General features: G+C 38.8%; 10 protein-coding genes and 3 long non-coding RNA genes across 20 annotated transcripts; 6 read left to right on the top strand and 7 right to left on the bottom strand.

The window, feature by feature from the left end:
* Window positions 1-1416: 1416 nt before the first annotated feature.
* Window positions 1417-9242, bottom strand: ralaa (RAS like proto-oncogene Aa). The gene is made up of 5 exons (XM_008396545.3): window positions 9026-9242; window positions 6393-6631; window positions 6094-6302; window positions 5585-5759; window positions 1417-5493 (listed from the first exon to the last, which is right to left on the bottom strand). The coding sequence occupies exons 2-5, from the start codon at window positions 6504-6506 to the stop codon at window positions 5371-5373; spliced, it is 621 nt and encodes a 206-aa protein (XP_008394767.1). The 5' UTR covers window positions 6507-6631; window positions 9026-9242; the 3' UTR covers window positions 1417-5370.
* On the top strand, window positions 8470-17372 carry med1l (mediator complex subunit 1-like). 2 transcript variants are annotated; one of them, XM_008396543.3, is made up of 17 exons: window positions 8470-8943; window positions 9556-9647; window positions 12834-12909; window positions 12995-13049; window positions 13213-13339; window positions 13424-13452; window positions 13603-13674; window positions 13757-13831; window positions 13972-14048; window positions 14134-14196; window positions 14273-14402; window positions 14492-14616; window positions 14695-14813; window positions 14913-15108; window positions 15233-15328; window positions 16060-16171; window positions 16258-17372. In XM_008396543.3, the coding sequence occupies exons 1-17, from the start codon at window positions 8907-8909 to the stop codon at window positions 16409-16411; spliced, it is 1635 nt and encodes a 544-aa protein (XP_008394765.2). In that variant the 5' UTR covers window positions 8470-8906; the 3' UTR covers window positions 16412-17372. The 2 variants fall into 2 exon arrangements, with proteins under 2 accessions (XP_008394765.2, XP_017157456.2); XM_017301967.2 differs by lacking the exons at window positions 8470-8943; window positions 9556-9647 and adding an exon at window positions 12296-12507.
* A 1208-nt stretch (window positions 17373-18580) lies between these two features.
* On the top strand, window positions 18581-45471 carry si:dkey-192l18.9 (F-box/LRR-repeat protein 7). The gene is made up of 4 exons (XM_008396546.3): window positions 18581-19010; window positions 24762-24851; window positions 41145-41762; window positions 44175-45471. Exons 1-4 carry the CDS (start codon window positions 18974-18976, stop codon window positions 44909-44911), a joined length of 1482 nt encoding a protein of 493 aa, XP_008394768.1. The 5' UTR covers window positions 18581-18973; the 3' UTR covers window positions 44912-45471.
* A 1155-nt stretch (window positions 45472-46626) lies between these two features.
* Window positions 46627-54686, bottom strand: LOC103456797 (TNFAIP3-interacting protein 3-like). Its single transcript, XM_081601986.1, has 10 exons — window positions 51196-54686; window positions 50414-50517; window positions 50231-50315; window positions 49989-50060; window positions 49845-49910; window positions 48397-48510; window positions 48190-48318; window positions 48021-48098; window positions 47357-47482; window positions 46627-47270 (listed from the first exon to the last, which is right to left on the bottom strand). Exons 1-10 carry the CDS (start codon window positions 51196-51198, stop codon window positions 47166-47168), a joined length of 882 nt encoding a protein of 293 aa, XP_081458112.1. The 5' UTR covers window positions 51199-54686; the 3' UTR covers window positions 46627-47165.
* Window positions 54687-57356: 2670 nt separating this feature from the next.
* Window positions 57357-59949, bottom strand: LOC103456798 (ADP-ribosyl cyclase/cyclic ADP-ribose hydrolase 1-like). The gene is made up of 8 exons (XM_008396549.3): window positions 59791-59949; window positions 59580-59700; window positions 59362-59497; window positions 59203-59276; window positions 58649-58722; window positions 58013-58096; window positions 57675-57758; window positions 57357-57577 (listed from the first exon to the last, which is right to left on the bottom strand). Exons 1-8 carry the CDS (start codon window positions 59943-59945, stop codon window positions 57520-57522), a joined length of 786 nt encoding a protein of 261 aa, XP_008394771.2. The 5' UTR covers window positions 59946-59949; the 3' UTR covers window positions 57357-57519.
* Window positions 59950-77925: 17976 nt separating this feature from the next.
* Window positions 77926-80042, bottom strand: LOC145549501 (uncharacterized). The gene is made up of 2 exons (XR_014085480.1): window positions 79206-80042; window positions 77926-78368 (listed from the first exon to the last, which is right to left on the bottom strand). It is a non-coding gene; the product is annotated as an uncharacterized LOC145549501 (long non-coding RNA).
* A 4177-nt stretch (window positions 80043-84219) lies between these two features.
* On the top strand, window positions 84220-84975 carry LOC145549372 (uncharacterized). The gene is made up of 2 exons (XR_014085321.1): window positions 84220-84334; window positions 84857-84975. It is a non-coding gene; the product is annotated as an uncharacterized LOC145549372 (long non-coding RNA).
* Window positions 84976-86417: 1442 nt separating this feature from the next.
* On the bottom strand, window positions 86418-97456 carry LOC103456800 (ADP-ribosyl cyclase/cyclic ADP-ribose hydrolase 1-like). The gene is made up of 8 exons (XM_081601575.1): window positions 97132-97456; window positions 95467-95593; window positions 95243-95378; window positions 89795-89877; window positions 88872-88945; window positions 87749-87835; window positions 87573-87656; window positions 86418-87501 (listed from the first exon to the last, which is right to left on the bottom strand). Exons 1-8 carry the CDS (start codon window positions 97314-97316, stop codon window positions 87444-87446), a joined length of 834 nt encoding a protein of 277 aa, XP_081457701.1. The 5' UTR covers window positions 97317-97456; the 3' UTR covers window positions 86418-87443.
* Window positions 97457-102283: 4827 nt separating this feature from the next.
* Window positions 102284-105347, top strand: LOC103482201 (uncharacterized). The gene is made up of 3 exons (XM_008438218.3): window positions 102284-103224; window positions 103534-103850; window positions 104221-105347. Exons 1-3 carry the CDS (start codon window positions 102419-102421, stop codon window positions 104574-104576), a joined length of 1479 nt encoding a protein of 492 aa, XP_008436440.3. The 5' UTR covers window positions 102284-102418; the 3' UTR covers window positions 104577-105347.
* Window positions 105348-105942: 595 nt separating this feature from the next.
* Window positions 105943-112460, bottom strand: LOC103456801 (ADP-ribosyl cyclase/cyclic ADP-ribose hydrolase 1). 3 transcript variants are annotated; one of them, XM_008396554.2, is made up of 10 exons: window positions 112280-112460; window positions 111804-111876; window positions 111565-111688; window positions 109991-110117; window positions 109777-109912; window positions 108946-109004; window positions 108780-108853; window positions 108614-108706; window positions 106801-106887; window positions 105943-106477 (listed from the first exon to the last, which is right to left on the bottom strand). In XM_008396554.2, the coding sequence occupies exons 2-10, from the start codon at window positions 111844-111846 to the stop codon at window positions 106378-106380; spliced, it is 843 nt and encodes a 280-aa protein (XP_008394776.1). In that variant the 5' UTR covers window positions 111847-111876; window positions 112280-112460; the 3' UTR covers window positions 105943-106377. The 3 variants fall into 3 exon arrangements, with proteins under 3 accessions (XP_008394776.1, XP_008394773.1, XP_008394774.1); XM_008396551.2 differs by having other exon boundaries at window positions 108946-109028; window positions 112280-112459; XM_008396552.2 differs by having other exon boundaries at window positions 108946-109028; window positions 112283-112459.
* Window positions 112461-113449: 989 nt separating this feature from the next.
* On the top strand, window positions 113450-124633 carry impa2 (inositol monophosphatase 2). 5 transcript variants are annotated; one of them, XR_014085330.1, is made up of 10 exons: window positions 113486-113595; window positions 113898-113995; window positions 115346-115479; window positions 117591-117695; window positions 117944-117989; window positions 118198-118306; window positions 118399-118543; window positions 119742-119893; window positions 120131-120208; window positions 122834-122961. XR_014085330.1 is itself a non-coding variant. In XM_081601615.1 (9 exons), exons 2-9 carry the CDS (start codon window positions 113933-113935, stop codon window positions 122953-122955), a joined length of 876 nt encoding a protein of 291 aa, XP_081457741.1. In that variant the 5' UTR covers window positions 113450-113553; window positions 113898-113932; the 3' UTR covers window positions 122956-124633. The 5 variants fall into 5 exon arrangements, 4 of the variants coding, with proteins under 4 accessions (XP_081457741.1, XP_081457740.1, XP_008394777.1 ...); XM_081601615.1 differs by lacking the exon at window positions 120131-120208 and having other exon boundaries at window positions 113450-113553; window positions 122834-124633; XM_081601614.1 differs by lacking the exon at window positions 120131-120208 and having other exon boundaries at window positions 122834-124633.
* Window positions 124634-132563: 7930 nt separating this feature from the next.
* On the top strand, window positions 132564-137006 carry LOC103456804 (inositol monophosphatase 1-like). Its single transcript, XM_008396560.2, has 9 exons — window positions 132564-132946; window positions 133806-133900; window positions 134017-134156; window positions 134251-134355; window positions 134751-134796; window positions 134874-134982; window positions 135078-135186; window positions 136342-136493; window positions 136605-137006. Exons 2-9 carry the CDS (start codon window positions 133838-133840, stop codon window positions 136730-136732), a joined length of 852 nt encoding a protein of 283 aa, XP_008394782.1. The 5' UTR covers window positions 132564-132946; window positions 133806-133837; the 3' UTR covers window positions 136733-137006.
* Window positions 134826-136375, bottom strand: LOC103456803 (uncharacterized). The gene is made up of 3 exons (XR_532324.3): window positions 136284-136375; window positions 135063-135205; window positions 134826-134970 (listed from the first exon to the last, which is right to left on the bottom strand). It is a non-coding gene; the product is annotated as an uncharacterized LOC103456803 (long non-coding RNA).
* Window positions 137007-141040: the final 4034 nt, after the last annotated feature.

Here is a 141040-nt window from a genome sequence, read left to right as displayed (position 1 = left end):
ATCAAACTTACCTTTTATAATTATGGACCAAAATGTAATGTTCAGTTCCATCAGATCATAATATAGAGCCAGGATCTTAGCAGATTTTAGCCATACCTACCACATAATTCAAATATATGGAAATATGTGACAATATATCATTAACATCGATATCGGATGATGATAGTCAATTTTTAACATATCGGTATTGTCTGGATAAGAAAAAACGATATTAATCACTGATACGCATTTGCCATCTTGTTGCTGTTTTTGTATTCGTTTCAAGGGGAAAAAACATTTGGTGCTTGTTGTGTCACATAACAGTGATAATGGTGCAAGACTGTCGGGTGTTTATCTGAGGCAGCAGAGCAATGTCAGCATTGTGGTCATTTTTTTCATTGTTGAAAGAGAAGTGAAATATATGTAATATATATATACTGCTCAAAAAAATAAAGGGAACACTTAAACAACACAATATAACGCCAAGTAAATCAAACTTCTGTGAAATCAAACTGTCCACTTAGGAAGCAACACTGATTGACCCGACGAGGGTCACCGTTGTCAATCAGTGTTGCTTCCTAAGTGGACAGTTTGATTTCACAGAAGTTTGATTTACTTGGAGTTATATTGTGTTGTTTAAGTGTTCCCTTTATTTTTTTGAGCAGTGTATATATATAAAACATGTGGATAATATGTGAATATCTATACTGCTTCATCTCCAATCCCATGCAAAGTTCAACCAGCATTTGTTGGAAATGTGGCCTCTTTGTAGCCTCTAAGACTAATTCCAGCCTTGTCTTATCTTTAATTTCTGAGATATTTCCAATGTTCTCCGTTTTAATGATCAAAATTAATTTGAAAGAGGAGTGTGACACTTTTTAGAGCCACTATAACTATTTTTCTCCCCCCCATGCTTGGTGCAGGTAGGTCACTGGATCAGAGAAACTTTGATCTAATATCATGGTTTCCTTAAATAAATATTTTACCTGCCAGCAGAAATTTCCCAGTAAACTGAACATGAAGATAATTAATAATGGTGACTAAAAAGAGTAAAAGCAGCTAGATGGGACTTTTTGTTGTGACTGAGAATGATTACAAATTATTAAACTAAAATCCGCCTTTCTGTAATAATCTACAGCCAAACATTTAGGATAGTGGAGCAGATGACATCCTGTGACGCATTCCCTAACGTCCATGACAAAAAAAAAAGAAATAATCTAGCATGTGATATAACTCTGTTTGAAATATCAAGGTCAGGAGGTTGCAGAGATTCAGCATATTCGCAACAAGAAACAAAAACAAACAGCTGAAAGGCGAAGTGTTCCTAATGGAAGCTCTTCGTTTTAAAGGTCAGTCTATCTTTTCAGAGTGAACGAAAACATGACCACAGTGAGGGAGACCAGCTGTTTGACAACATCTCACAAACACACCTCCAAATGTCATTAGTAATATCCACTTTATTTGCCATTTTCAAATTACTCACAAAAAAAAAAAAAAAAGAATTGAAATGTAAGCTTCACCTCTTGCATTCACAAACAGGCTACATTAGTGGTTATGCTCAAAATAAGTAAACATGAAGGAGACATTTAACCGATGGTATACAACAACCGTCCAGTCCAAGACGTAGATGGCTGTCATCATTCCAAGGGCATTAATAGAAAAAGGTAAAGCAAGTTAATTAAAAGCCCCATTAGGACATTCTGCTTGCAGCTTTTCACACATTATCTGCTTTAGAGTCCTGCAGAGGTGTTGGCCTGTGAAGTTTGTTGCATGAAAATGAAGCAAAGAAAAAAAAAAAAAAAAAAAAAAACAGGAACAGTGTAGTGGAAGGCCTGCTCACAACAAACTGGGGTCTTTCTTAGTTTCTTCCCAAGTCTCACTAACTTTTCAGGAATCTGTGTGATGCGCCGGAGGTTAGCCCTTAGAACATCTGTAACCGCTTTGTGTTCTGATGTAATGGCTTCCCAACAGTTTGGGTCTAGCCTCCTTCTCTCCAGAGTCCCAACTCTTTTCCTTCCTCTGTGTGCTTAATGCTCAACATGCGTCGCGTTTCTGTCAGGAAACACAACTGTGCATTTTTCTACGCATTAACTCGGGGAATCGATGAACTCGCACTGAGTCACTTTTAAATCTAATAAGATGCATAACTTTTGGATGATGTTGTGTTTTCCGAGCTGAAATCGGATCCCTACTGAGAGCTTTAGAGCTGAAGTGCTTCTTCTACTGAGCTTCGCCTTTTTGAAAGGTAGTTTAAAGACACAGAGACGGCATTTTGAAATGTTTTACATTCCCTCGTTCCAGCTCCAAAAAACCTTTTGCATAGACACCACGTACAGTTTTGGACAGAAGCTTAGATCAATTTTTCATGGGCATGAACGCGACACTACTAGTAGATCTTCATAACTCATCTGAAGTGGGTTTTCTTCTGTCACTTGGTTAATCAAGCACACTCCTGTAATGCATTTTAAAAACTACAATATAATGCACAAGCTTGAATTGATCAAATTAATCAAACTTATACATACAGAAATGAAAGAAATTCAAAACCCACAATAACCACTGACAGCTAAACATTTCCCTCAGAATGATGCTGCTTTCACCAAGCCTGACGAAAACGTTGGAAGTGCCAAACTGATAGTTCAATCGCTGCACCTCAATCCAATTTTTAAATTTACTTAAGTTAAATGTTTAATAATCATTCCACCCTGCAAAGATAAAGGATTAAATAAAGAATTTAAAGCCTTAAATGAGTATGACATCCATGCCCATGAGAAATGGACCAGAACTGTATTTACGCTCACATCAAATATTTAGAACATAATCAGACTGGATGTTTAGCAACAACCTTTTGTGTGGCTGTTAGAGGAAAAAAAAGTGTAAACATTTTAAATAAATGTCTTAAGAATTAAAAAATTAGAGCCTCGGTCTGAAGAATTAAGAACAGAAGGGTTTAGTTGGTGGTTTTCTTTCTTTCCTTGGTCAAATTTAGCTGTTGCTGAAGAGCAGCCAGTTCATTTCTGTGCTATTCAAACATCAACTTTCCTCTCAAACCATCCAGTTGCAAGAGCTAAAAAAAAAAAAGAAACGCATGAAGTTTTTAACATGTTACAGAGAAGCCTTGCCACAGGATGCAGCTGATGGAACAAAAAAAAAAAAAGTAGAACGTCGATGACTTCTATGCTCTGCAAAGCACTGGCAGTTTAGGATTACAGGATGAGTAAGAAGGGATTATTCACATTCACGACGGACAGAGAGGCAACCGTGACGCACTGCACAAGAATTACAAAAGCCCTCAGAACCCTCCATGTCTTACACCGATCAAACTGTTTCACTTCCCCCTTGTCGATCCTCTGCTAAGGTAGTTTTTACACAACGCTGTAGTGCTGATCGGTTTATGCTCACCATGGAAATTTCTCATTCACTGGAATTAACAACTGGGCACTTATTTCAGGGTTCCTACACATTTTTCATTTGAAAAATCCAGACGCAAATTTTGAAATTGCTCAATCATTTTTGGCATGTAGGTAGAAGCTAAGGAGTATTTAAAAAAAAACAAACAAAAAAGCATTTAGAATCAGTATTTTTCGTACACAAAACAAGACTGTGGGCGCGGTTCTGGGCTAGACAATGTTAAACTGCGTGGCTGATGTAGCGCTCCAACCAAAAGGGGCTTCGCTAACAAAGACTTGCATGGATTTCCAACCCAAACATACGCACAAACAAATCCAGATGAATAAAACTGCACATGCGAATGGATCCAAACATGTTTCTCCCTGTTCATTGGCTTATTGTTTTGCGAAAAACAAGATTGTTTCATTTAATTGTGCCGTTACAGAGACAACAAGAGCTTATGTTTGACTTTGTTGCGATAATTAGTGCTTTATCTCAAGAAAGAAACATCTGAACTTTTTACATGTTAATTAGTCATTTTATCAGGGTAAAAAAAAAAAAGTTATGTTTTTATAACAGTTTTATTATATTGTTTTCTGAGAAAATTTGGTTTTTGAGTGTGTTTTGTGTTAGCAGTTTAAAGACAACCTCATTTAAACAAATTGTTATTTGGAGAAAGGTCTGGAATGAAGATGTTGGAACAAAGGAAGAAATAAGAGTCTATGGAGACAAATGTTTTTCTAGACAAGCTGCTTTTATCAATACTGGTTCAGAATTTTTAAGACGGTGTAGGAACCCTGTTATTTGTATTACCTAGCAGTTTTCTTTGGTTGCTGACGGCAACGTTTTTGGAAAGAGGAAATCGTAATTCAATCTTTGCTTTTGTTTGTTTTCGTCCTCTAAGTCCTCCTTCTGTTAAGCTACTCCTAAATAAGAAATACATTTAAATGAAAACTAGTGTAATATAAAGTTGCTAATTAAAAGTCTGAGCCGAGAAGAAATTAAATTGTCTGGAAGCAATTTTTTTTTAGTATTGAGCTGCATGTAGTGTTATAGAATCACCTTTTTTTTTTTTTTTTTTATCAGAGCACCAGGGATTCCTCAATCACAAAAAAGGCAATGAAATTCCTTAGCCGAGCGAGGTAACACTTCTAAAACGTTAGGACTGAAAAATGTTCAAGTGTTGCAGAAATCCCTTTGAGGATTCAGGGTAGTGATCAATGTTGTTTGTGCATTTTTAGAAGACAAACTGACAGGAAGAAGTGAAGGAAATGGAAAAATTGTGTGCCTATTTTACAGTGCTTTATGTGGAGGAGAAAAGAAAAAAAACCCGGAGAAAATAGTGTTTAAAAGCACGTTATCGCACAAAAAACATGTAGGAATGGCAACAAATGTGGGCACCTGCTTAGAAAAGGGAGGCGTTATTTCAATAAAATCCTTTCCAGATTAACCAGTGGAAGTTATATTTACTTGGCGGCACTTGAACCTGGAGTTTGCGCTACAATGCTGAGTATTTCCAAGCAAAGGTGGTGGACCCTATACATGGTCTGGGGGTTTTCCTGACTACACCTTCCCCGTTTAAGCGTTGGCTCTGAAAACGTCTCAGTCCTTCTCTATTGAACATACACCTGTACAGCTGTCTGAAGATAATATGAATACACTTTACAATTAAAATGTTACGTTTTTTCTGGGGGGACATTTTAGGGCTTCTTGGCAAGCTCAGGCCTACAATTAAAACACCACTCATCTATTAAAACTCTGTCATGTGTAAGAGTAAGAAAAGGAGATTACTTAAATCATAAATTATTTGGAGTGTCAGCACATAAAAAGTTAAGAGCTAAAAATGGTGTATGAAGTGCCACCTCACTACTTCCTGACGCACGGTCAGAGGTCCTGCTTTAGCCAGGAACAGAAAGTCATGGTCAGGTCTGGGCACAAAAGAAATGCAAAAGTCTGAGAAATGTACATGTACACTAGCAGCTACCCTGCTCTCCTTCACCACTATAAAATGCAGCATCTCTCTCTAATCCTTTTAGCCAGGCTTTTACTTTTCTTCTTCCCGTTCTTCTCTTTGCTGTCCTCCATTTTTCTCGCTCGGATCTCTCGCATCAGGTCAAAAAACACCTGAAAACAAACAAACAAACAAAGAAAAAGTTGAAATTTTTGATTTCAATTTCAAACCGTGAGCTCGTTCAACCAGGAGGGAGCGACAAACCTTATCCACATTGGCACGGGTTTTGGCAGAAGTCTCCACGTAACACACGCCCCACTGCTCTGCACGCGCCTTCGCTTCGTCCGCGCTGACCTGCCGCCGGTCGTCCAAGTCCGATTTGTTGCCGACCAGGAGGAAGGGCACATTCTCGTCCTCCTTCACTCGCAGAATCTGCTCTCTGCAAAAACAGCCGTGGAGCACGTACAGGTACAATGGAACGTGCGTCTTAATTAAAAGTATCTTCTTGGAAACAACAACCTCTAAGCAGGTATTAAAGATATGTTTCCTTAAGTCCACATTTCCATTTTAAAACTGTCTTAGTTTTAAGGCGAATAACTCATGGTGTCACCCCCTAATCAGCTAATGAACTCCTGCAAAACGTTCCTGAGCCTCTAAACGTTCTCACCGTCTAGGTCAGTAGGCGACAGCTGACTTGAAAGGCACAAATACTCAGCAAAAAGTTAAGTGGAAGGAAAAAGTGTGGGTGTTCATTTAGGTACGCTCTCTCTCACCTGAAGTCTACTGTTGCTGCAAAAGACTCCAGCTCTGTGATGGAAAACACGCAGAGGAAGCCCTCGCCGCTGCGGAAGTAGTTGTCCCGGATGGCGGCGTAGTCCTCCTGGCCGGCCGTGTCCAGGATGTCTATCTGCACCTCCTCTCCGTCCAGCACTACTTTCTTCCTGTAGCTGTCTGCTTTAGTGGGCTCGTAGTCTTCAACAAACTGGGAGAGGATAAAACAGGTAGATTTGACCGGTTACAGGTGGAAGAAACGTGTCAGCTTCGCATGCCTGCTGAAATGCGAGACACCGACCTCATCGTACATGAACTGGAGGGTGAGGGCTGACTTCCCCACCCCTCCGCTGCCCACCATGATCACTTTGTGGAGGGCCAGAGAGTTCTGTCCTTTGGGCTTTGCAGCGGCCATGGCTCGGCGTAGATGTCAAGGGCGGGGTGGGGGGTGAAAGGTCAAGGCAGCGGGTGAATGGATGGGATTGCGAAAAGAAGATCGTAAAAGGATTCCAGGTGTAACAAAGTGCAGGGTGAAAATTCCTGTTAAAAGTACAGCGAGAAGGAGAAAATAATTAAAAAACAGTGCATCATAATTTCCACAGCCTCCTTGCTCCATGTCAGCAGGTTGATGGATTTGTCAGGGGAGACGGAGGTCACACTTAAACACGCTGCGGAGAGCAACCGTTTCAGATCGCACCAGATAAATTAAAATGTCTGCATTTTATTCCCTCTCTGCTAAAATGCTTTCTTCCTTGTTTTTCACTGAAATAATGTAATTATTTGTCTTAGTAATGCCAAAGAAGACGATAAGTATATTTGATTGCTGGTACAAATTACTCATTTAGCAGCATTTGTCATTTAATTAAGACAAAAAAAATTTTAAAGTAAGAAAATCACATCCTGACTGCTCTGTTTACTATTATTTCCTCTTTTTTTTGTACTTTACAGCCACAAATTTCTTTGTATTTCACCGGGATGTTATGTAATACACCAAAATAAAGTAATGCATGATTAAGTGGTGGGAAAACAAAACCCGTTTTATTTTTTTCTTTACAACTAAAAACATATCGTGCAATTAAATTTGGACGTTACTTTCTAGAGACGCAGAACCACCTTTTGCTGTAATACCAGTAGCGGGTTTTTTTAAGGGTATGTCTCCACTATCTTTGCACATCTACGGACTAAAAAGTTTCCCAACTTTTTTTTTTCTAAAATAACTCATGATCAGTCAGAACAGATGGAAAATGACTGAAGATTCATCTTCAAGTTTTGCCTCAGATTCTGCACTTTGACGCAACATACAGCCAAGTTTCAAACTGGTTTGGCTGTGTGTTTAATGTTGCCTAGCTGGAAGGTGAACCTCAGAAGGAAAGACCGCTGCAGAGCATGATGCTGCCACCACCATGTTTTACAGGGGCAACAGTTTCCACTGTGATGTTCGATCACCTTCTCCCACGTTTGCTGTTTCTTTACATGCTTTTCTTTCAACAACTTTCTTCTTGTTCCATAAACAACAGGTTCTATAGTGTCTGTGGTTAATAGTTGCCGTGCCGTTTCCTCTGACTTTTTGTGAAAGCAACGCATGCAGCAGTCAAAGTGTGCAGAAACAAGATTCACTGAATGCAAAAGAGTCTCTTTATGCAAAGAAGGACAAGAGTGAAAGGCAACTAAGATTCACAAGGTCCCCAGTGGAGATGTGTTAAAGGTATACTTACCAGTATGTGCAATTCTTATGGGAAATTAAATCATTTATGATGGATTGAGGTAAAACAATTCATGCTTTTCAGAATAAGAGACAAAACATCTCAACACTGCCTTAACACACACTGGAATTAAAACAATACTACAGTGCATCAACGGTTAATTTTTAACTGCACCTTTTCTTTTACATTAAAGGTAAAACAGTTTAGAAATCCCCAGAATGTAGGAGTTTCCTGTAGTTGATGAAGGATCGTTGATACACATTTGTATCATAAAACTTTTTTATTATGATTAATATTTCTAGGCAGCATCTGGTGATGTTTTTTTTCTTTCTTCCAAATCTGACATCTGCAAGAGCAATTTAGTGGTCAGAACTAATGCATGGAGACCGTAAGGGAATCATGATGCATAGAAATGAGGGGGTGAAGGCCCATTCCCAGCACAGGCCAAGGCAAACCTCTTGGAAGCAGGATTAAACATGGGAATTATGCCAATGCTTCATTAGACAAATTAACTAAAGCTAATTTGCAACGTCAGCTGTCAGTCAATATAACGATGTAGCATTTAATGTAATGCTCCCCTAATATTTACTTACTTTAAGTGCAAATAATAAAAAATAGTGAACTATAAACTATGAATGTAAGAGTCTCATTCTCTTGATAGCACGATTCAATTATGTTATTTTAACATAATAATATCTCAAGGACTACACGGGGGAAACTATTATAATTTTCCTAGAATAAACCAGCAAGAGGAAGAAATTAGCACTGAAATGACGACAATAACAAAACATGAGCAGTTTCTGATAACTGAGCAATCTATAATTGAGCAAACTAATACAAGAGGATATGGAAAACATGAATAACCCCGTTAACAGATTATTAAACTAGAAATTTACAGACTAAATGCTCTGAAAATCCACGCCTGGAGGCTATTAAAGTGGGCGATGTGGCTAAGCGAGCAGCTACCTAAACCGCACGGAGCAGGTAAACATGTCACCTGACGTTTAATTAGCAGCTGGGGAAGCTCAGGCTGATTGAAACGCCTCTAAAATCAAATCTTTATTATCCTGACACCCAGCAACAGATGCTTGCACCGTTGAACAGCTCTGTCGATGGCAGAAGGGAAAAAAGAGGAGCTAGCAGCAAGCGGTTGGTACCACAGCAGCTAATCACAACTAACACACAAAATAGGGCTGGAGCGGTAAAAAGGCGTTTTAATAGAACAACATACCTGCAAATTAACTGGTTTTCCCTTGGGGTAGAATGATAGACGAAAGGTGAGTGAGAGGAGGCAAAATAAAAACACTCTGCTTCCTGTGCTTGTTAGCTCATGGCTAGCTCGGTGGCTAACTCCAGGGACTCTGGTGGTAGCTGTTAGCAGCGGACTGACTGAACGTCCTGTGGGCTTGGCTGTGTCTGACAACGCCCGCCCGCCAGGGACACTCTCCCAGCTCTACGTTTTACTTTTGAATTTAAACTGATTCTTCTGTCTCTAAAAAAAAAAAAAATCACTTTATTTTGATGCTACTAACTTTAATAATTTTCTTGAAGCTTAGGACATAACATTGGCCAATTTGCATAAATGGGGAAACGGTGGAGAGGCACTAAGATGGCCAAATACTAGAGGTGTTGTTGAAAGGTGCAGAGAATTTAATTGCACTTTCCTGCTATAAAAGCCAACTCCAGCTGCTACAGTAATAATGTACTGAAAATTAATCTTATGTGCCACAGTTGACATTTTCTGCTTTGGTTTTCTTTCAGTAATGAAAGAAAATGCCACAATTTCTAACTTGCACCGCAAGTTTGCAGAGAGGAGTTGGAATGACACATTTCAGCTTGTTCGCAGATGCATGGTAAGGCAATCTTAAGGCAAACCTTTTGTCATTTTAATCTCATGTTCATTTAGAAGAATGAAAAACTGCCTTACAGTTTTGTTGAGTCAGTTTGGGATGGGCCCTTTAACAATATAACATGTGATGTGTGGCAATGCACTCCCATTAGATCATCCATAGAGGGATACTTGAGCCTTTGTTTGATCATCACTCTGGGCACTGATGTGCTTCTGATGTTTACTTGGTCTCACTTGCCATCTACATTAGAATGTAAAGTTATGTAAACGCCTTAAAATAAATTTGTTTTATTGTAGGATCTCTCATTCAAACTAAGTGCATTCAGTGACAAATGCAACCTCAGAGAGAAATATCTCTTATTTCTTCTAAATAAAGTTGCCAGTTCTGCACTTTTACTTCCATCACTAAGGATGTTTGCTAGTGTTTTATTGTTGGCAATAAACACAGACATAAAAATTAGCCAATTGCTAAGTGCAGTTGAGATTCTATGATGCTGTGGGACTGTTTCTTTTCGATTAAGCTCTGGGAATCTACTTGATGTTAGGAAGTCTTTGATCGAACCTAATAAAAATGTGAATACTGAAAACGAGTAATTATACAGGGTGATGATCCAAGCTATGGCCAATCGACAGAGAAATGTCTCTTTGTACTCAAATTTAACCTTGTTTTATGACCAGCCCAGTCCCCACATATTAAAATATTCACAAAAAAAATTTTTTAAATGTGTGTGCAATGCAGAATGGTGGAACAGGACTTGAGAGGTATAATGTGTTTGCCAACAATATGATATACAAGTTTAAGAACAAAGGATTGAATGTGCAAATGCTTATTTTGCAGTCCAAGCATGCTGTTTTTAAATGTACTGAAACTAGTCTGGCCATTGTCTTCCTGCACTATTCCGCTTGATTCAAATCTCTCTTACAGCTCAGTCTGGGTTTTCTCCTGTTTACTTGGATTCCCTCCGGTATAATTTCTAGCATGCTAATCAGCGAACAAAAGAAGTTGTGAATGATATCTGTCTTGCTTTAGATTTGTAGTCTGCCTGTACTTTTACTAATGGCAGCAGCGTAATTGAACAAAGCCGTTCGGTGTTGGCCACACTTCAAAACATTGAACAGCCATTTTGTTCGGATAGGTACTTCTCTCTTTGAAGTGGAGGATGGTTGGGGTTAGCTTGGTTTATAGCTAACGTGTTGAACCGTGCGCGCGCCAACTCCGCTCACACGCATTGGCGTCGCGCGCTATCTGGTCATGCACTTTTGAATTTGTGTAACTGAGCGCGGATCGCTCGCCCTCCATTCACAAAATAAATGGACTATTACGAAGGTGCTCCAGCAGAGCAGGTCCCTTTGGACTGTCATTTATATACACCCTCCTTTGAGGGCTCATTTTATGAGGATATGACTCCAACGTAAACGCGAACTTTCAGACTTTAACAATTTCCTTTAAGCTACAGGAAACTGGCGCATTATATACGTCACGGACAAACGTCAACGATTGGGTAAAATTTAAAACTTCCAACAGCGTCTACGCCTGTTGCAGGCGGTAATGCGCCAACTTTGTTGTTTGCCAAAAAAAAAAAAAAAACACAGAAGAAGAGTCCACGCCTCCGGGAACATAGACATAATATAAGAGAAGATGCCTCATGCACCGCTCTCGCCTATTGTCGCTGACGAGATTTAGGGCGGCCATATTGGAGCGGTACTCCACTCCAACTCGGCTAATGTGTTTAGCAGGCACAATGACATATCAGCGCATTTAATCGATCATAACACGCTTTTTTGTTACTGGAAACCATATTCAAACATCTATCAAAGCTACATTAATATATATATATCTATGTTTTCCAGCCGACGAGTTCTAGCTTCAGAGTGATTCCGCACCTGAGATTGAGTCCAAAATCCGAGATTCATCCGTGCTGCAGTGAATCCGTCTCTTTTTAAAGATATCTCCCACTTCTTCCTCATATCGTTTCTTTATAAAACCTTCAAAACCAAAACGGAAGATTTGGGATGTATCTTACTTTGGACAGAGTGAAAGAATTGCATATAAATAATAGTCTTTACCACCTGTGTAAACTTTGCTGGTGAATGTTATAACACGTAATATAAGTTTTATAATGTATGTTACATTGTTTCATTTCTAATGTAGGCTCTTGTGTCAGATAATCTGAGTCAATGTTGGAGAATAATAATTTTTTTTAGATTTACGGAATCTCAATTATCCTTTATAGCGGGGCTGAACCCGTATAAAGGGTTCAGCCCCGTATATACGGGTTGAACCCTTTATATATACGGGTTCATGTGTATATATAAAGGGTTAACCTGTACAGTGCTAATATGCACTGTACATATTAGCACTGTGCTAATATGTACAGTGCTACATATTAGCACTGTAGCTAATATTTCAGTAAAGTAATATTCCAGTCACAGAATATACACAATAATATGTCCATCTTACTTGTGAAATGTTGTCTGTGGAGCCCTCACATCAATAGTCCATCGATCCGAACAACAATATCCCTCAGTGCTGAGGCATCTTCTGCTGTTTTGATTGACAAAGTAGAAGGATATACCGCTCCAAGATGGCCGCCGTATTTCCTGCGCCGGAGCAGCCATTGCGGGGTCTACTCTTATATTATGTCTGTGTCCGGGAAACGATATAGACCCCAGACCCTCTGTACGGAGCAAAGTGTAGTGTAAGGGGTCCGCTTTTTACCTGCTTCGACGAAGCTAACCAGCGTGCAGAGACTCTGAAGAGGGTTTAGTTTTCTTTAGATTTTCATGGGTGGAGCCCCCAGAGAGGAGAATATTTGTGGATTTATTTAAAGTGGAGATTGGCAGGGGTCAGTCTCCAGAGTCTGGTAAGGCAATCTTGATTACTCGGTGGTCTAAAGTGATGTGTGGCCCAAAGGGATACAGCAGCTGGGGCTAGTTATACAATACTGACCAGCAAGGATTATGAAGAAATTAGATTCTCAAAGCAAAGGATGAGTTCACAGTATATTTGCCCTCTGTTTAAAACTGTATGTAAAGGATCCTCAGTGTCAATATTTCCCTTGCTGTGGTGTCACGCAGCTCGTGTTCGTTGAGGGGATCGGGCAGACGGCACTAGACTGTTGACACAAGCCTCGCACTGCTGCACAACACGTCCTTTGTCAGGTTTTCACTTCCCTTTGTCCCACAATAGGACAAACCCAGGGATGAATCCAAACCTTGTGAGCCGATTGCAAGAGCTTTGGACAGACTCCAGGAAGTGCTTCAGGGTAAACAAATATTCCAATGATTCATTTTTCTGCTTTCTAGTATATTGGTAACATTATTATTCTTTTTTTTTTATTTCATTTTCAGCACCAACTATGGACAACACAAAATCCAGACTGGAAATGATTGCCAAACGACAAGGGTAAATACATTTGTTTGTAACATGACAAAAAAATATAAAAAAAAACTTTGAGCTGGTGAACAAAAGTGTTCATATCTCAGATCTAGCTCTCTGGGAGTCGATGCATAATTTATTGTAGCGTCTAACCTTCGTTCATATACAATTTTGATTTTTTTTTTTTTAGGATGGATTTTTACTGTACTGACGCCACCTGCTACCTGACGGCTGACATTTTCTACCTGGAGGTGTTGCTGCTGCCATCTGGTGAGGTGAAGGAGGTAATGGTGGCTCTACATGGAGAACGCCCCACTGTAAGCGGACTCTGGCCTTCAGGCGATATGAAGCTATTCCTCTTTTTAAATTTTATTAACTAATTCTCTAAAATCGCTTTGCAGCCCAGCAGGTCCCTTTTGCATCTCCTTAGGTAAGCGATGACGGCGTGTTAAATTTACGTCAGATAAAACGGGCAATTTATCGCCAACTACTTTGGATGACGACAGTTTCAGCTGTTGGACGAGTAATTTACCTGAAAATGCTAATTCCCCTTTTTTTTTTTTTTCTGGATAATTTAAAGGTCCTATAACTTTTCAGAATTTTCCGTGAGGCTGAGGGAACTGTTTGCTCAATACAACATTCCTGGAGACAGGTAGGTTTTCCTGAGACGTTCACGATTCACTTTTAAAATCTGGAATGGTTACCATTTGGCCTCCCATCTGTTGCTTTCACAGAGAAACAAAATCCAAAATGTTGAAATCCCTAAAAAGCCTCTGGAAAGACCTTCAGCAAATATCAGATATGCCAAAGTAAGTAACAAAAAACACTAATATGGTGACTTTTTAGCAGTTGTTACTGTTACTACTAAAAATAGCAGTAACAGTTTGCACTGCTTTTGGACAACTTGAATTAAACTGTTTATTCATTCAGGATGTTTTCTTTCTTTTAGTGAACCAAAGCGCTTTGAAGCCCAAATGGACTTAATAAACAATGGCAGGGTTGGCTTTTTAATGACAGAAAAGCAAGGTATGAGTTGGAACGTTTACAGTAAATCATACACGTGGATTTTTTTTTTCTTTTTAAGATCTGATTTATTCATTTATTGTTCCAGATTATCCTCCTTCTCTTTACTTCTATATCTCACCAAATGATTGCCCGAAGAACTCAGAGATGTGTAAGATTCAGATTTTTCATCTCAACTTAATGTCTGATCATGCAGCGGATTCGAAGTTGCGTCTTTTATTTCATAGCACTAGAGGAATTGCTGGAGTTCAAGCCAGTTGTCCAGGTAAACCAGGCTACAATCGGAGTCGGCGACTTGACTCGCAGGCTTCAGATGACATCTCTAATCTCAGAGGCTCCTCATCTGGACACTCGTAGGTCTGTATTTTATTTATAGTCTCTCATTCAGTAGAATGATGGGAAGGTCCCAGCTGCGAGTTAACAATAAACCTGCGTCTTGGAGCCAGCTGTCCGGCGGGCGCTGCACTCGGTGAGGTTTCGAATGAGACGCTTCCCGCGTGTTTCCTGCTCAGACTGAAGACGCCGATACCTGTGTTTTCTCATATTGTGGAGAGAGTTGGACAAATCACAGGTTGGAAACTTTTCCAAGAACAAAATCAAACTTCTTTTTGTTTTCAACAGCTCCACACTCATTCCATTGTTTCTACAGGCGTGACTATACCAGATTGTGACCTCCAGTGGGCACCGTTACCCAAGCTTCTGATGAACGCTTCTGCAAGTGCAAAAAGCCCCTCGGAGCCATTAGATGGACAGGAGATCTTTACAGTGGTACAAGTCTGCTTTTAGCTTTATTTATTTATTTTTTTTTTTGTCAATTTAAATTCTTATGGATTACATACTGAGGGAGAATCGAAACGTCTCGTCCAGGTTTTTCCTGAGGGTGGGATGCACACTTATGTTGTCCCTGATTCTTCCTGGGATGCTCCCACGCAAAGAGCAGCTTTGCTGGCCAGCGTTCCCTTCACCCAGCCGGCTCACGTCTCCGCCGTGCTGGAGCTGCTGCGTCACCAGTGTGTCTTTAACACCCTGCTGAGGAGCTGCTTGACTCAGAGTGCCAGTCCAGGTGGGAGGATGTTCATGTGGTAGAATTATATCCAATATGGCGGAAGGGATGCTGCCAAGAAGACTTGTAATGCTCTTATTACATTTGTGTTGTGTTCTGCTTTATTTCTATGAATTCCCACCAGCTTCAGTTTGTGACCTTCACTTTGAGGTCCGCCCAGAGTCCACTACCAGCATTTCTGTGACCTTCTGTCAACCCCACATTGACCGTCTTGCCGTCTGTAAGCATTTTTTAAGAGAATTTTATGGGGGGGAAAAAAGCCACTTACTTTAAGTATTTTTCAGGTCTGGATAAGTATAGCAGGAAAATGGTGTGGAAAATGTTTGAATTTCCAGACTTGCTTCTCATATGGTTTTTGGTTCGTGCAGGTTTGGTATTTAAAGCCTGTCCTCTGCAGTAATTTCTGTCGTAAATTGATAGAGAACATTGTGTTCTATAAATTCAAAAGAACTGCAGTGGGCCAGTTCAGGTTAGAAATGCTCTGTTAAGCATTTTGAATCTGCCTCAGCCATTAACATCATTAGATTATATGTAGTGTAAAAGTGGCGTATATTAATATACTACTCTTGTTGCTGCTAAAACTACCGATTTTTAAATAAAGTAAAAATGACTGAACTGTAAATGTTAGTCTGAGAGTGTGCAGGCATGTTTATTGGTAAACTTTTTGCTTCAAAATGTAAGGAAAGTAAAAAAGAAGTAGTTGTAAAAAAATATTTAGTCCATTTATGTACACCTTAACCTTTTGTGGGCTAATTTTTCAGAGTGGTATAATTGGCGTCTGTGAAATGAGTCTTGAAGATGAAGAGATTGCCAGTTCAGGCTAACCGTCAGCTGCAAACCTCTTTCCGTTTGTCCAACTGAGATTAATAGTTTCTTTATTGCAACTGAAATACTTATACCTTATAACCTCTACAGAACTACTTGTGGACTCGTGTGCTTTTCTGTCACCAGTGCTGGTCAACATACCTGACCCCCGTCAGATCACCTGCCAGTTGTTTGGAGGAGGATTTTATGATCCATCTTATCCCATGCTGGACGAATACACCACCATGGTTCTGACTAGGTCTGTTTTGTACGCTTGTAGCAATACTAATTGTAATCATTGCGTTCAGTTTGATTCCTTGCATAACACTTGTTTTGTTATCTCAGTTGTATGTCCATTCCTGTGGCCATGCGGGCGTTATACTGCAAGCTCGAGGAAACCACCAGCTGCCCCACCACCACAGTAGCTGAAAACGACCAACTAAGTCCTGAGATGGACACCGATGGCCAGTCGCCTGCAGCCTCCCGAAGCGCAGCATGACGGCGTTCCTGGTTCAATGTGCGGTGCCGTATCTGTCTCTAAATCTGAGCTTCGTCCTGAAACGAGCGCCAGCATGCCTGACGACCCCCACCCGCTCGTTCCTGTGGCTCCAATGGCAAACTCTCAGAGCTGGTCTCAACATAAGGAGGGCTTAGCGGCTGCCTGCGTCACAGATTATTGGACTTTATTAAGAAACTGGCCGCTGTGTAACAATTTGAAATGCTGATGGTTGAGTCTGTCTCACTATGCATTCCAGTGTGGTAGGGATGACTGGCTGTAAAGGTTTTTGAGGTCTGGCAGTGGGCCTCCACAGGGCAGGAAACCAGTTGCTTGTTACCATGTGAGCCAGTAAGTCCTGGTCTAAATGTCTCTATATTGGCTTGTGAAACCAAACAGATCTGACATTTTTCAGCTTTGAAAAAAAAAAAGAAAACTTTGCTGAATAACGAAACAATTTGGTTTGAATAGAGAAAAGAAAGCTAGAAGAAATTTCTTGATTACATTTGAGGACCATCTTGCTTTTTCTGGACTCCTGCCAGGACTTGTACCAATATAGGACAAATGCCTGCAGCCTGTACAGTAGAAGAAGAAATGTTTACCACAGAGACGACGATGTGATTTTTACTGCATTAGAGGTCTTTGCATACAATTTTCTAAACCTACTGAAATGGAGGATGATTTTAATGTATATATTTTTTACATATATTTAGAATATTTGATGCAACTGTTGACAGTAGACAACTGGCTTTGTCTGTATGCATATCCAATGACCTGTGTGACTGCTATTCATAGAAGCAGCCAAACATGTGGGGTTAGAAACGCTCTCTTCTTTCAGAGGAACCGTCCTTGAAATATTTGTTTTGTTGAGAAAGTTCACAAAAGGAGCACATCATATGGTGATGCTGGAGGATTTTAAATAACTGTCCAAGCTTTTATAAACCTGGTTGGATGTTTAGTCTAATGAGCGTCTTATGAGACTCTTGGCGTTATTTGAATTGTTCTTTTATGGGTGGGATCATATAGGATGTATGCATTTATAAGTAAAAGCTGCAAAAGTTTTAATGTTTTGTGGTCAGCTGAGAAAGAAATGCAGCCGTTAACACAGAATAGAGGAAAGTGTTTTATGGGTCTTGGTGAGTTTCGGGCATAAGTAAACTACACACACACAGTCAGCTGGTGGTGGTGGAGGCATCGTAATGCTGGGCTGTTTTACAGCATTGCAAACTGATGACACAAAGATACAGGGTGATGTTCTAGTAAAACAATAATATGAGAATAACTGGAGGGAATTTAAAATATATTTTCACTATATAATGTATTACAACAACAAAAAATTAATATTGGATCAAATAGAGCTTCAAAGTTTGACCGGTCTGAAGGATATGCTTTCTTACCTCTAATACTAATAAAAACTGAAATTACTGTTTGTTTTTTATACAAATCAAATAAAGGTTTTATAAATCCAAAGAAACTTCTGTTTAAAGATCTGTTTTTAGTCCAGAACTATTCAAAACATTTTGATCAGACACTAAAGTATCATTAACCACCTACCATGCAAGATTATGGTCTCTCAATCGAAATTGGCTCCATTTGCTTCATTTGTGCTCCATAACGCTTTACTCTTAATATTTAAAATGTAATTATGAATGTATACAAATGTAGCACTGAACAAACGACTAAACAGTTTGTGTCCAGGATATGAGGGATCTGCATATATGCCATCTGCCCTTTTCTCTGAACCTAGAACTGTAAAAGAAAGAAAGTCCTGATGGGGTTTTTCCGGAGATCTACTTGTTCTTTTGTCTGATCTTGTCGCATTTTGTTGAACTCAGGGCAGATGTGTGATGGATGCTCACACAGAAGAGTACCCACTGTCTTTTAACTGGACACAAACTGTAATAAGTTTATAATTTTCTTATACTTGTGCCATACCCTCATTCTTTTCGCCCTGGGCAGTGAGCCACGTTACTCCTATCAAACACATCTGTAGGTGGAAATTATTGACCAGAACTGTGTATGCAATAAATAGAACTGTAACTATTTTAAGGTCGCATTCTTGGCCTATTTTAAGGAAATCCTAAAAGTGTGTGAGGGGAAGGGGGGGAGAAAAAAAGCTCTCCTTTCTTGGTCTGCGGTCTCTTTAAATCCCAAACCAGTGGACGGGATCTGCGCGTCCTCACAAAGCCTGTCTGGACTCTCCACTCATCCTGATAAACAGCTGCTTACCATTTAAGGGGGAACTTCTCAGGAAAAAAAAGAGAAAAAGAAAAGTTTTCCTTGGACCTCCTCTGGAATCGAGACTTTTGTCTGCGGATGTTCGGATTTAGAGTCTGCAACGCTGCAAAACGCACCAAATCTGGACTCTCGAGTTTTAGTTTTTTTTTTTTTTTGCGCAATGCTCCGCCGTCCTCAGTTCAACATCTGGATTAACTATTTGAAGTCGGGTCTAACGGCAACAGCAAACTTCAGCTTTAAAGCAGCCTGCCTGCCTCCTTTGTGTTTTCCTCTGGAGTTCAGCCTGATAAACCCGAGTGCCTGCTCGTAGATTATGTATTCTTTAAAATGGGTGCGAACAATGGAAAACAGTATGGAAGCGAGGGTAAGTGAAGCGATGATGAACTTCTAGTCACGCTTTATGTCGAATCTGTTGATTTCGTATGTAATTCTCGGCGTGGTTGGTATGAAAATCCCGTTATGTGCGTGTTTTGTCCCGTAGTAAACTAAAAATGGAAGACCACGCAGGGTTGGTTGAGTTGGAGATTTTTTTTTTTCTCTCTTCAGGCATCCTTAGTTTTCTTGGTCTTTTTCGACCTCTAACGGCTATTTTATTATATGCAACATTTTTTATAAAGTCTTTCAAAAAAATCAGAGTGACATCTGCTGGCCGTATCTCCTAACTTTTAAATGTAAAACGTGTTGAACACGTAAAATAAATGAACTCCTCTTCATCTTATTTCTATTTTTGACCCAATTAAAATCAGTTTGCATTTTTCTTTATGAAGTGAAACTAAACAGTTGAGTGTTGCAGACACTGGCTGTGATATCTTGAGTTCAAATTTAGTATCATCTCACATAATTAGCTGCCTTGGCAGAGCAACATAGTCATCTGTCAACACAACTGCTGTAATTTATGGCCCTTTTTGTTTTAAAAGGAAAAAAGCCTTCTCTTGCTGGTTAACTGAAGGTAGATATGGAGACAAAATATTGTGGTTTGGGCACCTTATCTTGACAAGAAACAGTTTCTGAGATTTTCCTTTCCAATCTTAAGACTTGGAAGCCATTTTATGCATAATACTCGCCTCATTTGGTCTTTGGTGTTTTATGTTATAGGGGAAAAACGTGAGCAGGCTCTACATTTATTCTAAAAATTAAATCTGTTGGCCACTGCATCTAGTGTGGCCCCAACCTCAGTTCAAGAATGATTCAAAATTGTTAAAGTTTATTTTTATTCAGGGTGAAATTATTGTTACAATGGAAAAATGTTAAGAGCAACAAACAAAATGTCTATTTTTTCTTTTCAGCCAAACTTATAACAAATAGAACCACACATATCCAGAGACTGTTACTGGGAAGACCATTTTGCTGCACCCAGAATAGCTTTTAATTAATGTATTAAACTTGTCCAAATATAGCTGGCGTTTTGTAAGAAAGTGACATAAATCTTGTTTTAAACCTAAGATAATTTTCTTCAACTGAGTTTAAAATACAGCAAATGTGCAAAATCATTTTTAGTTTAGGATCTATGCAATGAATAACCCCTTTTCTTCTAGAAATGAATACCAAGCTGCTTTATTTGCTCAACTTCCGTTTTTATTCCGGTTTTTTTTTCTTGGCCCAGGAGTACTTTTGGCCCGATGATTTTTGACAAAACGTTTGGACAGCCCTGGTTTTACGGGCTGCATGGCGGTGCAGTTAATAGCACTGTTGCTATGCAGCAAAACGAACTTGGAGAAGACAAAGCTGTGGATCTTGGATCTTGTAGATCCGCCTCGGGCCACAGCTATCTCAAAGCTTTTGCACTTTAGCGTATCTTTATCAGCCTCTTTGTGGAGGAAAGTTTCCCCACTCTTTACTTTTCTTCAATGTTTCCATGACTCAAATCCAGGCAAACTGTATCTGTCAGGTAGGTATTTTACTCGCATGCTTCAGTGATGGCAAAATAAGCTCAAGTCAGCACCACTTCACCACCGTGTTTAAGTCTCTCTGCTGATGTGTTTTGTGTGGTTTCCTCCAAATATGGAGGTGCTCACTATGCCCAAGCACCTACACTTTAGTACTGAACTCTCAATCCTTTTGAACAAGTAGTATTTGTTATGCAACATGCTATCTGAGTCCAATGTAACATCTGGTGTTAGGTGTCGGTGAGCTAAGATGTGAAAGGTTTCCTCCAACCATTGAATTATGGTCAGATATCTTCACTTTGGTCAGATGTGATGAGACGGACCTGAGTCCTCCAGATCTACAAACAACCTTCTGCCTTTGACACATTTGCTGATTATCAGTTTAGTTCATTTGATTAACAACAAATGGACTAACCCACTTTCAGATGATTCCCTCTAAACTCTTCTAAAAATAAAATAAGCAGAATAAGACTTTCCTCAGCCTTCTTTTTTTTTTAGTTTTACTTAAACTTTGCAAGCATGGAGTGTCTTGCAGAATAATTAATGACGGAAAGCCATCTTAATGTTTATTAGTTTTGTGATAAGAGGATTCCTGCAGCTGATTATTATCATAAATGTGGTGATGTGTGGAGCATCAAAAATTAGAGCTAGGATAGGAAATATAAGCAAAAAAGTAATTATCAAATGTGTGAAGGTAAATCCAAAATTTAAAACAGCTTTGGAAATACAAATGTGTGTGTGTATATATATATATATATATATATATATATATATATATATATATATATATATATATATATATATATATATATATATATATATATATATATATAAGCTGTCCAATCCATATGGTGTTTTTTAATCTGCAGAAATGTAACATAAACTCAAACTGAACTCGACTCAACTTCATTTTTATCACATTGCCGTCATCTGTTGACCCTCATGCCATAGGATGATTACATCTCTACCATGTGGCTTTAATAATCCTGGAATATCAGCTCAGATGGACAGTCTGTGTCATCTTTATTACCATAAATAACATTTTACTAACATTTTGCGCCTATCATATTAAAGTGGCTGTCCAGTGCAGCCAAATGCATTATTTCTGGCCCCAGAGCAGTGATGTTTGTATAAATAACCAAAGTCAATAAGTGCGGAGAAATGCCTGAACCTCGTGATTTAAAAAAACAAAAAGCAAAACATGTGGTCCTTCTCCACCTTTGATTTGATCATGTTAAGCTTCACCAGCGGCTTTTCTAATTGAGTTGAAGTTGCTCTTTTAGCTCCGCAGAAGGGATTCTGCTTGAAAATGCGATTAAACCAAACCTTTGCATGTATTTAATATCAAATAAATAGATTTACAATGAAACTGAGATCCTTGTTTAACTGAGGAGACAATTTAAAAACGTATTCTAGTAGTACTTTTACCACAAAAAAGGATGTAGACACCATTTAATATTAGGAACAGCATTAGTTTACTCCTCAGTGGACATTTCTGTGGTTATTTTACTGTATCTGATCTTAATACAACTCAAAAAACAAGCCGCTGGTTTTTAGTTTGATGTGTTTAATGAATAGATCACAGGTTTTTATTTAATCTATCAATGATCAGCCTGAGCCCATCAAGGAAAAACGGGCTAATTCATGGCTGGTGCAGTGGATGTAACCTAAACTTTACATGATTGTAAAATCAACACACATCATTTTAAATGCTTCAATAATTAAAGCTCAGCTCTTGCAGTTTAGATAAGGATCCAGATGTTGTGTGATGGGAAGATTTATCTTACTAAGAAGGACGAAACGCATTGAGAAGATGGGACATCCACTTCCTCCGGACTCGCTCAGACTGATTGTTGGACTCGGCTCATGTTGATTCACTCTTCATCACTTCAGCACTAGGAGGGTAACAATAGCTGAAGGAAATTATGCATTACATGGCAGTGGGTGTACAAGAACTTTAGCAATATTTACTGTTTTTCTTATCATTGACCCTTACTAAGTACTGCTCTAGACAAGTGTTTCAAATCTCTAGCTAACGTTAGCTTAGCATGTGCAGGCTATTAAGAGTAAAGCATACTTTTTTTCTGACTATTAAAAATAAAGTAATGGTTTAACGTTTAGGGCATGTTTTAAAGAAAATGTAAGCTGGGAAAAATATTAACTTCATGTTAAAACGATGTAAGCAGTTCAGATTTTCAACTTCAAATTAGAAGCTATAAACTGAATTCAGTAATTCACGGATATTTTTCATCATGTTTACAAACCACTTGTCTTCTCTGTCACTTTGTCGCCTCTTCTTGGTTCAATTGGGTTCACAAAACTAACTCTAACCCTGGAAATGATTTAAATATGGATTCATACCATTTTTGCCCAACCTCTTGGAATCATGATCACTGACCTTAAGTGACCCTGAGGGAGGCCTGCGGTGCTTTAGATTGTTGTCACAGTGGAGGAATCCTTGTAGGCTTGTTAAGGTTCCAAGTTTTCTCCATTTGCAGATAAAAGTCTTTGCTGTGGTGTCCAGGAGTCCCGATGTGTTTTAAAGCTGCAGTACATACTTTTTATTTAAAAAAATATGTTTTTGTTTTTTTTTACATACTTGTTAAAACCTTCACCATGTTTGGCAGTAAACGACAGATAGTCTGTGAAAAGTTCAAACTCGTCCACCTCTTCCCTGAGCTATTATTGCCGCCTGAAGAAACGCATCACTCCCGATCAAAAACAGCCAACTAGAGCCAGGAGGTCATAGTGCTGTCAGTCATCCTCGTGAACATGCTGCTAAATTTGCTAATGAAACAACTCAGTATCACAGCAAAACAATTTATCTGCTGTCTCACCATGATACTGCCACCAGAATACTTGAGCGTCAGCACAGTACGATGTTGGAAAACCTCGTCCTTCTTCTTCTCACCGTGGCCAGACGGCTCCGTCTTTGTCTTGTCCGAATATTAAACGTTTAAATTTCAAAATCCTCTGCTTTAATTATTCTACAGAAGTATCATTTCTGCTTCGAAACCCACAAGAGCCGTGCTTCTTGTTTACAAGAGCAGAATTCTTCAGGGCTTCGGTCCACATCTGTTTTCAAGTCTATCTCCACAATTAATTACACACTGGTTACAAATATGCAGCAAACCATCCACAAGGAAACAAGCAGAACCTTTTACAAAACTTTTTTTTTTTGCCCTCCAACCAAAAAAACAAAAAACAACAAAAAAAAAACAAGACAGTCAAACAAAACACTAAATTACATTTTTTTTCAGCCTGAAGTGTTTTTGGGGGTGTTCGTTTCATATGTAGACATTTTCATTCCTCTTCTACATTTTGCTGTGTCGTTTGTGTTCACTTCTTGTGAGCTCTATTAGTCGTAATGTGCCTTTAACATTCTTCTGCACCCTTCAAATTACTGCTTCTTTCAGGAAGAGTTTATTTCACGGAAGTGACTGACCTTTGGGCATCGCTTCTTGCAAACACCTCTCCGCACCGAAGGCCATGAAGCTGCTTTTACATCCCGACAAAGGACCGAAATGCCAAATCCAACATTTCCAAGCATGCAAAAAGCAGCCTGCAGCCACAACTCCAGCAGCAGAGGCACTCTTTCATAGTGATATCCCTTTGTCCATAACTTCTATAGTCCTTATAAAGAAATTTAAACCAAGTATCTATAAAGACAAACATAACTCATTCAAAAAGACTTATGAATCCATGTAGACTCAATGAAACGGCTTTGATGTGGTCAGTTTAGAGACGAGACCGTGACCTAAGAAATGTGCTGCGGAAGAGCTGCAGTCATTTATTAAATGCTTTTGTCTTCCTCTGGAGCGTTTCCTCAATTGTCCTATGTGGAAATGAAGACTGGGGAGAGGTTGCAGTGGACTTAGTTCCTCCTCCGAATAAAAGCCCCCAAAAACAGATACTTAGTCAAACAGAGCAGCCCAGACTTTGTGCATGTGCCAAGCGGAGATATTTATCCTCAACTGAGCAACATAAACGTCATAAAAGCAGAGACTGATGGCTTTTCTGGTCTCCTCACACTTGAATTGTACTAAGGTTGTCATACAAGTGGAATTATCTCTGATGCACTTGAAAAGTTTTCTTACGGAAAAAAAACCCAATCATTTTCAGCAACTGTTGGGCACAGATTTCCTCAGATTAGTGACGCATAAATCTGAAAAGGTCTACTTGTCTTCCCAGCTGTCAAGCTGAAGTCCATTTGTTTTCCATTTCTGCAGGTAAAGGGAGCTCAAGCATCTCCTCTGACATAAGCTCAAGCACAGATCACACACCAACTAAGGCTCTGAAGAATGTGGCTACCACTGAAGGTAAGGCATCTGGTGCTCATTAACCAAACTGCCCTCCCTTTTTCCTCCTCTTCTTGTCTCTCCTCCTCCTCCTCCTCGCGCGCTGCCTTTTTTGGGACAGAAACCTGTGTGTTCCCTGGTTCCAGCTCCCATCAGAACCAAGAAAATGTTTCAGAAGATGGAGGAAAAAAAATACACACACTTCTGGCTCCTCACAGTGAAAGAATGCTTATCTAAACTGAGGTTGTATCAGAATCAAAGTGCTGCCCAGCAGGGCGGGAGGGAGGGGGGGAGGCGCACGGTTGCAGGAGAGGCTTTTTCTTTGTTGTTGTAAAGATGAAGACAGTCTAGAGAGTAAATATGAGGTTGAGGAACTTAAACTTCACTCGGTTAGGTCTCTGGTTCCCTCTTTTCTCTGCATAATTTTCTGTTTGCTTACCCCAACAAAATGCCAAACCATGATTGCCTTGGAAAAGTATTAAAACCCCTTAATCTTTTGCAAGTCTTGTTGCGTTACAACCACAAAAAATTCTATATATTTTTTTTTTGTGGTGCATATTTGTGAACAGCTTCCTCGGAGCATGGCGCTACCTCCACTGTGTTTTACAAAAGGTAAGGTATGTGTTCAGGGTGATTTACAATTTTTTAACCACTCATTTGATCTCTTATTTTTACTCTCTGAGTAAAAAGCTGTGCCCTACTACTCTCTAAAATATGGTTCTGCTGATGAAAACCCCTTACTGACGAAATATCTTCTGCTCCTGTTTGAATCCTGTGTTCATACTTTCTCTTTTCATGGGTAAAAGCCGACGCCCTCAGCAAAGCAGCGACGCCAAAGTCACAATGCTTATGGGCAAAGTCACCGATTCAGTCCAAGGGTATGAAAACATTTTGTGAGCAGTGATATCTTAACTTAGTGAAAATAAGGTACTTATTTTAAGGTTCTTAAATTGAGCATGTTTGCTCTTCTTTTACGTACGCAAAATTCCCACCAACATTTTATTTAGTGGAGTCAGATTAAAGGGGGCAGAACACGACGTTGGCAACACTTTTCAGTTTTTCTTTTTTTGTTTTGTAAAATAAAGTTTTCTTTCCACTTTGCTAAAGTCCTTTTCTATTTGTGGTCCTTCATGTACATTTACAACCAACATTATCTATTCCTTACTGCCTTCACTACAGATACGTCTGTGTTGTGTCAAATATTATGAAATATTTGCTGTAAATCCTCCTGTACCTTCAATTTTCATTCATGAAGATATTATTCATTTTCATTCTGAACAGTTATATGACAAAACGACACCTGCTCAAAGTTAGGACGTTATCCCTTCCTCCTTTGCGTTTCTTTGTTTGTTGATGTTTTCTAATACATCTCTCAGGTTACGCGGATGAATTTTAATTCGGGGAACTGAAGTAAACAAGGCTGAATCAAATCTTTTGGGATCTTTGCTTGTAAAAAAAAATTGATCCTAACTCATAATCTTTGTTTGCACACCACATGAATCCTTAAACATCTGCGGTTTTAACTTGACAAACTGTGAAAAAAAATTCAGTTTATTTGTAACAAACATGTCATTAGGAGGCATTAAGTTTCCAAACTCAAAAGTCACCGATCGGTTCGGATTGAAAGCTTGGTGCAGTTTCTTCCGGCTGAGCCGTGACTCATTGCCTGTTTTGCTCCCTCCGTGCACACACAGAGCACACTCACCCGGCTGCTGTCAGCCATTGTCGTCACCAATCTCAGATTTGCTCTGGCAATGGTGAACGTAATATTCCTGTGGTTTGGCGCTGCCCACTCAAAAACAAATAGGAGCTAGAGCCTGTGTTTATAACCGCCACTCGGCAGAGAGACACAAGGTGTTTCTCGGGGAGCAGAAGTTACGGACCGAAGAGGCAGAAAATCCCTGGCAAACGCACGACGCCTTGGCTGGTTTGAGTGTCACGCTAGATGTGAGAGGCTAATTCACCCGTTTAACCTTTACGATTCGGAGCGAGCAGAATCCGATTATTGCCGCACGTTCAGCCCGTCTGGAAGCGCTGACTCATTCGGATCTCTCCACCTAAAGGAGCTTCAGGAAACAAACCCAGGCAGTTGTATAATTGTCCCGAATGCGTCTCCTCTGAGCACAACCTGTGCAGATACGGGCTGAGTGAGTAACAGACAGTAGACAACTGCGTCCAAACCATAATTCTCAACTGTGTTTTGACTGAAATTGTTATTTTTTTTTCTCCATGCTAAGTGGGAGTAATTACATGGTCTACAACCGCCACAGCCACAGTCAAATCCCCCCTCCTTAGAAAGACACACACACACACACACACCAAGCGCACACAGGCCGTGCAGACCCCTGTACGGATCCTCGCTTGCAGTGGCAGATCAGGCAGCTCTGGCCCACACAGTCCTGTGGTCCACTAAACTAATCAGGAAGCAGTCTGGGCTGTTTCCCCACCGCACACTGGGAGTATTCATACCGTCCCAGAGCTGTGCTACGGCCGCCGCTGCTCTGATTCGGTTTGCTTTTTTATCTCAGCATCAAGCATCACGATTTAATGAGACTTTTTTTTTTTTTTTCCTGCTGCCACTGTATTTAACTGAACTGGAACCGCACAGGTCAGGCGTTCAGAAGCAACAAGTGATTCTAAAATATTCCGTTAAAGCAAACAAATCGGTAATCCGATAAAGAGAGACACTTCTAATTTCTCCAGCTCAAGTTGCCGCTGCTACAGCTACAGCCGCAGGCGTCGACTGGTTTCTGATAAACAACTCTGTTTTAAACATTTGCCTTTTTTTTTTTCTGCAGTGTGAAATGTTTCACTGGCATCACAGAGTGTGCAGGTTTTCCTCTGCTAGTGCGACACATGGAAGAGAACTTCCTTGACCCATTGCATGCAGTGCAAGCCATCAGTCATCTGTGTGTGTGTGTGGAGGGGCATCCTGGTATTCGTGGGGGTTGGGGGCAACAGCTGTCCTTGAACAGTTAACATCCACAAACATTTGAGGCCCCCTCTAAAAACACTTATAACCGTCTGTTTTAATAGTTCACTCACTAAATATTCCCAAATATGCGTTATTTAGCAGAAGCACTTCAAGCCACATGCATCTTAAGTAAAAGTCACAAAGCTTTGCATGTTTTTGGTGATGCTATCAGAACATGACAACTGTTTTTTTTTTATAACTAAATCCTTGTTAAAGCTACATATTTTCTTGCAGAATCTCCGGTTGAGATAAAACATTTGTTGCTAACAAGAAAAAGAAAGAAAGAAAGAAAGAAAGAAAGAAAGAAAGAAAGAAAGAAAGAAAGAAAGAAAGAAAGAAAGAAAGAAAGAAAGAAAGAAAGAAAGAAAGAAAGAAAGAAAGAAAGAAAGAAAGAAAGAAAGAAAGAAAGAAAGAAAGAAAGAAAGAAAGAAAGAAAGAAAGAAAGAAAGAGGGACACAACCAGAACTGTAAAGTGGTATTTTGACTGAGAATGAAAACACCAGGTGTATTAGCAGTTTGTTTTTTGTACTGGCATTTGTCCAGAGTGTACTTTTCTTCTATTTTAATTCTAGTTTTCGTTTTCTCACTTTGACACCATGCGGTTTAAGGTCAAAATTACCACTACCAAAATATTACACCAGTTTGTGCCTGTTGGCCAACAAACTGCCATTTTTTTAAAATCACAAGTTTATTCCTTGGAGCAGCGTTGCAGTTCTTCTGGGGACATATTCATACTCTACCAGATAATCATTGACGTTTTGAGAATATTACGATTCTGTGTGGTGGTGAGGGGAAGCAGACTTGGACTTGCGGTGTCTGTTTTGTGACGTTTATCTAATTACCGAGTGAAATAGCAGTCTGGTATTAACAGCGTGCGGCTACAAGTAATCCTAGAAGTTCAAATTCAATTTGACCTTCTTCAATATATTAGTAATTTTCTTTGCCTTTAGAGGATGTAGTTTTAGTAGCCACTGTGTCTGGGACTCCAACCAGAGGCGCTGTTAGACAGAGCATCAGTTTTCATTTTTCTGTTAAAAATAATCTATTCATAATCTATTCCGTGACAATAATTTGAAGGAAAGATTTTCTTTAAGACTCAACAAAAACCACAGTGCTAAGTTATTGGCCCGCGTTAATATCAGTCAGCTAATGAGAACCAGGGCACTGCCTGTTGTCTTTCACCAATCCTGCATGCATTCCCAGAAAATCAGCATGAGGAAGTTGCACTCACTCACTCACTCTTCTGTTGAAAACAAACCGAGTCGGGCAGGGAGCTGTGCAATTCTGCTTTCAGTTATTATTTAGGCAGGTTTGTGGTAGCCTGACCTAGTTTAGCTTCCTATTAGCTCCAGACTCAACAGGCACAGTGCTGGACAGTAAATCCCTCCTTTGGGATGAAATTGAGTATTTCTCAGCAGGGGTTACACTTAGACCCTATCTGGGCCTCCAGGATTTGTCCAAGTCGGGGTACCTGAGGAATGCGGCCCAGACAAAGTGGGAGCCGGACAGGAGGTTGTGTGGTTTGACATTTGTAGGCGGTTTTGTGTCAGCTGGAGATTTTGTTTAAATTTCAAACACTGATGTAACACAGACCCGGTGTGGGTGTTGGGCACCTCAGAGGAGAAGTTCGAGGTCAGTTTCTTCAACCGTCTGTAGTGGCACCAGGAAGGTGGGAAGCAGAGGGAACAATGAACAGGCCCACTTCCTCTCTGGAGTCAAGGACCAAAGAAGCAGTGATAACGGCGACGCGGAAAAGCTTCCCTACAGCCCTGACTGAGCCATACGAGTCTGCACAGATTTATATGGAGTAGAGGTCAGAGCTCGTCCATTGAGCTTATTTTGTCTATATATTTTTTTGGTCCACGTGAATCAATAATGCAACAAATAACTTTGATTCATTTTCAAACAGTATTTGAATGCACAGGTTTGAATTTATTGTGGATTTTATGAGTTTTTAACCCTTTTGTGCATAGTGGTCGCTACGGTGGGCAGCTGTCTAAAAGTCATTTTCTTGTGCTTCTTGTGGATTTTTATGTTATAAATGCGCACAGACCACGGAAGTGGACACTAATGCATCATAAAATACACTACTGGCCATCAGCTGCAAATGCAAGAAATGATTTTTGTTAAATCCAATATGGCCGACAGACACAAAAAGCATGCCGCCCGACCCGGTCCCTCCTTCTACTGTGGACGACTCTTCCAGGTAAAAAAAAAAAATTGTGACATCAGATAACCCCTAAAGAACAATACTGATGTATTTTTCAAATAACAACTTTGTATTCGGAGAAAATTACAATTGATCACCTAAAAATAAAAAATAAAAATTGGAAAAATGTTACACAAACATCATTAATAGCATTTGCTTTGAAGTCTCTAATTTAGTCCCATAAAAGCTCATTCTAAAACAATTAAATATACTTTGTGAAATATTATCATTATGCCGACAAGTCATGTTCAGCATCCGTCTGTCGTGAGTCACGTTGCTTGTCTGTCACCTTTTGAGTCTGGGAGCAACAGGGAGTCAGCATACCTCAATCACCTCAGTGTCAATAAACTCCAACCATGCATTCAGTTTCTGTAACTGTTTTATTCTTTTTTTGGACTTCAGGGAAGGCCTAGCCCAGCAATTAACGGGTCGCCAGACCATTCCAAGCTCACCAGTAAAGTACTAATTGTGAAAACTGCTCAAAAACTCTCACCATTCACCAAAATAAAACATAAATTTTTATGCCCCAAAAAGCTGGGAAACTGAGCAAGAGCGACTAATTAACACAAGGGAGGTGAAGTGAGACTCAAACTATAAACTGGAGGAAAAGAACGACACGACCTATGAGAACTAAGTCTAAATGCATAAAGAATAGAAAATAGGAATAAACTAAGAACATGAACACAAAGCATTGAACGCCAATGGCAAAACCCTAATGAGAGTAACAATTAAAGTTGGCAAGACCCTTATTGGAATTATAAACCCACAAATGATGAAAACACAAACCCAAAACATAAACACCAGTGAACTGTGATAAAAAAAAAAAAGTAAAATTTTGCAGCGTAAACAATATGTTCTGATTTTGGCACCAACTTCCCGCCGTAAGCACGAAGTAACACACTGATAAGCAAATACAGGCTTGGTGAAGATTATAATCTTTAAATATTAAAGGTGCACAGTCAAGAACTATCAATCATCAAAAAATGGTAATAAACCAGAATCCCTTGACATTTCCATTACAGTTTCACATCATCAGCGCGATTTTCCTCATCTGTTAAAACAACGTAAAATCACATAAATAATTATAAGTGACAGACTCATGCTTCAGTGTGAAATATGTATGAAAATACAGCCTCCTCACACCCCCACAGTGATGTGTTGAAGCCAGTGTAAAGGTCAGAAGTGAAGTCTAAACAGCTCTGCTATGAAAACTCCCTTCTTACAACATGTTCAATTTCTAACAACCTTCCAGGAGCAACAAATCCGTCACACTTTACCCATAAACTAACCTCGAGTACTGACGAACTGTTTACTCGTGTTTGCTCAGCCAGATATATAGTGTTTCACTGTTGACATTTGCTGCGCCAAGGCTGAAATACTCCTTACAGAGAGATGTTTGCGTGTGTGTCATTGCCACTGGGACATTTCTTTTTTGTTGTTTTTACTGTAGAGAGACGATTCGAGTCGGAGTTGCTCTGTTGCTTCACCGGAGCTCTGTTATGTTTGCATCCAAACAGAGAAGTTTGTTTAAATGTGGATGCATCTGTTTCTTCGGATGTTTGAACTTCTCACCTTACAGAGCAAATACTAACTTGAGTTGCTTTGAATTTTTTTATGCTTAGAAATGTTGTTTTTTTTTTCCACTTCAGAGCATTTTGCATCGAGCAGTAGCTGAAGCCGTCTCATGAATTTATAGCAAGTTTCATTGGAAGTGTAAAGGTTTTGCTTCTGGAGCTTGTCCATGTGAAGAACACAGAGGAGAAAAACATTCGGCGCTGCTTTCCTCACGTTTTCTCCATCAGCTGTCCTCACTCCTCCTCCTTTTTCTCTCGGCCTGCCACAGCCAGGAAATCGAAGCAAAAAAGCTCAGAACGAGAGCGGAAAAAAAAAGCAAAACAATTGCAAGCAGATTTCCAGAAAAAGGAGGAGGCGAAGGAGAGACACACCAGCGCAGAGAGCAGATCTCGTAACTCTTCGCTGATTACTGCTCAGTCTTCCCATCCTCTATTTTTGACAGGCAGAGAATGCGGACCCTGTAGTTTTGAGAGTGTTTGAAATTTTTTGCAAAAGCGTTACGCTTTCTCGCCGGCAGCACGTTTGACAGGATTTGGCAGCGACTCCACCTGGCTTTGCTTCCTGTAAGATCCTGGCTCGGGTTGTTATGTTTTTGATGTAATCCACCTGGGTCTTTGGGACGTTTAAGTGGCAGCATGACCACAGCTATGGACCAGCTGAACCAACACATTAGGCTCCCTTCGTCTCAGTTTGTGGTGTGTGTCATTACGTAAGCCTGGATGTGTCGGCTGTGGTTGAATCGGCAACGGCACAAAAATGAGAAGCAGTTTTTATAATTCCACAGGGAGTCTTGGATGGCTTTCTGTTTTTCATGGTGACAGATTAAAGAATAAACACAGACAGATGAATGTTATTACAATAGAGGATTGGACCTGATTAGGAACACCACTCATAATACTATTAGAATACATACCATCTCGATGCAGATATAACTCCAGGGCCATGCAGTCAAACAAACATAAACCCTATTATCTAGGAAGCAATACAGATATGGGTTTTATTTCTGTTCATTAAGTCCGACCATCTGAAGCACTCCACACCAAACTAATGCAAGAATGCCTGACGACATATTCGTCCCAGTTGCATTTTTCCATAAATTCTAGCATACATTTTTGAGAAGAAATTGTTCTGTTCTAACTCTAAAATCGTATTATTTAAAAAAAATATTCCTGGCACTTTTTTGAATTCCACGCCTCAAATTTGATCTGTCCTTACCCACTTTCAGCGAAGCTAAGCGAGAAAGGCTACAATTTGTAAATGAAAGATTGGACTAGAGTAATGTAAGAAGGTCATGAAGGTCATCCAGATTTATCTTCTTAAATCAGGGTGTCAGGGTAAGAAGAGACACGGTTGAAATGATCCGCCCAACATGCCTATTGTCTACTGCAGCATCCTGTGGGGGAAGTGCAAGGATCTGGGGCTGCTGCAGTTGCTCATGTCAAAGTTCAGCAACACTATGAGGTCACCTGACTCATCCATTCATTGATGGATGAGGTTATTCCATCAATGAATTATTTCTTTGCTGATGACGCAGTGATATTCCAAGATGTTTGGATTCATTGGGCTCAAATCGTAAAACAGCAGTTCAGGGATCAGGAGACGTTCCTTTCACCGCAGAGTTCAGAGCTTTACCCAGTTGAGAGCCTTTGGGATGTTCTGGTGAGGGATTTCCACAGACTCTCCCTTTATCCATTCAAGATCAATGAGTTGACTGTGCCGTGCAAAATGCTTAGCTTCCACAGGGTCAGCATGTCCACAGATTTAACGTAGCTCATAAGTATCATGAGGTTTCATAAAGGGCTGCTCAGAAGGAAAAGGACTCAGAGCAACACAAATCTGTCCAAAATGAGTTCCAGGATGAGCTATAGGACTAGAAAGAGGACGATAATAACTCTCATTTAGACTGAATCCTTTGTGTCAGGACTTTAGAGCCCCAAATGTTGGAACCCTTCCCCCATTTTCTGTTGCTTTAACCACATAAGATCACAACATTTGCTACTCATCATCACCAAATCAAGCGTTTGGGCCCAGTTTCCCTTTTCCCATTCCTGCTTGGTGAGGAGTTCTTCTGGGTGCCATGTGTAGCCACATTTCCATCCTTCATCATTCAACATGACTTTCCTCCTCGCTCTAAACCTCGTCACGCAACTCCACCGGCATGAATGAACTGTACAGAGAGGCACACTGTGATCTTTACTCCTCCTCCTGACTTCGTCAACCTTCGTCTTTGGCATTCCATTTGAACAAACGTTTAGGAATGACATAATTTCCCAAAAAGCCTACTCCTTTTTTTTTTTTTTTTTTTGAATGATGCCAAATTACTTGCTTCTTCCATATGTGTGCTGGAAATGTGGGGTGGACAGACAACACAAAAATGGATTTATGAAAAGAGGTGAAAACTGAGCATGGAGAGTTTTAAAGAGCTCAAGTTGGAAACAAGTTGCACTGTGGAAAAAAGAAAACTTTGTGGTTTCTGCAAATCTGCTTTAGCGCAGTGTCTTGAGACTGTGAGAAAAGCGCAACAAGGGAGGCTTTCTCGGTGAGAAGAGGTCTGTTTCCTGCCCAAGTGTGCACATTGTGAAGGAACTAGCAGGTCCCATTGTTTTCCAGGTCGTGCAGTGCCGTCTGCGCTTCCTGTGGTGCTGATAGCCAAGCCGCCACACTGTACGCTAATATCAACTTCCATGTATTCAATAAAACCCGAGACAGACCCAGATGTTTTTCATCCCAGCAGTTTTTTTTTCCTCACATGTTTGGTTTGAAATAAAACTGGAGCATGTAACCATCCAGTGCTGATAAATCATTTGTGTTTGGTTTAGTTAAGTCCAACGCCTGTAGCTTTCTGCTTTTCCTGAAAATGAGGGTTTGCGTTTTGGAGGATCCACCGGATTCCTTTACATTCCTGGCCCTCGAGGGCCCTAAGGAACCTTGCAGAGTGGTAACATGTCTCACAGCTAATGGCACAGAGGTAATAGATAGGTCCATTCTGCCAGACGCAGCAGTAATAATCCTTGGAGCTCCAGACGGGGTCTTAGCAGGGCCTCGACGCGCTGAAAGATTCTGAGTAGAATCCCCCTGGCTCTGGTTTATGACCGAAGTCTGGACTGACCGTTCCGTTGCACTTGTCTCCATCTCTGGTAAAGTCTGCAGACTCTTTTTTTTTCCCAATTTATCTTCTCACTTGCCCAGTTTTTCCTTTGAAAGTCCCCATAAACCTGCTCTTTCATTGTTTCTTTTTTTTTAAAATTATTTAGGTTTTTGTCATTAAAACCACATCGCTCTGTACATCTGAGGCCTCTTGGCTCTTTAGTGATTCCACTGATTGATTTACATTGAACTTCTAGTATGAAAGCACCATCCAGATGTGCCTCAGAACCAAGGCTGAGTTAACGTTAATGAGAACCTGGTGCAGCGCTGCCGTGCATCGGCACAGATCGCACATTAGCGGCGAACGCTTTCAGCCAAGTATGCCTTGCTGTGGCTGTGTGTGCATTCAGAACGCATGAGATTTCCTTTCACTTCACCAGAGCTCAGTTGTTCTTCATCCAGGGTAAAGACCAGATGTTCCACTGTTCTCCTCTGATTTCCGAAACCAAGCTGAGTCGTCCACCAGCTGCACTTGCAGCGCCTTCGAGAAAGAGTTGAACAGCTGCGTGGTATTTGTTGGGGTAATGATACACAGATATAAAACATGACACTCGTGGTTAGCTCATTCAAAGGCCTATTTTTCTTTGCAGCAACCGAAAGCTCAACCTTTGATGCTGAGAATGTGGAGTGAATGTTTAATTTTCAGTTTTCCCTTTTGTCAAGATTAGAAATCAGAAAATGGTTTTAGGATTTTGTAGCCACACCTACGTAAGTCATAAGTGTTTTTTGTACATATTTAGGTTACATTGTCTTGTATAACTAGTCCACATTTGTTCATAGTAACACCACAACTTTGCTATATTTTATAGGGTTTTATTAATTAGGTAATGCCAAGCAAAAATGTAAGGAAAATTATCATTTCAGCTGTGGCTGTGTTTATAGCTCAAAGGTGAATCTTTACCTTGGTTTTATGCTTTTTTTCAGCTTATTTTAGGTTTTCTGTCCTGTATTTAGCTTCACTCACCAACCAGCTATTGATCCCAACACCATGATGCTGCCACTGCCGTGTTCCAAGGTAGCAGTGGGTTGTAAGTTTAGAGATGCAGATATTTTACAGGAATATGGAGTCTCTTTTTTGCCTAATCACTGGTATTTTTTCTCTTGTCTGTACATGCAGTGTGGAATTCATATAATAAACTCAATATTAATACTAAAGGAAATATTGGATACGTGGCACCATTTTCAATACAATGGGAGCAAACCTGAAGAAAATTTTGTATTTTCATAGAAAACATGATAAATAATTGGTAAACTTTTTTCCGCTTTTAGTGTAAAATATAAACTGAGAATCAAATCCATCGAATAAGTAATTACAATAAGAATTAGCGTTTTAGTTTCAGTATTCAGACAAGTTTACTTTTCGTTATAGTAGCACTTATGGACCTGTAAACTTAAACTGACAATTAACTGACTGTTGTCAGTAAAATGTCAGGAAAAGGTTCGTGAAACACTGAAAAGTCCCATCAATGGAGTCAGATTAACAATCCCAGAGCATCCCCACACAAAGGAGAAGCCAACTTTACTCATCTGTACCCCGGAGTGAGTGGTTGGTGTGATTACTGTCCCTGCAAATGTAAAAAGCTGAAGCCGCCTTTTGATCAGTCACACATGTAATCACACCAACTGGAAGTTGCTCTTTATGCAGCTGCAGATGTTTTGCGTACAGAATCTACAGCATTACTTCAGCTTGGAACCGAGCAGAGCCGTGCCTCATCCATCAGGAACTAATGACTCAAAGGTTGTTTAGATCCGATGTTTTTGCTTTAATGTATTTTTTAATACTGTTGATTGAAATTAGGCCTGTTAACCTTAAAAACTAACAGAGTTCCCCCAATTTCTGGAGCATTTCTCTGCGGCCTGTGATTCTTCTTCATGTCTTGACAAACATGACGTCATAAAAGACGAAGCCATTACGATTTTGAAACTCTGCATATAAAACCTGCAGTGCCATTACTGTCAGGGTATATTTGAACAGCTGTGTGAATTTCACAATGGAGGATTTGTTTGCAGTGACATCAGCCCATTAAAGTCTTCTGCATGAAGCTTAAAACATTTATTATTGTTTAAAATATGTATTTGCCAAAATAAGCCAGATGACCTCAGGCAAATTGAACTTAATCATTAACAGACCACCTGCAGAAATGTGATGCATGAAAATGCTGCAATTTTCCAATTTCCGATCTCAGTTTGGTTGCGAGTCAGCACAGGAATGGCGTTGGGTTTTTTTTTTCTAGCGTAGTCGTGAATCAGACAACATGCTACAGAGTCTGTGGATGTCATCAGAGCCCAGAGCCAGGAGGCCGACTGAGACGCCGGTCTGGAATAGAGATCTGCGAGGGCGGCACCACCGCCCAGCTGTCAGAACCGGCTCACGGAGCCACGTGACGGACGGGATGGCGCACATTTGTCATTTATGTCGACATCCGGTGTTTAAACAGCTGACTGTCGGTCCAACGGCGAACATTTATCAACTTAGTCCTAATGATAGATGTCTTCCATTTTTTTTTACTTTTTTGTCTCAGTAAAAAGTTTCAGATAATCAAACATTATTGCCAGATCGAGAACACTTGGAAGAATACAAGAATATTTATTAAAGGTGCAGTATTATGTGTTTTCCAAGCACATAGTGCCATTTTATAGCACGATCAAGCTATGATGTTACCTTCAGTGGTTACAAGAATATTACATATATCAAATATGACTTACACAGTAATTCAAAGCCTTGAAATTGGACCTCTGTCTCTTTAAGAAATTCTTGCTCTTTCTGAAACTCCGCCTTCAGAAGGTCAAAACAACATAGCTCCTGTTTTAACTGTTTAACATTATTTTCACCATCTCGCACTGAGAAGCAGCTCCTATAAAGAGCTCAGCCGTTCCACCAGGGGTTTGCTAATTGCTGCTGGCTAGTCTGAAGGAGCTGAATGGGAGAGTAATGGGGGAGGTCTGCTTTGTGAGGCAGAAGCTCAAAAGTTTGGAAACTGCAGACACGCCTCAAGGGCGGAGCCAGGTCCACCCAGCCGTTTTGCACAGCTGGATGGTTGCCACGGGAGATTAAAGGATTTCTCAAACATGCATGAAAGAATCAAAGCAAAACTCAAAGTACGTTTTTGATGAGGAAATGACATTATAATGAGATCTAATGATTAAAAAAATCTTTTGCACGCAGTAAAACTACATGCCCTGATTAAAGGCTATGAATACTTTATGCAAGCTTCTGTTTCTCTGGTGGAAGCATCGTTCCAATAAGGTGTCATCTCCTGTTCCGAAGCTGCATCCAGATGCAGTGAAGGAGGACTGTGCATGAAGGAGGACCGTGGCATTGTGTGACTGTGGTAAAACCTTTTAGATGAGTTTTACAAGAGTGGCATTTTGATTGCCCCCTCTGAAGAAATTTCTACTGATTTTGAATTATGTAACAGGTTGATGATTTTGCAGCATAAAGGCAATCTACCTAATAGCTATAGGGAGGCAATAGTTACATTAGCAGACTGAAAATGTGGAACATCTGGGTTTTAGAATACCAGGAGCTGAAAACTGAGGTGATTTCTTCATGAATCAGAAAGTTTTTCTGACATTTGTTTGGAAGTAGCTCGTTTTTCTCTTGCGTCAAAGTAAATTTTTTCCAATAATATTGCTCCACAGTTGCATTTTTTTTCAGTGTTGTTATAAAAACCTTAGCAGTTCTAACACTCTGTAAATCCTTTCTGAGGATGGGTTTCTGGAAAAAGAAAAACAAGAAAAAAATCCCAGCATAACCTCAATAGCTCATACAAAAAGATTTATCACCTCATTATTTTTGCCAAAACGCCCGTAGAGTGAAGGTTGAAATATAAATGATGAATATCAGGATGCATGAGAGGAGTTTACACAGCGTCCCGGCTTAATGGAGAAGAATCTGGGCGATCGGGTCGGAGGCTTTGGCAGAGGAAGGATTTTGTCGTCTCATGCCGCAGTGATGGGATCTAGCGATCGCTCATTACTGCTGCATCTACGCGCAATCGGCGCATAATATTTCAGACTGGGAAGACCTCGACCTCTGCACAGGGCCGACCGCACGTTGGCAGCTGCAGCAGCAAACGCTTCTGTTGCTTTGAAGCCACTCAGCTTATCTGATGGAGAGGCCCTGCCAGTGCTTCAGCAAACTTACGTCTGGTGTATAATTTGATTTGTTTTTTTCCTTCAAACGTCCCAAAATGTGAAAATGAGATCCACAGAAACTGTGTTACGCGTAAGATAAAAGCTGCTGGTGTGACTTGCTCTTCTAACCATCACTGTGAAAGTTTGTCACTTCAAACACAGAAACATTGAAGAAATTATTAATTCTTTTAAAAACTTCTTATTCTTCACTAACTTCTTGTTGCCGGTCATATTTTCAATGTATTTCCAAGGTATATTAATTTCTCTCTCCTTTTAATTGCATAAAAATTCTTGACGATTGATCACTATTAATTACTAAGCTGGTGTGATGTCATCTATGGCTTGGATCAATCAATCAATCAAATTTTATTTGTATAGCACATTTCAGCAGCAAGGCATTTCAAAGTGCTTTACATAATTACAATAAAAACAGAAATAAACAGTGAGAAAGAGAGAAAAAAATAAAAATAAAAAAACATTACATCATTAAAACGTCGAAAAGAAAGAAAAAGAAATTAAAACATTAAAGACATAAAAACATGGAAGACATCAAAACCCACACTCTAACCCTAATTTAGCCATAAGCAACTCTAAGCAGGTGGGTTTTAAGTTGAGATTTAAAAGCACCCAGTGTTTCAGCTGTTTTACAGTTTTCTGGAAGTTTGTTCCAAATCTGTGGTGCATAGAAACTTGGATGAAGTTGGATTAGTCAAAGAAAACAAGGCTGATGGTGTAAAAAGAAACCGTGGCTCTAATGCAAAGATTCTTTAAGAATGTTGTTCAGTCCCTCAAATCAGAGTGGTGGACCTTATCAGGAGTGGTCGTCCTACCAAGATTGCACACCGCTGACTCATCCAAGAGGTCACAAGAGAGCCCACAGAACAACACCTACTCTACTGCAGGGTTAACTTGCCCCATTTAAGGTCAGCGTTTGATTGGCGAACTGTTCTTTGAAGGTAAAAACAACAGCTGACCAACAAGAACATGAATATAACTGGCAAAAAAACATCTTGATGATCCTCGAGAGATTTGGAAAACCTTTTTGTGGACTGATGAGACAAAAGTGTGTGTGTCATTTTGTATCTTAAGTACAACTAAAACAGCATTTCAGAAAAGAAAACATCATCTTGAAAGTCAAACGTGGAGGTGGTGCGATGGTCTGGTCTCTGTTGCTTGGGGATGTTTTTATCCTATAGGATCTGTGGTACTTTTTCCACTGCAAGTACTTTCAAGATGTATTTAATCACATGTACTTGCAATTTGGATCCAGTTTTGACAAATGACCTGTCAAACTGTCACATGGTATTGAGTCAGGGCAAGGAGTGGGCATAGGAAAGGAAAAACAACAATAAATAAAATGTTGTTTCACTCATCTGTTTGAATATTTAAAATATTAAAAGCTACAATGTGCTTCATGATAATACAACAGTATGCAAAACATTTGCTTTTGTGTTTTCAATCTGTGTTACGTGTACTTAAATGAGATTAAAAAAAAGATATCAGCCAATCAAAAATACTTGGGTGTGGTTTCCAGGCAGACCTTGGGGTATTAAGGTTAATATGTTTCCTTGTACTGTTTTATTGACAATGCATCTTATTGAACTGACTCAACCTGAGGGTGTGTACTCTCAGCTCTGTTGTTCATATTGTATACCAATATGTGTCAGAGCGCTTTCAACAATCGCTTCGTCATAAAATATGCGGATGACTCAGTAATTGTCAGTTTTCTCTGAGGCAACGAGAGCAGCCGTTGTCCACTCATTCACTCTTTCATCAGGTGGCGTGAAGACTCGCGTGTGGAAATCAACACGTCAAAAACAGAAAACATGGCCACCGATTTCAGAAATTCATCAATATTATACGTAGCCAATTTGGTCACTAGCTGTTTAATTGTCACTTATGACTATTAATCGAAAAGGTTTTGCTGCAGTGATTATTCTTATATAAAACTTTATTTAAAACCTTTTTATATAAAGATAAAAATCTTGGCCTACCAGCCATATTGGGCTTAGTGTTCAATGTTGAGGAGAATCACAGATTTGCATCAATTAGTTACAGGAAAAGATCGGCAGAGCAAACACAGAACAATTGTAGCGAAAAACGTGTTAGGGCCTGGAATATCAACATGGCCAAAGCATATTCCTTAGTCCAGAGCTAAATCCAAATGAAAAAATTTAAGCCAAGACTTTAAAATCTAAAGATTTGTACAGCAGGTAGTAACTTTACAAATTTGCAATTATTCATCTTCTCCTGCCTTTCTTCTTCTTCTCAGGTTTGGAGACGAGCACCAGAACTCTAAGCACCCCCAGCCCAGGTCTGATCTTACCGTCCAAGTCCTCCTCCCTCTCCTCACCCGCCCTTTCAAGTAATGGCAACGAGACAAACTCTTCATCCTCTTCTTCCGCCCACACTGAGACGGTGGCCGTGATCCACCCCCAGCCTGGCGTCCACTCCCGCTCCAGACAGTCCAAATCCCACCACTACGCCCCTATCAACCTGCTCCCCGACCACACCCTCCTGCAGATCTTCTCCCACCTCCCAACCAACCAGCTCTGCCGATGCGCTCGCGTGTGCCGCCGCTGGTACAACCTGGCGTGGGATCCCCGTCTGTGGAGCACCATCCGGCTCACGGGAGAGCTGCTGCATGCCGACCGCGCCATCCGAGTCCTGACCCACAGGCTGTGCCAGGACACCCCCAATGTGTGCCTGACTTTGGAGACAGTGGTGGTCAACGGCTGCAAGAGGCTCACCGACCGCGGCCTGCACAACCTGGCCCAGTGCTGTCCGGAGCTGCGACGCCTGGAGGTCGCCGGCTGCTATAACATCTCAAACGATGCCGTGTTTGAGGTGGTGTCCCGCTGCCCCAACCTGGAACACCTGGACCTCTCAGGTAAGAAGACAAACACAAAAGAAAATAGAATCAAACGGCAGATGTTTGTAACGTAAATACGCTGCTCAAATTGTTAGAGTATGCTTGATTTATTCTGCAGAATATAGGAAAGATCGCATGGGAAAGACCACAGCTCGACTTCACTCTCCACTACCTTGCAGACATTGCCTCATTCATCAATTACACTGGACTTTCATCTGGATTAATATTTGTGGATTCACCTGTTCATGGATTTTATTGTACAGTGTATCCATAATATATAAAAAATAAAATAAAATTAGCTCATGAAGCTTAAATACCAATGCGCAGTGCTGCTGGACATGCTATTGGATGGTGTTTGCAAAGCAGCCAATCCAGATGTGGCTTTTATTTTCTGATTGACTGATTCCCCCAAGAAGCATAGATAAGGAAGACTGTAGATGTTAGCTTCTCCGGTCGTGGTAAGACTGTTTCTAATGTTTGTCTCAATGCATATAAAGGTATATTTGGTGTTTCCCCTACTAAAATAGGCTTCTATAAGTGTTTATAGACTATCAACTGGCCAAAAATGTCTGAAAACGTTGTGCAGTGCCAAGCCTGCAAAACTCAGCATAAGTAAATTCAGTTATTCATGACATTTACGCAATTTTATGACTTTGCACCTCCATAATTCATGAAAATACTCATCTACAAACATAAGCCAAATGATATGCATCATTTAGGGCAGAAGTATGAACTGACATGTTTACTGGTGTGAAATGGAAGTCGGAGGAGCCAAACTGGCAACAAGTGGATCAAAATGGGAGCACAATTTAGTGAAGGAGCGACTTGGCCTGGAGCCCCAACCATTCCATTCAGGTTAAATTAAGAAGTGGCTGCTTCCTTATGTTGTACACATGTGTGGATTTATCTCCAGTCGCTGGTTTTCAGTTATTTCTTGCAAAGCTGGTAAAAGCATTAGAGGTACAGGAGCAGCTCTGCCAACCTCCAGTCCCCCTGTGGGAGAAGAAAGGCTTTCTTTAACTGAAAGCAGAGGCTTCTTCAACAGCGAGTCTGCTGCTTTCATTAAGGAAGTGACACAAATAACGTCGACTCGGAACGTTGTTTGCTGTAGGTGGGAGCGTTTGCACCACTAAATTAGCACAGTGCAAGCAAACACCTTCACACTGAGTGAGTTTGACCGGAGGAAAAACAATCACAAGCTGATTTTGTCATTTTTCAACTTCTCTGTTGAAAAATGACAAAACTTACCAGACTCTCTGGCGCCCCCATGTGGCAGACCTGTAAAATAAAGCCACATCTCATAATTTCTGGTTGCTGTGATGATTCCCTCGATCCTTAGCAGCCTTTATGACATTCCCTCCTGACTCAGTTCGAATGTTAAGTGATCCAAGACAAAAACCCGCAGACCCATTCTGTTAAAAAATATCTTCCAAGCATCAGTTTAATTTATTCTGTGGTGGATCAAGTGGGCATCTTCAAAGAATAAAGTCTTTTTCAAGTTTCCCAGTCATGCTTTCCGGATGAATAGAGCTATAGACGAGACTTTGAAGTAAAATCAGCATCTAAGTTTGGGCTCCTTCCACCGTATCACCACTGAGTCTGTGTGCTTGAGGAAAGCTGCAGTTGAAAGCCAGAGAAAATGAGGCTCATGCACGCAGAGTGATGCCAGCATGCACTAAGAAAACTGCTTGGTTTGAAAAAGAAATAGCAATTAAAATCTAATTAATTAAACCACAATTTACAAAAAAAAAGTTTATTTGTGTAGCACATTTCAGCACCAAGGCAGTTTAAAGTGCTTCACATCATAAAAACATCATATAGTCACCAGTTATGAAACAAACAATAAGCATTACGTTTTGGCGACATCAAAATCATGAAGCAACAACACATTTCATAGGGAAAAAATAATCACACCTTGACCCTCATTATGGTCATTTTGAGTTTTTCAGAGTAATTTTTCCAGAAATGAAAATGTGTTGATGTACATTCATTTACGGTGCAATCCCACTGTTGGCCACTAAGCAGACTTCAAAACTTCTACGGTTCGCTCAAATCATTTCCTAAGGGAAAAATGACTGACATCAGCAGATGGCTGCATTTTTAAAGATTCATTTGATTAGTTTTCATTTGTAATTTTGTATTGAATTATTTCTTTTTATTCATTTAATAATTTTTTACAAGTCTCTAAATCTGTGTTTCATCAAGTTTTATCTTTTAATTTAAAGTTATGTCTCGGTTACAAGTCATTTTTAAAATGACAAAAAACACTAGTGTTGAAAGTAGATCCCTGTGGAACTCCCTCAGACATTTTCTAATGTGGTGTGTAGTTTATCCCCAGGCATGTTCTGTATTAAGAATCATCTTAGCTGAAAACGACAACTTGCAGTCTATCTCACTTGAGTTTTTTTTTATTTTTATTTTTTTGACCAGGTTGCTCCAAGGTGACCTGCATCAGCCTTACCCAGGAGGCCTCACTCCAGCTGTCCCCCATGCACGGCCAGCAGATCTCCATCCACTTCCTGGACATGACCGATTGCTTTTCGCTCGAGGACGAGGGCTTACGAACTATCGCCTCGCACTGCCCTCGCCTCACTCACCTGTATCTGCGCCGCTGCAGCAGACTGACGGACGAAGCCCTGCGCCACCTCGCCCTCCACTGCCCGTCGATACGGGAGTTGAGTCTCAGTGACTGCCGTCTGGTGGGGGATTTCGGCCTGCGTGAGGTGGCCCGCCTGGAGGGCTGCCTGCGCTACCTGAGCGTAGCCCACTGCACCCGAATCACGGATGTGGGCGTCCGCTACGTGGCCCGCTACTGCCCCAGACTGCGCTACCTGAACGCAAGGGGCTGCGAGGGGCTGACGGATCACGGTCTGGGCCACCTGGCCAGGAGTTGCCCCAAACTGAAATCTCTGGACGTGGGGAAATGCCCACTGGTGTCGGACAGCGGGCTGGAGCAGCTGGCCATGTACTGCCAAGGCCTGAGGCGGGTGAGCCTGCGGGCCTGCGAGAGCGTGACGGGCCGAGGGCTCAAAGCTCTGGCGGCTAACTGCTGCGAGCTGCAGCTTCTCAACGTTCAGGACTGCGAGGTGTCACCAGAAGCTCTGCGCTTCGTCCGGCGCCACTGCCGCCGCTGCATCATCGAGCACACGAACCCGGCTTTCTACTGACGCGGAGAGCGGGTCGCTCTGGCTAGCGTTTGTCTTTTTAAGTCGGTGGCGGTAAATCTTCAGCAGAATGTATTTAACATATTTATCTGTAAAAAGGCAGAACAGTACAGTATTCCACTTACGTGGCATCTTCCTCCCCCCCCCCCAGCATCATAATTAGCATTGTAACAACACTGAGCACTGAGTACAGCTGTGTTTGCATTTAAAGCCTTTTAATATATGTTTTCTACTTTAAATTGAATTCCGTTTAAGGCCATATCATGCAATATTCTGTTCATAGTCACACTTTGTCAAAGTAAGTCATTGAGAATGTAGCCAAAAAGCAACAAAAAAAGTAACATAAGTATTGATTTCTATGTGTTTTGTGCAGATGCACTTTACTCTGTTGCGCTGACAATCATTTCAACTGAGCTCAAAGTGTCAAAACTTACAGTTTTTGTATTTGTTAAAGGTTACTGTTGCATGAGAGGATTTTTACTGCAATGTTATGAGACCAATGTCGGAAATAAACAGGGACACATTGCTGCTAGAACTGTGCCAATAAATTTCTTCCAAAAATATTTCTTGTGTGAGAGTCATAACTGAGAATATTTAGTAAAAAAAAAAAGTGTAAAAGTCACTGCTGGTAGAACTGTGACCATGACGGTTCTTCCCGAAGCTTTTCTTTTCTTTTTTAAACCTATCTCTTATTTTCATCAAATGTAAAATGAGAAAGTATCTTGAGCAAAAATATTTCGGTTTTAACAATCTTTTTATCCCGGCTCCACATCTTTTAATGGATAGACAAAATCTGGACGTTTCTGTCACTTCCTAAGACTAACCACTAGAGGTCACTAGAGGTTCGCCCTTCTGGCGATCCGTTTGTTGGCGTTTTTCAATGAAGTTACGTTTAAGCTTGTTGAGCTTAATCATCTTAGAAGTTTGTTCAGGAGAATTTCGTTTCGTTTTTCCTAATGACAGCTTGTTATGTACTGTGTTATGTACTGCGGAATAATGTTAAATCTTTAATACATTTCAAAAGCTTTTTTTCAGAATCACAATTTAATCCTTTGCTTTATGTTTTTCTTGTACATTTCTTGTTTTTTTTTCATTTTTTGTCACAAGGCTCTCACCCCAAAGCCTTCAGCTAAATGTGCATCCAGCCTGCAGGCACTTTTTCACAGTGAAGTGAAAAAGAAGGAAAATTATACATGCATTGACTCATTTTTTGATTTCATCTTAAGAACTGCTGTTCATTTACATTCATCTTTCATTGCTGCAGCACCTTTGGCTTCAGTAAAAGCTCTAAAGCTTTTGGAAAGATTCCCCGTTTTTGGCCATTTTCTTTTGCAAAACAAACTCAAGCTCAGTCAGATTTAATGGATGCATCAGTGAACATCTATTTGGAAAAGATGTGGCTTTTTTCCCTCCAACATTTTTGGAATGTTTATAGTTCAATAACTATAAAAGCTTTTGCAAGGTACTACTTGCAAGTACGATGTCTAGTTTTCTTTGCGTCTTTTCTTAATAAACCAGATTAAAGAAAAAATGAACATATCTGGTCATTCAGCTGAACTATAAATTAGTTAAAAATAACTGATACCAGACGTGTGTTTTAGTTCCATGCACAGAATTAATGATTTTAATTTAAATTAAAATATAGAAATCTTTTTTTTGGACTAAATTCTGCATGCATAGTCAGCAGTATTTCTCGAATGATATGCAGAGTCAAAAAGTAAAGACAAATGTTTATTTTCTTCATAAATAAACAACTATGTAAAATACAAGTGCCATTAAATCCATCAAACCTAAATAAATAAATATACTCTATAAAATAAAACTTATTTTGACAAAGAACTTCATCAGGTACTTCCTAGAGTTTCTTTTTTTGTCTTTTTCCAATCTTTAAAAGCAAAATGCGAGGTACTAAAAGTGGTTAAATGTCAATAGTGTATAAGAAGTCGGATGCTATAAGCTGTAGTTGCAGCATAGATTCAGCTCCTTTTCCTTACTATGTGATAAAGCAAACCATTATGGTTGCATTTTATTCCCTCCTTTCCTGCAGACATGCTAAGATGCCCTAAAACATTCTCTGGAAATCTGTATCCGTCTGGAAGTCTGTATCCGTCATAGTGTTTTGACAGCGCAACACTTTCTGTGCCTTCAGTAGCCTGAAGCTGCTGCAGGTTGTCCTTCTGAAGGCTCTTCTCTCCGGACCTCCTCCTCCAACCGAGATCCACTGAAACATCACGGTTCAAAACTCTAAACGTTTCATTCAGTCTTTGCTGCTGAAAGTGTAGCGTTGCTGCTGCTGCCCCCTGTCTGGATGTTTGGGTCGATTCGTGCAGGAACAGCGGTGCACCGGCTGCGCCAGGGTCACCTGGAAGAGCGAAAACGCCACGTCAGCATCCGTCGGGTTCGACTCGGAAAATTACAAGTGGAAAAAAAAAGACTCGTTTGAAATACCTGGGATTTGAAGACTCGCAGCTCGTCGTGAACCTTTTTATATCGCTTCTCCAGTTCCAGATTTTTCCCCTTCAGCTTCTCCCGGTCCCTGCGCTCTTTCAGGAAGTCCTCCTTGTAGACTTCAGCCTAAAACGGGCAACAACGACAACATCGAGCGGCGATGATTCAGACTGTCGTAGCAGCACTTTATTTTGACTCTGTCCTCCCTGATATGAAGAGCTTCATTTATAAACACACTTTATGACCCAGTATATGTATATAACACTACAAACAGTGGTTACTCACATTGTCAGCTTTTTATTTTTTCAGAGTTTGTCAATCAAAATATAAGCAGTGTTTATAAATCCCGTCATAAACAGTGATTGTGATCCGACGCCAGTAAGCAGAAGATTATGAACGGATGGATTTTATTTGGACTTTTTTTCTTCTTTTTTTTTTATTTGTGCACCTGAGCCTAAAAGACAGATGTCCTCAAAAATAATACACATCAATGTGTTCATAACTTCCTTTTATGAATGTAATTAGTCACTTCTCTCCTCACTATACAAAATATTATGCAGTTTTCCCCAACACAGCCAAAGTTATGCTAAAAATAACACAAAAAAGTCGCATAAGATGCACGTTCACTGAGTACTTTGAGGAGCGGACGGTGATCATTTCTCACCTGATGTTTCCAGATGTCTTGTAGTGTTTCACTGCTGTTCTCCACAGGCTGAGATCTCTGAAGAGTCTCCTCTAAGGCCTTTGGGGGACACAGTGAAGCTGATGTTACAGCCGGTAAACACGCCTCTGTGCCGAATGGAGGAGTAAAGTGTGTGAAACTGAGTTCTGACCTTGTTGAGCCTCCTGATCTCCTCCTGCTGATGCTGCCACCTGCGGGTCAGAGTGTGGTTCTGCGCTCGCAGCTCTTCGGTTTCCTCCTCTGCAGTGCGCAACTCGGTTCGAACTCCGTCTTTCCCAGGCTGGATTAAATGAATTGATGGAGCTCAGAAATGGAAGAATAAAAACTATAATGTTGAAAACTTGTCCGGTGCATTTACCTGGGTGCCTTTATGGACATTTTCCTTTTTACAGAATACGACAGGCATCTCTTCTTCATCGCTTCTCTCCTCTTCAGAGACACCTTCTTGTTTTAATGCTTTCAAAAACTGGACCTGTGAATAAAGAGCAGACCATGAAGCTGAAATAACCTTAAATTAAATAAAAAGTACCAAACTGCTTTGACATTTACTGGGATTTTATGGCAAAAACACAAAGTCATGCATGGTTTGTTATGTTGAAGGAAAATTATACACGGTTTAAATCTAAACATGGACGTGTGCTGTTGCATTTGGGGTTAAGTTTAAATCATAGATAGGCTATAAACTTGGAACATGACTGGACAGAATCTGGATAAAGCAGCCAAGTGACTCTGGAGGAGCTGCAGAGATCCAAATCTAAAACGAATCTGTCAACTGGATAACTATCACTCATTTACTCTGCAAATACAGTCTTCATGGAAGAAAGCCATTGCTGAAAGAAACTAACATGAAGTTCCAACAACCATATAGGAAACACAGCAGACATGGCGAACGTGGTTCTCTGGTTGGATGACACCAACACTTGGGCTACATGCAAAATATCCAAAATGTGGCCCAAAACAAACATTTCTCATTCCGCTCAGCACACCAACCACAGGGTGAAACATCAAACCATGGGAATACTTTTTACCAACATGGAGGGAGGAAATTTACCCGAGTTTGCAAAAAAAAAAGAAAACAACAACAAAAACTTAGCTTGTTCATCGGCCAGCTGAACAAAATCCCCCAAACATCCAGATCCAAATCAGGTCAAAGACTATTTATGGGTTGGAATGGCCTAGTCAAAGTTCAAATCCACTTTAAAAGTGATGTTTCCAGACACCTTCAATCTGGTTGAGTTTTAGCTGCTTATGCCAACAAGAATGGGCAAAAATGTAAAACTTCTGTCTCAATGGGTCTAAAACCCATCCATCCATTTTCTTTACACCCTTGTCCGTTAGTGGGGTCGGGAGGGTTGCTGGTGCCCATCTCCAGCTAACGAGAGGCGGGGTCACACTGGACAGGTCGCCAGTCTGTCACAGGGCAACACAGAGACACACAACCATGCACACACACACACACACACACACCTAGGGGCAATTTGGAGAGGCCAATTAACCTGACAGTCATGTTTGTGGACTGTGGGAAACCAGAGTACCTGGAGAAAACCCACGCATGCACAGGGAGAACATGCAAACTCCATGCAGAAAGACCGGGGCCGGGAATCGAACCCAGAACCTTCTTGCTGCAAGGCAGCAGCTCTACCAACTGCGCCACTGTGCAGCCCTGGCTCTAAAACCACGTCAGTCAATTTCTCATGTGTACTACATGTTGAAAACTAAAGGAAAATCCAACAAAATAAGGCAGAATCCCAAAAAGTTTAAGAGGTGTATATGTATCGTATGAGAAAAACTCTTTGCGGTCCTTACCTTCTTCATGTAATACTGCACCATTGTTCTGTACTCTTTTGCCCACTTATTGTTAATAGCAAGAAGCTGAAAAAAAAAGAGAACTCTGTAAGCAACAAAACTTAATGCATGAGTTGATCCAACTCAATTCTGAAATGTTCACACCTCTTTATTCTGCTGCTCCAAGATGAGAATCTGTTCTTTCATGGCGTAATAACCGCTGAGCGGCTCTTCCAACTGAATCACACCGATGAGAGAAAAAAAATGAGGAAGCATTAATATGCAGCATCCAAGAGTGAGGCATTTGTGCAACATAAAACTTCCTTTTACACAGCTCTGGAAGTTTTGCTGTATTGTTGCAGTACGGGGAGAATCATGAGACCGAAAAACGGCCCGGTTTCACCAACCTGTGTGTGTTTCTGCTCGCTGTGACTCTCAGCAGCTGCGCAAAGTTTTTCCCCAGTGGAGCCGAGAGGCAAGCAAACCTCAAATCTAAAGAAATAATAATAATAATAATAATTAAACATGATTTGGTTTCAAAGCTATAAATCTGTCATTTCAGATTTAGGAGGTGACGTAAAGAGTCTCACCTGTTTATATTTGGCAGTGCTGGATACAGTCGGTGGGTTTGTTTGTGTTGTGTGGCCTCTGACGTCTCAGCAGGCGAAATGTCTCCTGTGTTTCTGTGCACAGACTGTAAGAATACAAAAACCAGGCAAAATATCACATAAAGATCTGAACATTAAAAATAATAATTACTTTTGCCATCATCTTTACTCTCCCCTGGTCGTGGGTAATAAAAAAATGTACAGAAAATGCAAAGTTATGCATTTAGTTTCAACAATATCCAGTAAATCATAGTTCAGCATTGCAACAGAGGAGCCACAGAACCTGCTGGGGTGCTGCTGATGCAGAAACAGCTCGAACGTGATTCAGAGTGAGATCCGGTTCAAACCCACAGAAAATCTTCTCACCTCCACATGTTTGCTTCACCGTGGCAGTTCAGATATTTCCATTTAGACATTACAAAAGGCTTTGAGTCATCCCTTATTTCGCAGTCTGTCTCACTCAAACGGCATCGAGCAACTCGCTCAAATAACCTCTTTCAAATTTTATGCTTCGAATTCAATCGAATTGGACGTAATTTCAAGCTTTTTCACCATTTATTTAACTTGTGTTAAATAAATTCAAGATAAAATCTAAAAAGTAAATAAAAAAATTATAATAAAATAAAAAAACAAATCATATTGTTGCGATTTTTTTTTTAAATTTATCACGCTAATAATTAAATTAAAAACAATACAGATTGCTATAAATTCCATATCTGATAGCATAAAACGGTCAGAACTAAAAGTACAGCGCATGAACTCACCATGCTGTAATCTTGGGGCGTCTTCAACCAGGCCAGGTGTCTGTTTCAGCGCCTCTGCTTCCACTGCGCCTCGCCTCCGCCGGTTAAATTTAATCCCGCAGCCCTGTGACGTGTTAAAGCCGGCGCCGTCCAATCAGCGGCGCCGGGGTTCCCTCACGAGCGCTCGCTGACAGAGTTTGAGAAGGAAAGGAAAGTACAAAACTGCGCGTGCGGTAATTTGCCAAGTGTTTACAGTATTAATCGATGACTAAGAGAAAAGTCTGCGATCACACTGCAAAAAGTTACGTAAATAAAGCACGGAGGTTTCCATGGCAATACGAAAGCAGCTGTTCAGGAGGTTTTTGTTTGTTTGTTTGTTTGTTTGTTTGTTTTGGTTGTCATTTGTTTTGAATTTACGCAATTTTCTTCCAAAAAATTATACGTTTCACACTTTTATTGAAGTACTTATGTGTAGTTTGAACACATTTTGTAGGAAACGGCAACAAAAGGATCACAGCAAACAAATGTAAGAGTACAGATCACCTCTGTAAGACATATTGGTGGCAGCATCATGCTGTTGGAATAGCTTTGTTTTTATTTTAGTTCATTTTTACTTGTCAGAGGCTACAAAACACGTTATTTAAAACTTCCATCTTACTTTGACTAGGTCAAATGTGAGAATCAGATGAGAGAAAAAAAAATTCTGTTCATAGATGCTCTCCATCCAACCTTGAACATTTTTTTTAAAGAAAAATGGGAACCATGTTTAATCACCATTTATTTCCAAAAGAGTAGCAGAAGCAGCAGCAGCAGCATTTTCCCCATAATTATGGGAGCACAAACAAGGCGTGTCATACAGAAATATGAATGCAAAACCTTTAAAGGTTGAGAGAGGCTGATTCAACATTAAAGACGAGGAAGCTAATTTTCAAAGCAACCACAAAAAAGAAAACAAAGAAGGAAAAAAAAGACAGGTGCAGATCTATTCTCACAATCACGTCTAGCATGTAAACATCTACATTTCTTACAGTAGGCTTCCTGTAGTCAGTTATTGGGTGTCAACTGTGTCAGCACCGCTTCTTTTCGACTTCCTGAGTGGTTTGACTGCAGCTGCTCAGCCAACACAAAACGTTTCAGAGCCACTAATACTGAAATGAAACTGTCCAAAAAAAACAAAAAAAAAGAAAAAAAAAGTAAATTACAGAGCGGTGGGTTAAGGGAAAAATCACACGTCGCTCAGGCTAATCTTATTGCATAATCTAAACTCACAGCCTGTTCTCAAAGTTGCTGAGTCAGAGCAGCCTTGTTTCAGGGAAGAAGGAGAGGGGAAAATACGTCGCCGCTCCTCCTCCAGTAAACTCGGCGGCTGGGGACTGGACCCATAGGGGCTCTTTACCATTTCTTGTGGAAACATGTGTAAGCAGAGGATCCGTGGCTTTTCATTGCCCTACGTACAGAAAGGTGGGCCCCTTTCATCTTGTTCAGACTGTTAGAGCAAAGGATCCATTACCTGAACCATCATCCTTTGGTTGGAGTTTTCGTTTCACCAAAACAAGCAACCAAACCTGTATTTTCCCAAGGATCCTGGATTAAAACTCACAGAAACACACATTATGCTGTGTTTGTGTGCATTGTTTGGTTAAGGTCCTTGTTATTATTTTTGCCAGGCTTTGGCAGGGGTTTTAAACCGATGTTGCCGGATACCCCCCCCCCCCCCGGTTTTTACGCCGAGACATTCCGACGTCTCAGGCTGAATGGATAAAAGACATTTAGGAATTTTTTGTTTCATTTGTTCTCAAAATGTCAAAAAAAAAAAGAAGAGAGAAACAAGAAAAACTCCAGCAAATAAGACAAACATGTTCCTTTCCAGTTGTGGCAAATTGGAAAACAAAAGAAAAATACGAAACAGTTCAGAAATATTCAGTGTTTTCAAAAGTGAATTAGCAGAACCACATAAATAAAGGGATGTTAAACAGTATTGGCTCCTTTGAACACTACTTCTGTTTTTTTTTCTCACACCTAAATATTTGAGCTCTTCAGATAAATTTTAAACTCAGACAATGATAACCTGAGTAAATACAAAATATACATTTAAATTAATTGATTTTATTTATCTGGGTAAAAAAAAAAGAAGCAATCCAGAGTAACTTGGCTCTATCAGTAGTTGATTTTTCTGTCACGTCTGCAGAATGAAAAAGAACAAATCCTAAAATAGTACCCTTCTGATAAGATGACGTAGGATAAATCATTCTCAAAAATCAGCAAATCATCTGATCTAAATAAACTAAATGATGATGGGAAACAAAGTTACTGGCATCTGTCGGGTCTGTAAAAAGTTACGAGGTGTGACGTCATGTCACAGTCGACTAAAAGGTTATGAATCAGGGGAATAATCCAAATCAGACCATAAAAATCCACCTTCGGATGGAACAAAACGAGCAAAAGGGAGCAAACTTAAACATCCGACGAGGCTGAATTAAGACATTTTGGCAAAGAACAGGCCCAAACTCTTCCACTGTGATCCAAAAGACTGGTTGGCATTTATTGCAAAGACTGATGAAAGTTTTGCTGATGGACGCTTATTGAACAATAATGTCTTTCTCATTAGAACAGATTTGCTTGGACAGTGTTTTCTTTTAAAAGCAAGTTGGATGCTAACTCTTCGGAGTTAACGTCGCATAGACTAATTAATGTTCAGCGTGGAAAAAAAGAGCAGACAAAACTGTAGCTGTTTTTGTAGAGATAACCATTGTATTTTGTTAGGGATTTGTTTTAATTGCTGAAACTTTATAAGCAAAAATAAATCGGAAAAGGTTTAATGTGTTTTAAAGTCAGACACTTAGTAGAAATATGTGTGTTTACAGTAAATATCTGGTGTCATCTGTACATTAAAACTACAATAGTGCAACTTTGTTTCTCAGTTAGACAACTATAATTAATACAGTGAATTTACATCCCTGTCTTGTATGAGGTCAGCAGGTGCCCTTTTGACTCTTCATTTACAGTTTCACATGAAACCTTACAAACATGCGGTTTTGCATATCCTCAACAAATTACTATTGGCCAATGTTTCCGGTATGCTTTAGCCGCCCAACAGATTCATTTACGAAATATTAAAAATCTCAGATTTCCCTTAATGTCCTCATATAATTCATGCTGACACACCAATGTAGCAACATATCCTATTTTAAAAATAAAACACACTTACATAAGAAGGCAGTGCCGGTTAATGGCGTGCTTCCACCAGCCCTCAAAACTACATCTATAGTTTTCAGAAATTACATTTCTGATAACTTCCCAAAAACTGGGAGGCAAAACAGTCTGTGATCAGAAGTAAGGTCACTATTCAAATGCAAGAGTTCAGTCTGGCGTGGATATTGTGTAACATTTTGAAACACCATGAAAAAAAACAAAAACATTTTGCTAAAATTATTAATAGTTTTAATTTAAAACATTTTACTAAAGGAGAAAAAATTACTTTTCATCCAACAATAATGTTGCTTCTCAATGAGACAGCATCTCTCAAAAGACAACAAAACCATGTAAATCAGGTATCAGTTTTGAAAAGAAAATACCAAATCCGATTTTAATTGCACTTTATAAAGAAATGGCATATTAAAAATGATTACTATGCTTCATAATAATCAGTTAAAAATTGCTACAGGCATTACATTAGCCTAATAATTGTTTACTTGCTTTTTTTTTTTTTTGCATTCTCCCACTTGTATATATAACTATTTATAATTTGTGCTAAACTTTTATTGCCTTCACAGGTTCAAATCCAAACTCCTGCTGAGCCACTTGAAAATGTTAATGTTACTTTCAGTCAGAAGAAACGTGTTTGTAAGACCAAAATATTACCTTAAACCCAAACCTGTAAGTGGTATGAATCATTTCGGCCTTAACTGTACATAATGTTATGCATTTTTGTTTAAAACTTGGTTGGTTTTAAACACCAACATATAGATTTTTTTTTTTTTTTTTGCCTAAGCAAAATGATGGAAACTAAAAAATGAAGGCAGAAGGCAAGAGGAAAACTAGTAAATTTAACAAAATAATAGAAATGACTTGTAAGGTTATGATTACAGCCTTATGTTTATTACTTCTTATATGCTGCAAATACAAGCAAGGTGAGCTGAGGCATGCAGAAGTGTGTGGAAGTTGTAATATTGTAATTTTCTTTGTTTTTTAATGAACAAATTGGCTGCAAACACTAGTATGTATTGTTCCGTTATCCTCCTTTTATTTCCTCTAAAGTTTATATACTTATAGTTTATGTCTGGGCAAGTCAAATTCCTTCTGTATTGGCCTTAATCTTGTCCAATAAAGCAGATTCTGATTCTTCCTAAAAACTCATCTTTAAACTGGGCCAAAACCGTTCAGTAGCATTAACTCCAGTGTGAACGCTGCTGTAGGTTTCTCTTTCATTTTCTGACTTTCTGCTCGTGTTTGTGTAAATGTCTTCCTACGTGAAGCGAATCCCTCCTTCGCCCTCCTTCCAGCCGCCCCCTCCCCACCACACAGGTTGTTCTGTTTTCTTCTGAGAAAGCTACCAACAGTCCAGATCAGTGGTTCGATGCTTGATCATTTTGGAAAATCCATAACATCCACTGAGAAATCTAACCTCATGAGTAAGTAGGTGAAATACCTCTTCCTGGTTCTCGGTTTGAGACAAAGTGAAAAAAGATCACTGGAAGTCTCTTCTCTCTGGGTCGTGTTGGATTTAACTGTGAGACGCTCTCACAGTCATTCTGATCAGGCTTTACCTGAAGCAAATGTTCTGTTTTTGTCAACGTCCCTGCGCCCGAAGGAGGCCGTGAAGCTTTTCCAACTAACTGCACGAGAGCGACTCTTGCTCGTAAAGCGAGCGGACGCAGAAAGGAAGACGGTAGTGATTTAAAAATAAAGTTCAGATTCATGTCAGTGAGAACAAATATCCACAGATGTCGAAAAATGACCTCACAGCTTTCAGTAATGCCACATCAGCACTTTGCCATTGTCTCAAAAGCAGAACATAAAAAAAAAAAAAAAAAAAAACACATTTAAAATGAATGTTGCTTTATGAGTGACTCAAACTGTCACCGTGTTTACCGACATTACAGTACATCACAGAGGGCCGTGTTGTGGTTTTTATGAAGGGGCCTTCTTCATGCGGCACCTGGGTAGCGTTTGTTCCCAGCACCGACTCAGGCCCCTTTTACGGTACGTGTGACACACCAGCAAGTCACCAGAAAGGAAAGAGGAGGTTCAGCCCATGTCAGTGAGCCTCCTTCTTCCTGCCACAGCACTTTTACTCCCACTGCGAGGGACTCGCACACGTTTCTCTGTGCACTCGACGTTTTGATCTTGCCAACTGCGCAACAGGTGCTCCCCTTTTGTTTACACATGAAATGGGCGAGACCTTTTGTGGACAACGCCCACGGATCGAAGCCCAGAGGTGAGTGGGACCAGACAGTTTGTTTGTTGGAAGACTTTCTTGTCTGTCTGGCGGTTTCGCAAGTTCACACATATTTAAACGCCCGAGTCTGCAAACCTTTTTGGTGTCAAGTTGCAGTTTCACAAGAAAGAAAGAAAGAAAGAAAGAAAGAAAGAAAGAAAGAAAGAAAGAAAGAAAGAAAGAAAGAAAGAAAGAAAGAAAGAAAGAAAGAAAGAAAGAAAGAAAGAAAGAAAGAAAGAAAGAAAGAAAGAAAGAAAGCAGACACTCACTGTCTGCATGTCAAAGGGGTTTATTAATAATCAATGTCTTGCTACAATAGGTAACTTATCAGGTCTGGCTTATTTATTTACATCAATGCAACTTAGAAAATTTGGTAATAACGGCAAGAAACTGATTAAATTTCTACTCCCTAATTAAAGAGTAGAATGATGTGTTTTTATTATGGAGATATTTTCATTTGATTACATTTTAGTCCCTTGAAAAAAATATAAATAAACCATTTTCCTATTACCACCACATAACTGCAAAAGATACATATAGAAATAAAAAACCTAGTGTGTTTTTGTAGAACCTCCATTAACTGTATTTTAGGGCTGGGTGATGGACTTAAAGTTGCATTCAGATATTTTGTGGTACTTCTGTGACAAGAGAAGTGATTTTAAAGTAATGGCCTCAAAAATGCATTGTTTTCTCTCTACCTCATAATGAGCAACGACTTTGTTGATACCATAAAATCCCAATAAGGTACATTGAATAATCTGGTTTAATTTGAATAAGTGTCAAAATCCACTTTCATAAGCTACTTTGCAACACAAAACACAACCTATAAAATATAAATTACAAATGGTAATAAAACAATTTTTACATGTATTTAAGTTGTTAAGCTTGTAGTTTTACAGCTTGTAGTTTTAAGTCCAACAGGCATCAGTGGTTGTTCCTGTTTTTATACACTCCAGTATCTTGGATCTGTGGTAAAAGACCAAATGCAACATAGTTACATTAATATCTGAAGGCATGTCTTGATTAAAATGATTACAGTGCAATATGTTTAGGTTGAACTTGCCGAGTCACTGAATGGCAGCGGTAATGAATGTTTGGACTCAGAACGTTTAGTAAATCCTTCAGAGACTCATGGCTACAAGCTGCACTGAGAACAAGACAAGCACAAATGAAAAAGTTACACTTGGTATATTATTTATCACTATTACACATTCAAACTAGTTATTAAATAATTTGTCATTTCATATTACAAACTGAACACTGAAGTATTTTATGAGCGTAAAATACACATAGAGGTATATAACTATCAGACACAAACTCAGAGTAAAACTAGCATGTACAAAGTAAAGAGCAAATGAACAAACTATAGCAAACAACTAGATATGGGGAAAAAAATCTTACTTATTATTTTCGATAACAAGAACAACAGTCAGGCGGTTCACTCTGGGAAAGATGAGGTTCTTAACTTCAACAGCGCCAAAGTAACTGGCAGGACAAAAAAAATATCAATAAAACAGGAAGTACTGTGAAGACGTGTGCTCTGTAAAGATGTGTTAAATAAATTTAAATAAATAAAAATAAGTACAAAAATAAATGTATATGTATGTTAACAGATTTTTAATGAATAACATCTAGAGGTCAAACAGGAAACAGCAACCCTCTAAAACCATCAAACTCAGAGCTGCACTGTGGTTGAATGCACTGCACAATCTGAACAGGCCTAGAAATGGAAACTACTCCTTGTTGTTTGTTTACATCGAGCAACTTGCACCGTGCTTGAATTGCAATTTTGGTAAAGAAAAAAACAATTGTTCATACTAACAAATCACTTCCAGGTGCTGCAAATGGCGCAACACTGTAGATGTTTGGCACTTTTATGAACTTTAAAGCCACTCTACTTTGAAAGAAAATATTTGCTGCAAATTGTTGAAAGTTTACCGGGTACATCTGATAAGCAGATAAAAAGCTCCGCTCTGCATGATTATCATTTTATTCATTTCATTTCTCTGATATCGTGTCACTGCACACCAAGCTCACCTGGTGGGATCAAATGGTTTGCTTATCTCTCCGTTTAGCAGAACATGGGCATGTCCACAAGCATAGTCTGCAAACTGTACAAACAGTAAATAAGCAAAATAAAAAAAAATCAATAAATTAGAAAAGGCATTTTGATGAGGAAGATTGTCAGATCAAAAATGCATCTATTTTTAGCACGTAATAGATGTGCTAGTTAAAAGTATTTATCGGTCTGACTTAATATTCTAACTTCAAATGTCATGTTTATTTTAACATAATCATAAATAAACACTTAAAAACATCTGTGTGTAATTAATCTACAGAATGAGTTACTGAAATAAATAAACTTTTCAATAATAATAATAAGTCCACATTGTGTGAGAAACCTCCAGAAAACACACTGATCATTGTGTTGAAGTTACATATAAATAGAATTAGAACTTGTTTCTTTGTAAAAAAAAAAATAAAATAATAATAATAATGTCGAAATATTAATTCTGAAAGATTTCAGAAGGATTAATCCAACTTGAAAGCATTTCTACATTTTTGGTCAGTCATTTTTTGGGAGTACTCACATCTGAAGAGGCTCTGACCCAGAATGAAGACACGGTGTTGTTCTTACACCTTTCACACAAGTAGAAGAAAGTGTCTACGACCAAACCAGAACCAGATGTTACCTGTGAGCTCTCCTCCAGCAGCTGAATCATACTGTGGACCACGGTACACGTTCTTGCCTTTGCTGTTCTTCTTTCCGCACCACGTCAAGCCGTCCATGATGTTCCCTAGCAGCGTGTTCTCCAGGGACACAAAATGAGTCCTTTCCTTACAGAACCCATGCACCAGATCTTTTGTGTCGCTCCAGAACATTGTCTGCAAGGAGACAAGAAAGTCAAAACTTGCAAATTATGCCTGGACGTTCTACACTGACAGCTTTATAACCAGAATCAATTACCTTGTCACATGAATGTGTGAAGGGGTTCTCCATAAAGAGCCGCCGGTACGCTTCCTCCGGAAAGTTACACGGGTCTTGTCCGACGTAGGCTTCCTCAAACGTATTTAATACCTGTTCACATCTGAAAGTCAAAGCAGAACCAAACACTGCAACTTTTCTCTGCATGCATTTTTCAAAAAAAAAAAAAAAAAAAACTAAGCAGAGGTTTTACCTTTGGATGGTTTCTGGGAAAGCCTGACATTTCCGCATGAATGTTTCCCTGAACTGAGACGTTTGAGGAGAAAGGACAATTGCTGGTAGAACCACGATCCCAGCGGCCAGAAAAAGGAGACCAACGCCTATGGCCAGTTTTTTTTTGAACCCCATTGCAGAAGCTGGACTCTCACTAACATCTTTTAGGCGGAATGAAATGATTCTGCAGAGCGGCAACTTAAAAAAAAACAAAACAAACCTGGAGCACAATCACAGGCACAGGTCAGGAGGTCAAAGCTTGTTGATATTAACCGTGTGTTATCAGTGGTGTGAAACAAAGAGCAGGCTGTACACACCTTTATCAAATTAGTGTTTTTATAATTAAATGCAAGCAAAGGAGTTTAAATAACTATTATTTTATAAAATCCTGGTAATATAATTGCTATTAAAAGAATGTGGGAGGTTCACACATCCACTGCAGGTTGAAGTTTAACGAGCTGCAGGGGAAGAGTTAAAGTAGCGTTCGATTCCAAACTGAGGGGTCTTTTGTTCTGACATTCAGTCATGGGAAAGGAATTTAAGACCACATCTTCTTGATTGATGACCAGTAACCTGTTTGCATGAGTGTGCTCTGTTAAAGCACCTTTTCTTTAGGTTTCAGTTTTCAGTCCTCTGTTAGATAACCGGAGAAAATAAGAGGCAAAAGAGACGTTGCAAAAATATTTTCCTGTAACTGCAGCAAATAAAGACAAAAACATATTGGGGAGGCGACAACAACCCAAGAGAGGTTTCAGGAAATTCTGCTAAGTTCTGGCTGGATTTTCTGCACAAGAGACCAATCTCATGTCTGGAGTAATAAGGTATGATTGAAAGACAGGAACGTCTTTCAGGTACAGCTAAAATCTACCAAAACCTTTATCAGAAATGTGTTTTTGTTGTTTGGAACCTGATCATGGAGTTATGATCAGTTCAAGAAACCAGTCAGATTTCATCCAAACTGTTGGGAGAGAAATGTGTTTTGCCTGGAAGGAACTGAACTTGAACTTTTTGGCTCTAATTTCAAAAAGTATCATTGACAAAACATATAACTGTTGCAGTGGGCGTCACCAAATGAACACCAGCACTGAAGCATGGTGGGGGCAGTGTCATGCAGGGGGTTACCTTTTTTTAAAAAAGGTTAAACACAAACCATTCAGGTGTTTAGATGCAAGGTCAAAGATGAAGATAGATTTTATTTTTCTGCATCACTGAGACTCCAAAAACATCCAAATAAAAAAAACTGACTTTAGGAGAGGGAAATGAAAGTTTTGGGACAGCTGAGTCAGAATCCAAAATAAATAGTGTTAAAATATCTGAGGACTCATCTGAAGAGGACTGAGGAAAGGAGCTCTTATTTTGGAGAACATTTCAAACAGAATGTTCAAATAGTGTGAAGTCAAGAAGACACAGCAGGCTGATGGGCTTCTTAGAAAGACTGAAAGACAAGACAGTAATAAAAATATGTGCTAGCAAATTATTAGCATGAAAGTATTTGCATTCATGCAACTAGTTTATGTTTTTTTTATATTTCACCTTTAAATGGTTTGTTTTCCGGCAGAGAAGAGACATTTAGGGTGCGTTCACACTGCAGCCTGAAGTGACTCAACGCACCCTAAAAGATTGAAAAAGTTGTCAAAATAATACATTTTTTCATAAAATGCTCACTTAGAAATTCTGCAACAGAATTTCTGCAACAGGATTTACATTTTTTTTTGTAGCTTACAAAACAGGTTGTATTTTGACATATTTCATAAATGTTGATAAATGTTGATGTTCTGTGGAAGGAAATGTGTTTCTTTAATCTAAAACCAAAAAGTGGAAATACAGTTGTGGTTCTTTAAAAGAAAGAAAAAAAATCTTAAAATAACACACAGAGCAATTTAGATATACTAAACACCTGAAACATTAAATGTTTAGCATGAAGAGTAATCCAAAATAAAGCCCTAAATCTATGTTTAAAAAAGGAAACCCAACACATTCAGGCAATGACATGAGCTAGACCCAAAAACAAGCGAAACGAGGACCTCTGGTGGCTGAGAAAGGATAAATAACAAATCTTACAAATTGAACAACAAAAACAATTCAAGTCAGAAATACTCCAAACCCCAAAGGGAAATTATTTGCTTTTAATTCATATTATCCAAGTATCTTCAAAGAGTTGTTGTAGATACAGATGGCTCTGGGCAGGAAAGATCTCCTGTAGCAGTCTGTATAACAGTGGCTATGACAAAGTCTCTTGACTGAAGATACGCTTTTTCGAGTTTCATAGAAACTCGAAACTTTTGGAATCTCTATAGGTTCCACATCTGCCCCCAGAACAAAACCAGCCCTCCTTATCACCTTCTTTATCGTCAGCAACGAAAAAAACATCTAGCTACATTTCAAGTCACGAGCCATGACACAAGCCTCTGGAAAATGAACCCATTTCACTTTTACTGACACGTACGACCTTTATTTTAGAATGTATCAATTTCATCCAGAAATATAGCAGTTGGATTCATTGACAAACTGCTCCTTACTTGAACACATATAGCAGCATTTATATTTAACACTACAGGACATGTAATAATAATAATAATAATAATAATAATAATAATAATAATAATAATAATAATAATAATAATAATAATAATAATTCCCTAATTACAACCTTGATAATAAAAAAGACATGATCTGTGTTGTACTGACTGACAAATATTAAAAGATTGTTAAGATTGGTTTAAAATAGTTCCATCTGACTTCCGGTTATGGCGCTGAGGTGAGCAGACGCATTGAACCAGAGCTCCCAACTCGGTCGCTAATTCCCCGTTGCCAGAGCTGAATTAACCTTCTAAGACTGATTATTTTATGATGGAAAGGGGAAAGGCATCGAAAAGTAACGTTATATCAAAACAGACAGACGAAACAGGAAAGAGAATTTCACTATTTGACGAAGGTGTATGACCAGCAGATGGCTATGGAAGGGCTTCAGGCTAGCATCGGAGCTATCCACTAAGAGATCGCAGCTATCTGTGCAGACGTGAAGGAAGAGCTGTGCTGCTTTCGTGACGACTTCTCCGCCGACATGAAGAGGGATTTAAGAAGTTTCCAAGAGGAGATTAATGGAAAACTAAACGAAATTGTGTCGGACATAAAAGAGAACCAAAAGAGAGCGGAGGAGTCGTTACAACGTGTGGCAGAAATGGAGGAGTGGACCGCAGCGGCGAAAGAGGTGCCGTCTCAAACTATAAATAACCAAGACAAAATTCAAGCCAAACGGACTGATTTAGAAGCACGCTCACGTAGAAACAACATCCGTGTGTACGGGATTCCGGAAGACACGGAGGAAGACAACCTGTTGGAGTTTATGGACGGTTTCATTAAGACTGAGCTGTCGCTCCAGGATATCGATTTAGCTATACAGCGCTGCCACCGGGCTCTGGGTCCCAAACCGCCGCAGAATGCGAACCCCCGCTCTGTGGTGATCTCCTTTCTGGCATTCAGAACCAGGGATTTGGTGCTTCGTGCCGCGTGGAAGAAAAGAGAGATTCGACTCATCCAGCAGCGGGTTTATTTCGACCAGGACTACCCGGCAGAGACCCAAAAGAAGAGGAAAGCTTACGCCCCCATCAGAAAACGTCTGACAGAAAAAGGTCTCCGTTTCCAAACCCCACCGCCAGCTAAGCTCCGTGTGTTTTTTGACGGCGGCACGATCACGTATAATAGCGCGGCGGAAGCCATGAAGGACCTGCAGAAGAGAGGTCTCGCTCCCGATTGCAATAGCAACGATGGTTCCCTCCTGACGGCGCCGATGGAAAAATTGGACAGACCGTCCTGGATGACGGTTGAGGCCAAACGACGGAACACCGACGCACACGGAGAGAGAGCGCGAAAAAAACTCAGCAGATTTCATCTTGAGGCTGGAGACGCAGCCACTTTTTCAAGCTAAGCGCCGCTCCTTAAAACCCATGCGAAATAATAAAAAACCCATAAGGAATCACAGTGATCTGACCCATCATGTGGACTAAGATATGGTTATTTTTGTATAAGAGACACTGACAAACATTATTATAATAATTCTTCGTTTAACCTTCGCTAATGTTAAGAAATACGTTACAGATTAAAAAAAAAAGAAGAAAAGTAGATAATACATGACTGTTTTGGGAGCCGGTTTAAGGGCTCTGACTGCACTGAGATTCTACTCGTACGAGGTATGTCAGTCCGCCCCCCATGAGAAGAGTCTCATGGGGACTTTTCTCTTCACCCAAGACTCCTCAATGAGTCGTTTTGTTTTGGAAGTCGTTCCTGTTGTAAGGTTAGAAGTTTCAGGTTCTTTGTTTTTTGATTTTTATAAATGTTTTACTGTTATGGTCACCTTGGATGTGTAAGTTAGAGGGATTTATTCATTTAAAGACGTATGTTCGAAAAGCAATATACATTTAGAACTATTAATGTTCACGGGTTACAGAATCCAATTAAAAGAGGGAAGCTTATAGCTAAGATGAAGAGAGAACAGCAACAAATAATCTTCTGGCAAGAAACCCATTTAACAAAAGAGAACCATGAAAAATTAAAGAAAATAGGTTTTAAAAATACATTTTATTCCTCCCACTCAAATGGACACACTAGGGGTGTGGCAATATTAGTTGCAAATAATGTGGACTTCCAGGTATTCAAACAAATTACAGACAAAGAAGACTGTTTTGTTTTGGTTAGGGGAACACTAGACTCAAATGAAGTAACTTTACTTAACGTATATAGACCTCCAGGACATGACAAAACCTTTATTGATAAAATGCTTGATCTCATATTGGCTGAAACATCTGGTGTTTTGATATGTGAAGGGGATTAGAATGCACAACTGCATCCTTCCTTGGATTCCTCAAACCCTTTAAAAAAAATAAACTCTGAATCTGTATATAAAGAAAATGATTAAAAGGATTGGCTTATTTGATGTCTGGAGGAATTGCCACCCATTGGCTAAGGAGTTCACCTTTTTCTCTCACCCCCAAGGCGTTTACTCAAGAATTGACTATTTTTTTCTATTCAGAGCAGACAAGTACAGGGTCCTAAACTGTAGTATTGGTACTAGGGATGTGTCAGATCACTCAGGATGTGTCAGACGAACCTCGGAGGTTCGTCAGGATTGTTCGTCAACTGAGAAGCAAGCTTCCCCGGCTGGGGAAGTTAGCAAACATGTTTTTTCATCTGAGTTTTGCCATTGGCTACTTAGTTACTACTGGGATGAAGAAGCTTTGCTTTAAAGTTTTCCCTGGTAACGATTCAGATGAAAGTAGCTCTAAGGAAGAGAGAACCGAGTCACAGTATGATGCATTTGACTCCTTTCTGTTCGAACCTTCCCCGGCTGGGGAGGTTCGTCAGGATTGTTCGTCAAATGAGAAGCAAGCTTCCCCGGCTGGGGAAGTTTGCTTCTCACAGCACGATTCTTCTTCCTTGCTTTTTGAACCTTCCCCGGCTGGGGAGGTTCATCAGGATCATTCCTCAACTGAGAGCCATGAAGAGAGCGCTGACCGAGAGAAAGTTTTGAAGAAAACAGAAACAGAAATCGTGTGTTTTCTGAAAATAATATGGGGACTTTTGTTATTGTTGTTTGTTGGTTTGTGTTGCTTGTGCTGTTCATTTTTAATTCTAGTTTCTGTTTACTATCGTGATTATTTGTGTTTGTTATTTTTTCTATGGGTTGTCCGTGTACTTCCTTATGGAAAAGTATGGAAAAAAACTATGCCAATTTTATCAGTGTGAAGGAGACAGTTGTGCCCAGACAGTTGAAGCCACAAATTGAGTCATTTCTCAAAAATATATGTGAATGTCTTGTGTTATTGTCGTTTTTTTGTTTGTGTTGCTGGTGCTTTTCATTTTTATTGCGATTTTTTTTTTACTGTTGTAATAATTTGGGGTGGGTATTTTTTCTATATATTGTTTTTATACATCTATGTACATATATAAAAATATATAGGTCAATATAGAGCATTAATCTATCAAGATCTATAAGGAAGCTCAGAGGGGACAAGGTTTTCTCTATCATGGGTCCTAAGTTACGGAACAACTTGCCTTTGCAGGTTAGAGAGGCCCCTTCACTGTCCACTTTTAAAGCTTGTCTTAAAACCCATCTATTTTATTTGGCTTTCAACTCCAGCAGGATCTAGTTTTAAATTGTATGTTTGTTTGTTTTTATTTCTTATTGTTATGTTGTCTTAATGTACAGCACTTTGTATCAGCTGTGGTTGTTTTAAAGTGCTTTATAAATAAAGTTGGTATGATATGGTATATATATATAAATATACCATATATATGCACACACACACATATATATATACACTTTACACACTGGTACACTAGTGTGTATATATAGTATATTAATCCAGTGGTTCCCAAACTTTTTCTCCTGCGTTCCGCCCAGTGGTTTCCAAATATTTTATGGGCAACCCCTATGGATTACAAATAGCTGTGTGGTTGAATGACGTGTGGGAGGGAGGAGAGAGGATTCTTACAGACTCCCTGTCCCTGAAGGGGTTGGGGTGGTGACTTTTTTGGGGGTGAAATGAATGTATGTAGCTGAGCATAGACAACAACATCACTAGGTCACTAGGTGACTCGTAAAAGCAGGTTACCAAATGTTAACAACGGATTAAACAGTTTTAACTAATGATAAAAGTGACAGAGCAGACAGATATGGGAAGTGTGGAAGCCCCTACTGTATCAAATTGACAGAGGAATAACAGAGAGTTGGCCATTCTAAGGTAAAAACCCAGCACATACAGCGTGCAATGGCATGGCGACCCCCCCTAGGTGACGCGCCCCACAGTTTGGGAACCTCTGCATTAATCAATATATATCTAATGCTATTTTAAGAATAGCAAAACAAGATTATTACTTTAAACAGTTGGATAGACAAAAATAATATTAAAGGTATCTGGAATATTTTAAACAGTGTTATTTGAAAAAACTCCAGGCCTATTAGTTTTCCTCAACTAAAACTACTTGAGGAAATGTTTACAAACATTGGAGATAAAAATGTAAATAGCATGGAAGAGATAGTTCATAATTTTAATAAATATTATACAAGTGTGGGCCCTAAATTGGCTGAAGAAATCCTGAAGAAATTTCAACAATAGTTGAAATTTCAATAGTTGATATATTGAAATTATATATCAATTTCAATATATATATCAGTGACGTGCGGTGAGGTACTTTGCTGGTGAGGCGCTGACGTATATAGACACCATGCATGTTATTGGACGTATGGAAATTTCGCGCAGGCGTACAACGCTGGAAAGACAATGAAACAATGAAAAGAATGTGCATTTCTGTCATTGGTGTGAAGATCTGGAATAAAACAAAGAATTTTACCCATATATTAAACATTTGTTTATTTGTAATTAATGCTTTTAAAACAACTTAATGTTTCAATAGTTGAAACTATATTGAAATTTCAATAGTTGAAATTGTATATACACTATATATATACTGCTCAAAAAAATAAAGGGAACACTTAAACAACACGATATAAATCCAAGTAAATCAAACTTCTGTGAAACCAAACTGTCCACTTAGGAAGCAACACTGATTGACCCGACAAGGGTCCCCGTTGTCAATCAGTGTTGCTTCCTAAGTGGACAGTTTGATTTCACAAAATTTTGATTTACTTGGAGTTATATTGTGTTGTTTAAGTGTTCCCTTTATTTTTTTGAGCAGTGTATATGACAAATAATGTTTTGGAAATGTGAAGATGCTGAGGTGCAGGCTCCCAGTTGCAACATTTTTTTTTAAATATTACATTTTTAATCGACCTGACCCAGAACTTTGTCATCACCATCTGACAAAAATAAATACTGAATAATTTTTAATGACCCTATTAGTGATATTTTTACTCATTTTACAGACAAATGCTTCTCAAGAAATAAATATTATTTAAAACAACAAAAAGTCCATCTGACGGAGTTGACACTGCATGACGGAGTTGACACAGAACTGAAGGTGGTGTCAAACAAGTGAATAAAATGAAAAAATTGGTACATGTGAAGTAATGCAATTATTGTAAAATACACTGAAATGAATTAATTGCACATTTAAGTGAGATTTGACATCAATTTCACTGAAAGAGTCAGAAAAACTGATGGAGTTGACATCTGACGGAGTTGACAAAAAGCCAAACTACCTTAACTTATATAATGTTATTCTGAATGAGGCCATATTGTAGCTCATCAGGTCCATGCAATCTTTACATTTTACTAAAATTAAGCTTTAATTTCACTAAATTTCATCAAAGTTTTTTAAATTGTCAGTTATGGTGTTGATACATCATGGTTGTGACAAAAAACTTAGGAATAAAAAGAAGAAAAAACTAAAGAATAACTTAAGCTAACCAGAGATAACTAGCCCTCTTAGCAAAGGAAGAGAAAGGAAGAGGTCATGGGGTCCTCAGAAGTTCTGGTGCCCCCCAATAATGCCTGTTTTTTTTACATTATTTTCATTTCTGACGGTGTTGACAAAAACTAAGGACAAATTTCAATGGAGTTGGAAAATATATAAAAAATATTTTTAATTCAATTTATTGATACCTTTATAATTATTTATATGACTACTTATACTTAATTGTCATAATATATAATGTTTGCATTTCTTTAATTATTTTAAACTATTATAATGTATTGAGTTCTGCTCCTGGACAAGGGCTTTTACAGACATCATCCACTGACTACAATGTTTAAAATAAAAAAATATTCAGCAAATAACATTAAAATATACATTGTTGTGCTCTAAATTACGGAAAAAAATTTCGCTGGGAATTCCGTAAAAAAAACAGAAAATGTACTGGCAGAAAATTACCAGGACATTTTCCGTTTTTTTTTTTTACGGAAAAAATTTTAACTAAAATACTGTTAAATTACGGGAAACTTCTGATGGAAATTCTGTTAAAAAACTGAAAATATCCAGGCAAAAAGTTACCAGGACATTTTCTGGGTTTTTTTCTCTTCCAGAATTTCCGTTTTTCTTAGCAACAAAAATTAATTCTAAGGCCCCGTTTACACGACAACGATTTCGGGGGAAAACGGAAGAGTTTTGTTGCGTTTGTAGTGTGCATTTACACGAAACCACCGAATGTTTTCTCTAACAACGGCACAGATTGAAAACGGGTTCCAGACCAGCTCATGCATAGTATGACGCAAAACATAGCTGCTTCCTACAATCCACAGAAGAAGAAGAAACTACTCACAATGCTGGTGTTACTGTTTCCCCATCAGATTCGGTTCCCTCAGTGTCTCTTCACCGCTCCGCACCGCCCAGATGGCAAAATACACGGCTGCTTGTTCAGCGCTCTTATCTAGAGATCTACGGACCAGGACCAGCCCGGCTCCAGAAGAGTTTAACAGGAGGGGCATCGACTTATTTTTGGGGGCAAAATGAGTCTACGTAGCTGAACATAGACAACAACACCAGCAGCCTACAGGCTACTTGTTAACAAGCTTAACGTGCTGTATTGATATCAGCTAGTCATCTTTTAGCTATCATCACCTGCATCCAACAGCTTTACTCAACTCAGTCGGTTAGTTCGGGGGAAAAACTGTGCCAAGTTATTTACGTTTTGCTGGTTTGCTGCCATGATTCTAACACACACCTGCGCAGCAGCAGCATCAGGTCTCCTTCGCTACCTCACAGGTGTAAACCCAGCGCAAGCGTCTCAGCGTTCATGTTGCGTTTGAAGGCGGCTCGGAAAAACAGGTTACGACTTGTTAGCGACGGATAAAACTGTTTTAACTGCTGAAAAAGGTAACTAACAGAGGACACGGATATGGGACGTGCGGGAACTCCTATTTTATCAAATTGATATAGGAATAACAGACTGTTGGCCATTCCAAGGTAAAAACAATAAACAGCTTCCAGTCCGGGGCTCGCTACAGACACCGTGAAAGCTCAAACAAGGTTTTTCGGCAAAGTTATCCCACTTTTTCCAACTGCATGCGCCCTAATCAGACGCACACAATGCGTGTTCTCTCACGGAAATCCACAAGCCTTCAAGTACAACTTTTTTTTAAACACATGCGCACTTTCAAAGTTTCAAAGAACCTAGCACCAACTAGGCGCAGCGACACGTTTTCGATGTGCACCGTTACTGTGTAAACACAGATCGTAATCAGAACGTTATCGTGTAAACGATCCAACAAAAACGGAACAAAAGTGCCGTTTTTGTTGGATCGTTGTCGTGTAAACGCCCCCTAAGTCTAGAGAAAATGTAGTTGTAGAACACGAAACACTTAGTTTGAAAATAGCTTATGCAAAGTGATATAAAAATAAAACCATTCGACAATTTGCAGATTTTATTTAGCAATTTAAGACCATAAATTGACGTCATCTAGTCTTTATAACTAAAGACTAATAACCTCGTGAAGGACGGCGTCACTTGCAATTCCCAGTTTCTTGTAGATGGTGCAATACGTGATTGGAGACGTGTCTGGGATAGGCTTCACCATGGCAACAGTTTGGTTTACTTGAAAAATAAAACAAGTCATATTTTAGTTCATGTGCTGAATTACAATATTACATGAATTCAAGATGGCAAGACAGTGAAAATTGACATATCACGACATGCTAACTAGCTTCACAGTTAGCTTATCTTAGAAAGACAGACAACTTTAAACTTACCTCTGAGTACATCAGCTGTAGGGTCTATACATGTAAAAAAGTCCTCCATCTTCATCTATGTCCAACCGAGATTAGAGAATTTGCCAAAAGAAAATCTTATAAAAGTACAGTAGATAAAAGCTTAGTTAGGCTATTACAACTGAATTAACCGTTAATCAGGGCAGTTAAATGATCTCTGGTGTTGCAGTTAGTGATGTGCGGATTGACACTGAAATATCGATTCTTCCGATACCAGAACTTAATTTTTTAAAATCTGTTGTCAGATCCAAGGATCAATACTTTCAACACTTTAGTTAATGTATTTAATGTATATTAAATACATTAACGTTAATATATTTTACACTATAACATTAATATATTTTACACTATAATTAATATACGGTCTAGAATACAGACTTTAATGGTTTGGAAGACAAAAGTATTTGGAAATGTCCAATGTTTTTTTTTTTTTTTTATCACAAAAGGCAGTAAAAAGCCAGAATTTCAGTTTTAGGTTAAGCAAATGTTGGTATATTTGACATAAACGTTTAAATCATGGAAAATATTTTGATGGAAATTCTGGAAGAAGAAAAAAAACAGAAAATGTCCTGGTAACTTTTTGCCTGGATATTTTCAGTTTTTTAACAGAATTTCCGTCAGAAGTTTCCCGTAATTTAACAGTATTTTAGTTCAAATTTTTTCCGCAAAAAAAAAAAACGGAAAATGACCTGGTAATTTTCTGCCAGTACATTTTCTGGGTTTTTTTTTTACGGAATTTCCAGCTGTATTTTTTTCCGTAATTTAGCAGGTTTTTTCCCGTAATTTAACAGTTTACTATGTTTAAAATTTAACATATAAAAGCTGTTAAATTACGGTGAAAAACTGTTAAATTACGGAAAAAATTCTGCTGGAATTTTTTTTTTACTATGTAATAGGCCTGTCGCGATAAACGATAAATCAATTAATCGCACGATAAATTAAACCTATCGACCTCATTTTAATTATCGGCTTTATCGTCTCTTCCTGCTTTTTTTCTTTCTGTTGATGACACTGAGTGAAAAAGACTCACCTCGGGTGCTTTCCACTGACCCTCCCTCATTTCCTTAGTGTAATGTTCAGCGCACACTACATGAGTTGTCGGCCAACTGTCGGCCCATTTTCAAAACCTGAGACCACACATTAGCCGACAGAAATCCTAGGTATAACGGTTCGATCGGGTTCGTCGTGCCGTGTGGTGTCCAGCCACATGGGCACAAAATAATGGCTACAAGTCCAGTTAACTAATTTTAAAATCAGGTATTAATCAATGCTTTACTGGAATCTACCTGCAATGCATGTGGCTAGAGTCAGCGTAAGGTCCTGACTGAATGAAAATCATTATAACCTATTTATGTCACGTTAACTTAAAACAGCTGAAAACTTACCGGGTTTATCAACTGCAGTAGCAATTTGGCTCCAACTCCTCTCCTTATCATTTCTATATTCTTTGCACGAAATGTTGAATAAACATTAATGTTTCCACAAATCATCTCCGATGTTCGCTGGACTTCGGGTTGCGCCGTTTCAGCTGTTTGGGATTCCCCTCGTAATTTCCCTTCAGAAAGCACGAAGGAGAATCCGCGCTTTCTGTTTGGCTACCTGTCACATTTAGTGTTAAGCTCCCAGTCGGGGAAAACCCCTGATTTAGATCGACGATCTACCGTAACACACCACACACTGCAGGATGATCGGTCACGAAATCACCAGCGACAATCTTAGATCGGCCAACGTTCTAAGATAATCGTAAAGGGAAAATAGGGGCAAAGAATTGTGTAGTATGAACTACTACCTTAGGAAGTGGGATGTGCCCATCTTCTCTATTTAAATCTAGTGATTACTGAAGGGCAATATAGTATACAGACTTCATAATCTGCACTCTTTTGGTTGAATGCAGTATTTATTTCCACTTTGGTTTTATGTTGTTTAGTTTTTATTCAAGTACGTTTTTTGTTAATGGAGACAGAATACATTTTATTTTTGTTTCTGGTTGTTTTGTTTGTTTAGTTTATCATTTCAAGTGTTATGTTCTTTTGAAAATAAAGTGTATCTATCTATGGCAGAAAATCGCATGCATTATTACATAATTTCCACTAAATCAGTGTCAAAAGGTCTTGAAACAATATTATCGTTTATCGCAATATTTTTTAGACAACTAATCGTCCAGCAAAATTTATCGTGACAGGCCTAGTAATGGCCAAGCGCAGCGTGCTGCTGATGTTCACTCACTCAGAAATGAACATGACAGATTACAAAAGAAGTGACATGGAGCTATTTCAGCTGTCATTATATAGTAGTTTCAATAATTAAACAAGAATGTATTTAGTAGGGTTATTACTTTACTATTATTTTTTTTTAGTTTGCAACTCCATTTTCACATATTTTGTATATTTCTGCTTATATAGCTTATAGTAAACGAGAATGTTGTCTTAATGTACTTCTGAGTTTAAAATGAGTGCATCAGAGTACATTGTGTTCTTTTTATGAAGCCAAGATATGGATTACATTTATTTTTTATTTAAGAAACAAATAAACTGTCTTTGCACAAAGTATGGGATCTGTATTGCCAATACCAACTTAAATTTTACTCGGTATTGGATCGGAAAGAAAATCTGTTGTATCGAACATTAATACTATCTCACTGACATTTTGGGAGCTTTCCCATTTGGATTGTATGGTGTCCTAAAAGGGGTTACAAACATGATGAATAAAATATTGTTCAAACTAATATTAGTAACTTATAAAGTAAGAATTTGAAATATAAACCAAAAATTTTAATATTTATCATGACATTGAGCTAATCAATGTTGTCGATTCTAATCTCATTGTGTGGAATACCAGCCATTTCAAATCACACATCAATAGAAATTTCATGACATGTCAGTAAGAGGTCCCACATCTTGCATCAAGAAGATCAGAATAAGAAGGTCCATAGCAGATGGAAACATGCCAAGAATGATCTTGATATATAAACTGATATTGTCTCTGAAATACTAATGTTGTCTCTGAAATTGCTGTGTTAAATGTCAACGGTTTAAATATTAAATTATAATTTCCAGTACACTCTGCCAACTTATACAAGAGTATAAGTTCATGTTTTTTTGTTTTGTTTTTTTCATTGACAATAACACAAAGGATACCATTTGGACATAGTCTGTTTTAATTATCTGAAGACATTTCATTAAGTATGTGATTTCTCTTTTTGTGCTTGAAATAAGAACATTTTACTTATATAAAATAAGTTTTAGACTTGAAGTTTGATTGGTAAATATTGATATCTTAGATTCTATTAAGAAAATAAGTAATATTTTCTTAATATCAAGCTTTTATATCTTACTGAGTTAATTAAGTACACAAACACTTAAAATAAGAAAAATATTCTAACATAAACCCCTCTTGGTGAGTAAAATTATCTTGTCAGAAAGAAAACAAGAAAAAAATCTTCTTAATTTAAGATATTTAATCTTACTAAGAATTCAGTTTTTGCAGTGTAAATATTTAGTTAAAAATCAAGTGCTACATAAACCCAGCCTAATGCCAACAACAGAGGAAGACACTGGATTCATGAGTGTGTGCTCTCATTACCTCTAGTCGCTGTGAACATAAAACAAAACAGTCCATTTTATGCTTATGTTCTGCAAAAAAAGGTTAATCCAACTCTTAGGTCCAGTTACCAAGAGCTTGAAATGTTCTGTGATCAGTTCTTGTGCTTCGCAAAGGTTCTTGGTGCACCAGGTTTGATGAGATGACCAATCACGTTTAAACTTCAAAAGGCTCAAATTTTTCATGGATTCCCAGTCATTCAGTTCATTAAGGGACTTGAACCATCTTGGTGGAATGTAAAGCTGCTTCTTCACCTTCGTCTGCGTCGTGTCAGTCGACCTCGTTCAGGGTTTGAGCCCAGGAAATCTCTAAACAAAGAGAATGGAAACTCAAGTTTAACACAGAAACACTTCATGTTATAAACATACTTTTTACAAAGCGCTTCTAAATTACATTACAGCAGCACATCACCTTTCTCATCAGCGTCTCACCAATTGCTAATACCTCTCACAAACAACAACATTGAGTAATTTTGATGAATTCTGACAGATAAAAAATCTACACTAGGAGTGTGTCAATTGCAGATTTCTGGCCAATCTTTAAAAATCTGACTTGTCAATTCTGATTTTGGCCGATACTGATGGTCGTGTCTGGATATTGCTAAATGCAGAAAACGTCAGTGGGTTGACAACAGTGGGGTGACTATTGATAACTGCAAACATGGAGACATGACTTGGTGGGCCGGTCTATCAGTCAAACGTCTCTAACAGGAGAGGAAAGCGGTTGATTTTTAGATCTTTGCTGAGGTAGATAAGATCAGTGGATGAAGTCACTTTCACATGTATTGGCGGATCACCAATCTTCAAAATTAAGGATTTGGGGAAGATTTATTGGTGCACTCCTAACATACACAATACACAAATATTTTATTTTGAAAATAAAAACATACACTGATTTTTGCATATTTGTTAAAATAAAGTCACCATGTCATGATTTTATGTTATGAGACGTATAATTTGTGAAAATAAAAACTCCTCCACTCCCCCTCAGCTACTATTTCCATCTGAAGAAATCCATCACTCCCAACCAAAACCAACCAATCAGAGACAGGATAGTCTTAGCACTGTCAAACAACCTCTTCATGCTGTCAATCAACTTACCATTACAGGAAAACCGTTTATCCACTGTCATTGGTGTCCAGGCTAACTAGCCTTAACATTTATCCTTAACATTCATGAGAGGTTCCGTTAGCTGCAGCGTAGCCAAATGCAAGAGATCAGGGAGAAGTGGGATGAGCAGCACAAGAATTTGTGAATGACACGCTAAGACCTGCCTCCTGGCTCTGACTGTTTGAATTCAGTTAGCACTGGCTAACAGAAGAGCTACATTTTTTCACAGATTATCTCTCATGCAATATCACGACACAGTGACAGCTTCAACAAATATGTAAAAAAATATAAGTTACATAGCATTGCATTAGACATTATTAGAAAGACACATAACAAAACATGCCTGTTATTGTAGAAAACACCACACACTACTTAATTTAAACTAAAGATTTAACAGGTTGATTAAAACAAAGACAAATGTACGCACCTATTATAAAGATGCCTAGTTGCTTTCCAGGAAAAGTTATAATCATATAAGGAGAAAGAAATATAAACACCAAAACATGCAAGTCTTCCAATAATTAAATCAATTAGTTGGTTTTTTTTTTACAATAAAATGAAATAATTTGTTCTGACAACAAATTTAGAACAGTACTATTTATATAGTTTTTAAGATAAGCTACAATAACCGATAATGAGTTTGCAAGCAGGCATTTCAGTAAAAACTCCCAATTGGATTTTTTTTTTTTTTGCAAACGTCACTTTTATTTAGTCTCAGTGATGTTTGTTCCTATTTCAGAAATAGGAAAATTAACTATCTGTATGTACAATCCACAATGGAGTATATGCCACGGACTTCCGTTTTAGCACTTCCGCATTTTTTGCCACATAGAATGGTTCCGATGCACAGGCAACAGTATGTTAACAGTGGCTCCTCAGTCCTGCAGGACTATTAATGATGCCTATATAATTATTCAGACGTCCTGAAACGCTTAAATGGATTTAAGCTGGATGTGTCAAAACTTCACAATAACTTCGAAGGTAAGTTAACAAATCGTTTGTATTCATCATGATGCCTCATATCTCTGACGTAGCTAACAGGGACAAGCTTACAAAGATGCTATGTAAATGTTAAGTGTTTTGATCATCTGTGCATTGTGCAATCTACATATCAGATAGATAAGATATATATCAATATAAACATATATAGATCTGTCTATATGGACCTTACCACAGGTTAAGGTCCATATAGACCTTACCCTACGTAAAATGGCTAATGCCCATTTTACGTCACAGCGCAGCTATCACGTGGGTTACCGGCTCACAAACTCATTCTAATGTATATTGTGGACTACCAGACCGACAGAAAGTTTTCGCGTCAGGACCCGAAAAAAAATGGTTCTCCATCAGTGGGGTATCTGTACAGGCGATGTCAGGTATCTTGATCGTGTTTGTGGAACTAAAATTCAGATTTCCAAAATCTGAAACGGAAAGCCTTGCTTGGATCAAAGCTTGTGCAGGACCGCATTCAACCGTCGTAGGATCGGTAAGAACAAAGGAGTGTCTGCTGGCGTATTATTGCTTTGCTTTGTGCTTAGTGAATGAAAAAAATAAAGTCAATAATAAACATCCATTATGAAAACCTTTTAGCCAAGTACAGCATAATGGTAGTACCGATACAACTTCTACACCTTGAAGCCTGTCTGTTACAGTCTTACGTTAGCTGAACAGATCAATATGCAATGTGTACCGTATCTGATATACATTAAAGATTTTATTTAACCTGAAAAGGCTTTTTACTAAACTGTAATCGTGTTAGCCACCGAATGCCGTGTATAAGTCCTAGGCACATTCAAACCCTCAAAACCATGAATGCTCGACTTACCCAGCCTTGCAAGAACAATAGCCATCAGTGATCTTGTCCACAGCTATATTTATGCTGAGGGTCTGAGGATCTGCTCTTTTCCTCATCGACTGGTAGCATTTAGCTGCAACTCGCACAATGTTGGAGGCATTGCGTGGCTAAAACATCTTGACATGGTCCAAAAAAGATGACATGAACTTGTTGGTTCCCTCGTCCATTGTCGTGGCTGATATTTTGTGAAAATCCGGCAGAAATGCTAAACAACTCAGAAATACTCTGCAGAGTCGGTCTTTTTTTAATCTTTATTATAGTTGGAGTTGGACAGGAGTTCTGTTTGATGGCTTCCTGGAGGAAGAGATTGGCTGAGCTAATGTTGCCAACAACTTTTCTCCTGCTATTAACTTTTTTGCTTTTCTTTATATAAAGTATTTCTATCAGTTGCTCTTATTCCATTTTGTATAGAGTATTTGTTTATACAGTATTTCTTTTATTTTTAATGCTTACCTGGTCAGTTGAGGTGGAAATGTACATCCTTTTGATTACTGACAAATGTCAGAACTACATGGACTGAGCTGGTTACATCAGATCAATCTGAATCTGCATTCTTGCAATTAAAATTTCTTGTATCCTGACCGTAGTGCTCCCTTATACAAATCACAGAACAGATGATTGAAATAAAGGCATTTTTTGAAAGTATTTTCTGTGATTTTATTATAGAAATTGAGGGCAGGAGGAATCAATTAAAATCAAATCTGGTATGAAAAAAAATCTTGTATCATCCAGCCTTATTCAGCATATCAAATTATATGACTAACAACATATTACTTACTACATTTCTTTGCTGGCATTACCTAAGTGTTGCATTTTAACATCTCACTTGAATTCCTGATCTACATGCAAATACTTGATATAACGTAAACACTGAGAAAAGGGGAACAAGTTTGTGAAATGTAGAGATTCAATTTTATTGTAGGTACAAACAAGATAGCAAAATGAACAGTGAACATATAATATACGTCCTAGCAGCTAATCAGACATCAGACTTGTGTGCCTTTACTGGTGATGAAAACTCGTCACTCTGGAGGAGAGGAAGACCGGCTCAGCCCCGTCCAGGATGACAGCAGTGTCAGGTAGCCAATAAAGTCTGCAGGTAGATTTTTGCATATCTGGTGCTCCAGTTTCAAGATCTTAGTTTAACCAAGTACAGTAAATAAAAAGTCAAGTACTATAAATAAAAAGTTAGTACACGTTGTGATGATCCGGCAGACCGTGGACTGATGGATGCCGTCAGCTGGTCCAGGTGCTTGGATCCAGTGGAAAGGTAATGGGCACAGAGGCTCAATCATGGCTCAGAAACACATCACGAAGTGTTACGATGCAAACCTGGAAAAATAAAGAAGAAAAAACACTAATAAGTGTCCGTGCATTTAGCTGCACAACATAATCAAAACTAATAAATCCTCAGCTTTTTTTGAGAGTTTTGCTTGAAAATAAATTTACAATATCTCAGGAAATTAAATGTTTAAGTGAAATAGTTCTGGTATCACAAAGAAACTGCAAAAAAAAATGTTTCAGAGTTGTAACAACACTGAAGTTACTGAGTAAGATTTAACTTAAATACTACTTAGAAAATGCATGTTAAAATCTGAATACTCTTGAAAGTGTGCAGCTGAAATTAATTTAAACTACTAGCAGGCAAAGCACAGTGTCCGTCTAATATCTGCACCAACAATAATGCAAAAAATGATGCATATAAGAGGCATTAGTTTATAAAAGTCGAGGCAAACCTAAATTTACTATTTTAAAAACAAAATGCAGTCATAACCTCATTTTCTAAGCAGAATCTCAGAGGGGAAAAAAAGAGAAATTACGTTGTGTAAAGCAAGAACAAATTATACCAGCCATTATGAAACAGCAAAGGTAGATGTAGTATTTTCAGGATTTGGGAAATACGTGATTTGTACCAATTGTTCTGTGGGTTTTTTATGTGGGTCGGTGCCACTTAAACGGCTGTAAAGCGAAGGTTTTGGACCTTAATCGACTAACTAGTTCGGGCTGAAGTGTTGCTGCCCTCGGTTGTTCTTAAATTACCGCGCTCGGTCTCGCTTCGACTGCATGTTAAATGTATTTTATATAATTGTCACATAAAAAAGCTAAAGAGTTGCCTAAAAATAATTTCATACTCCTTATAACACAAACATCAACACACTATTGACTTACCTTTAGCCGAATCGCTGCCTCTGTTCTCAGCCTGTTCCCGTTGCAGTGGATTTCCTCCGGCATTATTTTCCTCCAACAAATTATTCCAGTAAACGAAGAACGTACAGCTCCCCTTTAACCTCCGTCTTCCCATTTCTGACGCTGGATCTTCAATATCCTCAAGCTTTGAAATAGCAGGCAGCTACAAACCGGGTGTTGGCTCTAGTGGCTAAGTTTTGGCTATAGTCCGCTGTTGCCTTGATATCAGCAGGAAAATGAAAAAAAAACTAAGCACTGGATGGTACCGGCTAATTACTGGACACAACCACACACCACAAAACTCGGTTGTTGTACCAGTAGCTCACAGATATTTTAAGTTTTGCGTCTTTTTCATGGTACAGATCTTGCAGCTTTGGGTAAAAACAATAGGAGCAAGCAGGACCTGGAACCAATCTATGCGGCATAAATTCAAACGGAAATACGTCACCACCTCCCGTGGCATATACCCCATTTATATCAGGCAAGAAGCTTCTGACCCATTGTAACAGTTTATCAACCTAACTAATCTCAACATGCCTGATTAGAGGCATGTTGAGATTAGGTGGCAAACACGAGCCGTCCCCACCCCATTCTTACATCGTCCCCTGGTCTAACGGTTTCCCTCCGCCCCCACATTACGTTCGTTCGTCTGTCCCCTGGTCTAATGGCTGCTCCCGCTCTCCCCAAGTTTACGTTCGTTTGTCGTTCGACCCCACCATACTTCCCACCACCAGCTCCAACTACCCCCCAACTCCAGGCAACATTTCCCATATTCTAAAACCCCAAGCTTGACATGGAAAGTATATTTACCGAAGTTAAATGGCCACCTGCTTTTATGTTAACAACCGGGACATCAAATCATGTTTAGCTAATAAGAACTGCAGCTTGATATTTTTAAAAAGCAGGATTGAGACATAAGTAGCATGACGCCATGAACGGTTAGCTTTCACACGCTCAGTTCAGTTTGACTTGAAAAATGGCTGGTACTTTGAATTCGGTAAAATACATGAATAGTAATGCAGCAATCACCGCGTTTTACTTTTATAATACACAAGCAAACACAGCATTGTAAAAAATAATATATACCTTTTCTGTAAACAAACAAAAAAAAAAAAATACTGCAAAACAGTTTGCAATTATAGACTGTGCCAGGAGTCTCACGAAGTCAACTACAAATATTTCAAAACATAATTCACAGAAAAAAATGTGTTTTTATTTATTTTACTTTACCAAGGAGGTGGCAGAAAGTGGCAGAAAGGTAACTCCATCTCTTAATCCAACCGAAGTCCAAAAGATATATGTTCCAGGGTCCGGTAGCGACCTTGAAATGTCGTCTGACCAGTTTTCGCGCTTCTTGTTCCCATGATGCAATGCGTAAAATGGAAAATACAGTACAAATACCTGTAAAACTAAAAAAACGGAAAAATTCCTTCAAATTTCTACAGTACATTTACCCGTTTTTTTACAGTTTTTTTTTTACAGTGTATATAAAATGTACAGGGCTGCACAGTGGCGCAGTTGGTAGAGCTGTTGTCTTGCAGCAAGAAGGTTCTGGGTTCGATTCCCGGCCCCGGTCTTTCTGCATGGAGTTTGCATGTTCTCCCTGTGCATGCGTGGGTTTTCTCCGGGTACTCCGATTTCCTCCCACAGTCTAAAAACATGACTGTTAGGTTAACTGGCCTCTCCAAATTGTCCCTAGGTGTGAATGTGTGTGTGTGCATGGTTGTGTGTCCTGTGTGTCTCTGTGTTGCCCTGCGAAAGACTGGCGACCTGTCCAGGGTGAACTCCGCCTCTCGCCCGGTACCTAGCTGGAGATAGGCACCAGCAACACTCCCGACCCCACTGAGGGACAAGGGTGTAAGAAAATGGATGGATGGATAAAATGTACCCACATATACTGTTAGACAACATAGCAAGGATGTTTTGATTTTACTTTCCAAAGCAAACAACATTAATTCAGTTTTAGGAGCAGAGCCCTTTTGTGGAGTCACTTAGACTCTGAAGTTTTGTTACAGAGTAATGACACCCAAACTCCTCAAGCAGACCAACAACACATATTTGGACATTTGGACACAAAAAAGAAAAGGGCATATTCTTTTGCGATTGCAGCTAAAAGTATTTTGGTTTATATTCCTTTCCGCTTTCCACACACTGAAATTATGAACAACTCTCTAAGCAAAAATAAGTTAAACTCGGACGGATTGGATAGAAATTGTCTGCAAATATCAAATCTAATTCCGTACCACAGATTCTCATTTAAACTTAGATTTGGACTTTGACTAGGCCATGCGAACACATAGATATAAGCTTTGATCTAAACCTTTCCTGTGCGGTTCTGGCCCTTTAGCCTCAAACAGGTATTTTTTTTACAGTTGCCTCATCCTTCATGCATCTCTCCATCAACTTTGACTAGCTTCCTTGTTCCGGCTGAAGAAAAGCATCTCCAAAGCAGGATGTCACAACAGTAAATATGTGCAAATCAAATTTACTGGTCTAACATAGAAAAGCCCCTATGAAATACATTTAAGTTTGTCTGTAACGAGGGGCAAAGTGCGTGTGGTGGATGCTCCTACCACCACCACATCGTGTCAGTATTATTTCTTTATTAGTATAGCTTGTTATTTCATTTAGACATATATTTTCTAATGGGTGCACACTTTAGTTGATGTCTGTCTGAATGGTTCATTTATACTTGTGTTTTTGTTTGAGGTGCCACGTATAGGAACCAGCTGGTGGAGGAACCTGGGGCAAACCATCTACAAATTGTTGAAAGCATGAAGGTGGAGACTTCAAATTGTTTTATTTAATTTTGTCACTTTCACTTATTGTTTGTGCTAAGTTAAAGTTAGTTTGCTTTATTTCTTTATAGAATGTTTTGGTTAATTTTGTATTTATTTGTTGTTTTGTTTGGTCAGACCTCCCCCTCATGTGGTAGATTTAGGTCAGTGGTCCCCAATTGGCACAGTTTAATAAAAAGTGTCTTTGCATAGTGCAACAATTGCTTCTAACAATACAATTAACAAGCTAAAAACTCAAACTTAAATAAGACTTCCGTACATTTCAACTCAAAACAAAATGTAAAATATCTGTGCCATAAAGGTTTGCCTTACAGGCAAAAATCCCTCAACATTAAATAAGAGTCCTTTCAGTCAATGTTTTAGCAAGTAATTTAGAACATGCAACATCACCAACCAAATCAGTGTTTCTCAACCTTTTTCAGCCCAGCACCCCCCTAGCCTTTATCCAGGTCCCTCACCGCCCCCCAACAAAGAATTTGTAGGCTACTTTGCACCGACTATTATTTTATTATTAATATTACTATCACTATTGTAGATGTTTTGATTTTTATGCTTGTTTCTGTATTTATCATCAAAAATAATTTCCCAGAGAACAAAAAAGTCATGGGAATAGAAATTATTTTCACAGGCGTCTACAAAAAATGCAACAAACATTCAAGTTAAAATTGGTAGGCCTAACAGCAGCCAATCAGTGTGGAAAAATATTCTTGTTCTTTGCCATTTTCTAGTTGTTAAATATTGCATAAAATGACCAGATAAAAGATGCACAACATGCAACAAACTCAGTGCAAGTTTCCCTTGCACTGAGTTTAACAGGCTCCGCCCCCTCCCTCTCTGCTGTGCCGTAGCTCTGCCGTAGGCCCCGCCCACCCACTCTGAACATGGGCTCTTTTGGATAACTGAGTTATCCAAAACGATAACTCAGTTATCGTATGCTTGAGAGACTTCTTGAACCATTAAAAAGGGAAGTTGAGTTGATGCTTTCCCTTGGGATTATTGAGGCATCCCAAAGCGAGTGGTGGAATCCAATTGTTCTTGTCCCTAAGAAAGATGGCACAATAAGGTTTTGCATTGATTTTTGTTATCTAAATACAGTCTCAAAATTCGATTCTTATCCAACACCACGAATCGATTATCTTATTGGGAAGCTAAGCAAAGCAAGATATCTCGCCACCATTGACCTTTCCAAAGGATATTGGCAGGTATCCTCCAGGTCCAAAGAGCTGACGGCTTTCAGAACACCATGGGGCCTTTTCAGTTTGCAGACTATGCTTGTGGACATGCCCATGTTCTGCTAAACGGAGAGATAAGCAAACCATTTGATCCCACCAGGTGAGCTTGGTGTGCAGTGACACGATGTCAGAGAAATGAAATGAATAAAATGCTAATCATGCAGAGCGGAGCTTTTTATCTGCTTATCAGATGTACCCGGTAAACTTTCAACAATTTGCAGCAAATATTTTCTTTCAAAGTAGAGTGGCTTTAAAGTTCATAAAAGTGCCAAACATCTACAGTGTTGCGCCATTTGCAGCACCTGGAAGTGATTTGTTAGTATGAACAATTGTTTTTTCTTTTTTTCTTTACCAAAATTGCAATTCAAGCACGGTGCAAGTTGCTCGATGTAAACAAACAACAGAAGGAGTAGTTTCCATTTCTAGGCCTGTTCAGATTGTGCAGTGCATTCAACCACAGTGCAGCTCTGAGTTTGATGGTTTTAGAAGGTTGCCGTTTCCTGTTTGACCTCTAGATGTTATTCATTAAAAATCTGTTAACATACATACATTTATTTTTGTACTTATTTTTAGTCATTTAAATTTATTTAACACATCTTTACAGAGCACACGTCTTCACAGTACTTCCTGTTTTATTGATATTTTCTTTTGTCCTGCCAGTCACTTTGGAGCTGTTGAAGTTAAGAACCTCATCTTTCCCAGAGTGAACCGCCTGACTGTTGTTCTTGTTATCAAGAATAATAAGTAAGATTTTTTTTCCCCATATCTAGTTGTTTGCTATAGTTTGTTCATTTGCTCTTTACTTTGTACATGCTAGTTTTACTCTGAGTTTGTGTCTGATAGTTATATACCTCTATGTGTATTTTACGCTCATAAAATACTTCAGTGTTCAGTTTGTAATATGAAATGACAAATTATTTAATAACTAGTTTGAATGTGTAATAGTGATAAATAATACACCAAGTGTAACTTTTTCATTTGTGCTTGTCTTGTTCTCAGTGCAGCTTGTAGCCATGAGTCTGAAGGATTTACTAAACGTTCTGAATCCAAACATTCGTCTCCACTGCCATTCAGTGACTCGGTAAGTTCAACCTAAACATAAATCAAAATCAAATCAAATTTTATTTGTATAGCACATTTCAGCAGCAAGGCATTTCAAAGTGCTTTACATAATTAAAATAAAAACAGGAATAAACAATGAGAAAGAGAAAGAGATAAATAAAAAAAAATGATAAAAACATTAAAACCCACACCCCTTTAGGATTTCAGTTAAATGTCGTTTAACTGGGATTCTAACCCTCAGGGACTTTAGTCAAAAACACCGTTTGACAGGGACTCCAACCTCTAGGTTTTTAGTTGAACACCGTCAACTGGGACTCTAAACCCCGTAGATCTTTAGTTAAACGTCGTTTACCTGGAACGTTTTCCGGGGGGGCTTTACATCATTAAAACGTAGCAAAGAAATAAAAAGAAATTAAAAACATTAAAGAGATTTTTTTTTAAAAAAAGATAAAAACATTAAAATATTGCACTGTAATCATTTTAATCAAGACATGCCTTCAGATATTAATGTAACTATGTTGCATTTGGTCTTTTACCACAGATCCAAGATACTGGAGTGTATAAAAACAGGAACAACCACTGATGCCTGTTGGACTTAAAACTACAAGCTGTAAAACTACAAGCTTAACAACTTAAATACATGTAAAAATTGTTTTATTACCATTTGTAATTTGTATTTTATAGGTTGTGTTTTGTGTTGCAAAGTAGCTTATGAAAGTGGATTTTGACACTTATTCAAATTAAACCAGATTATTCAATGTACCTTATTGGGATTTTATGGTATCAACAAAGTTGTTGCTCATTATGAGGTAGAGAGAAAACAATGCATTTTTGAGGCCATTACTTTAAAATCACTTCTCTTGTCACAGAAGTACCACAAAATATCTGAATGCAACTTTAAGTCCATCACCCAGCCCTAAAATACAGTTAATGGAGGTTCTACAAAAACACACTAGGTTTTTTATTCTATATGTATCTTTTGCACAGTTATGTGGTGGTAATAGGAAAATGGTTTATTCATAGTTTTTTCAAGGGACTAAAATGTAATCAAATGAAAATATCTCCATAATAAAAAAACTTAGCATTCTACTCTTTAAGTTAGTCTGATACGTTACCTACTGTAACAAGACATTGATTATTGATTAACCACTTTGACATCCAGACAGCAAGTGTCTTTCTTTCTTTCACAGGCACATTTTCAGAGTTCAAAGGTTGTTGATATTAACCGTGTGTTATCAGTGGTGTGAAACGAAGAGCAGGCTGTACACACCTTTATCAAATTAGTGTTTTTAGGTGTTTTGTTGTTTGGAACCTGATCGTGGAGTTATGATCAGTTCATAACTCCACGATCAGATTTCATCCAAACTGTTGGGAGAGAAATGTGTTTTGCATGGAAGGAACTGAACTTGAACTTTTTGGCTCTAATTTCAAAAAGTATCATTGACAAAACATATAACTGTTGCAGTGGGCTTCACCAAATGAACACCAGTACTGAAGCATGGTGGGGGCAGTGTCATGCAGGGGGTTACCTTTTTTTTTTTTTAAAAAAAAAGGTTAAACACAAACCATTCAGGTGTTTAGATGCAAGGTCAAAGATGAAGATAGATTTTATTTTTCTTCATCACTGAGACTCCAAAAACATCCAAATAAAAAAAAAACTGACTTTAGGAGAGGAAAATGAAAGTTTTGGGACAGCTGAGTCAGAATCCAAAATAAATAGTGTTAAAATATCTGAGGACTCATCTGAAGAGGACTGAGGAAAGGAGCTCTTATTTTGGAGAACATTTCAAACAGAATGTTCAAATAGTGTGAAGTCAAGAAGACACAGCAGGCTGATGGGCTTCTTAGAAAGACTGAAAGACAAGACAGTAATAAAAATATGTGCTAGCAAATTATTAGCATGAAAGTATTTGCATTCATGCAACTAGTTTATGTTTTTTTTATATTTCACCTTTAAATGGTTTGTTTTCCGGCAGAGAAGAGACATTTAGGGTGCGTTCACACTGCAGCCTGAAGTGACTCAACGCACCCTAAAAGATTGAAAAAGTTGTCAAAATAATACATTTTTCATAAAATGTTCACTTAGAAATTATGCAACAGAATGATAATGCAAGGATTGCATGTTTTTTAATAATTTTTTCGTAGCTTACAAAACAGGTCGTATTTTGACATATTTCATAAATGTTGATGTTCTGTGGAAGGAAATGTGTTTCTTTAATCTAAAACCAAAAAGTGGAAATACAGTTGTGGTTCTTAAAAACACACTCATACGTTAGAGCAATTTAGATATACTAAACACCTGAAACATTAAATGTTTAGCATGAAGAGTAATCCAAAATAAAGCCCTAAATCTATGTTTAAAAAAGGAAACCCAACACATTCAGGCAATGACATGAGCTAGACCCAAAAACAAGCGAAACGAGGACCTCTGGTGGCTGAGAAAGGATAAATAACAAATCTTACAAATTGAACAACAAAAACAATTCAAGTCAGAAATACTCCAAACCCCAAAGGGAAATTATTTGCTTTTAATTCATATTTTCAAAGTATCTTCAAAGAGTTGTTGTAGATACAGATGGCTCTGGGCAGGAAGGATCTCCTGTAGCAGTCTGTATAACAGCGGTTGTGAAAAACCCTCTTGACTGAAGATACGCTTTTTCATAGGAGCTTCATGAAGATGAAGAATCTCTAGAGGTTCCACATCCGTCCCCAGAACAAAATCAGCCCTCCTTATCACCTTCTTTATAGTCAAGAAACAAAAAAAAACATCTAGCGATATTTCAGAAGTCACGAGCCATGACACAAGCCTCTGGAAAATGAACCCATTTCACTTTTACTGACACGTACGACCTTTATTTTAGAATGTATCAATTTCATCCAGAAATATAGCAGTTGGATTCATTGACAAACTGCTCCTTACTTGAACACATATAGCAGCATTTATATTTAACACTACAGGAGACATGTAATAATAATAATAATAATAATAATAATAATAATAATAATAATAATTCCCTAATTACAACCTTGATAATAAAAAAGACATGATCTGTGTTGTACTGACTGACAAATATTAAAAGATTGTTAAGATTGGTTTAAAATAGTTCCATCTGTTGGTTCTTCCAGTCTCACCAACATGGTCCACAAGGTTTCTGCGTGTCGGCGCCGCACTCCTCGATTTGAGACCTTGAACAGAAAAATCAGTAAGGCATGAGAAGACATAATAGCTCAGTTCATGTTACTCATATTTTACTCACCTGGGTACTTCAAAGCATCTGTAACTGATCCCTTTGTCTAACACCGTCACCAGGTTTTGTAAAGATGGATTCGTGCAGTTTGTTCTGAGAAAGTAAAACACGGAAAGATGTTTACTCCTCCATCTCCACTAATGGTGTTCAATCAGACAGCAGCTGTATTATTTGATGAATCTTACACAGAGTTCTTCTGGATGACCAGAACAACGTTCAGGTTTTTTACCCTGGGAGACTTAAACCTCCTCACTTCAACGCTGGCAAAAATACTAAAAACAAAAATAAAAGAGATTTCATTTAAGACATTGAACAGCATGTGTAGCAGAAACCAACTACCCTTCAGAGCCAGTTGAACATCTGATTACATTTATATACTAAATGTAAATGTAGAGATGGAAAATGTAAAACATATCTTTTGCTTTTAAGTATTATTGACAAAAAATTAACAATGTTTAGATCTGTTGATATAATACAATATGAACACTCTAACAATAGCAAATTTGCTGCAGCTATGTGTTGTTTTGTGGCAGGTTTTGTAAGTTGGAATAAAGAAAATTGCAATTGACCTAAATTTGCCGTGTCAAGATTCAGAGCAACACTTTCACAGCTTGGACTGTGACGAATGAGTGGAATAATCTGGCTGCAAGCACAGCTTTTAATCCCCCGCTGTACTCTTGTCTGGATGCCAAAACTACCCCTAACCCTAACACCAATTGTTAAACTGCATTGATAAGTTTCAGTCTGTGGTCCTTAGAGTTGGTCTGGTTCTTATAGTTTTCTTGAGACCCTAAAACAAACCAAACTGGACATGGTGCCAAGTTTATCTCATTATTATGTGTGCAGGGTTGTAGAAGGAAAAGGAAAAAGGCCAATTGGAGAACAGAAGCAATGCCTGGCATCCTGGGGTCACAGAGTCTCCATAGCAACCACTAGATGCAATCTGCATGCCAGTTGGTTGTTTTGGAGAATATTCTGACATCATCACTTTTACAGAAGAAGACTATACGCCGCTGTATTGGCAAAAGGGCGACGAAAAGGGACTTGGAAGGTTGTTTAAAGTCAAGTCAGTGGACAAACACGGACAAAAACTGTCTCATTGTCCTCACTTTCATTGTACTGCAATAAGTGCACAAAAAAGTTATCAAAATCGGTTGTGATAGTTAACTTTAACTGTGGAATACAATGCAGGTTGGGTGAAGAACAAAATATGATGTAATGTGTTTGAAGTGCCTTTCATGAGGAATTATTTACGTACATAAAAAGCATCCAAAGTGGCAATACGTGTACCAAGAGTGTCAAACCCACCTTTGTGAATCGAACGGCGTTGTGATGGAACCGTTTAGCATCGCGGTGACGTTTCCACAGGCAGCGTCTCCAAACTGCACACAAAATAAACAGTAGGTTTATGCATCCAACCCTCTTCATGGCATTATTCTTAAAGCAGTAGTGCTGCCCCTGTTTTATTCTTCTTGTAGAAGTGTTTTTTTCGTCATTTCTGAAGTAGTTTTGCAATGAATGAAAAGTGGCATTATTGTTTCATCACTCTCTTTTCAAGAATCATAAGATTAAAGTCTAATTATAAATGGAGTGTGTTTCATTGTATTTCTTTTACTCTAATGAAATGTAAAAATGAATGAAATCCTGTCTAGTCAAAATATTGCCATTGTCGGAAAGATCATGGCCAATGGGAAAGCTTACTTTTAAATAAAAAACATGATCAAATAGGTAAATGAATAAATGCAAACAAACCTATAAAGGCTCACATTCATGTAATATATTTAAATAAAGAAGAAAAACATTCTAAAGACTGCAGATTGTGCTGAAATATTTAACAGCTGATCTCTGTTTCGCTGCGTTTTTAGTCTATAAAATAGTTCTGACATGTTTTCTTCAAAACTACTGTGCAAAAAGCAGAAGTTACACGTGAATCTGGGTTAATTTATACACATTTTCTGAGGTTGATTTATGTTGCGTCTCTGCAGCCGAACCAAGAAGCGGCCTCCTCTGAATGTGTGGGCTGCTGCCTTCTCAGGAGGAAGCAGTGCAATGCGGCTCCATGGAGACCCAGACAAAGCCTCATTGATGAAGACCTTTTTCTGTCCTCTACATTGTTATCAGCAGAGGGAGAACTGCAGAGTCACGTGGAGTTGTTACCCTACCGCGGCCCAAACTCACGGCCGTGTTATTTCCTGGAGTAAAAAACACGTAGCCCGCTCTTCTTGACTCACCGCAGTCGAGAGTCTCCTCCAGAAAGAGCGAGGAGGGTTGTGCTCACACTCTAGCCATCCAGGGCAGTCAGTGGTCAGCGTTTCTATAACAACAGCACCAAGACGGACAGGTTCTCACATAAAAAGTGAACTGAAACTACAGAATGTGATGTTCAAACGTTGCAGTATTGAGTTGTAGTTGAAGAATTAAATGGAAAAATTGAAATAATTTCAGGCTCCCAAAGTACTCCAGAGGATTTCTTATATTTACCATAAATATAAAAAATCTACCCAAATTTCTTCCTCAGTGAGATCAATTTGAGACTTTTTGAGGTTTTTTAAAGACCCTGGTGGTACATCAACTAAGGAAAATAACTTTGGTAACTTTGCCTAATAACTTAATTGATAATTAATCACAACCATGATGTGTCAACACCATAACTGACAATTTACAAAACTTTGATCCCCCCTAAATTTAAGATAAAACAATATAAGGCCTGGAGAACCCGAACAACTCTGCAAGTTTGTTTTTTTTGTTTTCACGACATGAACTATTAGAACCAAAACTAGAACTCGCTACAAGCTGAATAATAGAGCAGGAAATGTCCAAAGACCTAGCAAAGAAACTACAGGCATGTATAAAGAATAAACGCCTCATGGACCGCTCTGGCCTATTGTCGCTGACTTCACGTAGAGCCGCCATCTTGGAGTGGCCCGCTCCACTCGGAGCTGTTATAATGAAGTATCAGCACATTTAATTAATCATAAATCGCTAAATACTTAACAGATTTTCACACCTTTTTGCTGGAAACCTCATTCAAACAGCTATTATAGCTATTCATTTTTTTAAATAATTAAAAAATCACACTGACTCCAAACAACTTTGAAAAACTATTCGTCGCTCTGTTCAATACTCCAATCCCTCACTTCCGACGTCCATCATGGCGCCTCGAATGATTAAGTGACGCAGTTGCAAAGGGTCAGTAGTTTGGGTTATGCAGAACTGACCTGATCGTTGCCATAGCAATGAGCTGAAGCAAGAACTACAGTGACCTCATTGTACCTATGACCTCATCTGTGATGTGGTAAAAAGATCAAAGAACTTCTGAGGTTATGAATGCTTGTATTTCAGAACATCAGTTCATAGAGAATCAGCTCTTCGAAAGTACGGTTGACAATTAGCAAACATGTTTTTTCATCTGAGTTTTGCCATTGGCTACTTAGTTACTACTGGGATGAAGAAGCTTTGCGATAAAGTTTTCCCTGGTAATGATTCAGATGAAAGTAGCTCTAAGGAAGAGAGAACCGAGTCACAGTACGATTCTTCTGACTCCTTTCTGTTCGAACCTTCCCCGGCTGGGGAGGTTCGTCAGGATTGTTCGTCAAATGAGAAGCAAGCTTCCCCGGCTGGGGAAGTTTGCTTCTCACAGCACGATTCTTCTTCCTTGCTTGTTGAACCTTCCCCGGCTGGGGAGGTTCATCAAGATCGTTCCTCAACTGAGAAGCAAGCTTCCCCGGCTGGGGAAGTTTGCTTCTCACAGCACGATTCTTCTTCCTTGCTTTTTGAACCTTCCCCGGCTGGGGAGGTTCGTCAGGATCATTCCTCAACTGAGAGCCATGAAGAGAGCGCTGACCGAGAGAAAGTTTTGAAGAAAACAGAAATCGTGTGTTTTCCGAATATAATATGGGGACTTTTGTTATTGATGTTTGTTGGTTTGTGTTGCTTGTGCTGTTCATTTTTAATTCTAGTTTCTGTTTACTATCGTGATTATTTGTGTTTGTTATTTTTTCTATGGGTTGTTCGTGTACTTCCTTATGGAAAAGTATGGAAAAAAAACTATGCCAATTTTATCAGTGTGAAGGAGACAGTTGTGCCCGAAAAATACTTCAAAGATCTGGTGAAGCCACAAATTGAGTCATTTCTCAAAAATATATGTGAATGTCTTGTGTTATTGTCGTTTTTTTGTTTGTGTTGCTGGTGCTTTTCATTTTTATTGCGATTTTTTTTTTACTGTTGTAATAATTTTGGGTGGGTATTTTTTCTATATATTGTCTTTATACATGTATGTACATATATAAAAATATATAGGCTAATATAGAGAATTCATCTGTCAAGATCTATAAGGAAGCTCAGAGGGGACAAGGTTTTCTCTATCATGGGTCCTAAGTTACGGAACAACTTGCCTTTGCAGGTTAGAGAGACCCCTTCACTGTCCACTTTTAAAGCTTGTCTTAAAACCCATCTATTTTATTTGGCTTTCAACTCCAGCAGGATCTAGTTTTAAATTGTATGTTTGTTTTTATTTCTTATTGTTATGTTGTCTTAATGTACAGCACTTTGTATCAGCTGTGGTTGTTTTAAAGTGCTTTATAAATAAAGTTGGTATGATATGGTATATATATATAAATATACCATATATATGCACACACACACACATATATATATATATATATACACTTTACACACTGGTACACTAGTGTGTATATATAGTATATTAATCCAGTGGTTCCCAAACTTTTTCTCCTGCGTTCCCCCCAGTGGTTTCCAAATATTTTATGGGCAACCCCTATGGATTACAAATAGCTGTGTGGTTGAATGACGTGTGGGAGGGAGGAGAGAGGATTCTTACAGACTCCCTGTCCCTGAAGGGGGGGTGACTTTTTTGGGGGCGAAATGAATGTATGTAGCTGAGCATAGACAACAACATCACTAGGTCACTAGGTGACTCGTAAAAGCAGGTTACCAAATGTTAACAACGGATTAAACAGTTTTAACTAATGATAAAAGTGACAGAGGAGACAGATATGGGAAGTGTGGAAGCCCCTACTGTATCAAATTGACAGAGGAATAACAGAGAGTTGGCCATTCTAAGGTAAAAACCCAGCACATACAGCGTTCATGTTTTTTTTTTTTCATCCAGACGGCTTCCCGCGCCCCCCTTGCAATGGCATGGCGACCCCCCCTAGGTGACGCGCCCCACAGTTTGGGAACCTCTGCATTAATCAATATATAACTAATGCTATTTTAAGAATAGCAAAACAAGATTATTACTTTAAACAGTTGGATAGACAAAAATAATATTAAAGGTATCTGGAATATTTTAAACAGTGTTTGAAAAAACTCCAGGCCTATTAGTTTTCCTCAACTAAAACTACTTGAGGAAATGTTTACAAACATTGGAGATAAAAATTTAAATAGCATGGAAGAGATAGTTCATAATTGTAATAAATATACAAGTGTGGGCCCTAAATTGGCTGAAGAAATCCTGCAGCCCACTGAACACGAAATACTAAATGACATATTAGTTAGTAGAAATCCAGATTTCATGTTTCTCACAGCAGTGGAGGAAAATGAGATCATAGATGAAGTAAATAAATGTGAAAATAAAAGGTCTTCTGATTATGATGGTATTGACATGATAATAATTAAGAAGGTGATTGTGGAAATTATTTGGCCGCTAACCTATATCTATAACCTGTCAATTCAAACAGGAATATTTCCACAAAAAATGAAAATTACAAAAGTCATCCCACTACATAAATCTGGTATTTATGTAGTGGGGGGTGGGGGGATCTGACTATAGAGAAAACCTCAACTTCAGAACTCTGAAGGCTCGAACAACAATGAAAAGAATGTGCATTTCTGTCATTGGCGTGAAGATCTGGAATAAAACAAAATATTCATGGAGAAGGATAGATGAATAAACTTTGTGTTTAAATGCAGATCTCACACAATGTTAATTTTTTGTTAAATAAAGAAGAGAGAAAAAAAGACGTGTATTTTTTTTTAAATAAAGAATTTTAACCATATATTAAACATTTATTTGTATTTAATGCTTTTAAAACAACTTTCAACAATAGTTGAAATTTCAACAGTTGATATATTGAAATTATATATCAATTTCAATATATATATAGTGACGTGCGGTGAGGTACTTTGCTGGTGAGGCACTGACGTATATAGACACCATGCATGTTATTATACGTATGGAAATTTCGCGCAGGCGTACAACGCTGGGGGGCAAAAAGACTAATCTTTTACATGTCATCCATAGCCGCGTTTACTCAGTGAAACTTAGAAATGTAGGTATTAATTTCGTGCTATGATCCACAGCAAAGGGAAAGAGTTGAGCTAGAAAGCATTTTCTCGTTCTGTATCCGCCAAGTTAAACGCAGACTCGTTGCCATAGTAACTGACAACAATGCCACTTCATGTTTTAGGATTTAACACCAAAAAACATTCAAGAATTTTGCACACAGAACAGAACATCCAGTCTGTTGTGGTAGTACGTTTTAGGCTTAATGTTTGATTAATAAATAATTGCTGTGGTAGATTAGCTACCGCTTCTACTTTACTGACTGATTTAGACATTCAAACTGTAGCCCACAAAACGCACATTTAATTAAAAAGGCTAAATAAAAACATCTTATTGCTGTCTTACCTTTACTTATCCATGAAATCCATGCAACCCTAATTCTGCACAAAAATATCCGCTCATCCAAAGTCAAGTTTATCCTCGGCATGTCTTTTCTACTCCGTTTGAGAATCATCAAATTGACTCGAAGTAAAACTTTCAGCTCCGGTGTTGGTCTTCCTTTAGTTATCATCTCCTGCTTCGATTGAAAATTCACTTTAGAAAACTGTTTAAGTGTAGAAATGTAGTCTTTCATGTTGACGTCGGAAGAGAGAAGAAAACAAATATATCGCCGTACTTTACTTATTTACTGTGTGGCTAGCTCCATAGCTAGCTCACTGTGTCTTACTCTGCAGTTGTGGAGTCACAATATCTGGGATCATGAGCGCCCCCAGCGGCCTCGAGTGTTCTCTGCCGTTTCTGTTCGCCCCTCCGCACACAAAACACGATACACACAGTTGGTGACAAAAAAACACTGAACATTATATACATTAGCTAAATTATGGAACATAAGTCCATATATTAAATGTTTTTTTAGCCATTTTATTGCAGGCGTACAGACAGGACGAACATGCTCCCATAGAGTCAGTGGCGCAAATACACATTATTCAGGTGGATGCAAAAACATAAATCGGCGCCCCCCTAGCCAACTGTGACTAGCTTCCCTGTTCCGGCTGAAGAAAAGCATCTCCATAGCAAGATGTCGCAACTGTAAATATGGACAAATCAAATTTTTACTGGTCTAACATAAAAAAGCCCCTATAAAATGCATTTAAGTTTGTCTGTAATGAGGCAAAGTGCGGATAAGAACAAGCAGCGTCTATAATATAACATGACATTTTTGGAAGCCAAGTCAGTTCCAACCTTTAACTTTAGCTTTCTGGATGTTCCACGTGAACATGAAAATGTATTAGTATGTAAAATAAAAAATACAAAAACCTGCCTGACAAAAGAAACGGAAAAACAAGTCAGTACCTGCTGAACGGCTCTAAATCAAGCGCTCACCAAGGTAAAAAACAAGACAAAACCAACTCTTGCCCTCCATTATTCTTACCATTGCTGCCCTTCTTTCCACACCAGGTCAAGCCGTTCAGGGTCGATCCCAGCAGGGTTTCCTCCACAGCCAGGAAACACTTATTCTTCCTGGCGAAGTCTTGGACCACGTCCTTTGTTTTGCTCCAGAACAACAGCTATCCCGAAACACAACCAACACAATGCAATCACAACACGTGGCACAACTCTGATCAATTAAGATACATGATTTTTAATCAGTTTTACTGTGTTGCAGGGATAATTCATGGGAGCTGCAGCGATAAGGGCGTCGTAGGCGTTAGGGGGAACTTCACAAGGATTTTGGTTCACGTAGGCTTGCTGAAATAATTCCCATATGTGTTGGCAGTTACTCCTGAAAGGTAAAAGGTCAGAGTCAGGCTTTTAAATGTTGTGGAGATGAATTTTGTCAACATACATCTCAATTAGAACTGCCGTGTTTCCAAACAAAAATATGAAAAATATTTCATTCTTTAGTACAGTGTTCCTGTAGTGAACTAGATTACAATCTCCAAATGGTTTCAGTTCAGTTCTTCTTGACTTTATCTAAAAGCAACATTAAACTGTAGGATTGCAAATAAAACAAATACTACTTGTGTTCTGATTTCTACGATCTAAAAATTTCCAGGAAAGCTTTTCCTAAAATGTTCAACTGACATGGTAGAAACAGCTGGCATAATGGGTCCGTCCTTCTGGAAACTAGTTTTCAGAAAACGCTGATGCTTTGTTACAATTGACCAGAACATCTTCTCCAACTGTGTCCACTTTCTAGCTTGTAGCAAACTGCAAACTGGATTTCTTTTCTTCTTGTTCTCGCTGCTCCCGGAAGGTGGTTGTGTAGAACTTGACTAATTGTCTCAAATATGTGGGGAGCAGAGAATGACGGCGACATGGTGAAAGTCATCACTGGTGCAATAACAACTCCAATGTCACAAATTTCATTTCACTCTGATAGTGGCCCTTATTTTATAGTGGCCTTTATTTTGCAGTAGATTGACAGGAAAGTGGGTTGTGACAGAGGGGGAAGACGTATGGCAAAGGTCAACGGCCGCACTGATGACCGAGGCCGCTCTACACAATTCGTCACCGCCGCGCCCTTCAACGGTGCTTTGAAACCTAATCCTTTAAACTTCGCTACAACTTTCTGGACCAGCTCGTTTTATACAGGTGAAAACTGGAATCGGAATGTCAGAAAATACAAAATCAATAGCAAACAGGAAAAGCCTGATCAGTGCATCAACTTTATAAGATGTGGATTGGCATAAGGACCTAGACTGATGAAAACAAGCAAAAATAAATCTTGAACTTAAAAATCAGAAGTCTTATACGAAAAAAGTAGATTTCATTTTTTTGATTTTTGCAATATGCCATTGTTCATGATGAGATATGTATGTGTTCAATCAGTATTTATTGATCACTGTTTTAAGTGGTTTCATCTAAAGCATTTTATAATTTTAATACTGCAGTACAAGCTGCAAAAACGTTCAAAGGAAAACCATATATTTTGATCGTATAAAAATATGATTTTAAACATAATCATGTGATTTATATATAAATATGACTGTTATATCGTTGGCATAAAAAAATGGAAGGGTTCAGTTTGTGTGCAAATCCATGCATATGAAGATTTAGATATACAAAGGAATCTTTTTTCTTTTTTTTTGAAAGCGAGACGCCGCTCTGCTTCTGCAGAGGAGATGCTTAAATGATGCATCAGCAGAAACCGCTCATGCTTTAAATAACGTGATCAATCTTTGTTCAACAGCTGGTCTTTTGCTGAACGATTTCAAGTAATATTGCCAACTTTTCTCAGCGTCTAAAGTTGTTTCATGGGACTGGAGCATCTGCTGAGCGTCTCGAGCTCCACAAGCGCTTAAAAATAGCAGCACTCACCCGTTGAACTTCTGACATCTCTCCATGAACGTGTCTTTAAACTCTTCTCTCTCCCTCTGCCCACTTAGCGACACTCCTAACACAACAGCGAGAATAACCACAAACAGGACCACCGCGGCCGCAGCCAGAATGAAGCCGCGTCTTCTGCGCTTCCTTTCCGAGCCGCGAATCTCCCCGCTCTCCATATCTTTGACCCGGACGGAGCGTCACAAATTAGCGGAGGGGTCGCTTCTCAGCTCGGTTGTTGTCACTTCTATGTGACTCGTGTTCAGGATGCGTATTTATAGGCGCGGCGCGCGCGTGAACCACCGTGACGTGACGTGAGTGAAGAGAGCTCTTATAGGACTGGACCGCAAAGTGCAGCTTCTTGCACTTTGCGGACTATGCAGGCGCACTGGGGGGTCCACAAGTCACTGGTTTAGTTATAGAATATCTAGAAGTTGCTTTATCCATGTACAAATTCATTCACTCTGAGTTAAATTTGTGGGAAATCAATTCTAAATTACCAATAGAGATCAGGGAAGGAAAAGGTCATGTGAATAAAAACAAGATGGAGCTTTCAAATTTGATTTCATTCATAAAAGGGAGAAAAAATACTCAGCTTGCTCCTGCATGCAGGTCGTAATTTTTTCTCTCCAATGGGTAAGGAGACTTTTGAGCAACAGCAGCCTGGCATAGGGGCATGGCATAATCTGTCAGTAAAATGTGGTCTGGACTTTGACTAGACCAGTGTTAAACTTTGTACGATTATGAACTGGCAGTCACAATTTCTTCCTAGGAATTTTTCCGTTTCATTAATTGTGAGAAGTCGTCCTGAAGCACTATATAAAAGCTAGCCATTACCTTTAGCAAATATTTCCCAAACTTCTGCTAAAGTCTTACATCAGCAACAAAATGGATTTTAGTTTTTGCAGGATGCTGTGGATCATGATGAGATACGTCTATCAGGAATTATAATTATTGATTGTTTTGTCAAGTTAAGTTGTTTTACTTTAAGCATTTCTGAATATCTTCACAACTGCACTGCAAGATGCATAAATGTTAAACAAAAATCCCAATATTTTACCCTTCATAACAATCGCTTGTTTTTATGTCATGGGATTTAAATACAAAATATATAACTAACAAAGTGAATAATCCAATACTGGTGTAAATACAAATGCATGCAGAAACGGACATGTACAGGATTTAATCAGGCCACAAGAGGTTAAACACTGAGCTTGGTGATTTAGGTAGAAGGTTGGGTTGGGTTGCACGTCATGGAAGGACTAAAGCTGGGTGGCAGCGCAGTGCAATTGTATGAGAAAGCAATAGATGAAAGCATCTACAGTATCCTGAGTCATATTCTCAACTTATACAGAACATATGTGGAATTTCAACTACCAGCCTTTCATACTCCATCAAGAGTCGATAATGCCATGCTGGTTGATGGAGAAGCATTCAAATCCAGAAATGTGAATATTTAGTGAAGGATTTATTAACAAGCTGGCTAACAGGTTACAGGTGTGATGGGAGAGAGCAAACGGCAGACTGAGGAATGACACAAGAGGGTCAGGGTGAGTAAACAAACAAACAGAGGAACTAGGAAAATGAATCTAAGAGTAATTTAACACAAGGAATAATAAACACAATCTAAAATAGCTAAGAGCTGGCTGAAAAGAAACAAAAATGAGGAACACAGAATAACAAATAATCAAAAGTACAACAGATAATGTTGCTTAAGCATCGGCCTGATGATCAACCGTTGCTCCACTGGATGATCACACGCACATCCGGTATCCTCACAATTGTGAAGTTTAGCGTAAAAAAAAAAAAGAAAAAAAAAAGAGTGTTGTCTCCAGATGTTTCAAGCCCAGACTTGTATAATCTAAAACGTTTGAATCGAACAGAAGGATGTAAACTTCTTAAGCTGTGCTTTGAAAACGACACAATGTGATGAAATATATGACAAAATAAACAGAAATTTCTTAAAAAAAACAGCAGCTTGTGTAGGAGACAATCTGATTAAAGATGAAAGGCGGAACGGCTGTTTTCTCACATAACTCATCCGAAGCTCAAAATGGAGAATATGTTCACAAGTACAGTTGTGGTTGCAAGTTAAATATTGAACTTCTTAGTTGCGGTTTCAATTCAAGCCAGAACTCGAGGTGAACAGTTCAGATGTACATTGTTCGCATGCATGCAAGCATCCTGTTTGCGTAGGTGTGTTAAAGCCCAAGACTTTATTTTTAAAAAGTGCACATACAGTGGTGTGAAAAAGTGTTTGGCCCCTTCCTTATTTCCTGTTTTCTTGCATGTTTGTCACACTTAAGTGTTTCGGAACATCAAACCAATTTAAACAACAGTCAAGGACAACACAAATAAACACAAAATGCAATTTGTAAATGAAGGTGTTCATTATTAAAAGGAGACAAAAAATCCAAATCATCATAGCCCTGTGTGAAAAAGTGATTGCCCCCTAAACCTAATAACTGGTTGGGCCACCCTTAGCAGCAACAACTGCAACCAAGCATTTGCGATAACTTGCAATGAGTCTTTTACAGCGTTCTGGAGAAATTTTGGCCCACTCATCTTTGCAGAATTGTTCTAATTCAGTTACATTAGAGGGTTTTCGAGCATGAACTGCCTTTTTAAGGTCATACCACAACATCTCAATAGGATTCAGGTCAGGACTTTGGCTAGGCCACTCCAAAGTCTTCATCCATTCAGTGGTGGACTTGCTGGTGTGTTTAGGATCATTGTCCTGCTGCAGAACCCAAGTTCGTTTCAGCTTGAGTTCACGAACAGATGGTCGGACATTCTCCTTCAGGATCTTTTGGTAGACAGCAGAATTCATAGTTCCATTTATCACAGCAAGTCTTCCAGGTCCTGACGCAGCAAAACAGCCCCAGACCATCACACTACCACCACCATATTTTACTGTTGGTATAATGTTCTTTTTCTGAAATGCAGTGTTCCTTTTACGCCAGATGTAATGGGACACACACCTTCCAAAGAGTTCCACTTTTGTCTCATCGGTCCACAGAATGTTTTCCCAAAAGGGATCATCAAGAAGTGTTTTGGAAAAATTGAGACGAGCTTTAATGTTCTTTTTGCTCAGCAGTGGTTTTCTTCTTGGAACTCTGCCATGCAGGCCATTTTTGCCCAGTCTTTTTCTGATGGTGGAGGCATGAACGCTGACCTTAACTGAGGCAAGTGAGGCCTGCAGTTCTTTGGACGTTGTTGTGGGGTCTTTTGTGACCTCTTGGATGATTCGTCGCTGCGCTCTTGGGGTAATTTTGGGCGGGTGGCCACACCTGGGAAGGTTCACCACTGTTCCATGTCTTCGCCATTTGTGGATCATCGCTCTCACTGTGGTTCGCTGGATTCCCAAAGCTTTGGAAATGGCTTTATAACCCTTTCCAGATTGATAGATCTTAATTACTTTCTTTCTCAATTGTTCCTGAATTTCTTTGGATCTCGGCATGATGTGTAGCTTTTAAGGATCTTTTGGTGGACTTTACTGTGTCAGGCAGCTCCTATTTAAGTGATGTCTTGATTGAAAACAGGTGTGGCAATAGTCAGGCCTGGGTGTGGCTAGAGAAATTGAACTCAGGTGTTAAAAACCACAGTTACAGTATATTTTAACCAGTGGTGGGAAGTAACGAAGTACAAGTACTTCGTTACTGTACTTAAGTACAATTTTCGTGTATCTGTACTTTACTTAAGTAGATTTAATAATGGATACTTTCTACTTTTACTCCACTACATTTTACAGTAAATATCTGAACTTTCTACTTCACTACATTTCTATACAGCGTTTCGTTACTCGTTACATCCAAGACGCATTTCGGTTTTTTGATTTGTTCGTTAGTTTGAAAGTATCCAATGGCGAGAACGGAATCAGTCCACTAAACGAATCCAAAGCGGGAAATAACCATTAGGCCCTCCCTCAAGAGCAGCAACGCAGTACGCAGGACCTGCAGAATCATTAACTCACGGAATGGAGTCCAAGGATAGTCATCTTCCAGAAGACCTGCCCCACCCATGGCCTTATTTAAAAGATTGCTTTGAAATAACCGGGTCAAAAAACGATTCCTGGAGATTCCAATGCCGCCTTTGCCTTCCCCGAAAGCATGAAATTCTAGCTTTCAAAAATTCACCATCAAATTTGAAAAAACATGTCGAGGTAAGTTAAGTTGCTAAACGCTATCTGATGTTAAATAAATTTATGTTAGAGAAGTTTTATGTAATCTTAGCAAGCTTTTTGTTGAACTCGACTGCAGTAAATAAATACGATTACTGTATATTGTTATAAGCTAGCATGAACTTGCAAGTAAGTGATTACTGCGGTCGTGATCACGTCTCCCGCCATGAATGTTACATATAAGTTAACGCTAAACTCCTTCAGGTCCTGGTTATTGAATAAATGTTAACGCCATTAAAATAATCTCCATGTAACAGTTACAGTCATATTCAATAAATTGGAAATTGTTTTCCAATGAGACTCAATTGTCGCAAGTCCGGCGACATTGGCGGACATTCCCGCCCAAGAGTCAGCCGTACCCCCCCCTGGCCTGGAAGGTGTTTATTGTTTTTACCTTAGAATGGCCAACTCTCCGTTGTTGCTATATCAATTTGATACAGTAGAGGCTTCCGGACTTCCCATATCTGTGCTTTTGTCACTATTTTCAGGAGTTGAAACTGTTTAAGCCGTTGTTAACATGTCGTAACCTGCTTTTTCAAGCCGCCTCTAAATGCAGCACGAGTGTTAAGACGCTCGCTGGGTTTACAAATGTGGGCCAGCTGCTGTGTAGAGCTACTCAGGTGTGTGTTAGTATCATGGCAACAAAACACAAAGAACTTAGCACATTCACAGGGATCAGTTTGAGATCACTGCTTTAAAGAGCCCATCCTTTCAGGATTTTTTGTTTGATGGTGTTGTGTGTTAACAGTTGATGTTTTTTATTATTCTTATCTAATTTGTATAAATTAGGATTAAGATTTATAAAGAGCATATGTTTATTTTCAGAGAAAGCATGGCAGTCATCTCCAGCAATACCTTGCAATGACTGCAGTGGTCGTCAAAAGGAAAGGATCTGACTCCAATGAAGGTGCTTCAACCAGCAAGCAGAGAAAACTTGAGGAAAGCAGTAAAGTTTCTCAGAAGAGTGTTGACCAGGCTGTGATAAACTTCATTGTCCAGGGTTTGCACCCTTTTGGAATAGTAGAACAGGCAGGATTTCGAAGCCTGGTGCTGCAGCTTCAGCCTAATTCTACTGTGATATCTCGTTCAACAGTTCGAACCATGATTGAAAAAAATACAGCAGAAATGAAGGCAAATGTAAGAAAAGCAATGCAAAATATCAAATACATTGCTACAACAACGGATTCCTGGACTTCACACCGGCAGAGCTTTGTTGGAGTGACTGCTCACTGGATAGATCCTGAAAGCCTTGAGAGATCATCGGTAGCTCTTGCTTGCAGGCGACTTAAAGGTCCCCACACATTTGACGCATTGGCTGGTCTCCTCAACGATATTTATACTGAGTTCAACATCCGGGAGAAAATTGTGAGAACCACCACTGACAATGGCTCCAATTTTGTTAAGGCCTTTAGGGTTTATGGCCCTGGTGAAAACAACAGTCTGGACACATCTAGTGTAGGAAGTTTAGCTGAAGGGCACCAAGTAGTGGAAGTGAATGAAAATGAGGAAGACGATGCTCTGGGAGTGGAGGTAGAGGCTGTTGAGATTGGATCTCTCTTGGATGAAGAAGATGATAGTTCAGAATATCAGCTACCAAAGCATCATCGCTGTGCCTGTCATGTGCTTAATCTGATCTCAACAGTGGATGCCACCAAAGCAAACTCAAATGAGACTTACAAAAAGCTTTCACGTGCATCATTTGCCAAGTGTGGGGGTCTGTGGAACAAGAGTGCTCGATCTACAATAGCTGCTGAGGTAATTGAAAGAGAGTGTAAACTCCAACTCATCCGCCCCAATGACACCAGGTGGAACTCCCTGTTTCTGGCGGTGGAACGTATACTGAGGATCATCAAAGACAATGGAGAAGGGGCCATCAGAGCAGTTTGCATTGCACTTAAAGTTCCCATGTAAGTGACACTTAATAGCACTTTTTTGTCAGCGAGTCTGAAATAAGCATTACTGATACTAGTACTGGTGAAAATTGACCCTACACAAACTAGTTGGGAATAAAGTCAAATTACAGAAACATTCTGATGGCAATATAACTTTTTAAGATTTATGCAAATGTTTTTTTTTTTTTTAATCAGGCACAATTGCTAGTGAATTGTAAAAAGACATGTTATTAGTATATCATGTTATTAGTATATATAACTTATGAAATAGTTAATACTAACATGTAATATAAAATTACATTAAATGGTATAATTGTTTAACAGGTTAAATCCTGCTGAGCTTGCTTTCCTGACTGAATATGTTGCAACCATGAGACCAGTCGCCAAGGCCCTAAACATAATGCAGGCGGAAGCAGACGTCCATATGGGATGGCTGGTGCCCACCATAAGCCTTCTGAGTGTGAAACTTGACCGCCTACGGATGTCCGCTAAGTTCTGCCAGCCACTGATCGATGCACTTCAAGGAGGGATACAGCAGCGCTTTGGACCCATGCTTGCTGACCCTGAACTCATTGCAGCAGCGATTCTTCTTCCAAAGTTCCGAACATCCTGGACAACCAATGATGACATGCTGAAAATGGGTAAATCATATAAATTGTTCCTAAATGGTCATTTAAAAAAAATAAAAATAAAATCCTCTATTGTTCTCAAATTCAAAGAACAGTTCCTGGTCATCAGAAAATATGACATATAAATCAAAAATTTAATACATTACAGAGTGTATAGCAGTTTGTGATTTGAATAAATTATATCCAGTCTTCACCTCCCTTATTTGTTTCTCATACCACCGAGGAACAAAATTGTAGTTGCTACCCATTATGGTCATATATATGTAGTTGTTAAGACCTACTTTGTGGTTTTAAAAGTACATTGGTGACATTTATGTATCATTTATAAAATTTTGATGAATTATGTTTCCTATGTGGTATTAATTTTGATTGTTCTGTATAGGACTGGACTACATCAAGACAAACCTGGATCAAGAGCCAATGCAGCTCGTTCGGAACAACTCAAGCTCATCAGATGAGGAGGACTACTTCAGAGTCATTAAGAGCAACATTCAAGAGACTACCAGACAGCTAGATGCATATTTGGCCAGCACAAGTGATACCATGGATATTCTCAAGTCAGTTCCGGCAGTGTTTAATTTGTCTTTAAAAGTAAACACACCTTTGCCCGCCTCAGCAGCCTGCGAAAGACTCTTCAGTATAGCAGGACAAATTTTCTCACCCAAAAGAGCCAGGCTGGACTCTAAAAACTTTGAGAACCAACTTCTGCTTAAGCTGAACAAGAAATTCTTGCCGTGATATTAAAATGATAAGTTCATGTGGTGCTATGGTTAGAGTAGGCTGACTGAAGCTGACCCCCACAATTTCTTCAAATCAATGTCAAATGTTTGTGCAGCAAAATTTGAGTTCCTCCTGGTTTGTCTTTGAAGATATCAATGGGCATTTAAAGGTAATTTTGACTTCGTAAATGGGGCGGGGGACTGGTTGACCTTTGGACCTTTAGACGTTCATTAATATCTTCAAAGGTAAGCAATACAAACAAAAAAAATTTCTGCATAAAAGGCACAAATGTTTAACACCAATTGTCTGATTTGAAGAATGTGGGGGGACCAATTTCATTCAGATCAGGCGCACCCATATACAGAGGCTACAGAACTTTATGTGGCTGTTCCAAGTTGGACTCCTCTTCCTTGATTGTATGTTCTCAGCCCCTTTCTGTTAAGAGTTCTCTCAAAATAGCTGTTAAAATAGCAAAAAAGTTAAGTTCATGTTTTGTTAGGACGGAAGACTAGATGTTTCCAAATCGCTTGATGTTTGTTAGGTCAGTTTAAAGTCCCTTTTTTCAGGGAAACAAGTTTCTTTTGAATGTGTTTATTTTGAATTAAATAAAACATTTCAAAGGTATAATAATTCCTCTCATTTTGCCTAATTACATTTAACCCTGCAGGTCATCCCTGAAATTCTGATGCATAACAATAACATATCTAAATCTAAACTGTCACAGGGTAAACACAATAAAAACATGCTTTATCTGCAGCATTGCTCATTAAAATGGTGCATTACTAATTTATTAAAACTAAATACGATAGGTACACTTAATGACATTATGTAAGCCGTTGGATAATACAGTCGGCAAGTACTTTTACTTTTAATACTTAAGTAGTTTTAAAAGCTTGTACTTTCTTACTTTTACTTAAGTAAAATAATAATGTGGTACTTTGACTTTTACTTAAGTACATTTTTGTCTGTGTATTTGTACTTTTACTTAAGTACATTGTTTGAGTACTTTCTCCACCACTGATTTTAACGAGGGGGGCAATCACTTTTTCACACAGGGCCATGATGGTTTGGATTTTTTTTCTCCTTTAATAATAAACACTTTCATTTACAAATTGCTTTTTGTTTACTTGTGTTGTCCTTGACTATTGCTTAAATTGGTTTGACGTTCCGAAACACTTAAGTGGGACAAACATGCAAAAAAACAGGAAATGAGGAAGGGGGAAAACACTTTTCACACCACTGTAAGAATGATAGACACTGTAGAAATATACAATTATTAAATTAAACCACCTATTAGTAGTTAGGTCTGCAGAACCATTTTTTAAATCAGATTAATAAAATGAGCCATTTGACTCTGATTACCTCCGAAATAATGTACTGATAGTTATAAATGTACATCAAATGTTTTATTTGTTTTAGTTTATTTATTTCAAACATATTCACATTGACAATTTAAATACCACAATATTGCTGCACCTAAAACCTGAAACCTCTGTGATGTTCAGTAAGCTGCAGCTGTGTGCATGTGTTAGCTAAAAAAGACCCACTTCTTCTAGCAAATGTTAAACATAAGGCAGAGGTTAAACACTAAACATTGATACAAAAATCTATAACGCTAACAAAGCATATTTAGATAAGTATTTGTTTGGAAAAAGATGTAGGCAGAAGTTTAAACTTTTTTAATCTTGCCCCCTTTTCCATCTCTGGAAGGTTTGGAAAGAAAATATCAGCCATTAAATTAGTTTCACTACCAGGCAAGGTATATTTTAAAGCTTAAAATACCAACACCAGATTATGACACATGGTTTCAAAATATGATTCATGTGGATGTTTGGTCCTTTTGTTGCAACATGCTGCTTGGCAACATCTGGCAGCTGGGCTGATTTAGGTCCTGGATGCACTGAAGCATCACCAAGGTCCTGTGAAAAATGACATCTTGGTTAATTTGGTTTCTCACAGCTGACAGTTTGGCTCAAAATCCTTTGAAAAAGATATTTTCACCATTGTTTCTTTCAATGTAGATCAGTCACAAGGTCAAAATGGCCCCAAGAAAAGACTTTACATGCCGTATTATTGGTGGATCTGGCATGACCTTTTGAAAAGTCTAAAAGTGTCCCTAACCTCGCCTTTAAGGAAGCTGAAACTTTTTTGCAACACATATTGCATAATGTTCGTTATTCAGTTGCTCCCAATCAGTTTTCCAAAATTGCACAATGATGAAAAGTCTTCGGGTGTCACTTACAGGTCACTGTTGGTACAGGTCCAGCGGAAACCTCGTGACCGGAGTATGTGGATGAGCTCTACGATAGATCCTCGACCGCATGATCCTCTGCAGGAAAGTCAAAAAACATGATAGTTTGAAATATTTTAGTAAGTAAATAATTATAAAAAAGAAATGGTGAAAATAAACTTAGCTTAAATTTGCTGTGTAAAGTAACAATAGTTGTGACGTTGCATGATGATGTTACTTTTAAGTCCTGCCTTTCTGTGTTAGTGTCAATTAATAAATGACATTAGGTAGTTTAACTGTTCTGTTAGGACTAGGAAGTGATATTTCTGAATTTAAATAGGAAAAAAAAATCAAAATTTTAATGATACAAACTAAAACTCAATTAGTTTTATCCATTGCCAGCAATCCACTTGGACTGGTTGATTTTTTTTTTTTTTTACATCGCAGCACAATCCCAACAAAACACTGAAACAAAAGCAACAACTCTAGAGTCAGTCTGAACCCATTTTATTTTATTCTTTTTTTTTTAACAAAGTGAAACTCTCTTTCTCTCCGACAAGTCTGAACAAAAAGTGACCTTATCAGACAGTCACGCCAATCAGATAAGCAGACCCTGAAGGAGATGAACTTCATGGAAATCTGCAACTGAAGCGTGGTGTAAGGAAATTCTGCTTTCATTACCCTTGATTCACCTCTTCTGGCAAATCATTAAAAAAACAAACAAACCAAGAACGAGTCAACTAAACTGTCTCAATTTACGGTTTGTCTTTTTCCTCTTTACTTCTGCCGGTGACAAGTGAGCATGCAGTGCTACTCCTCACAATATGTCACATTGCAACCACAAATTACAAGGTATTTTACTTTATTATATGTAAAGTAAGACGTAATTGTAAACTGGAAAGAAAAATGGGTTTTTAAAATTTTACAAATAAGAATCAGAAAATGTGATATATATATATTTATTCCCTCAGAGTCTACCAGCTCTGAACATTGACATTTTGACCTATTCTTGTTTTCATACTAAATAGATACCATCTACTACCAGCACATTTTGAAGTCTTGTCTCAACCAATTTGACTGGACTTTGACTGAACCATTTTAAAACATGAATATGTTTCGATCCAAACCGTTGCATTATAGCTCTGGTGTCTGGAAGGTTAACCTCTGTCCCATGTTGGAGTCTTTTAAAGCATCTAACAGGTTTTCTGTCAGGACTATCCTGTCAGCTCTCTGGCGTGTTTTGTAGAAATTTTAATAATGCTTGTTGTGAATTCATTCAAAATTTGATCAAATATAGTTTATACAGGTCAAATAGTTCAATTATGGCCTCATTTGACCAGAGAACAAAATGCTTCTTCAGCTAGCGGTCCTGTTTTAGAAGCTAACCCAAGCCACTCCTCTTTGATTTTTCATTGGATAATTTTTTTAAATAGGTAAATTTTGGTTTCCCATTTCTCAGTCACACTTTGTGTTGAGCTAACCAGTGGTCAAGTGATCACCTGTTGAGAAGATTTATGACCATTAGGACAATAAATCACCTGCTGGGAAAAAGTCTAACTGATTCCTGGTTCTGTGGTGGACGTCCTGTTTGTTGAAGATTACTTTCTGATCCACTGAGCACATAGAAACTGAATCAACATACATCACTGCTGGAATACATGTGCCAATAACTTCTGTTTTATTTCTGCTGCAACTCCTTCTGCACCAAATCATCACCTCTTGACGTGGCCAGTTGGTGCATATTGCAGCCAAAAAAGCTCTTTATCATATCAATGTGATTGATTGAGGTAATATTTTTAAAGAAAATTGCAGTTTTTGTTCTTACATGTGCGGTCCCTCTGGATTTGTCACCACCTTTATGTTGACGTAGTTCACTCTCTGAGGATTCAGGCTGTCCAGTTCAACGCTTCCAAACATGCTACGAAAAAAGAAAAAAAGTCAAACAGTTTAGTTTTGAACACGTTTTCAGTAACTTACTCCTGTCGTCTTACCTCTTCCTGTTGAACGCATCAGTAATAGACCCATTCAGCAACACGGTAATGTTCCCACACGCCATCTCGGCAAACTAACAAACGGGAAGCCAGTGAGAGCAAATTGGCACGCAAGATTCTGAAGGAAAAGTTGCTTGTTGGAGAAAAAAAGAAAAAAAAACTTTACATTTTGTGAGGCTCGCTTCCATAAAGAGTAAACAGGATGGGTTCTGCATGTTGACCAGGCTGGACAAGAGTTGAAATCGAAGTCTGAGTCAAACAAATTATATTTATGTTACATTCCAACAAAATACACATAAATCACTTTGGAATATTAGTCTAAGTAGGTGTACACCAGCCTCAGTATTTTTACGGCTCAGCAGTAGATTATTGAGGGTGTGCTAGAAGAAATAGTTTAACCTGGGCAGGAACCGAACGAGCTAAATCATCCAGTTTGACCAGATCTAATGCTGAAATGAAATTAATGCTGTAAATATTTTGAAATTCTGGAGTGAGACTCAGCAAAGCCATGAGAACTTCTGTTTGCAGTTTGTCACGTAGCAGACACTGAAACCACGTGAAAGAAGGTGCTGAGAAGCACAGCAGTAACGGCATCTGGGGAAGAAGGGGAAGCGAGTACATGCTGATTGTGTGATAAATGGTGCTAGATACGTAATCTTATGGAAAACTTAAACTTTTACAGGGTGCAGAGAAAATGAATCTGAAGCAGAGACTTAACTTCCAGCAGGAAAATGTACAATATTTAAATGTATATGTGGTAAAAATGAAGCCAGTTTTCAGATTTTCAATTCTAAAATATCTGAAAAACATGCATCCTTTTCTTTTCTTTTCACGGCCCAAACATGCACATTATTGTATCAGTTTATCCTATAAAATCATAATAAAATGCATTGATGTTCAAGGTTAGGCTGTGATAGAATTGTAGCAAAAATATAAGGCAGTGTATTCATAATTGTTTGTAAAAACTCTTCTTTATTGCACGTGAAGATCAACCCACCAGAGTCTTCCTCCTGGCCACACCAGATCAGGTCGTTGAACAGGAAACCAACCAACGTGTCTTCCAGTGTCCAGAAGTGCCGAAAAACAGCCGCATAGCTGTGCACCAACATCCGGGTTTTACTCCAAAACAGAAACTGAACAGATAAAAGGAAACCTCTGTTTACCAAGCGATTTAAGAGCTGATTTATTAAAACACCAGTTTCAACACTCACCCTGTCACAGGGCCAGACCTGTGGCATCATGCTAAACATCTCAAAATAATGCTCTTCTGTCACATTGCAAGAGGCCTGCTGGACGACAGCCTTCTCAAACTGCCTCCAGATCTCCTCACAGTCGTACCTGAATATGGAACAATTCGTCACAAAAATAACTGCTGATGAAAGACTCACAATTGTTCGGTAATACGTTAGAAATTGACCGAAAGGATAATTTATTTGAGCAACTTTAGCAACTGTTAAGTTTAATGATTACGGTTTGTACCTAAGAAATACCCAAAATTCAGGTTATAAGAAGCTTAAGATATCACATTGCTTGTGGACATTTTTCTGAGTTTTTCCTTCCACCTCACTTTCCATTGCTCTGCGAGCAGCCAGCTTTGCCAGCAATGAGGTTTAGAGCCGTACCCTCCTGGGCTTAAAGTGAGTGTGGGTGACTGATGGCTTGTCAACTGAACAAAGGAACATGTCATTTAGGCAGGGCACTGGCTTCTTTATCTTTACGTGCAAGGACATGGATACAAGAAAAATAATAACAGCCTGCTTAAACGTGTCTAAGCTACGGTAATAGCAATAATTAAAAACAACTGGAATTGTGACAAACAAGTCACAGTTAAGAGGATGACAAGGGAGGCACAAAACTCCAAGGCTCCCTGTTAGAGAAATGCAGGAAAGTGTGTCATCTTGGGGTCACAGAGTGCGAGAACCAGTCACTTATTTTTAGGTTCTTAACAGGAATGTAAGGTGACCTTACACTTTGGGACAACGAACCAAATGACTCCAGCAGTTAGTCTAAGTAAAATCAATATTTATGGTTTTAGAGTGGCTTAGTCAAAGTTTGGACTATAATCTCATTGAGAGGCTGTTTGCGCTCAAGAACCATGCAGTGATGCTGCGTTTGAGCAATTGTGGAAAAAGAGTTGACTAGAATTCAAATACAGTAATAAAAATGACTCATTGATAGTCATGGCAAATGCTAGATGGCAGTTTGTCACCATTTTACCAAGAAAGGCAAAAATAGTTGATAAACTCATAGTTACTTTTTTATTTTTTTACATGTAACAGGTTGATTTCTTTCTTTTTTTTCAATACTGAATAAAATCATTTAAGACCTGCATGTATTTCACATTTCCACAGATTGTATTGTGATAAAATGTGTTACAATTTGAGATATTTATATACAACAATAAAAGCCAACCTCATAGTAAAAAGGTCTGCAAACACAAGCTGGTGGATCCCGCTGAAAAACCTCTGACATGTAAATGACTTACTACAAATCCATCAACATTAATCACTGCTTTCTTTTTCAAGCTCTTTCATTCTTCAGCTAAGCTCACAAATGAACCCATTCAAAACCGTTCTTTAAATGTCAAATCTTAAAGCCACCTTTCACGTGCAAGGACCTGTTTCAATAAGTCACATCTGCTGATGCCAAACTATTTTATTTTTCTCTGGGCTCCAGAACAAGATTAAGTCAGTAAAGATGTCGTACTCTTCTTAGTCAAGGCGCAAAATGTGTCTATAAATATTCTATATGTCTATAATTATGCTATTTATTAATGGTACGTTACCGTAAGCCGGGCTGAATCAGTGTGGTGTAAGTGAAGCATCTTCCTATCACGATGTGCTTAATGTTTGGAGTTGTCCCAAACGTGGCTTGTACTGGACAGAGGCAGAGCTGAGGCACAATAATCCCTTTGAGTCAGACACAAAGGTCAAAGAAAAAAAAAAAAAGACATTATCTGTTACATTTAGGAGTGGTTCACTTTGTGAAAGATTGTCACGGGACACATTGGAGAGAATTACTTACATATGGTGAATATTACGGAGCAAGCCGATGTAACGGAAGGCATAATGGTGGAACGCTTGGTCGCACCGTAAACCTTAAAAAGAGACATGTTTTAACTTGTCATTGCGTTGATAAGCCCCCCCCCCCACACTCTGTAAAAAGGACGGTATTACTGATTGTAGCTGCAAAGTACAACATTTAATTCTGAAGACTCAAAAGATGTCTGTCATTGGCTTACATGTAGTTATTATTTTTGAACAGCAAACAGCTTTCAACTGCTTTATTTGACTTTTTGCACTCATGCATTAAGTGCAAAAAGTAAGCTTTGTTAGTGCAGCTCTAACAAAACCACCAGCGTGTCAAGCACTCAATACAAAGACTTCAAACTAATGTAAGAGCAGGATACAGAAATCCTTTTTTAAAACTTTTGTTCTTTTTCAAAGTTACATGAAGTTGAAAATATTGTGTACAAATTTCTGTAAAAATGTCAAGCTTACCACCTTCCATTTCCTAGTATTAGCCTGCAAAATGCTCCCACAGTTACAATGGGAAGCAGTTGGTTCTTGATTTCCAACTTATTGGTATGTCCGATAGTTCATTCCAACACTTTCCTTAAAGGACTGAGAGTTGTTGAGGTTGTTTTCGTCTCCTTACTATGACTTGAAAAACGTCTTTTTTTTTCCCACCCCCATTTTCCAAAAGATTCACATGACTCCTATTAGGATGCTGGTAGGAATCTCCCAAACAAAGCGTCTGCTGTACTCTGAAAATTTGCACCATAATTTGGGAGATAATATACACAAAGTTCTCAAGAATTTTATTATGAGCAAAATATCCAATCAGTTAAATTGTATTAGTTTTTCTCTGCTGACAAAATCAGTTCTATACAATTAAAGTTCTCAACATCAGTTTCTCTGAGTCTAAAAACTGAAATGTAATAGTGTTGCTCATTTTGATTCAAAATAATAGAACCAACAAGTCTCATTAAAATACTTGGTAACAATGCATACATGGTACATACATTTTTAAATATGTCTCTTAAATAAACTGTAAGAAGTTATTTACCACAGAATGTCTGATTTTGTTTCCCTGCTCCCCAGACAGCTGTTTTGAATTAAGATGAAACTGATTACATGTTTGGCTATGGCGACATTGCATTACTTTTAAGAGATTCATAATGTATGATTAAAGTTTGATGTACTGTAAGTATTTCTTATGTTCATGTTCAGAACTTTTAGACGTACTTTTGTTGCTGTTACCAGTGATGCTGATGCCACCTGCTGGTTTAAATCAGGAGTTTTCTGCATTTGAATACTTTTAGTAAAGGGAAAGAAATAGAAATATGGCAAAAAAAAAAAAATTGGAAAGAAAATTAGAAAGGGAAAACATTGTATAAAATACAAAAAATTGTAATAACAAAGAATTGGCTATGAAGAAAGAAGTAGAAGGGAAGATGTAATAATGAGAAAACAGGGAAAAAGAAAAACAATAAATATTACGTTTGCGGGGAAAAATAAATTGCTGATCATGTTTTGATGAAGTGTATTAAATATGCAATTGAAGAAAGCGAACATGAGGAAATATTATAAATGCTAGATAAAGAATTATTAATTACTTTTACATTAGACAATGCAAGAACAGTGGGTGGAGACGGTGAGGTTACACTCACGTACACTAGGTGGCAGTATGCATCTCTGAAGTTGTTTTCAATCCGCCAAGAAGAAGAAAAAGAAGCGGAAGCTCCAGCCTCCCACGGCTAAACGTCAATGTTGTGAGTGTCTCTCATTCTCCAGGTTGGCTAAATTAGCTTGAGGTCAGTCAAAGTGTAAACTCAAAAGGCGGAAGTTAAATCAAATCCACAATTGTTTGGGAAATTATCTGACGTTGTTTTGTAACCCTTTGGTACATGGCATCTACTCTTTCTGTACTAAATCTGTGAAGCTATAAGCTATTTTAGAAAGCTAATTTATGCTATAACTGACATTTCCCTCTTTTTTTATTCAAAACATGTTAACCCATTTAAAATATTTTGTCTTACGGTTGCTGTCTTAAAGACTGTTAACTAGACGGACTGCATGTTGCTGTGTTTTAGTAAAGCCTTTCTTTATCTTCCAGGTATCTTAATCTTCATTCTTCGCTCCTCTATCAACATGAGCGATCCTTGGCAGGAATGTATGGACTTCTGTTTAGATGTCACCAAACGGGCAGGAAACGTAAGCAAACTATTTATGGGGATATTAATTTAATTCACAAATAAGCAGGTTTATTGATTTTACCAGAAAGTCTTCCAACATCGTGCCACTGCAGTAAAGTTCAAAAAGTGCTATTTCACTAAGAAAGTGCCTACAGGACAGCAAAGTCAATATTTTGGAATAGCCATCAGAAACCTGTTATTTTTATTTTACTTTACTTTAGTCACTTTTGCTAACAAAAAGTATTTAAGAGCAAATTAGAAGACACATTTGCCTCAAACATACCAGTTCTGTCAGGAGGAATGGGTCAGAACCCCAAGAAATGATTGTGATAAGCGCGGTGAAAGAAAACCCAGTTAACCCAAGTAATACAGTTTAAAAGGCAGTTCCTCCATTTACTAATCTGCGCAAACCTTTCAAATTTAAGAAAATAATAGAAAATTATCTCTTATAATTCTGACATTCAGCTGATAGAAATAATCTGAGCAATATTATGTAACATAAAGCATGAAAAGTTTAGACTAATTTGATTCTAGGGAGGAAAAAAACAGAGTATGTCTCTTTATTATGTGTCTGTACGTGTCTATTTCATATAAGTAAAATAATAATTTGTTAATCAAACATTAAATATAAAACCACTGATTGGAAATGCATAATATTAAACCAGCTCATTGTTTTATCGCACATCCAAAAGCAAAGCAAAAACAAAACTGTGCTTCTTGGGGGGGAAATATTATCAGCTAGATTTAGTGACGATGGTGTTGATCTTAATGTTGGAGAACTGTTGTAAAGAGTGGCTTTCTGGGGTCACTAAGTCTCCATAGCAACCAGTTGTTTGGGAAGCATGCCAGGAAAAAGGCTTTTCTGTCTCATTGTCTCAAATGTAAACATGTGGAGTTTGCTGAAGACTTCTGGAGTTATGTTTCTGGAGACTAAGATTTCATTTTTCTTCAACAAACACCCCCCCAGCCGCGAGGCCCTCTGTTTTGCAATGTAGAGGATCTGTGATGCTGTAGGCCTGGTTTTCTTCTAGAGAATTTAGTGAAGTTCTGCAATAAAATTCATTTTATTTAAGACTTTCTCTTTAAAAGTTGCAGATAGTCCTGCTTTCTGTGTGAAAGTTGTCATTTGCGTTTTTTTCTGCTCCTAAAGTTTTCATTGTGGAATTCGTTTCTCAGTACTAACATGTTGCAGAATGAACATAATGTTGCATTGAAGGAAACCCCACTCGGAATAAATGTATGAACCTACAGAGCTCAGACACTTTGTCGTCTGTGGCCAACTCTTGCCAACAATCTGTCACCATGACGCTCATCACATGGGGCTAATTAGAGCAGCAGATGTGTTCAGTCGTTGCCGTGTTTCTGACAGATGATCCGCGAGGCGCTGCAGAAGGACATCACCATCATGCAGAAGAGCTCTCCGGTTGACCTGGTGACTGAGACGGACCAAAAAGTGGAGCAGCTCATTATATCTTCCTTAAAGGAGAAGTACCCCACGCACAGGTGCGCTGCTGTTATGGAAGATCTGTGATGCATGAGTTTTTTGTTTTTACCTCAACCGAAGAACAGCCGCTTCCAGAGGACATAAGAGAAATGGAGCGATTAATTATTATGCAAGTTTTCAGGGTTTCAAATCTGCAGTTGTTTTTGCCATTTGTGGCATTTCCCCTCCTGCAGCATTTTGTCTGTGGTAGCTGGATTTGTTTTGTTTTCTGTGATAGCAGTATTTTTTATTTTTTTTTGTTTACAGCGTTTCCCTGTTGCAATAGTTTTTCAGTTCTTGAGTGTTTTGGGTCAGTCATGTGTTTGCAGCTGGTTTTGCCGTTTGCTGCTACCGTTGGCAGCTGCCGATAATGTTGCTCAACTCGAGTTGCCTGCTGTTGTGCCATTGGGCGGCTGTTCTAGATGTGCCTGCGTCTTGTAAACCAGATCACTTGCACACACATCGCCGGTCTGCACGTGGAGAAAATTATGACCAAACTTCTGTCTTTTTGTTTGTACGTGCACAACGGATTAAACCTTTGTTGTAAACCATACCTGTACATAATCTAATATGTATGCCGTCTGAATTAGTATCGTGGTCTGGGCTTTTAATATCAAAGAGATGATCAAAATACTTGAAGATAGTTAAAAGCAAACTTTGCATCATATTCTGTTTTTTCCTTTGTATGCCTGTTTATATATATATATATATATGTGATGCATGTCTCATTTAGCATAAACTTGTGACATGATTGGGGAGGAAATTGATCTTATTTTAGAGAATTCATGCTGAGGCTTTTAAAAGATGTGTGAAGTGGAAATCATTTACTTAGATGGAGAAGTCACCTTTTTTGCTCAATAAGAGTAACTCTCTTTTCTGAGAATACACAAGCATAAAGACCCAGATCATTTGTAATTTTCAAGGATTAAGCATTTTGTTGCAAATTTAAAGGAGAAAAAAGTCTGAACTTACACATTTTTAGAACGTTTTTTTATGCTCCCATGCTACAGTAGAGGATAAAAGGAGAATTTGTGCCAATGCAAGCAGGGGGCTCTCTGTTTAAAAAGGTTGAGGACCTCTGCACCCTCTAAATATGCTTTATGCTAAAGGTTAATGCCAGCAGACCCTGCTTTTATAATTACACATATAAACATGCAGAAAAGTGGTGGTCATTTCACACTTTGTAAACCGTTTATTAATGTGCCTCTTAAACATATTAATAATAATAATATATTAAGGCAGTTAGTCTTAGTGAACACAAGGGCTTCTCAAACTTTTCAGGGTTATACAATTAATTAATTCTGGCCTTGAAAACACTAAACACATTCCACACTGTTGTTGTTGTTTATCAAGGGAAGATGAAGGAAAAATAAAGCAGTTTTGGAAAAATTTAATAACTCCATAAAAATGTTAAAAAATGAAAGTGGGGTGTGACTGCATATGGTGTGTTCATATTCAGGGGTTGCATCCTTCCAAGGCTGTCCAAATTTGAATTCTCCTCCAAATGCCGCCCACAAAAGCGACACACTTTTTGGCACTAGTGACTGTATTTGTATGAGAGGAAGAAGGGCAGAGCGCAGTAAATGCTAAATCGAACCAGTACAGCTACGTCAAGGACTGCAGCCTCGGTAGATGTACCTGCTCTACCAGTCAGCCACTGGAGCCACCAGTACGCCCTGTTTTCCTGGCGTATCCTTTGCAGCCCAAACTATCCCAAGATTCATTGGGCTTGAATGGGAGACTTTTCTTGCAACAATAGTAAATGAAACAGGAGACAGAGAGGGAGACTTTTAAATATTTTTTTTGAACTTTGTGTCTTGTTAATATGTTATTTCGTCATAAAAAAAGTTTACCGTGACTGTCACTGATTCCTTCATGCATATTTTAGGAATGATTGAATCTCCGATGGCAACTGTTCATATATGCAGACAAAGTCGGGAATAAATCTAAGGGTTGGACCAACCAGTTTCCAGTTTGTGTCGCTTATCTTATAGTAAAATAGAAATCAGGAAGCAAACGGTACATGGCTACAAGTTTGGACGATGTTCTTTTTAAAATTTCAACTTGTTTAGCTAACATCAAAACTGCTGTTTCCTTCCGTTTCCTTTTGTTTTTGCTTTTTATTTCAAAGATTCATCGGTGAGGAGTCGGTAGCCGCTGGCGCTCCCAGCGTTCTCACCGACGATCCCACTTGGATCATCGACCCCATCGACGGCACCACCAACTTTGTGCACAGGTACTCCTAACCGGGATGTGAGGCTCTCCCGGAAGCCTGAAACTGCTCTGAATCTGTTTCATCTCAGTCCCTCCTTGACTATTTTTATCTTTTAATTAGCTTCCCTTTCTTGGATTGTCCTCTCTTGGATTGTCTTCAGGGATAATTAGATGAAAATGAACTGATAATAGAAGCTTGCTTCTTAGAGCCTGATTCCTACTGGGAGTTCATTAAACGGATGTTTTATATTGTACATTTCTGTTGGGTAGGTTCCCCTTTGTGTCTGTATCAATCGGCTTCACAGTGAAGAAAGAGGTAGGTCTTAATATATGCAAATCTCGTGTTTATTCCCCCGCTGTGATTTCTTGATTATAATAGACATTAACCCCATTGTTGCCTTGTGAATCTTTGAATAGTGATGCTGAAAAATCCTCCTTGTTATGCAGCTGCTGCTCTGTTTTTAGCCCTCCTCCCACACAGCTTCAATCATCAGCGTGTTTTCTGCACTGCCTTTTGCTCTCAGATAGAGTTTGGGATTGTCTACAGCTGCATCGAGGACAAAATGTACACGGCACGGAAGGGGAAGGGAGCATTTTGCAACGGAAACCCCATCAAAGTGTCCGGACAGAAAGGTAGATTCCGTATGACACATGACTGGTGCTGTAGTTGCAAATCAATCCACTAGGTGGAGCTGGACGTCCGCTGTTGGTCCTGTTTGTTTCAGGAATGAATGGATTTCTTTCTGTTTCTGTTTCTGAAGACATTAGCAAGTCTTTGGTGCTGACCGAAATGAACTTCAAGGAGGAAACTGAGCACTTCAACATTATGTTGGCCAACATCAGGACTATCCTCACCATACCGGTTCACGGGTAAATATTAACCTATGGAGTGATGCAGCAGTTCATGTAGGAGAAGGCAAAACCGACAAACTTCTCAGGAGCCTGACATTTCTGTATAAAACGTCGTTTTTGTATCTCCCTAAACTCTTTTTTTTTTTGTTTTCATTGTCTGTAGACCACAACTGTCAACATTAGAAAAAAATAAAATTATGGCTTAATGTTTTTCACTGTATGTGAGATGATTCCACGTAATGTATAAGCTTCAGTTTCTCCAATGAGTGACAAAAAGCTATTGATCTTTTTTATTCAAAACGTGGTTCCAGCTGAGCAAACTCCACATGTTTAGGTTTGTGATAGAAAACCAGGAAAGTTGTTTTTTTTTTTTTTCGTTTTTCTTCCTGGCATGAGTCTGAAACGGGTAGATGCAGTATCGGTTTATCTGGAAACTTAATGACTTGAAGCCATTTCCTCTATGTTACTTGAAAAATGGTCTCAAAGCAACAATTTTATCGTTTATCTCCATAACTTCTGGGACAATTTATCGTCCAGCAAAATTTGTTATTTTGCTCCAACTCTTTCAAAAATGTTTTTTAGTTTTGAGTAGTTATTTTACTCTACATTTATCACAAAATACCCAGTGAAATAAAATAAAAACATTGAAATGGAAACTTCTACACCTTCACACTCCATGGTCTCATCCAGCAGTATGATATTGCACATCTTGTAAAACAAACACTGATTGGCTCTTATGTTTTAATGTTAGGTTCTGTTTAGACTCAAAAATAGGAATTTACCTAAAAACTCCTTTTTTCTTAGACCCATCCCTCTGTAGTGTTTTGTGATGCATTTTTTAAATAACCTGAAAGCGCCTGAAGCCTCCCAGTGGGAGGTGTGTATAAATGGTCTCACCCTCTTCATTTTTAATCTTTTGACCTGAATTGGATCAAAACGTTGTCTATTAATAAATCATATGGAAGCTTCTGCTGCCCTCCACCTTCTTCTCCCTTGTTGTTGTGTACACAGCAACCTTTTTATCTATCATTTCTAACAATAAAAGCCGCCTCTTGTTAGTGTTTTCTCCAAATTAAAGTAAGTTGGTGGTGCAGACTCATGTCAGAAAAAAAAAGGAAAAGTTGGAAAAAGCAACATAACGGACTGTTAAGCCGGAGATGATTGCTGCTCAGTTATTATTCCCACTACAAGCTGAAAGTAAATGTCCCGTTTCCAGGATCCGCTCCCCAGGCAGCGCCGCCGTCAACATGTGCCTCGTGGCGTCCGGTTCGGCCGACGCCTACTATCACATGGGGATCCACTGCTGGGACATGGCTGGAGGGGCGGCCGTCGTGACTGAGGCCGGAGGCGTCATCATGGACATTTCAGGTGAGTCGCAGAGACAACTGGACGTCTCCAAACAGGGACTCTGCTGGAGACCTACTGAAGTGCCTGTCAAAGTGATGTGCTTTAGGGACACTTCTACTAATGAAGAAGATGACAACAAAGACACTTTTCAAAAGATTGGCCATTTGATCCTAGTTATGAAGCAGTGGAGCTTAATAAGTTCAGCTTGTTATTCAAGTTGGTTTAAAAAGTTTTTTCATCTTTCTGTGCTAATGAAAGGAAAAAGGTTAACGGCAGGATAGGGAGAACGATGAGTTGACTGCAGGATACCTCAGCTGGTGCCTTCTTCCACACCAGGTGTGTCTTCTATGGAGAGAAAAACCTGAGAGAAAATAAGTTGGTTTTGGAATGTATTTTCTTTTCTTTTTTTTTTTAGCTGGATTAATGTTTACGTGTTTTTGATGTCACTTCCTGATGAGTTTCGGCTAGCGGAGCTGCTGTCTGTCTGTTGCCATGACAACGGGTTTGTTATACATGACAGTCATAAAAAAGGATGAAATATTTTATAAAGCTGTAGTTTTTATTTTTTACTTTTAACACACTATGGCTGCTAAAAGCGGCAATTATGTAAAATTAAATTATTGCCCAGTGTATTTGCTTAGTCCTCTGTTGCATCTGGACAGAACTGACGGAAACCAAACTGTCTATAGATTTATATCTAGGGAGAATACATATCTTATGTCTTAAAACATCTGCAATTTTCTCGTGTTTAAATGAAACCATATTTTATAAATCAGATAATCGGATATTTAGAAATCAGATAATGAATAAGGGCGCTTTAACCATTTTTTAGACAGATTCCCACGCATCCCACATTGGAACACTATGGTCTTTGTGGACATTATTCAGTGCACAGTAATGGTGCCTGCATGGGTGTGTCACTAGCTATAGTGGCTAATAGGCCCTGTCCAATCCAGTAATACATATCGATGCTCCCTGCAAAGCTTATCCCCTAAAACACCCATAACCCTGTCACTCATTTCAACTTCTTTAACGACGCATTAACTGATTTGTCTGGTAGATACTCAAAACTTCTCCATGCGATCAATATTTGCAATCTGGCCAGTGAGCTGGATGAATACTGCAGTTTGCTCTGCTGGAAAATCTCCAGAGGGAGCCTGGCCTCTTCGAAGCCTACAGACCTCCTAGACAAACTGCTTCCTTTATCCCCGGGTTTCACTCCTTGATGATCATCATGGCAAACTCAAGAACAGTCGACACATCCTTGCCTAAAAACTGAAACCAGTTTGTCCAGTCAGGTGAGGGAGGTGTTTGGACGTGGAGCTGATTCCCTGACAGCCCACAGCTTCTGCAGGTGGTTTCTTTGAGGTAAAGGCCCCTCTTCACTCTGAACCCCCACCTACGTTGCATGTGCTGTGCATCAAGGGCTTTGCTCTCAGGAAAGTGAAAGCAACCTTTGCGCTGCGCCGAGCATGCTGTGATGTACGGCGAGACGCGGAGAGGCAGGAAATCTCTCGCTGCTCTTCTCTAAGCCAAACGTAGCCGGTCACTGTGGAAACGGAGCGCCGTCTCCAGCAACAGCTCTGTGAATCATAGCTTCACAACTTATTTTTTACTTGCTGTTCATCTTACTAGTGAGATGAGTTCCAACTCAAGTTATTTAAAAAATGCAACTTATCCTTCGCTTTTCCAGATTTGGAGTGTAGGGGTCACTGTTGCACCAAGAAACAATCTCAGCAAAATGTTATTTCTGGTCTGACAGATCTGTTATAGCGCTTAATAAACATTCATCGTAGACAAATTAGACACATAATGCTTACTGTGTGCTTCTCAAATGGATGTTTTTGATTATTTTTATTATCCAAGTGTCACCCCATTATATAAGCACCTTGGTTTTTCTTCCACGTAAACAGAAATGTCAAGATGTGAGGCAGCAGCAGGTGTTGGGATATTCACAAGCCCCCTCCTGGCAGAGCACAGCTGTGTTCGTGGTTTCTGCAGAATAGAAAATGTCACCTTACAGTACATGATCTTCTTTTTCTGTCAAAGTTTTTCACCGTCTTCTACTATTCTCGTCTCTCGTTTGGTCCACGTTTCCTACGAGCCGCAAAAGGTAGTCGAGGTAAACCGAAGGTGCACCTGGTTTCAGGTCGAGAGTTTTTACATCTAGAGACAAAATAAAAACAATCTGGTTTTTATTACAGTCTGGAAAAGTGTGGAGTTTTTCCTTTTACCCTTTTCTAGGTCTGCATTTTAATCAAAACCATATAATGACAAAAACAAGCAACATTTTCAATTCAAAAACTTGAAAATGTTGCTAAACTGCTAAACTATTGGACAGAGATATTTATTGTTTCTAATATGTCCTTTAGGTTATTAAACTATCTGTTTGGTACAGATTATTATACCCATTCAGCTTTCAAGGGCTTCAGGAACCCCTGATTATTCATAAACCTTTAAAAAATATACTTTTTTAGAAATGTGAACTGTGGACTTCTGATAGGCCGTCTTCTATTTGCACAGCTTTCACACAACAAAGGTCTTTTCCAGCATCCCATCAGATTGTTTTTTTGTAGTTAAAATTAACTCCCAGTGGGCCGAGAGGAGCTGCTTCGTCATTCATCGTTTGTTTGGATGTGCAGCTTGTGCGTTTAGGGGCATACGGACAAACTCCGATAAAAGTTCCAGCCTTGGGATTTTTGTTTGTCAAAAAAGATTCATTTTGTTAAGATCTATATAATCAAAATTAATGCATGGATATCCTACCAACAGCTGTAACAAAACAGCTAAAAAAATTTTAAAGAAATCAAGGTTCTTGCACCAATTCAAAACCAAAAATCAACAAATTTTCAACATGTTATTGAATCGTTCGTTTTCACACACTATTTTGTTAATCAATTAACTTTTTACCATATTGAGGGGAAAAAAGTCCTTATTTTTACATCTGTCTCCCTTAACCAGGTGGGCCGTTTGATCTGATGTCTCGCAGGCTGATTGTTGCCAGCAGCAGGACGATAGCTGAACGAATTTCCAAGGAGATAACAGAGTTCCCCGTCGGCAGGGACGACACAGAAGGCCCCTAAACCTCCAGAGCCAGCTGAAGCCGAGTAAAAACACACACAGCTGCTTTCAGTGTAACAAGTGTGGAGCCTGTCTTTGCCTTAAGAACCAAAATGATACAGTTACCTCTGAACAACAGCAGGCGGGTCCTTTAAACACTTTATTCTCCTGTATATCGGTACTTAGTCATACACACATACTTTTATGTTGTTGCGTTGTTTGCACTGTGTTGTATTTTATTGAATCACTCAGGCATTTTTTTTTATTATTATTCAGTCAGAAACAAGAAATTAATTTTTGTTAATAGGTTCCTCAAAACATCATCATTACAGCCATAAAAATATTAACATCAAGGTTCACGCTTATTGCTAAAGATGTTTAAACTAAGAATATCTATTCAGTTGGGGGAAAAAAAAAATCACATGTAAAAAAATTTAAAAAATTTTTTTAAACATATACTCTCATGCAGGTTATTCACAATATCTTTAAACTTTAAAAGATATTTCTCATCATTCTTAAAAACGGGAAAGACAACAGAGCACTGAATTCAAGCCAAGCTGGTTGAATTGGCTACAAGAGAAGAGCTGCTGAGTCTAAACTTGCTCATATCTGCAAGTCAGAGCCATAAAAACCCCCAAATCTACAAACACCTGCAGCAAGGAGCGCTCAGAATGGGCTCAGTATGTCTTCTTTGCAGCCAGAACATACTATCTACATGCTAACCAGTTTTTGCAGGTCCCTAAAAAAGAAGTCCTGTTTGTAATAACCTCCATTTTATGGCCTTAAAAAGTCCTGTGTCCAGATTTCTCGTACTAGGTCTGAAATCTAGTACGAGACAGTATGTCTTAGATTATTTGTTTACTGCTTAATTCATCAGCTTTTGTTGACAATGGACCAATTTTTGCCTAAGATAGAAGATGATATCTACAGGCAATTCTAATGAAAACACTCCTGCTCAGTCGCTCCTTTATTAAACCATTTCTGGTCTTAAAAAGTCCTAAATGTAACTTACTGAAACTTGTAGAAACTTTTATTTAGACAGTGGCGCCATAGAAAGTCTTCCTAAATGTAAATTATTTCATTACTTTTTAAATGGAACTGGTGCTTTGGCTACATGAAACTAAGCTTTAGTTTTTCAGTATCAAACACTGAGAGTAGGATTGGTGTGATATAAAGCATTATTAAGTAGAAAAACAACTGAAACCTATTGTTATGTATGGTGGAAGATGTGTGATACTGGGGGCTGTTTTCCTTTCCAAAGCCTCAGAGTCATTCTTGGAGTGGTTGGTATTGCCAAGTCTTTGAAATGCCCCCAAAATTTAAGTCAAATTTTCTCAAGAGGATCATGATTTCTAAACGTGACCAAACCAACACAGAAACGGTTCACATGACGCAATTATTTCTTAATGTTGGATTCTTTTTTCCCCTCTGTGGAATAAATATTCTACTGGGTTTTATTGGAATTGTTCAGACTGAGATTATTCAACCTCAATAATTTTATTTCTATGTAATTTAAGGGTTTTTAGACATCTTTTCCAGAAAGCGCTGTACCTGTTTTAAGAGTGAATTTAGCTTGCACTGTACACAATTCACCACATACACCACATGACTAACTCCTGTACTGTATATCTATTTTTTCTGTACTGTATGGCTCCTTATCAAGTCTAGAATAATAAAAAAGCATGACGTGTGTATCTTTAATGTGTTTTTTTTTTCTAAGTTATTTAAAAATCCCCTTAAATATAGTTCCTGCATCCTTGCCTCTATATTTCAGTTTCATGGATTGACTCGTTTAGCTGCAGCTGAGGCTGGTGTCAACCTGCACAGACACACCATTGTTGTAAACCACAGACGTAATAGACAACTGGCAGCAGAAATAAGAGCCTGTGTGTGAACATTTCTGCAGGAAATATGCTGACTGAGCAGATGGCGAGCTTCATGACTAAATATGGGAGCTCAGTGTCACGACTCATCCCCACAGGAAAATAGAAATGAGCAGTTAGGGGAATAAAATCTGTCAAGACGCCTCTCATTTCTGTTTTGCATCATTTAGACATTCCTGTTCAATTCTTGCTTCTTTTGTGTAAATAAAGTTATTCACACCCCTTCAGTTTCACCATTTATTGCTGGGAACTTTGGCATGTTTTACTCCAAGTAATGCAAAATGGTGAGAAGAAAGGGAAAGTATAAACGACTCACATTTTCTGTTTTACAAATGAAATCTTAAAAGTGTGGTGTGCATTTGATATACCCACATAAAATCCAGGGCATCCAAATGAACTGACGGACTTTGTAAGAAGAGCATTGATTGGATAAGCAGCCAGGAGAGCTTTGGTAACTCTGGAGGAGCTGCAGAGATCCAACCAGAGCAAAATGGTTTGGATCAAATCACGTCTGTTGGCATGCGTGGCCTCGTTATGAATCAAATTCAGAATCTGCTTCAAGACTTAAAAATTAATGTTTTCTTTCTGCAGTTGCCGTAAGAGATGGTTTTAATTGTATTGTGGCTGAATGCATGTATACTCCATCCATCTTACCAGGTTTGACGTTATGCTTAAAAAGAGCTTCCCCACAGCATGCTGCTGCCACTACCGGTTGGGAGGGGGCATTAAGGAGAACATCTGTTAACTTCCAGAACACACACAGCATTTTACATGTACTTTTGCAGGGGAGCCAACTACAAATACATGCTAGACGAATCCATTAAAATGCAATGTAACATCCCCCCAGAAAAATGAAATGTTGGAAGATTTATTAACGGTTTTGCAGAGAACTGTTGAGTTGAGCCACTGTGAGGAAAATTCGCTCTGTATCCCAGCTCCCCAACACCCAGGCGCAGTAACTTGAATCCACAAAGTGTGGCTTTGACCTAGAAAAGGGATAAATCTATAAAGTGAAGGCACGAACAAGAAAAAATGTCTCTGGTGACAAACTGAAAACAGGCCTCTGGACACGCAGTAAAAACAGTCACAGCTACTGTTGTGATTTAGGAGAGAGATAAAAGCCATTACAGCATGTAAAGTTGTGTGCTGCGTTTCCCCTGCCCTTTCAGTCAGAGCTGCAAACGGTTCACCCCCCCATCCTAGGCTGATATGCTCTATAAAATAAGCCTCCATGGACTCTTTTTTTTTTTCCCCCCTCCCCTCCAGCTTGTGTTTGCTGATGACTAACAAATGGTTTTAAAACACTTTACTCGAGCAAACCCAGACTTTATGTGTTCTGGAAGCCAGTGGTGCATGCTCGTATGCAGGCGGGGAGTTCGGCAGAGTCGTTATCGCCGGTTTTCCTCCAGCGGCTCTGCAGCAATCCTGCCGGATCCCTGCGTCCTTTAAATTTTCACGCTCTCTTATTGTTTACGGAGTCATTAATGCCTCAACCAACCACGTCCTCATTCTCCAACTTTATGACCTGGTAACCTCCAACAAGTGGCAGGCATTGTTCTCTGCAGAAGCTGTGATTTCCTGGCTTATCCCAACAAATTTACCCCAAGTGATTTGAGAGTGGTGTACTAAATATAGTTATGTAGTGTTAGCATACATTCAGCACGGGCCTATTAATTTGGGGGGACGCATTTGGACCATTTTTTTCAGGGCTGTATAATTATACTATATGCACTGAGTCAATGAATTTTTTAAAAACAAGAATTGGGTGCGTAAGTTTGAATTTATTTGAACCACACACAAGTAGACACAGATATATACATACACTCCTCCTCACTAGTATTTGGTTAGATGTCCTTTAGAGAGCTGTCGACGAGCTTCTGACTTATTTCTGTTGTTTGACCACCTTTCTACTTTCTAACACACAAAGTTAAACGCCACGGAGACGCCAGTTCTACTTTACAAATCATTGGCGGGTGTCAAAGCCCAGACCGAGCCGATAAGCAAGTTCCAAAGATTTTCGACTGACTTACTATCTGACCCAAACTTTTGTTCAGAAGAAATTAAATGTTCAGAAAAATCAAGCTTTTCCATAAATTGGAAACTCATAGAAAACCAGTGTCAAGGTGTCTTTATCTTAGACTGAAAGAAATGAGTGCCTTCTCCAAAATGAACAGCTGAAATTTGCATCTGTCCACCTAAACAATCCAAATATATTCTCGAGAAATCTTTCATGGCAAGAGGAGATAAAAAAAAAAAGTAGCTGTTTGGCCAAACTACCAAGGAGTCGAGGTGAGGCTTTCAAATAAACACTGTAATTATGGTAGCAACATGCTTTGGGAGTGTTTCAGTGTTAAGATATGTTGTAGAATTGGAAAATAAGATACTATAGCAAACCCATAGTGACATCAAGGTGAGGTCTCAAAGGGGGTATTACGTAAAATCAACTTTTTTGAGTTTTATATTACGCTATGTTATCCCCTCATAAATAAAACATACCTAGAGTCTTGCTTTGATTATTTTTGATTATATCCTTGAATCTCCCATGGCAACCATTTGGGGGTGCCTAATCAATAGTTCTCACAAAGTGTCGCCTTCTCCACAAAACTCCTCCTTGGAGCTGGAGTCTCCTCCTCACAGAGCACCGCTCCCCCAAACAGCTCCTCCAGACTAGCGGCAGCAGCAATTAGCAAACGTCTGCTGGAACTTCACGTCCGCTGAGCTCATCCTACAAATTATCACTCAGTCAAATGGCATAATGAGAAGCATTGTTGTGAGGAGTGTCATAAAGAGCAGGAGCTTCTTAAAGAAACAGAAACTGAAATTCAGGTATCAAATTGCAAAGTTAAAATTCCTTTATGGTTGATAAATTTTTATTATAATTGACGGTGACAAATTAATTCGATCTACTAATTTATAACAATGTTCGGTATGTGTGGGACCAGGCTAAGACTGGAACTGTTAAAGGCGGCTTTGCTGTGGTCTTCTTCCCTAAAAAAAAAAAAAGCTTGTCTTGCTCTGGCTGTTAACCTGACCAAACTCTGCTCGCTTTTCCTGTTTCACCAGAAAATCAAAATGTCAACCATGTCACCAGTAAAAAAAAAAAAAAAAGCCCCGGGAGCAAAATGAGACGTGCAGAATTCTAAGCAGTTTTCCAGGAAATTAATAACTTCAGGCGTTGTGAGGCCACACAGGTTTGGAAGATTCAATCAAGATGAGGATAGTATTTGGTACAAACTTTAGGGGAATGACTGAAAGAAGAAACAGGCTCTGAATTCATACACCAGTTTAAATTGAGATCTGTTGCGGTACAGATTAACACACAATAAGTGATGGATGAATTCAACTGTTAGACTTATTTTTAGCTTCCAACCTGAATGTTTATTCATTCAGTTTCAGTCCAGTCCATGACTATTTTCAGAAGAATACTCACTTAGCTTGTTGAAACACTGTGACCCATATGTAAATGCTGACAGTAGAAGATCGACTGGAGGATGATTCACCTTCCACATCCTGTTTCAGGTCTTTGATGGATTTTTTCCCCCTATATTATGGAAAAACATGATTTTCAGATACTTTTTTTAGGCCTAAAACTTCTCGCATCCTCAAATTGTTGACACTGATACTTTTTTTAAAAGAACAAGGTACACAGTCCACTGTTATGGTTTGGTAAACTGAAACTGAACGGAAACATTTAACCAATGTCCACAGAAAAACAAGACAACCTTGAGAATCAAACAAGGAAATTTGGTTTCTTGGAAGGAAATGAGAGAAAAAGCAAGTGTGTTAAAACTACAACGTCCTTCTCCTTACATCGCACTATACTTTCTGTTGCCCTATCAGATAAAATCCTTATAAAATACATTGAAGTGTCTGGATGCATCAAAGCAAAATGGGAAAAAAAAACCTTCAAATTGTATAAAAATGATTGTAAATATAGGTGAAAACAACAAAATACTGTTCGTGACTGGGCAAGTCATAGCCAAGAACAATTGATCTATTTTGTTTAAATCTATTGAATTTTATTTGTCTAATTCGTAGAAGGTTATCAACACTTAGAAGAAACAGTCGTATATGAAAACATCTTATCAGGTCAATTAACTACTAGTTTGTTTTATATTTATCTACACATACACTCTTTTTCTCTTTTGATAGCTTTTAATGTCCTTGTGTTTTGTCCATGATGTGTCCTGAATTCAGCCTTCCTGTCTGAGAGACCCCAAATGTTTTCTGAATAATGTCATTTCCTGGAGGTGAACTTTGAATTCCTTACATGTTATTCTGCACTTGGAGGCAAACGCTTGTTTTTCAGTGAAATTCTTCATATTCTGAATTTCAGGGAAAACAGGAAAGACCAACAAAGACTGATCAGACTCACACTCCGACTGGACCAACGGGTCTTTTGAGGAGCTGGATGAGTGTTAAGACAACACCAATAAAATTTTACATGGTTACCAAATTGAAGTAATAGTGATGCTGGAGGTAAACTGAGGCCAAAGATTTGAATAAAAGAAGTGTGCATAAACAGTGACTTTCCTGTAATTTGCATATAAGCTTTGAGTTCTTTACAACAAAGGTACCCTTCACAATCTTCCAATGGTTCTTACACATGCATGTGTCCAATGCCAGGAATACTTGGTATAAATTTTAAGCATAGTCGAACTCTAAAAGTAAGTAACCAGGAATGGATGGATGTTTTTCCTTTAGCTCGCCCCTAGGCAGGATGATGCTGTGCATTCTGTCCTTTTGTTCTTCTGGGTTCCGGCCATTGCGAAGGGCTGGTCCAGGCATTGGGCTGGACCTTAGCAGAAGTGCCGGGAAGCATCGGGCGTGTCGCTGCTGTCGGGGTGTCTAGTGTCTGCCTGCCTGTGGTGCTGCACCCTTCGAGTAGCGGATTATTACTGCTCTGCTCACAAATCAGACAACTCTGCATCTCCAAGCGACAAATTCAAAACACAAACCTAATTACGACGGTGAGAGCAGCGAGACCAGGTGCATCATAAATCGTTTTAGCAACTTTTAGCTCACAAAGATGTGGAAAATATTCCCCACGTTTAGGGATCTAAAACTGTAAGTTTCACAAAAGTGTTGCACAAATGTGGTTTTATTCAAGAATCCTGTTGAGTAAAAGAGACATAACATGATATTGCTCAGACAAATTGCAAAAGCATATGGTTGTACAGAAACATTGCTTCGTCATGTAACTCCTGGATGTTATGTAACAGGACATGTAAATGAAAGAAGCCACTGCCCGACTACGGTGTGTTCAGGACACTATGAAGTGCTTCATTAGCCCGTTGTAACTCACAGAGTTGGCTGCAGATAGAAAAGGCCTCACTTTCATTACATCGGCATGCTGAAGTTCACATTATGCCCTAGAAGAACCTCTAGAAAGTCCTACCAGAACTAGAACTTTGTGTTAAATAACTCATCAGGGTTTCAGAGACTATCTTTCAGAGTGAACCGCTGACCTTCAGCAGTTTCCCCACCACCACATCAGTGCCTCAATTTTGCAGCTGTGATCCCGGGGAACCAAACATCCAAAACATCCGTCATCCCAGATAAATTATTCATAACAGAGCTGCCACGGAGACGGCAGGACTGATGCATTTGTTTTGCTTGTCCCATCACTTCCTCTCCGCATGCCTCTCAACATCTCCGAGACTCTTATGTTCGCTGCACAACGGGGACAACAGGGTGACAACGCCTCTCCTGCTGCTCTCCTTCTCTCTCAAACAAAACTTTCAACATGATAACAGGCACTGATCTGCCTAAATCTAACGCCAGTTTGTTTATTTCAGCCGCAGCTGGTGCATTAGGATTTCCTGTAGATCTGGAACTTGTTTACGATGACGGATCTGCGGTTTCTGCCGGCTTTGCTGCTGTTTAACAAAGCTGTCGCCAATAAAATTCGAGATCAGACGTAGAACTTCCTCTGGGAGGGCTCTGATGCGGCCCCGCTCTGCCGTTACCAGCGCAACATTTAGGGCCAAACAGCAGACATGAGTCTAACATGTTGCGACACACATGAAGCGAAGCTATGCAAGGTGTGGTCGCATTAGGCTTCATGTCACAACGTGTTCATCTCTCCTTTTTCTGACACAGGATATTAGACAGCGCTGCCGTCTTTACTGTGTCTGAGCACAAGTGCAGAATAATATATCTCGCAATAACAGAAGCAAAAAGAAAGACGCGACGTCATTTTCTTGAGACATGCAACATTTAGCACTAATTGAACGACTTTTCCTGCAGCAAGGTGTGACTTTATATAACTGTCAACAGTTTCAGGAGAAGCTTGACGATCCAGAAAATATCCTCTGGTCCCTCAGGACTTGACTGCCGCATGCATTTGAATAATAAAATGCAAACTATGTCACTCCCGGGCGAAAAAACAAAAACTCAAGTAAATACTATCCTGGACGAAGAGTCAACACAATCTATTGTTTAGCTTCGAGGGTCGGATGGTTGCGGTGTCTGATTTTCTTTTTCAAGCAACAGGGACACTAAGAAATGCAGAATCTGATTTTAAACACACAGATATGTGCTCTACTCTGCACTATCTGTGTAGAAATTCACATAGTTTGTGAATGTGTTGTCAAGACTTTATCCAGCTTCCGGCAGGCTCTCTGACAAACAGACACTTATTCTACATGGGCTCACCAGGGGATCTCTCAGACTGTTTTCCACCACTGGAAAACAATAAAAGGGAGCGACGCAGGAAAGCTGTCAGGAAATAGAAAACTGTCAAGCAGCTTTGTTTGCTATGACACAGCGCCTTGCAAAAGTATTCACATCCCCATAAACCTTTTGTTTTAAACCTTTTTAGCATGTACACACACACTTCAGCGGTCTACATCAGGATTTTATGTGATGGTCCAACAGAAGTACTGCACAATTGTGAAGTGGAAGCAGAAATGATCCTCGTTTCTTTTTTTGTTGTTTTTCCCTCAAGGGTAAAAAGCCGGGGCCAGCTGCATTATGTGAGATGGTATTTGACAAAAAACTGATATGCGGAGGCACTTCATCGGTCACCCCCAAGGCCGAGGAGCCTCTGTGGCTTCTCTGATAACACACACACAAACACACACACGCACGCACGCGCACCCCCCCCTTCCCCCACACACACACACCCACACCCACACACACACACACCCACACGCACACACCCACACACACACACACCCACGCACAGGAGCGGACGCATTACCAACACACACAATGCATAATCTTTGTTGTTTTTGTCACTGCGCATTAATACACTATCATAAATGATAACATCTCATGCGTCAAGAATCTATCCAAATAATAATAATAATGAAAATCTGAATTGGGGCAGAGATAAAAAAAAGAGGTTAGGTAGATCATCACTTGTTTGAACCAGTAATCTATTTTTCTTCCATCGTATGAAACATTGTATGAGTGTGTTCTGTTTGGGATACTTTGCGTCTCCACAGCATTGCGCTGCCATCACCGTGCTTCAAAGTGAAGATGGTGTATTCAGGGTGAAAGAGGTAGATGGTTTACTGATTTAACTTTGCTAACCAATACTTTGAAACTTGTACATTCTTTGTCAATAAAAAAGCTCAACTGACTGAACGGGAAACGGCTCTAATTTTGTTTTATTACACTGGACTTCGATATGGTCTTTGACTAGGCCTTTAACCCCCCATTTATATGTTGAAATTTAAGTTATGGAATAATCTAAAGCAACAGGTTTTCTTCCTCATGTGTCAACTCCGGCCAGCTTCCCTTAAACATGTGACTTCAACCTTCAGGAATTCACTCATTATTTAATGGCCTCTCGTGTTCAGTTGTTACGTTGAATCATATGAAGACGGGAGTGTCTTCCTGTTTCACCTCCACCAGAGTGAGAGGAAGGCTCCCTTAAATTTTTCCACTTTCTTACTCAACCCTGGTTGCTCTCAGCTGAGAGCAAATGGGACATTTTTCCTTTGGGCTGATGAGAATGAAGTCCTGGAGGTGGGGAGGGCGTGTCTAGTACTTTTCCCCACCTCGTCATGCCAGCTTTTTAAGTTGCCCCACTTCCACAGTCAGTCAATTTAAAGGTTTGGGCCTTTCAAACAAGCATCACTAGCACCTGCAGGCTTACCTGGCTGCACATCTTCTCCTCAAGGTGAGTTTTTCTTTCACTATTTGTGCCGTTTCTTATCAAACTGGACGGGAAACGATGAGCTCTTCTGTCAGGGTTCCACTGTTTCTTAAATGTTGTCTTAATCTTTGTAATGAAATCGTCATTGAATTTTCATTAATGATTGTTGCCTATAATATTTTTAATAGAATTATCAGTGTCGTCTTACTCACCAGTTGTCAAATTTTAAATGAAAGAAGAGAGGATGGGAAATGGTACTTAATAGACTGAGATATCATTAATCACAGAAACGGGCTTCTTAGGAACGACTTTTCTGAAGCTGCTTTTTTAATTTTTTTTTTTATAAAAGTCAACATTTATTAAAATCTAATGCTATACATATCCAGTTATTCTGAGATAACGTAAACAAACCAGATATAGCATTAACATTTAACTTGAGGAGCTTCCTTAACATCAAAGTTAAGCCAGTTTTCTTCCACAACAAGGAAGACATTGTCATCAAAACCATGTCCCAACTCATTCTAAGCAATTGTTTTTGTCGCTATCTCTAATTGACAAGCAATATAAGGACAAATTTCAACACAATGTGTTGCAATCCTGGCTTGTGGTGGTGCTTTGGAACAATGCCGGCAGACTTTGATGCAGAAGAAGTCTTACATAATGCATGTTGCTGAAATGAAAGCGTCCTAATCGTGATGCAGGTCTGTGGTGATGCTGTCGTAATCTTTCGCTCACCTCAGAGTCGCTGAGGCTCCAGTCGCTAATAATCCTTTTTACAGGCATATTTTTCCATACATTAAACCGTATTTGCATGTTGTCCGAATAATGACCCACGTTTTATGGGATGTTGTTGCAGTTTTACAGTCTTTGTTTTATTTTACAGACTCTTTCAAACAACCTTGTAGCAGAAATAAAATGGAGGACCCTTGGCAAAAGGCTTACGACTTTGCAGTTGCTGTGGCAAAAAAAGCTGGAGAGGTGCAGTTTCTAACTTTGTTTTTCTCTTTTCGACACAGCAACATAAATGCACTAAATAGCTGAAGTGTGGGTGGCTTTGAGAGTAATTCGGTTCCGCTTATAATCTGGGCAATTAGGAAATTCGAAAAGCTGGCGAGAGTGAAATCAGAGTCATGACCAAGAGCTCCACTGTGGACCTTGTCACCAAGACTGACGAGAGGGTGGAGAAAATCATCATTGGGTCTCTGAAGGAGGAGTTTGGAGAAGGAACACACAGGTGAGCAACGCGTAGAGACACATGTGAGTTTCACAAAGGCTTAAAAATGACGTCCCTGGTTTAATTTAGCTCCTCTTCCTACTCTGTGCTGTAGCTTCATTGGGGAGGAATCTGTTGCAAAAGGTGAGCCGTGCATCTTGACCGACAAACCTACGTGGATCATCGACCCTGTAGACGGCACCACAAACTTTGTGCATGGGTAAGATGATGGTTGAGCACGTTTTGTGTAAGAGAGCTGCTGATGTTTGGCAACCATGTTACGTAATTTACAAATCTGGCAAAAATACATGATGTACAAGACTCTCAAGTACCCAGGAAGTCAAATTTCTTGCAGTTTGAATGTATTTTTTGAGGGAAAAAAACAAACATGAAGCACAGTTACTAGGAAAAAACTCAAAAAATGAGCCCTAATTAAAAAAAAAAATCTCTAAACAGATTAAATTAACAAGATATTTAGAAAAGTAGATAATGAACATGTGCAGTGTGTGTTTGAGGTAAAATCTTTCAACAAAAGAGCCAATCAGCATCTCATTAACTTTGTATAGCAATGCAATGACCCATTATTTTTATCTAAATGCTGCCATTTACTTACAGGTTCCCATTCGTGGCAGTTTCCATTGCCTTTGCTGTCAATAAACAGGTACGTGAAAAAGACACGAAAATCCAATATTTCATTCTCACCGCTTGATGTGACACTTTAATAATTTCTGTTTGTAGTTGGAGTTTGGTGTGGTGTACAGCTGCTTGGAGGACAAGATGTATAAAGCAAGGAAAGGGAAGGGTGCATTCTGCAACGACGAACCCATTCAAGTTTCTGATGTGAAAGGTAAAAATAGAATTCACATTTTAATATTTAGATTAAATTTGCCATGTTTATATCAAGCAAAAGTGTTAAAGCTCTCTAACCTTCTGTTGTTGTAGATATCCACAAGTCCATTATCAGTTCTGAGCATGGAATTGATAGGAGTCCAGAGAAAGTGACCAAAATCTTCTCCACCATGCAAAAGATTCTCTGCATCCCAGTTCATGGGTAAGTTGAAGGACAATGTCTGCAATTTAAAGTCAAAAATCCTCAAACACCAAATTTTGCCATTTTAAAATTAGGTAAGCAATAAAAACGCTAACAATGGATTTAAAAAACGCATTTAGATTTGATTTTTCCTTTTAGTAGAGTCAACAGCAAGAACATGAAATTAACTCCTAAAATCCAGATGTATTATTCTTAAGGATAAATATATCTTTCTAATGACACTATTTTTTTAATCTTAAATGTTATTGGGACAGACAGAAGTAAATGAAGTGCAGCATTAATCTGAAGCAAAGTTATTAAAACTTCAGCTTGAGGTTTTATCATGTGGAGCTTTGAGCAAGCCATAAGCAAGGCTGGAGCTACATTTTATAATATGACATAATTCATTCTCATACTTAAATATTTAAAAGTTAGTTTGAAAAAACCCTTTAAACTTTCAAATAGTAATTTTGCTCAAACTACTAATTCAGAAATGTTCATTAGGGTCAACCTCTGAAGCTAACGTTAAGCTAAGCTCGCGGTGCATTTTCAGTTTGTTTTTTTTTAAGTCTCCTTCTGAATGATATTTTTTTCAAATCCTATCGATTTTAATTATAGCTACACATAGAGAAATGAAGCACAATAAGAGGCATTAAAACTGTACCAGTGTGAAGAAAACTTCAGCAAACTGTTGTGCTAGCATTGCTAAATCAAGCGTTTGCTAGCAAGTCAGTAGTAATCACATAGACAGCAATAATAATTTGTTTAATGACATTTGTCACTCTGTTTTTATGCTTGAGTATTTTCAACGGAGGTTTGAAAAATCTCCTTTACCAATAAAAATGCAAAAAAACATCAATTATAGTGAATTGATTGGGCGAAGTAGAAGTATTAAAGTTACACTGATGAAAACAACTTGGAGCAGCTGATGCGCTAAGGCTACATATGTAGCTACCGCTAGCTGTGGTAAAGTCAGATATTACATTAGTCTTAATTTTGCTTTGTGCTCCCATCTTGAAATGAAACCTACTAACCTAAAAAAAAATTACGTAAAAAACAAAAGATTTGACAAAAAAAAAACACACAGAAACAAAAAATGAAATTCTTCTGGGTTGAACCTCTTAGCATAGATGGAACCCCTCTGAGTTAGCGTTTCCCGTTTTCTGTTTTTCCAAGGCTCCGAGGGTCAGGAACAGCTGCTACCAACATGTGTCTAGTGGCGACCGGGGCGGTGGAGGCCTTCTTCGAGATCGGGATCCACTGCTGGGACATCGCTGCTGGAGCAGTCATAGTCCAAGAAGCTGGAGGAATCCTTCTGGACGTTGATGGTATATTCACTTTTACAATCGTGCTACAAAACAAATGTTTTTAATCTCGGGGATTCTTCACCGTAAATATCAGCGTCGCACTTCTTAACAAAAGCTCTGTTTTGAACTTAGGCGGACCTTTTGATTTGATGTCTCAAAGGATGGTCTCGGCGAACAACGACGTCATTGCCAAACGCATCATCAAGGAAATTGAAATATTCCCCTCAACGAGGGATGACGCACCAATTGAGAAAAAGTGATTTTTAAAGGCTGGCTGCTCTGGATTTGCATATGGACTGGAAGATGAGAACAAGAGAAAAGTATATTTTATACATGTCTAAATTAAGTTACTGATTGTCATCCCTGATTGTCTAAGTGTGAAAGCTTGGTGTGATTTTTTGGCAGCATATTTTGCTCCTTCACATCATTTTACTCATCATTTCAAGCTTGTATTAAATTTGATTGCCTCTCTGTTTTGTGTCTATCAAATATTTTAATTAAAGGAGGAAATGGTGGTAATTTTGCTTTTGCCAATCTTGTATTTTATCCGTTTTTTTTTGTCGCTGACTAACCATGTTTCACTTTGCTTTGACAATAAAACCTTTCATCAGCAATCACCTCCACAATTTTCCATTGCTTAATCTAAGCCCTTACATTCTGAAATCTCTCCAAGACTAACTTTAGAGAATTAAAAGTTTGATTGTAAAGGCTTGTTTATCTTTTAAATATGTATTTAGAGGGTAATAATATGACATTGAATTCTACCTATTCTCAGAAAAAACGTACTTTGCTTGCTTTTATTCACTTCACTTCCGGAGCCAACCACTAGAGGTCAATAATGCATCAGAAACTAAATTTCCCTGCAGCAAGCGTTTCAAGTTATATTGTTGTATGCTTTAGTGTTTTAATGATGCTCTTGAGTGTTTTCTCAGTGTCCTTCGCAAACACATTTCCCATCCTATAAAACACCGGTCAAACACTCGAGATCACTCATGATATCTATTAAATCATTACATTTCTTCCTGGTAACCCCTCAATGAACAATTGACTTTGGCCACAACAGGGAGGGAAGACGGAGGTGAGAGATGAGAAAGCAGCTGCAGTTGTAAATAAAACAAGATAAACAATCAGAGATAGCAGCAGCAACAATAAAAATACCAGCAGGAGGTCAGGTAAAAGGCTGCGGGGGCGACGTGCCTCGGAACATGCTTACAGAGCTGCCTTTCAAACCGCAGGACGGGGTGTGAACAGATTCTGTGCTCATGTTGCTCAGGAGGGTCTTTAGATGGCAAAATGTTTGTTACATTTCATCTTCTAATGTGCAATATGAGGATAATTCTCTAACAGAGACAGTAATAGATGCAATTAATAGTTGCAGTTTTACTTTTGCCCCAACTTCCATAACAGATGTCAGAGATTTCTATTGTAGGAACAGAAGAAAAAAAAAAAGGCAACGCAAGTCGAAGAATTACACACAAAATCTCAAAGTTATTTGCAAATGTATTCATGGAGCGTTGATGTTATTATTATTATTTTTTTTTACAATGTTTCAAGTTACAGCCTCAAATGATGACTTTTTGTGATTGAGCAACACAACATAGTGCATCACTGTGAGGTTTTCAATATAAAAAAAAAACAAATCAGAAGAGCGTGCCGTGTAGATTTAGTCTGCTCGCCTGAGTAAATACTTTTTAAAAGCAGCTTTCCATATTCGTCTTTGCAAAACAGCTCAAACTAAAGCAAATCGGACATGGAGCAACCGTGAACAGCAGTGTTCAAGCCTTGCCACAGTTTTTCGAGGTCTGAACTTTGACTGGGCCATTCTTACTAATCTAACTGTAATGCAGTTGTCATTACTTTTCAAGGTTTTTCATATCCTGCTCATAAAATACAGCTTTGGTGCCGTCGTTGTGGAAGGCTACAACATTTCAAGTAGCACAGAATGAAACTCTGATTGCCAATAACGCGTTTGTCCAGACAGATGAACATTTATAGCCCACGTCTGATGCATATTTTTGTGACAAAGATGCTAAAGGTTATGTACGGTGGAGAGGGCACTGAGATGACAGAAAGCTTAATTGCAAATATATCTCAGTTTTCAACAATAACATATACATTTCATGTTTTCCAATCATTCAACCCTAATTTCAGCCATTAACAGGTTTTTCTTTATCCATCAGCCCGCTGATTTTGAAGAGCTTCCATTTTCCTTCTGAATAAACCCCACCACACAGCATGATGCTGCCTCCTCCATGCTTCACTGTTCTCCGCCATGTGTTTGTTTTCTGCCATTCACAGCAATTTAAAGCTATTTTTGTCATATTCTTTGCTTTAGAGCAGCTCGATTCATACTGAGCGTAAATTCCACCTGGGTGGACTCAGTAGTACCGTTTTTAGCGTGATTGAGTTTTGAAATTCCAGTTTTCACATCACGACACGGCGGCAACATGACATCAGCTTCATCGTGCAGCGGTGTTGTATCTCCAGCAATAATAAGCAGCTTATAAAGAGACATGAATGATTTATAATTCAGTGCGGTATAGCTGTAAGCAATTACACAGACATTAAAAATTCTGCTGCCATTCATCAACGTCGGCGGATTCTTCTACGTCTAATGGATGTGTGTGGAAAGATAATGAGTTATCGACAATGACACAATGGTGCGTTTGTCAATAAGCATAACTTGTCCTTAGAATAATTAACAAAGGGATATACAATATTGCTCCGTTATTGAGTGCCAGAAGACAAACAAAACAGCTTTAGAGGGAGAAATACAAAACACTTACAGGTGAATGTGATTGAAATGTCTCATTAAAGCAGGATTTACTCAGTTATGACCGAGTTACAGAATTTATGAATCAGAGGGGAGAAAGCACATTTTGACAAAACAGCTGGAACCAGAAGTTTACATGCACTAAATAAAAATATTTTCTTCTCAGTGTTTGAAGTTAAATCAGACTAAACTTCTCTTGTTTTAGATGAGTTGGAATCAGCAAATTAATTTCTATTTGCTAGAGGCCAGAAAACGTTTTAGAGATTTTTTCTTTATAACTTGAGTTTTGAAGCATGAGACACAACTTTCTTTTAAACTGGATGTCTTGAGTCAAATTTTTATATATATTTTTTTGCACAAGTTTCTCACAATTGTTTGCTGGCGTTCCGACCCATTCTTTTGGGCAGAGCTGCCACAATGCAATTATTACATATCAGTTTCATTTTGTTCATAATTAAGCATTTTAATAAATAACAGAGTTAAATACTGTAAATCAAATTATAGTTTCCTTGTGTAATATTTTCTGAATACAAATGACCAAAGTACAGCATATGGATGATCTTATTGTCTTAATTTTTATTTAATATTTTGTCAGTTATTTCAAGGGAAGATTCAGCAAAAATATACCAGGAAAAATATTAATGACCTTCACAGCTCATTGATAACCATTTACAGTAAGTTGATCAAAGTAAATTTTATGATAATTTTGTTCATAATCGAGCAGGCCTGCTGTAAGTTTGTTGTTCTATAAAGTGTCAAGTCTTTTACAGCCTCCACAGAATTTGGTGATTAAGATGCTGAAGCTAATTGACCACAGAGGGGAACTACTGTTTATGGGGAAAAGTAATATTGCAATTTCATATTCACCTGCTACCATCCAGCCTAACCTAAAGCCCTCCTCTGTAGCTATGGCTCTATGTTTACCGTCACTTTATCTTCCCTCCCCGCAGCATGATTCTGCCACCACCATGTTTGCTGCATTGCTTTCGCACCAGAAAACCAAAAAGTTGAATTACGGCTACTTCCAACCAGAGCACCTACTCGCCTGCTGTCCCCTGCATGCCTTAAAGGCAAACTTCAAACATGACTATTTGACAGCTTTTAAAGGTCACCGATTTATTCAGACTGTTCTCCTTCTCAGTTGTAGATCAAACCAACTTTTTGAGCCACCAAACAAACCCTTAACCCTGTGATCAATATCCAGGCTGCTTTTAATGTCATTCGACTTCATTTCTCTCCACCTAAACCAAGTTCATTGGTTTAAGGTGGTAAAAGGGGGACACATATTTCTCTCACATGGGACCAAGACCAGCCTGACACTTCTGTATCCAATGCATGTTGAAATATAATAAAAATGGCTGCTCACTTCTGTTGAACACAGATTTCCCAGAGGAGCGTCTGGCGGCCTATATTAAAGCCATGGAGACAATGTTGACATGACATCTTCTGCTCTACATGTAATATATAGTTAACAATGTTCCATATTTACTCCTGACATAACTGTGCCGCAGGGAAATTGCAATTCAAACTACACTGTGGTCGTATATTGATTTAAGACGTGAAGCTGTGTGGCGTGCAAGCTGTGACGAAGATTTAAAGAGCTCGGGCTAGAAGTTGGTGGAAGTGTGATAATCTCACTCATATGCACACTCTGCTGTCTGTTATCGCAGCTGTTCCTTTAAGAAAAAAAAGATGATTTTTCTCCTTTTGATTGTCATCCATTTGAATCATGTCATGAGGGAGTAAAACCTTGCATCTTTGGTTTTTATTTTGAAGTTTCCACTTTACATATATG

Source organism: Poecilia reticulata, chromosome 20 (genome assembly GCF_904066995.2).
Source record: "Poecilia reticulata chromosome 20, P_reticulata-male-v2, whole genome shotgun sequence".
In the NCBI taxonomy this organism is placed as follows: domain Eukaryota; kingdom Metazoa; phylum Chordata; class Actinopteri; order Cyprinodontiformes; family Poeciliidae; genus Poecilia; species Poecilia reticulata.
Note: the sequence above shows the minus strand (reverse complement) of the source record. Positions and strands in the feature narration are given on the sequence as shown.

Coding starts and splice junctions, on each gene's coding strand:
- ralaa (XM_008396545.3), bottom strand. CDS start 6,506: ATGGCCGCTGCAAAGCCCAAAGGACAGAACTCTCTGGCCCTCCACAAA. Junction 5,760..6,093: donor GCAGCAACAGTAGACTTCAG/GTGAGAGAGAGC, acceptor CTGTTTTTGCAG/AGAGCAGATTCTGCGAGTGA. Junction 5,494..5,584: donor CCCGTGCCAATGTGGATAAG/GTTTGTCGCTCC, acceptor GTTTGTTTTCAG/GTGTTTTTTGACCTGATGCG.
- med1l (XM_008396543.3), top strand. CDS start 8,907: ATGGCAGAAGGGAAAAAAGAGGAGCTAGCAGCAAGCG. Junction 14,197..14,272: donor CCCGAAGAACTCAGAGATGT/GTAAGATTCAGA, acceptor TTTATTTCATAG/CACTAGAGGAATTGCTGGAG. Junction 16,172..16,257: donor ACCACCATGGTTCTGACTAG/GTCTGTTTTGTA, acceptor TTGTTATCTCAG/TTGTATGTCCATTCCTGTGG.
- si:dkey-192l18.9 (XM_008396546.3), top strand. CDS start 18,974: ATGGGTGCGAACAATGGAAAACAGTATGGAAGCGAGG. Junction 19,011..24,761: donor AAAACAGTATGGAAGCGAGG/GTAAGTGAAGCG, acceptor CCATTTCTGCAG/GTAAAGGGAGCTCAAGCATC. Junction 24,852..41,144: donor GAATGTGGCTACCACTGAAG/GTAAGGCATCTG, acceptor TCTTCTTCTCAG/GTTTGGAGACGAGCACCAGA.
- LOC103456797 (XM_081601986.1), bottom strand. Junction 50,316..50,413: donor GCACTGCCAAATATAAACAG/GTGAGACTCTTT, acceptor TTATTTCTTTAG/ATTTGAGGTTTGCTTGCCTC. Junction 50,061..50,230: donor GCGAGCAGAAACACACACAG/GTTGGTGAAACC, acceptor GGTGTGATTCAG/TTGGAAGAGCCGCTCAGCGG.
- LOC103456798 (XM_008396549.3), bottom strand. CDS start 59,945: ATGGGGTTCAAAAAAAAACTGGCCATAGGCGTTGGTCTCCTTTTTCTG. Junction 59,701..59,790: donor TTCCCAGAAACCATCCAAAG/GTAAAACCTCTG, acceptor TTTGACTTTCAG/ATGTGAACAGGTATTAAATA. Junction 59,498..59,579: donor TCACACATTCATGTGACAAG/GTAATTGATTCT, acceptor GTCTCCTTGCAG/ACAATGTTCTGGAGCGACAC.
- LOC103456800 (XM_081601575.1), bottom strand. CDS start 97,316: ATGGAGAGCGGGGAGATTCGCGGCTCGGAAAGGAAGCGCAGAAGACGC. Junction 95,594..97,131: donor AGATGTCAGAAGTTCAACGG/GTGAGTGCTGCT, acceptor TTTACCTTTCAG/GAGTAACTGCCAACACATAT. Junction 95,379..95,466: donor TGAATTATCCCTGCAACACA/GTAAAACTGATT, acceptor GTTTCGGGATAG/CTGTTGTTCTGGAGCAAAAC.
- LOC103482201 (XM_008438218.3), top strand. CDS start 102,419: ATGATTGAAAAAAATACAGCAGAAATGAAGGCAAATGTAAGAAAAGCA. Junction 103,225..103,533: donor ATTGCACTTAAAGTTCCCAT/GTAAGTGACACT, acceptor ATTGTTTAACAG/GTTAAATCCTGCTGAGCTTG. Junction 103,851..104,220: donor TGATGACATGCTGAAAATGG/GTAAATCATATA, acceptor TGTTCTGTATAG/GACTGGACTACATCAAGACA.
- LOC103456801 (XM_008396551.2), bottom strand. CDS start 111,846: ATGCCTTCCGTTACATCGGCTTGCTCCGTAATATTCACCATAT. Junction 110,118..111,564: donor CTGATTCAGCCCGGCTTACG/GTAACGTACCAT, acceptor TTCCATATTCAG/GTACGACTGTGAGGAGATCT. Junction 108,707..108,779: donor GATGCGTTCAACAGGAAGAG/GTAAGACGACAG, acceptor CTTTTTTCGTAG/CATGTTTGGAAGCGTTGAAC.
- impa2 (XM_081601615.1), top strand. CDS start 113,933: ATGAGCGATCCTTGGCAGGAATGTATGGACTTCTGTTTAGATGTCACC. Junction 117,990..118,197: donor GCTTCACAGTGAAGAAAGAG/GTAGGTCTTAAT, acceptor TTTTGCTCTCAG/ATAGAGTTTGGGATTGTCTA. Junction 119,894..122,833: donor CGTCATCATGGACATTTCAG/GTGAGTCGCAGA, acceptor TCCCTTAACCAG/GTGGGCCGTTTGATCTGATG.
- LOC103456804 (XM_008396560.2), top strand. CDS start 133,838: ATGGAGGACCCTTGGCAAAAGGCTTACGACTTTGCAGTTGCTGTGGCA. Junction 134,797..134,873: donor CCTTTGCTGTCAATAAACAG/GTACGTGAAAAA, acceptor TTCTGTTTGTAG/TTGGAGTTTGGTGTGGTGTA. Junction 134,983..135,077: donor TCAAGTTTCTGATGTGAAAG/GTAAAAATAGAA, acceptor CTGTTGTTGTAG/ATATCCACAAGTCCATTATC.